This window comes from Cryptomeria japonica, chromosome 11 (genome assembly GCF_030272615.1).
Source record: "Cryptomeria japonica chromosome 11, Sugi_1.0, whole genome shotgun sequence".
In the NCBI taxonomy this organism is placed as follows: Eukaryota; Viridiplantae; Streptophyta; class Pinopsida; order Cupressales; family Cupressaceae; genus Cryptomeria; species Cryptomeria japonica.
Window position 1 is genome coordinate 178,436,212 of NC_081415.1, and position 144,179 is coordinate 178,580,390.

At 35.2% G+C, this 144,179-nt stretch overlaps 1 protein-coding gene across 4 annotated transcripts; it reads left to right on the plus strand.

Moving 5' to 3' along the window:
- Window positions 1-16,821: 16,821 nt before the first annotated feature.
- On the plus strand, window positions 16,822-85,836 carry LOC131058597 (membralin-like protein At1g60995). 4 transcript variants are annotated; one of them, XM_057992331.2, is made up of 15 exons: window positions 16,822-17,500; window positions 27,067-27,129; window positions 41,191-41,625; window positions 50,024-50,105; window positions 50,586-50,647; window positions 57,649-57,743; window positions 71,307-71,386; window positions 71,922-72,005; window positions 73,972-74,088; window positions 74,194-74,279; window positions 83,731-83,837; window positions 84,189-84,280; window positions 84,475-84,551; window positions 84,635-84,937; window positions 85,243-85,836. In XM_057992331.2, the coding sequence occupies exons 1-15, from the start codon at window positions 17,336-17,338 to the stop codon at window positions 85,252-85,254; spliced, it is 1,860 nt and encodes a 619-aa protein (XP_057848314.2). In that variant the 5' UTR covers window positions 16,822-17,335; the 3' UTR covers window positions 85,255-85,836. The 4 variants fall into 4 exon arrangements, with proteins under 4 accessions (XP_057848314.2, XP_057848312.2, XP_057848311.2 ...); XM_057992329.2 differs by having other exon boundaries at window positions 16,825-17,500; window positions 50,027-50,105; window positions 84,635-85,836; XM_057992328.2 differs by having other exon boundaries at window positions 16,827-17,500; window positions 84,635-85,836.
- The last annotated feature ends 58,343 nt before the right edge of the window (window positions 85,837-144,179 follow it).

Genomic DNA, 144,179 nt, shown 5'->3' on the forward strand with positions numbered 1-144,179 from the left:
TTTCCAAGCTCTCTCTAGATCTGGAAGTTTTATCTTTTGATTTTTCTTTTTTGATGGTGTTTTTTTCTGTCAAAGCCAAAGGTTCATTTTTGCACTCTGGGAGACATAAAATGAGCATTCGACCTCCGTTTTTCAAAAAGTTAATATTTTTGGAAAGCGTGTGTTGTTTAATTTCCAGCCATATGATTTTTATTTCTAGATTCTACTCCATGCATATTTTATTTAGTTTTTTTCTTTTCAGCACTTTGGTGGATATCTTAGTTGTTTCAGGTCCTGGGATCTCTTCTTTGGGTAGGCTGTCTCTACTTTAGTTCTCGTTTCTATTTCCAGTCTTCTTATCATTGTAGCATTGTAATTATGCAAACGCACTAAGATAAAGTGCCATCATGCATTGTTTACTTGTAATCTTGCACATCTTGTGCCTTGTTGTACATGCACTATTGATAAAGTACCATGAGGGGGTTGATGTTTGCCTGTTGTTTGTCATCTTCTTTTGTCAAGTGAATGTTCCTTCAACGACATTCACCTCATGATGTGTGTCAAGTGAGTATTCCTTCCACGACACCATGTACTTTTCTCAGCACCTTTGATGTTCCTGGTTCTTCATCATGCAGTTCTTCTTGGCTGTTCTTTTTAGTGTTCCTGTCCCTCTCCCTCTTCCGCATTATGGGGAGGTTTGTCCTGTTGGTTCTAATGCTTCCGTGGTTCGATTAATCAACTCTTCAAGCTTTGGTGTTATCATGCCATCTGTATCTTCGATTTCAGTTGTTTGCCTTGTTTGCCTTCTGATTCGAGTAGTGTCATTTGAGGGCACTCATACAGATTATACTCTTCTCTACCCGGTCATGTTCTATTTCAATGGAGGTTCTTTAGATCAGCAGTTATTCTTCGATAGAGTTTGCAGGTTCTTCATGCTTCAATGGTGTTCTTTTCCATCTCTTTTTGGAGTAGAGTTTTGTTCCCATGTGGTTTTCTCTATTTCTCTAGTTCATAGAGATTTCATTGTATTTGGGTACCTAATCAAGCCTTGTTGCCGAGACCCATCTTTATTGCTTTCATTAGCTGTTCTAGGTTTTAGCTTCTCCCTAAGTCTAGCTTAAGGGGGGGTGTTAGAGTATTCAGGTATTTACTTGATTAATTAAACAATTTGTTTAACTATTTAAGTTCTCTTTATCTCTTTTACACTTAAGCTAACTTTAGTTGCATAATAATTAATTCTTTTATTAATTATTATGTGCAAGCCTAGGGTTTTCCTTTTTAGGGTTTCTTGACCTATTAAAGGTTGAGTTCTTTCTTTTCATTGTAAGAATCACATTACATATTTTTGGTGAATATTGAACTCTCTCTTTTTGAGCATATTCTCTGTGTATTTGTTTTTCTGTATTTACTTCCTTGCTTCTCCTTGTAACAAGTTTTTCAGCTTGCAGAGATCATTTGGGCTCCCGTGGTGTTGTATTTTCTCAACTCCAATAATTAAAAGAGTAATTTCTTTCTTAAGCATATATGTAGACTAGTGAGAAATAAGACTTTCTAACTTAGTCTAACACTAATAAACCAACTGTAACTAAAGTGAAGAGACTAGTTATTGAAACTAAAAATGTAACTAAGATAATGTTACTAATGTTTGTCTCCACGAACTATGACAAAATAGAAATTTTAGGCATGAAAATAAATATATTTAGTAGTTACCAAGTTATGTAGTTGAATTATCGAACAAGAATTGATTTCAATTAATAAATACGTAATAAGAATTGTAGAAAAAACCTATAGAATATATAATATTTCACATACAAAAATGTTTCTAGACTTAGAGAAACTCAATTTCAATCATCAAATTTATATATTTGATTTTGGATAATAGTTGTAATATGATTTGTATTAACCAAAATAGTCATAAAGTCATAAAATATTTCATGTCGATAAGCGTATACCATATATATCCAATACAATGAGATGAGCTTGATGTTGTGTGTTGCACACGCTCCTCGTCGCTGACAGGGTCCCCTTTCCTTTTTTGAGGGCCTTTTTCCGTCTTCGCCCCATTGAGTTCCGCACAGAATGTCTCGCGTCCTTTCGAGCGAGCCCGTGGTCAGTCCATAAGATGATGATGTTGAACGAAGGAGCCTATGATTCCATGAGGTCAGTCGAGCCCTTGGGCATGAATTCCAAGAGATTGTCTAAGCTCGTAAAATCACCTTAGATAGGCGTGTGATGATAGAGGCTGGCAAAATCTGCCAAGTAAAGGACAAAGCATCTGAAGGTCGCATGAGGACCCAAAGACGCCAATTTTCGCATAAGAATAATGAAAGAGATTACATGATGTTTGTAGAGGTTTGCGAGATTTGTATGAATGTCGATTTTCACTAGCTGAAAGGTGGAAGGGGGGCAAAGGCCTTAAACTCACCAAAAGGCCGAAATTTGGACCTTTAAGCCAAAATGTTAGAAAAAGCAAAAATTGGCAAAATGCCCCAAAGAGCCAAAATTCGAACCTTTAAGCTAAAATGTTAGAAAAAGTGAAAATTGGCAAAATGCCCCAAAGGGCCGAAATTCAAACCTTTAAGCCAAAATGTTAGAAAATAGTGAAAGTTGGCAAAATGCCCCAAAGGGTCAAAATTCGGACCTTTAAGCCAAAATATTAGAAAAAGGAAAATTTGGCAAAATGCCTCAAAGGTCCGAAATTGGCGAAATGACTAAAAAGTCCAAAGTTTGCACAGTGACCCAAAGGTTCGAAATTCTCAAAAGCACTTAAATTGCAAAATTTTCAAAACACCTGAAATCACCGAAGTTGACAAAAGGTATAAAAGGTCCGAACTTTGTAGAAATCCCAAAAGTGCAGAAAATCGCGTAAAGAGGTAAAACGCGTGAAAAATGAAAAGTTTTCAAAAGGCACCTAAACCCCGAAAAATGCACTATAAGGGATAAATACCAAAAGTTGAAAGATTTTAAATTTGCAAAGGGCTCGAAAACCTTGACGTTTGCCAGGGAAGGGTAAATGGCGAAGTTTTAAAGTTTGCAAGTAACTTAGAAATGTCGAAATTCGCCATCCAAGAAAATCGCGATTTTTTATTAACTAGCGAAATCAAACAAAATACCGTGATTGCATGGTAAGAGAAATCGCGTGAAAGTGTGACCTTGCAGAGTAGCTTCAACTGCCGAAAATCACGATTTAAGAGAAACACGTGAAAGGTAAAGCTTGAAAATAGAGGAAAAACCCCAAAGTTTGCCAGGGTTCACGTTATGAGGCATATTACGCAGTAAGTGTTTCCCACGGACTCCGTTCTCCTTTGCTGAAAATTCGCGTAGGGTCGAAACCACGATTTCTATAGATTATAAACTTGCAAAGATGCCTCATTCTTTGAAATTTGCCATTTGAAGGTACTACCATAATTCTTATTTGAAGTATTGAAAGTCAAGAGGTTTTCATACCTTGTAGGGAACAATAAATTCGCTGAAGTAAATCGCCAAAATCACCAAGGTAATAAAATTGCTAAGTCTGAATGAAAAATTGCAAGTTCTTTTCAAACCATAGGCGCGAAAATTTGAATACGAAGTTAACTGTTAAAATTCAAAAAATTGCAGAACTCTTCCATTCAAATTCGCAAGTTGTGCCGATTCGCGTCATTCATTTTTGCCAGGTAAGTGTGCTTCACCTCTCTCGATTGTTTGAAATATTTACAAATTGGATAGATGTGTGTGCAAAAAATTGATTAAAATGATTAAGTCTTGAAAATCGCATCTTTTTTCGTTTGTAAGACGTCATGCAAAAGAATTGAAAACAAAGTCTAGGAATTAACCAGAAAATGCATTTTCAGACTTAGGAAAATTTCTCAAGCTTTGTCCATTTTGAAATGAAATGCCTAAGTATAAATCCGCAATTGAAAAGCTTCATAAATATTTATGTTTAAATCAATCAAGCTTTTAGCTAACGAAATCATGTTGTTCTTTCAATTTGGTTTTTTTTTTAATTGACCCTTGTATGCTAGCATATTCTTTATCTAGCCTGCTTTACTTCTTTTATGCCGCCTCGTAATCCACATCCGGCTGTGCAGGATAAATGCCTAAATTGGTGGTAGAATCATCAAAGACGCTTGCTACAACCGAGACATCGCGAGCATCCAAATCGGATATCCGTTGCAAAGTCGAAAGGATGAAGTATCAATATCAAAGAGGGGGACTGAGGGAGTCAAAAGTTCAGAGTGTCTGGGACAGTGTCGGTGATATTGACCTAGGCCATATTGATATCCAAGATTTCAGGAACTGAGTCTTCTCCCCTAATGCCTATGGCATACCTAGACAGATGATGGAAAGTGGCATCGCCCAAGCGGCGAGATTTCCTCCAGCAGTGCAAAACTATGAGTTAGTAGTAGAGGCGACCCGACATTACCAGCCAGGTTCCAGATTGGTTCTCCTCGAGGACATGGTCCTCGATAACTTCACTCCTGAGGCCATTGGTGACGCATTTGACATTCCCTTCCCAAACAACCCTATAGAAGCAACTATGGACGAGGCACAAGGGGTGTATGATATGAATCCCGCCAGGTGCAAAACACTAATGAATGAAGAGTGGTACAAGAAGAGAAGACCTCCAATCATCAGGATTGGGAAAAAGACCCCTAGAAGTGACTTTCACAATGAGCATGGGGGCATGGTCACAGTGCTCAACAAGATTATGGGACTTCCCCAATCCAACTACTTTGAAGAGTGGATGCTTTACTTCACAGAACAGGTTTTCACTGAGAAATCCAAGTTTGACTGGGCCCAGATCATAAGCGACAACATCCACACTCAGCTGATCAAACTTGAGACAAAGAAGTACTTCACTATGACCTCCTATTTGGTCTACATGTTCGCTAGGAACCAGCCACTACCAGGTTTAATAATGAAAGGTGAAATTAGGAATGTACTTGATCAAGTAAAAGTATAATATTGTTACCTACAACTACACTATAAGGATATAGCTCAAAGAGAAAAGAATAGCCCAACCTATGCAGTTGGTCAATATGAGCACGTCAATGACAACTTCATAATGCACTTGGTCAGGCTAATGCAGGGAGGATTACACATAAGGCTCTTAGAGCAAGCTACTATTCTAGTACAAAGATATGGAGCCTGGTTCATCTAGTTCCCAAAGTTCTCCTACATCCGGATAGCTGGCTTTGATGGCACCCCTCTCCGACTTCCACGGTACCCAACCGACAAGATAGTTCTTATGGAGGTCGCAAGGCAGTCACGTCCGGCAGGCAGCTTACTCAGGGACATGAAGTAGGTAGGATTCGCATTCCCATGATAATAGGCAACTAGGATGTCCATCTAAAGACCCCATCTTAGGCAGAGGAATCCTTTGCAGAGATGGCCTCCTATGGCCTACAGGAGCATTTTCCAAGGAAATACTTTGATCATGACAATTTGGGAAGGAGAGCCTATGACAGGTGATACAGAGAAAAAGAATCAGTTGAAGATTACTGGAAGAACTGCTTTGATGACTATGAGGTCCGTAGGTGCGAATATTCTAGGCTGAGTGTGCAACAAATGCGACTCTTTGAATACCGTCGGGTCCCAGATCAACTCACAGGTTTAGGGAATTGTCTGCAAGTCCAGGAATTTGAGGAAGCAAGGCATCTTTTTCCAGGCGTTGATTGGTCACAAGACTTGATCACTGATTTTGAGGTAGTCATGGCAGCCCTAAGAAGATACACATACCAATGGTTGCATCAGCAGATTGAGCGACTAATTCATGAAGGAGTCCAGTTCACTTACCACTTAATGGGTAGCCTTGATTCTCAGTCCTCTAAAGATGAGGGAACTTCTAGTGCACCTAAGGAAGAGATTGAAAAGTCTGAGAAAAGGAAGAAGGCTAAGGCCACCAGAGGAACTTGGACATCCAAATGAACAAGAAGGGAAAAGATCCCTATTAGGAGACCATAGGTCACTTCATCGTCAAAGGACCCTAGTTCATCCGATGACATAGTTGAACTAGATTATATACCTGCTCCGCCTTCCCAGAGTGATATTGATGCATTTGGAGTTGATAACCCTCTTGCACCCGACATGCTAGACGTCGAGCTAAGAGCCATTGAATCAGCTGAATTGGGTAACCAAATAGAAGAAGGAGAAATTCCATCCAGTCAGGGGATTGAATTACATGAACCCACCCAACAGAGCCGCCATGAATTGTTGTTCCATAATACTACCAAAGATGACTCTACCATTGAAGGAGAGCAAAGGACAGAGGAGACCCGCAAGCTCGAATAAACTGAAAAGAAACCATCACACGAAGGCACTAGACAATTGTTCAGTGAAGTGGGAGAAAACTCTGCTGCGAGCAAAGAACTTGAAACCTCCTCCACTCCTCCGGTAACAGAACAACTGCAAATTTGTGATGAGACGACTAAGAACATCAAAGAACAAAGTGCAAATTTAACCATAGCATCAGCCCAAACTGTACCTCAAGAATGGTTTTTTGCCCGAGCCCAGCGCAAGGCCGCTACCAAGCCACCCATCGATTTGGAGGACATCTTCTCATGCATAGACCAAACTAAGGCCAAGGGGAAGAAAAGCCCAAGGCATATTCTAGAATGACCAAAGATGAGCAAAGGAATCGTACTCTTCACATCGCCACCCCGCCTGTAGACAAGCCAACAAATCAAATTACGCTGGCGGATTATAGCATCACAACCGTCCCCATTGGACGAGCCACTAAGGAACATGAAAAGGAGGAATTCAAGGATTCAATGCAGAACATACTCAGGCAACTTGAAGAAATAACAGCTGAAAAGAACATGTATCGAGCTCGTGCTGAGCAGGCCGAGGAGTACATTGATCAACTCTTGAGACCATTACACAATGCTTTTGAATACCACATTCCCCCGACAACATTGGCACAAAGAACCACGACAGAATTTGAAGGGGTACAGGATACTGCAAAGGCCGTCAGGGAATGGATGCAGGGCATTAAAGAAAGAGGGGAGCAAATCTTCAAGGATCTATGCGAAATGGCCCTCCATGGGGAAGCTATTGTTATCAAAATATATAAACTAAAGAAAGAGTGCTATAACATTCATAAGGCGATGGCCAAGACCTTGCCCCTTGTTAGGGCTCTATTCTGGACTTGTTCTCAAATCCCTCCTGCTGATGCTATCCAAAATCCTTATAGCACCAGTACCTTCAAAGACTAGTATTGGACCCTCAGCATGAAGGACGACATGAGGGATAGTATCAACAAAATGCATGATAAGTGTGATGGCATTTTATCAAATGTGAAGGACCTTGGTGAGAAGATCCTTAAGTCCATGGTTCTTGGTTGGAAGAACGATGTGGAGGATAGTGAGGTGCAACGACAGTGGGAGGACCGACTCATTCCCAAGATTGCGTACTCTATAGGGGATCTAGATTTTGCTTCTGAGCTTCAGGCAGACATATCGTGTTTTGAAAATCACAAGTCATACTGGAGAATTTAGATGGCCTCCTACAAGGTATCCATTACAAAATGTTCAATCCACCTATGCTGCCAACGACCAAATTATTCAAGTTATGCTTGAGGTTTCAGGACTACGTTCGAGTGGAACGTGCAACTAATCGGGATATCTGGGGAGAATATTTGCATGATGAAGTCGAATTCATCACCGAGGAATCTAGAGCTGGAAAAGAGAAAGTGCTCTCCTAAAGTGTTTTTTCTTTTTTAATTTTGAAAAGTGCACTTTTGGCCAAAGGGTCATATTTGACTTCTAAGTCAACTAAATGTAAACTTTATGTATGTGCACTTTTGGATTATTTTGGATAAGTTTTAATTACCTTTTTGGGTAGTTATTACTCCCTTTGGGGTAGTTGCTGATATTTACCCCCCATTTATGTGTATGGGTACTCTTTTATAAGGATGAATCTGGGCCTCTTGTTTAGATTAGATCTTGGCCATCCATCCATTTTAAAAGCCTATTTAAGGGACTAGTTTTCCCTCATTTGTAAGAAGTTCATGGATTGTTGCTGAAGCTCTGGCAAAATTTACAGGATTTAATGCAAAGTTAAGACCGTTTCAAGTTTCCTTGTGAGTGCATGGTCTCCTTCTTCATTAATTTAGAATTTTCAGTTATGTTTCTTTCCTTTATATAGCATTTTCTAGATAAACATCTGATAGAATCCTCGTTGTTTATACCATTAGGGAATGGCTGATTATCTTTCCTTCTGTATGGTTAATCTGAATCTTTCATATGCTTAGTTCGGTTATTGAATGCTCACTGAATGAATGTTAAAGTTTTAATGTTGTATTTAATAGCATGAAAACTCAATTTCCCCTTGAAGATCGCACTAGATTGATGCAAGTATTGTGCTTAAATGGCTGGTAATGCTTAGTCTAGTTATTTGGAAGCGTCTGTCTATTTTCTGAATATGCTATCCTAGTTAAATAACTTAGATTTTTTGTATCTCTCTCTCTATCCCTCTTTTTTTCCTTTTTTTACCAAGAAGAATCCGCAGTCCTGCTAAAAACAGTATCCACCCAACTAAAACCATTCGATAAACAAGATTGTTAAAGTTTTGGGGAACTCATCCAGCAATTGCCTATTTTACCGTCAGTCCCCTCGTGTTTCCAGCAAAAACACATCAGACCACTGAGTAATCCAGTAGTCAAGACCTGACAAACGAAACCTTGAGGTCGTCCCCTTTGATCAAATGTGAGAAACAACATTAGGGATTTCCTTATCTCAAGAGAGGATAGGATACTCAGCGAGTACATTCTATTTTGCGTTGGTCGTATGGAGTTTGTAGCAATGCGACTTTAGACATGTCAACACTTGCCAAAAGCCATATGGCAATAAAATATCACATATACATAATACAAAACATATATGCTAAAAAATGCCATCCAGACATACAATAAAGGCCCCTAGTCTATTGATTTCCCACAAGCACCAGTAAATGAATCACGAGCTACCTTCGACTGTCAAGGGGATGGAGATATACGCGATGCTGGTGTCTTAAGAATGCACTCACTAATCCTCCTTTCTAGACTTCTCTGGAGCTCCAATTGATACAATCAAAACTATAAACATCAATATATAATATATATAAAAAATGAATTGTAGAATGACAAAAAATAGAACAATTGCTTACTGCAAACATATAATCACTCTATTCATCCACAATGGGGGGATGATCATGCTCAGGAGTGACAACACCTTACAACAAGTATTATGATAGAAATTAAATTACATACAAGTAGCATTATAATTTTTAATATAGATGATTAAAAGATCAATTGAAATGTACTAATTTGTCTCATAACTCTGTCAAAGCTTTTGAACTTGCTACTATTGCAGCAACACCACGATCCAATGTAGCTCGAACATCAGGAGGAGTATCTGATGTCAACAACTAAAAATGAAACAATAACTATTATTCAATTATCAAAACTACTAAACTTGTTTTACCACACTGTCAATGAATAAAGGTTACCTCAGTGTAAGTACCTCGACGAACTTCACTACGAGGTGTTGATGTCGAAGCTCCAACACCAAACTATTTAACTTCCAAAGTGACTTATGAGAAAACCATTCATCTAATGTTGACTATTCACATGTAAAATTTGAATTATTTACTGGAAACCTACTTGATTGCTCGATGGTGTCGTGTAAAACATGGTTGGGGGAATGTCACAGGTAGTAAAAACACTTTGACCCTACTTCTTTTATCACAATCATTGTACTAATTTAGTTATTATAACACTTCAAAATAAAATTTAATAAAAAAAATTAAATAAAGTTCCAAAAATTTACCTGGGTATCAATGTCGAATGTCTCACTCAATAGAGACTTTGGCATGACCATATTCTATGTAGGTGCATGTTGACTACTATCAGGCTGATAAGTGCAAAGGGCCCCGCATGACTGACAATAGTGAGATGGAACTAGATGCCTATAAGATTCATCTGCATCAACATCTACTAGAGGCTCAACATACTGTATGAGGGTCCAAGTCAATGAGCTAATGGACTCTAAGGTATCCACCTCAACATTGTCCTTCACAATGGAAAGAATAGTCATGTGCTCCACCATAGGTCTACCCAAGGGTCTCGGTGCTAGGTTTGGGTCACGTTGTGCCCCTACTCTTTCATGTGACGATCCCCCACCCCTACCTTGAAAATTTAGGTAGTCAAATAGTTAGGGATCTCATTGAGGACAAACTCACAATAGAGTTTCCTCAAAAAGTACTGAGGCACCTCATGATTATTACATGGCGAGTGATAAAGAACCATCTACCACCTATCTCAAAAGTTATTCCTTATCCCTTCGTGGTGGCACCAATGGATAGGGAACCTCCTACATCCAGGCTGTAAGGGTTGATTGGTTCTAGGGTCCGTGAAAAGTGCACACAGGTCAACTTTATTTCTTCTTCTTTTTTTTACTACAACATATGATAACTTGTTTGCATAAAATTGTTTTTGTTCTTTTCTTTTGTTGGACCACATATTAATTTGACCACTCACTGAACCTACATGGGCTACAATAGATTCTAGTGACTCCGTAAGGCTTGTCCTATGAGAGGTTGTGTAATTAGGATCTTTCAACCTATTTATCAACTCCTCAAGTTGTTTTTGTTGTTTTCAATTTGCTCTAATATTTTTCTTGTATTCCTAGGGGATGTCTATGAATCGGGGGGAGGGGTTGGCTTGCCTCTTCTTCTGAAGGCTCTTCCTAAGGAGGTGGTGGTGGGTTTTCAACATTTTCAGATGGATTTTGATTTTCTGAAATTTAAAACAACTTTCAATTTAAATACCTAATTTAATCCATATTTTAAACAAAAAATAGAGAGTAAAAAAATTGAAATACATACGTCTTCGACCCCCTTGACATCGTGGTGCCATTTTGATGAAGATCTCACACTACTAGAAGCCAAAACTGTGTCTCTATTTGGCATGCACAGTCTGGAAGGCGAGATATGCGAGCCAAAACGCGAGATAGCAGAAAATGGTTTCCAAAATACAAATGAATCAATGTTTAAATATTGCATTTGCATTTGGTGCACGCCAAATAAGGCATGCACCCTATTTGGCACGCACCAAATAGGGTGTACGCCTTATTTGGCATGCACGAAATGGGCTTTTGGGGACCAAAAAGATTTTTGGCATCTTTTTGGTCCCCCATCTTGGTGCATACGCCCAAGAGAGGGAAAGAATAGATAATTTCAGGATGACTTATATTACACACATTAAGCTTACACTTCTAGGCTTAAAAGTGTTAAACACTCAGAGTTGACTGACATTTTTTAGGCTTAATATGTTGCTTAAGGTATGTGGTCACACTAAGAATACACTTCTAGGCTTAAAAGTGTTACACTTAGAGTTGATTAACATTCTCTAGGCTTAATATGTTTCTTAGTGTGTGTGGTTTAAGGCAGGCCAAATCATCTCCAACTGATATGAATGCATAGCAAAAGAGAGAGGAAGGCCATAGATAAGGCCGAGTTTTGTATTTAATTTTGTTGCAATTGAATAGTTGATTTTGTGAGTGGGAATGAATAAAAATTGAAATGATTGTGTTGTTGTCTCAAGTGCTTTGTTATTTGAGTTATTGTCTAAGTGAGTGTATGCTTTTGGTAGTGAGGGGATTGTGTCCTACATAAGTCATTGGGATGCTTATTTTTTATTTCTATGGTCTAAATGTTTTGGATTGGTCTTTTGGTTGCTATTTGGTTTAATATGTTTTTGTTCTTATAGATCTTTCATTAATGATTTTTTTTTTCAATTTAGTATATAACATTACAAGATTAACTATTTGTTATTTTAATTAAAATATATTTTTAATTAAAGATAAATTTGATAAAGTGTAGAAACCTAAAAATGTCTCATTAATCATGCACTAATTATTTGTCCAATTAGTTAAATAATTCTTTAATTCTTTAATTAATTTAATTAATCTTATTTTTCTAAAGTCATATTTCTTCATCATCTTACTAATTGTTTCAATTTCAATTTTATAATCGTTTACTCATTTAAACCATTTTCTAATGTTAATTAAGTATTTATTATTTAATTAATTTTGATTATTAATCCTTCAATTTAAATAATCTTTATTATTTAAATAAATTTATTTTCAATTTCCATCTCTATTCAATTAATCATTTAATCATTTAACCATTTTCTAAATATTAATTATTTAATTAATTATGATTTTAATCCTTCAATTTAAATAATCTTTATTATTTAATTAAATTAAATTTCTAAATAATTAAATAGTTTCTTTAAATTATTTAATTAACTAATTAATTCTTCTAATTCCATTTCCAAATCCTCAAATTGTAATTTCATTTAATTTCATATTCCTCTAATTCAAATTCAAATTTATATTTCTTCTATTTTTTTCCAAATTCAAATACATGTGCATGATTTCAAAAATCAAATTGAAAATCAAAGTCAAAGTTCTAAATGTATTCAAACAACAAATTGAATTAAAATAAATTCAATATTTAAATTAAATCTCATGCAAAGATTAAATTGAAAATCAAAGTCAAAGTGCAAGCACATGCTATATTAATTAATTCAATTAATTGATTAAAATCAATTATATTTCCAATTTCTATTTCTATCTTCTACTTTGCTTTTCCCAAAAAGTTCAGTTAACTTTTCAATCTATTTTAATTAATCATTTCAATTAATTGATTAATTAATTAAATTATTTTCTAAATTATCTCCCAATCATTCTTTTTGTATCTTTTAATTAGCTTCTTCTAAATAAAGCTTTTTTTGTCATCAATCAATTATCCTTCAATCATTCTTTTTCATCTTTCAATCAACTTTTTTCTCAATCAGTTAATTCAATTAACTATTCAATCAATTCTATTCCACCTTCAAATCAGCAGTTCAACTATCAATCATCATGTGAGCTGACCTGAGTTCCACCTCTTAATCAATATATTCCACTTCTTATTCAATCCTCTCAAAAAATCTATAAATTGAGCATTCAATCTCCATTTTCAATGGAATCACAAACTTCAAATCTTTGTGTCAATTGTAGGTTGCAATCGTAATATTGAGAGCCATCATACCACGGAGAAGAGAAGAACAATGCAAGTCATGATGCACAATAAAGAGTTTTATATTGTTTAATTTGACTCTATTATGCATCTATTTCATTGGTTTATGTTTGAATTGGTAGAATAGAGATTTGTGATTTCCTTATTATTTCTAGTGAAACAATGATGATTTTAAGCATAAGACAAAAAATATTTTAATAATAAAAAGAAAATCATATTTTGTGGCTAGTATAGAGTAGTGATTGACTATGCAAATACAATTATTTTATTTAAGGGCCTATAAAATATTTGAATAGTTTCATTAAATTTATAAAATAACTAATTTTGTATTTTTGTTTTATCTATGATCTTTTGTTAGCTCTTTTTTTTTGTAAAGAGAAGATAGACCTACATAATCTTATATGAATTCTTAAAAGTTTATACAAAAAATCGACTTTGTAAACTTTTACCATCGATCTTCACATATTTATCTATCTGCAGTTCCCCTAAAATCCCCATTTTTACCAAAATAAAAATAAAAATATGCATCTGTGGCTACTATTAGTATCCCTCTAAAACTTGATAAATATTCAAAATATATAATCCCTAGATGCATTCTGAAGTAGCTTGTTGCCAGCTAAACCAAAATGTACAGTATACGTAACAAAATTTCTGAAAAAAAAACTATTATCAGTGATTTATAAAAATACTTATGTTTTTCTCCCTTACTTCTCCTTCCAGTAGTCATTCTTGTGGAATTTTCACCTCAATGTGCTCTGTTCCCGTGTAGGCTTTGTCTCCATCTGCTGCTTCACCTCCTACTCCTGCAATATTCCTTAAGATAGCTCCAACCTGCTCGTGCTTGAGCTCTCCTACTTTCCTTGTCACCCGTCACACTCCATAACAACAATGGCCTCAGTGGTGGGGTGAGTTTCGCAACATGGATCCAATCTCCCCCTTTGGCTTTAAAACGCTCTCTTGGAATTGTGATTACAATGAAAGCTTCTAGTCCATAGCACCATTGTCCTCTCACACACGTATTCATTATCCATTGGGCATCTTCTTTGCTTCCCAATTCTAGGCACCGAGCTAGGACCATGGATGCTATACTTGCATTTGTTTTGCATTTGTATTTCAAGGCCATTAAATCCTCTCCCAATAATATTCTTACTATTTGCAAGAACACGGAGTCGTCTATGAAAAAAATGTTCTTCAAACTCTCATCTATAATCTTCCCCAAGAAGACGATTTGTCGCTTCTTCATCTGCATACTGAGATTTGCGTTCATTGTTTCTTTTCTTTTCACCTAGGCACAACTTGCTTATTTAGGTGAATCATATATTAATAACCACCATTGTTGCATTCTCCAAATAATGCCCTTCTCACACTTCAAATGTCTTAAATAAAACTCTTGCCATCTGTATCCATTCACACACTCCAATATATCTCTCTTTTACAAATTGTATCGATTCATCATCAATTTTGACCCCTTGAAAATCCTCCAATACTTTGCACTCATTACTAGTGTTAAATGCAACTACCCATTTAGATAGAACTTCTCCCACCTCGTTTCCACTCCTATAAGTGTGAGAAAATTTGAAATCATTAAAAGGAGTTAACTTGGCTTTAATTAATTTTTCACATTTGCGACTCTCCAGTTATTATTGCATTCACAATAAATTGTGAGTCCCCTTCCAAATGTAGTTTTGTAATCAATAATTATCTTGCCAAGTTTATGATGAGCAATGCCACTTTGACCTCTGTTTCATTGTTGGTCTCATTCTCAAGCTTCTACACTTCAATAATCAAAATATTCCCTAGGCAATCTCGAGCCACACAACTCACCCTTAAAGGCCCCAGATTACCTTTCGATGCTCCATCAAAATTAATTTTGACCTATCCTACCTTTGGTTTTATCCAATCAACATTCCTATTCTTGTAGGAAGATGGATCAACCCATGAAGACTTTTTAATGAGCGATCTTTTGTTAGCTCTTCTCATTATTTTAAAATTTTAAAGGATATTCAAAAAGAGTTAAATAAATATAATCACAACTCGTTTTCATTGTAGTTACACCTCTTAATGTTCTAATATATATATTTTTTGTTATCTCAGGGGTATCCTCACAACTTGGCCTGCAACCCTGTTCTTGAGTCAGTCCAGGTAAGGCGAGACTAATCCTCTAGGCCACATGATAACTCATAAGGACCTACCCTGGGCGTGGCTGGTTAAACCATCTTCTTTGTTCGAATGAGGTTTGAACCTGCGTCGATCTTCCGTGTCTTTCAACAACTCAACCAACTAATGTTCTAATATAATTAATGTATGAAATCCAATAGTAAAATATATTTCTTATAAAAAGTAATGAAAAATAGATTCCAAAGAAGGCCTTAAATTGTCACTTCATGATATAAGATGTCAAAGAAATAATTCTAACTGCAAAATTTCAAAATATTAATAAGAAAATATTTTATCTAAAGTTTAAATAATAAAAACACTTGTTTGATTAATTGTTTGACATTAATTTAGAATTATATGAATTACCATAACAAGAAAACAAAAAAATATGATTCATCAAAAATATCAATAATTTTTTTGATTTAAATTATTAAAATCATTGAATTTTTGTAAGAGATTAAAGAAGACATATTGAATATACTATCAAAATATCTAAGAGATTACACAAGATGAATGATTGATTAATAGTATAAAATTCCCACAATCTATGATTCCATTGCTATGTAATTGATCTTTAATATTTTCTTTTTGAGTAAATATTATTTGACTTCTTGGTTTAAATATATATATTTTTAGTTTTGTAACTTTCTAAATTGTCTTTATTTGTGGGTAGGGGCCCTTCTAGGCCCTTCATTAATGAATTAAATTTTTTTTTTTTAGCATTATGTTATAAGATTAATTATATATTAATATAATAAAAAATATATTTATAATTAAAAGAAAAATTGATAAAAGTATTTAAAAAATATTAAAAATCATTTCATATATTGTAGCTAGTATAGAGTGACATGATTAACTATACACACAATGATTCTATCTAAGGATCTATAAAATATTTAAATATTTTTATTAAATTTATGAAAAAAATGTTAAGTCTATATTTTTGTTTTATCTATGATATTTTGTTAGTTCTTCTTCTCATTATTTTCATGTAATTATTTCAAAATTTTAGAAGGTATTCAAAAAGATTTTTATAAATGTAATCATACCAATACAATCCTTCTCATTTTAGTTACACCTCTTAACATTCTAATATAATTGTAATCTATGAAAGAATAATGCAAATATTTCTCATCAAAAAATCATGAAAAATAGATCTCAAAGAAGATCTTAAATTATCACATCATTAAATATAGACCAATAATAATTCTAAATATTAAATTCCAAAATGTAATAAAATAGATTTAGTCCAAACTAAATACCATGTGTTTGTTTGTTTGACTTTAATTGAAAATTATATGAATTATCATAGAAGAGAACAAAATTATTTATAAAAACCATTGATAAATAACTTAATTTAAACAATTCAAATTATTGACATTGTAATAAATAAAAGAATAAATTATCAAAAAATTCTAATAGAATAGACATATGTATAATTGATTAATATTATAAGAATTGCACATGATTCTCGAGTAAAGATTATTGGGGCCTTTTTAATTTGACAGGGAACGGCGGCCAAATTGAACCGTTCATCGGGACCGTCTGTGATTGTCAAGTTTAAAAGTCTACCTCAATCATGCACATGCTGATGTAATCTTCAACTCTTTTTGATTAAATCACAGCTATAGCTGATAGCAAATGGAAAACGAATGAAAAACGTTTCTTCAGAGGGTTGAATTTTGTGCCCCACCAGTACCGAGGAAAAATGGTATATTCCCTGATTGAGGATTAGAACAATCGACTCAGAAGGATAATTCCAAAAGAAAAAAAAATAATGGTCCCCCAAAAAACTTCAAAAGAAAGGAAGGGAACAAATTTACCATTTTAAAACCTATCTATACTCGAAATGGCTACCAAGCCTATGATTCTTTCCGTAGAGAGCATCTGTATTTAAATTGGGGGCTAAAATTTCGGTCGGTGTGACCAGGGGCTGGACACGACCTGTTGTCTTGCAGTGGCTTTTTTGGTTTATGGCTATGAATTGCAAACTAATGTGGTCACATGTGGGCTTAGGGTAAATTGGCTTGCTGAGTAGCATCTGGAGGTGCAAGAGTTGGCCATAGAGGGATAATTTCAGAGACTGGGAATTGTGAGATGCGTTAATAAGGGGGGACTTTGTTGAAGGTTTTGAGAGGCTTTCTTAAGGGTTTCAATGGATCCGGAGCAGACTTTTTTGAGGGTTCATGCCCGCTTGTCCGGAATGCTCGCGCAATTGCTGGCGCCCAAAGTAAGGATTTGTCTCGAATACGTTTCGCTTGGTGTGGCCATTGCTTTGCTTGGTCTCCTTCTGGTGATGCACGTGAATTTTGTTGCCCAGGTTAGAATAATTTGGTTTCTAATTTTGATTTACCTTTTTTTTATAAAGGTTTATTTTTGAACAGATTTTGTAAGATTCTCGTTCTTGGGTGACATCTAATGCGTATTATTGACTGAATTTGTTGAAATTTAAACAGCTGATGTGAATTTTTGATTTAATTTGTTGAAACGAAGCAACTTTCGTGTATTTTTGATTGAATCTGTTGAAATGTAAATGAGTGACATGTATTTTAGCTGAAATTGTTGAAATGTGAAAACATTGATGTGTATTTTAGCTGGATTTGTTGAAATGTGAGAATATTGACCTGTATTTTAGCTTAATTAATTGAAATGCAAACAATCGATGGGTATTTTGAATGAATTTTTTGAATCACAAATCACGTGCAGTTTTATTGAATTTGTGTAAATGCAAACATTTATTTTCTTAGATATTTGAGCGGGTTCTGAAGGCTCCCCTGCCCAAGTATACCAAAAAACCATACAAACTTAACCAAAACAAAACCAAAAAAGCGAAAGCCAAACCCACACAGGAGAGATGGCAAGCAACTAAACAGAACTAAACACAAAAAACTAAGAGAGACCAAACTACATCCATGTAGGGGAGATGACCACAGAAAGAGACAAAAAGTAGCGAACAGAAGGCTGGAACCACAGCATGGCCAAAGTAAAATGCTGACCCAAACACCAACGTCCCACAACCAGGTACCTGCAGGAAAGACGCAAAACACCCCAGCCACTCAGACTGCCTGTAGGACCAACAACCAGGATTCACTCTTCTCTTTTCTGGACCACCCATCACCAACTATCACCACTTGTTTTGGCACTGTATTGCCACTACTTCTTGAGAGCTCAGTGCTTCAAACTTGCTTGAAACTTGACACCATGGATTATCTCATATCTCTTCACTACCCTTTTCAGCTTACCACCGACCAAGGATGGGATTGCACGTGTGCTTGTGATCTCCAAAGTGCCTTGATGATGAGAGACCGAATGACACTTCAGCACTAGACAAAAGTCCTCACAGAAGGAGGTAAGTTCTTAAATGTATCCATAAACAATTTGGAGCTTGATGCAGATTTTTCCCTGATCTACAGGGTAAACTCTAGCTGGAGCTCAAAGAGAGAATAGGAAAAAAAGAAGAACAGCATACCTTTCCTCTTTATATCTTTATAAAATAAAATTCACAAATAGGACAAAACCTTTTTATTTCTGAATTCCATCACAGTGATACATTCTCTTCTCATGGCTTTCCCCCAGTCCCAAAAACTGTGTCTAATACCACACCACACTTCAACCTAACAAACAAAAACAACTCTCCTAATTAAAAAAAAGCTCCTAAATAGCCAGTGCAACACTTGCAAACCCACAATTGGTAGTTTTAACAAAATATCCTAAAATAAGTAAAAACTGAGAAGAAACACTTAATGGTGAGTTATAGGAAAGCTCCTCTTTCAAGGTGCAAATCGCCATCTTTGAATCTGTAGAGAATTGAGTTTAAAAAGCCTTATAAGTCATCCACTCTCTTCAATACCATGATCTTCAACCTTCAGCTTTGCCTTTTTGGAGGAGCAAAAGTAGCTCGACCCATTTTTGAAATTCCTTAGAAAGGATTGCCATTTCTAACTTAGCACAAAAATCCTTCACTGTTGATGTCCATGATCTCACATTCTTGTTATCATCCATTCCATCCTCGCCCAAGGTACTTTTGATCAAATTTAGCAAAACATCTAAAGATCTTGTGAAGTTAGTGGTCAGAAGTCCTTCCACTTTGCTGCTACCCAACGATTGTTTGCATGCTATAGCCTTGAAGGCGACATCCACCACTAGGCAGTCCACAACATTGCCATTACAAGAAGCCACCACACACTAGCACATTGGGATGCTGGGATCAAATAACTGAATGACAACTCTCTTATTAAAGCTTGCTCTCATGTGGCACCTGCTCTTACAATTAAAATTAATGTTTTGAATATATATGTCCTCAAAGGAACAACTAAGGATCACCACACCAAAACTAGTTGATTCATTGGAAATTTTTTATATGAATATTTTGGATATATATAAAACTTTGGCTAGGTATCTGACACCCACAAAAACTGAGTAAAAAATTAGTCACCAATACAAAAAGATTTTCATCATTATGCTAGGTCATGCACAAAAATAACTAGTTGGGTTCTCAGTCATCTCTTCAGCATAGTTGTAATGTAGTTATATTTCAAATGCTAATATATTAACTGCAAGGCAAAGAATCTGTCACATCCCACATCCCAGTTCATTCTTCACATCACAGTTCATTCTTCTTCTTCTTCGTTTTAAACTCTAACATACTTTTGAATACTTTAAGCTAAGCAGTGACTATAAGCCATCAAATTGATTTTTAATTCAGCGACTCTCCAATAACCAAAGGCTTGCCAAATATGCAGGCCAAAGATTTTCTATCATTTCAGCATTCCTCACACTGAATTCCCTTGAGTAGCCATGCTCAATCAGTAACTGGAGCTATCTTCTTTTTGTGATAGGAATCTAAAATAATGATCCACACTAGGTTTATAGCAAGCATAAATTGCATACTCATGTTGGGAGTGCAGCTAGTGATTTTGTTTTTACTGACCATTGATACCCAAACACTCCTCACTAGCCACTCACTTTGCATTGGGGGTATGCAAGTGAGAGTCCATCTTTCCCTCACTATTCCCCTCTAGACACATTGACACTATTCAAGTCAAATCAAATATCTCCTACTGCCCATTTAGATGGTAAAGTATTACTATCTAAAATTATTCAATCTTTCTCATATAGTTAATGCAAAAAAGGTAATTACTCTTGCCATTTTCCTAGGTTATCAGTCTTAGTATAGGGATGAGTATGAGGACAAGTTTGGGTATTTTTCTATGCTGTTTTTTTCCCTGAGTACATTTATGGGTTTGTATATATATGTGTACATATATATAAATAGTAATACTCAATATAACTATAATTTATAATTTAATAAAATAATCAAAATTCTAAAAATAGTAATACTCGTAATTGCCGTAAATAAAATATTTAAATACCTCATGATTTGCAATTTTTTTTTCTCTTATTTCATAATTTAGTGATTTGTCAAATGCTAATACAAAATGAAAATTGCACTCAATATTCAATAATCTTCATATTGCTCTTCATTGAGAGTATCAAAGTCAACATTTGAACAAAAATCAACTGCAATGTGACTCCAACCAGCCATGTCATATGTAGAAGCTACCTCATCTATAGAGATTTAGCAAATTGTGCAATAATAGCATCTAAGTTGGCACACTTGGGAGTTAGATCCCAATTCCTCACCATCCCATGTTGTAATTAGGCTTCTTATGTGATTAGATATACAAGTTGGAGTGCATAAAGACCAAGGGTGTAGATTTGGGGATGGTAGCTAGTAATGGATTGGGGGCAGCACCCCTTGTGGGGGCTTGGAGGCGATGCCCCCAATGGGGTCAAGGGGTAGCACCCTTCTAGGGGTTTTAGGTCAGCACCCCCAATGGGTTGGGGCAACACCCCCCTTGCAGGGTTGAGGGGCAATGCCCTTGTTGCATTCCCTATTGTAGCATAGGGTGGGTTGAGGGGTAGAGCCCTTGCCAACAAGCTTAAATTAAGGCCTTTGAAACCACACAAACCCTCCTGGTGCCTACCATTCTCACAATTTTATTGCTATGTTTTTTACAACACCAATTAATTACTATTTAGAACCTAAGTTACCGGTTCTTCCCCTTTTGGCCTGGGTTCGGGTTTTGGTTCTTGCCCGGTCCTGGTTCTCCCCAGGTTCTTCTTGGGTTCCTCCCGGGTCCTTCCCAGGTGGTCGGGTTCCCTGTGGGCGCAGGACCCACAGGAAACCCGACCACCTGGGAAGGACCCGGGAGGAACCCAGGTCGAATCCAGGAGGACCCGGGTGAACCCAAGAGGACCCGCGTGAACCCAGGCCTGTGGTTTCCAAAAAACAGGGCCACGGGTCAAAAAAACAATAAAAACAATAAAAAAAGACTTTTTAAAATAGTTTTTTTATAATAAAACTCTAATTCGCCCCTTTATGACTTTTTAAAAAAGACTTGAAACTTGAATATTATCTTTTTTGCAAATTATGAATATGATATTAGACTTTAGTTATTAGTTTACTGATTACATTTGCGATACATGAATATTTATTGGCATTGGCAATTAATAATTATGGATTTATGATTTATGATTTATCATTTATGTATGGAAAGTCACATTGTATATTTTATTTTTGTATGGATTGTATATATTGAACATATATATAATATATGGGTATATATATATATATAATTAAAATATATATATATATATATATATATATATATATATATATATATATATATATATATATATATATATACGGACGAACCCGCACCCGTACCCGTACCCAAGATTTTTTTTTTTTTGCCGAATCCGCGAATCCGAACCCGAACCGGTAACTTAGTTTAGAACCAAATCTTAATTCCTAAAAAAACTAATAGTGAAGCTAAAAAAGCTAGCTAGTTCAAATGACGAGGGCTACACAAATTTTAAAGTAGTGAATAAGTAGCATTTTAGGGAAAAATTAAGGTTGGCAAATGCTTTTTTGTTTTAATAAAATTGTAAAAATTAAGCTGTGACAATTATTTTTGGGTATGGTCTAGGTTTGCTCAAACTCCACCCTAGGTGTCTTGTGAACCCTTCACATGGAACTTGGGGTGCTTGAAGTGGACACTTGGTGAACCCCAAGTCATTGTGGACCCGAGCTTGGAGTAGATGGGATATCTTGGCTCACTTCATCAGCTAGAGCAAGGAAGATGGAATATCTTGTAAATATTGAACCTCCTCAAACATTACTTTTCATTCTGCCCCCCAAAATTGATACCTACTATTGTGACGTTTTCACACATCATCCCATTGCAAATGGGGACCTACCACTTTTTCTGCTTTCTAGGTTAGTTGTAGTTGCTTTTGCTATTAACCTTTTAATCGAGGTAGTGTAGCTCTCAGGTTGTGAAGAGCTGATCAAGTCACGTCTCTCTCTTTAAGTTGAAGTGAGGTTAGTTAGCTCTTAGGGCTTAGGAGATGAGTGATTTGGGATGATAATTTCATTTGATCATCAACGTCACATGCCTCCAAAATCAGAGATAAAATTGAGTCTAAGCAAGGAGGACTGTCAAAGAAAGTTCAAGGATGCTTGAGATGAGGATAGTCACAACATAGGCAATTAGGATGAGGGTGTGTTGATGACAAAGGGCCCTAAGATCGATGAAGTAAGTGTCTCTATCAATGAAGTTTCATAAGTGAAGTCACAGTCAGTGACCCCCTAAAAGTCCGACCTACTTCATTTGACTGTCAGTGCCCCCTCAAAAGTCTGACCTCTTTCAGTTAATGGGGTATGAAAAGTTTAATCTCTTCCTTGCTTAGTCAGTGATCCCTTGAAAGTCCAATTTAGATGAGGAACCCCTTTTTCGTAGCAAGATAAAGACTTCTAAGGGTAAATGCTTGATGTTTGATGAGATTGAGGTGATTGAGCAAGCATAGCTAACATATTTTGTTCTCAGTCAGTGTCCTCTCAAAAGCCCGACCTCTCACAGTTAGTGCCTCCTCAAATCCACGACCTCCTCCAATGACTGTCAATGCTTGGTAAAATCCCTTCACAAAGATAGATTAAGGTGTCTAAGTCAATGATCATGCTAGTGGTCAAGGAAAGATCATTCAATGTGTCAAGTGAAGAAGGAAGGATTAAGGTGGATCATCAAGTAAGATTGAAGGTATTGTCAATGACCTAGCAAATCCCTGATCAGCTTGCACTCATAGTCAGTGACCCTTTGGATGCCCGACCATTCTCAGTGTGTGAGCCCTTGGATGCCCGAACTCCTTAAGGAGTCACTTCCAATCCACGCCTTGGGAAGGTAGTGAGTAATAGCAAGTTGCAGATCTGAAATCAATGAAAATTAAGACATGTATCAGACCTAATGTCAATAAAAATCAGACATAAAAGTGGAGTCTCATACTGAAAGGATGACAAATCAGATCTTAGAATCAGACCTTGAAATGTGAAAATCAAAGATTAAACAAAGGGAATTCATTTCTGATTCAATGATCGAAGTTGTTCTCTTCTATGTCTTGATCAAGGTGTGTTTGCTATTCAGGTTTTGGAAACAAAGGAGGAACTTCATCAAGAGATAGGGACGTGCAAGGGATCAGCTCATGGTGTTCAAACCTAACGACATGCGAAGATAGAGAAGGCTTTGCAACATTAGGAAGATTAAGTATCCAAGATAAGCTGCTTCACGACATCAAATTTGCTAGGGTGTGTGGGGGACTCACACATCAACATCAGCATGCTTAAAGCAAAGACAAGGAATATTGTAACCTTGCTAGAGGGAGGCATCATAACCTCATCCCGTGCATATGCAATGATTAACACCCTCAAGAGAGCCATTGAATGAAAGAAGGTATTCCAAGTTCAAGGAAGCACAAGATTCAGCATGAGAGTGCATGTGCTAAAAGAAGAAAATTTTCACAATCTTGAATTTCCTTAAGAAATCCAAGAATCATTGCTAGTACATCAAGGAGATAGTTCCAGAAGAGTTAATCAAAGTTAGAAAAACTGATCCCCAAGGATGATGCAATTTGGAAATGTCTCCTACCTTCGTCTCATTCATGATTGAGCTTGGAAATGTTTAGTATCAAGAGATATGTGTCAATCACCTACAACTTGTGATGAGTTACAAGGCATACAGCTAGTTGAGCTGTTACCTTGTCATCACCTATCCAATCACATCATTTCAAGATAAGGCGTCCAAGTTCAATGCCTTTGACTCATCCAACGAGGCAGATGACTACCACATGTGTGGGCACAAAGATCGATGCACCCACCTTCATCATCTATTAGTCAATTATTCAAAGAAGGGCATGTGTCCCACTTAATGTAATTTTATCATTGGTCAAGCATTAAATGCTTTGTAATGGGTGTAACAAACCCTAATTAGGGTTTCTATCTTTCGATCTTGGCCATTGATTGTGAATCAATTTGAGCCACTCATTGTAAAGAGTTATCTACATAAGGCTTAGTTTTCTCATTTGTAAAGTTAATAGTTCAGCAATAGTGAATAGTCAATAAGTAGATAGCAGCTAGAGTAGGAGAAAAGGGGATTGTTGTCAAGACATTGTTGTAAGAAGCATGTTAATTTCATTGAAGATATGATGAACTTCATATGTTGATTCAATAATTTGCATGGTCTCTACTTCTCATTTATTTTCATGTTGATTAGATGGATGGAAGAACTTTGTGCATGATTTATGGTGAAGCTTCTATGCTCATACTACTAGTATTTCATTGATTGTGGAGTATCTTGCGTAGTCAATTGAACTCATTTATCGAAGCTTAACTTCAATTGCTACTTCTTCATTGATATGCATCGTCTTGATGGTGTCTATGTTCGTGGTAGTGATTTGAACATCATATGGCTACCTTAGGTGATCGCACTAAACTTTGTGGAGTTGTTGCTTTGCATGACAAAGCAAAGTCTAGTTGAGTTTCAGCAAAGATTGGCCATCACTCTTGCTTTCCTAGGATTAGATTAGCTCTCTCAACCCCTTATCCTTTTGCTATTTTTTTCTAGTCAAGTTAATTTCCACGTTCTAGCGACATTCAAGCATTCAAGATTCAACACGAGCCCACCTTGTGATTCCAGCAAAATCACATAATAACACTGAGTCTATCCAAGAGCACGTCAAGACTTGACATTTGGAACCTTGGAGTCACCTCTTATGATCACGAAGTTTAGCATAAGAGGAGATTTTGTTCAAGAGAGTATAGAATACTTAGTATTTTATTTAGTGTTGCAAAGTGCGTAAAAACATATCAACACCTACCTCTTATGATATTAAAGGTATGATAAATGTATAATCAGTTCATGAAATGTCTAAAGGTAATAATTTTGTTTGCTTAATTTTCTACCTAGTCAATGAAGTATTTATTGCAACACATGAGAGTCAAGAGGGGCAGCAAATTACAAGGCTAATTTCTATCCTAATGTTTATGATCATTTTTACTGAGTATCAATACTTTCCTTTTTAAAGCCAAGTATTGTTGGACTTTGGCAGATGTCATTTATCAAAACCATTAGCCTTAATATTTACAATCAACTAAAAAACAAAGTGTCTATAAAATTTTTGTTCTCGTTGTTCTTTAATCATATGTAGTGCATAATTATAATTTTAGAACCTTCAATAGAAGATGGAAAACGACGAGGAACCCAACGATTTGGTATTGTTTTTGTGGTCTTAAGTGATGGTTTCATTCCTAGTCACATAGCCAATTCTTGTTTCTGTTCATTAGAGTTCTAATGCCATTGATATGTGATTATCATGTAGCAAGTATGTGTTAGTGGCATTTGAGAGTGGGTTTTCTCCACTCAAACTTCCATTAGGAGAGGTGTCTCAACCTTGCTCGTAATGGTAATATTACAGACATGTGATTTTAATGGCCAAATCATCAAAAATCTCATCCAAGATGGCCAAATCATCTTCATCAAATCAGGGCTTCTCATCTGCCACAATTCATTTTGATTCAAGATCATTCTCATCAAGATCAATTGGTTGATCATCTTCGATTCAGGTTAGCACTAGATAAGTTCTTGACTTATTATTGTATGCTATAAATTCAAAATTTGAACTTGAACTACTTAAATGATGTTAATATTAAAATGATAAGTTATCATTAAAATTTTTCAAAGTTTCTAACCCCAAATTTTCTTAAGGTGAAGATGAAGGTTGTGGTGGATTACAACCAAATCATTCATCTGCTGTTGGCTCAAGTGGTTGTTTTTCTTAGATTGTGTATGTTCAAACACTTTCAAAGAAGTGTCACAAGCAGAAGAATTGCTGGCTGCCTTAGAATACTTAGTTTCATCAATCAAAAGTGATTTGGTTTCATTGCCAAAGTAGTCCCATCATCAAATTCCATAGATTAGACTAAGTTATCTTTTTGATTATGTGCATTTCCTGCCATAAGTTTCAGTGACTGCCTACCTTTGGGGATGTTCTTTTTGTTAAAAGGTTCTCTATCAGTGAGGAACTTTTGTAAATTTTGCATTTCTGATTCCTGTGTTATTGTAAACAGCCATTTTTATGCAAAATCATTAAAAATGCTGTGTTGGTTGTGGGTACAAGTTCCCAAATATAATGACATGTTAAATCATGTGAAATATGATTGAAATTTTATGCATTTGGTATTCTTGTATTGCATCATTAGGTGAAATTTAATTGAATTTATTCCTCACTGTAAAACTTTTCCTGCAGATGTATAACTTTTTGTGCACTAGGAAATAATACAAGGCTAGTTCATTGCTCTTATGTGCTTTTGTTTAACTTAGAAATTCCTTTTTGCATTTTATAGATGAATTTGCTCCTTTGGTGGTGCTATTAGCATTATTCATTTGGAAATTTAGAGTTTTCATCTTGTGTCACATTTCTTCTTGATAGTTTTCATTATGTCAACATTCAGTACTAAGTTATGATTATTTTTTCTTTGTATTGAATGTGAAGCCGGGTTGTGCGAATGAGTTGTCCGGAAGCAATATTATTGAAGCCCAGTTAGTACAAATTAAGGTAATTTCTGGGGCTCTACATTTATTTTGTGGTTTCTTCTCTTTATCTTTTTTTCAGTAGTAATTCATATGTTATATTTGCATTTTCTTTTTTTCTTTTTCAAGTAATTCATATGTTTTAGTGGCATTATGGTCAAGTTGATTGCTTGTTTTTTTTTCTATGTTGAATAAAAAAAATAGTCACACCATTAAGCATATCAATAATTTAGGTGCCATAGTTGCCTTTGTTTTGTTAATAATAAACACTGCTTTTGAAGTTTTTGTGTAGCTATGTGTTGAAAGAGAGATATATAATTGAATAGCAGTAAATGTGATCACAATAATCACCTTGTGGATGTAGACTGTAGTTGTGTTGATAAGTGACATTAGACACAAGACTGCCAATGGAGGTATGCTCTTGCTGGAAATAACTTACATTATGTGGCATCTACTAGTATTAAAGGCAGTTTGGAAATGAATTTTTAGCCATTTATGTGGTCCAAGAAAGAAGAATAATAATGGCACTACCTATAATGGGGAGGAAAAGAAAATGGGAATAATCTGGTCATGGAAAAGCAATATTATCTCACATTGGGATACAAATATATTGTGACTTCAGAGCTTCCATATTGTATGTTTGCAAGCTGAAGAATGATTATTTTTGCTTGTTTGTAAAACCTATTAAGGTATCCTTTGAGACGAGTGTGCCATCTTATGGCCTACATCGAGTTTAATCCTGTCTGCTGGCAATGTGGTTGGGAGTTGTAACTTATATTGTTATGAAGGTAAGGTGAGTATGCAGTGTGAGTGCCGAGGTAAATTCTATGTAAGTTAAAACCAATAGAATTTTTTTTAGATCACACACAGGTTGTTGAAAAGTATGAACTTTAGAAGTTTGAGCATGGAAGTGAGACTTCTGCTATTGTCATATATTCTTGTACTATAACTTTGCAAAAACTGGAGGAAGTCCCTAAAATTTATCGATCTCCACTTCTTAGGAGCAAGATCAAAATACTTGTAATATTTACAATTTCTATCTTGATGGTTGTTACACTGCAAATGGAAGGGATGAACCACACTGCTTGAATTCAAGTGGCAATGTATGCAATATGAATGCTAATTTCAAAGCTTTTAATTTGAAAGTTATTTTGTGAGACTTTAGTTCCAAACTTACCAGTTGTCTATTAAGGTTTTCAGTCTCTGTTATAGTGGATGTAGCATGCCACCATTATGGGCCAATCTTGTTGTCATGTGAAACTTTTGCATTATTGTAATGCAAAGTCTCGTAATAATGCATGGTGTGCTACCAGCTTCTTGATTTCTTTGCCATCAAAGTTAATGCTCTACTGAATTGGACTTGGATCTTTTCCTAGATCAGACCTGTTCTTTGGCTATTATAACCCGTGCAGATGATATATTTGTGGCCTTCCAGTCAAGAGTGCCATTGTCCTTGAAGTTTTCAATAGTAATTTGTCTTATCCAGCTATTTGGAGTTGCCTTTGATCCAATTCACTGCTAAGGATTGATTCAAAGGATAAAAAAATACTTTGACTGTTCATTTCTTCGATGAAGGGGGTTGTCGAGTTATGCACAATATGTATTTCTTTACATTAATGAAATTAACATGGATGCTTGGTTGCTGCTTAATATTTTGCGAATTTCTTCCATTTGCAAATCTGACATGTGGTATCATAGGAAGGTTGAGTAATATCATGGCTGTGAAGCTTTGGAATGAAGAAAGCTTGAGGAAATCATTTATAGTCTATGATATGTGTTTTGTGCAGCCCCATTTTGAATAATGCTTTTTCTTTCAAAAAGTATTTATCAGCAACTGGAAAGAAAAATATCAGAGCTATCTTTCTTAAATTTGCCTGTGTGAGGCTGTTTGAGAGAAGAAGAGTTTATTGCGCCTGTGCATGTACAACAATATGGTTTACAGTCACTCTGGGAACACGAACAATTTGTTTAGTTACCTCTGTTCATACTTGAAGTTGTAAATATATGTATGCATGCATGTCTGTGGAGTTACAGCAGGACATGGAGGATATGAGACTGCACAGCCTGAGATGAAGAGAGCTGTAGATTGAGCACACCAGGCAAAATGTAAGATAGAGAAAGTTACTTGCAGCAGTGGACAAGCTGTGAGAAGTTAAGGTAGAATACAATTTTGGTAGAAATATTGGGTAAATGAGGAGCGTATGAGTAATAAGACATTGTATGAGAGGAGTTGTTTGCTGTTTGCAAGCCACAGTTGAAGTGAAATGCACCAACAACAGCCATGCTCTCTGCCATATAAAATTAGTAACTTTACTGCTGTGGAATTTCAAAAGGCAAATACCTAATGTTGAAAGTTGATTGCACCATATTTGGAGTAGGCATAGTGCGTAAGTGAAATTTTGGGTATATACTTAAAATGTCAAATTGTCTTCAAAATTGGAAGAAATTATTTTTCTTGATTTTTAATCTTATTTATTTTTATATGGTGTTTTGTGAAGACCTCGTGTTTCTTTTTCAATCAGAAGTAACACAGAATGTCATATTGAAGAACTGTCCAATGTTTTGAGAACCAGATTGAATAAGCTTTCTGTTGAATGGTTGCATGGTAGTGGTTTCATTGCAGAGTTTCAAATTTACTCACATGTTGAGATTTTCAGTTTTTGGGAACAAATGGCCTCCTTTGTAGGTAGGGTTTAAAAGTTTGACCAAGAGGTCCAAAATGCCATTTTCAATATTGTTTTGGATTGTGTAAGTAGGATTTCATCTATGTTTGGTGTGTTTTGTTGCCAAGAAGTTTTATTTCATGCTAGATTCATCTTAGGGAAACCTTAAAGGCAAGGTTTCGATGATCAAAGTGAGTAGGAAAACAATGGTGACGAAATTGCTGGTTTCTGTAGGGAGTGGGTGCACGATTTCTATTTGCTCTATGGTGGCAATTTTGCGACTTCTTTGACAATCTCTTAGTTGCCAGTGTTGCAAGTGGTGGTTTTGGCAAATGCCTGGGTGGTTTCTAATCACTGCTTGTTGCAAGTGGCTATATCATTAAAATGGAGGATACAAGCTTGGAGTATGAAGAGTTTTGACTCCTCATTTCATCTTTCTATTATTTGAGCTTCCTTTTGATGTTTGGGAAGGATGTGCGAAAGGCAGTGCAAATTATTGTAGAGGGGTTGAGTCTTATCAACATTTTCATTCTTCTTCAAATTTTGAATATTCTAAGCAAAGGAGTAGAGCTTTCATGATGCATTTGCCATTTTTTAAGGTGTTGGAGATGGTTGTTCATATTTTTAAGCTAATTTTTTCCTAGGGGCATTCTAAATACTTGTAATGACTAGAAGATAGTAGCATGAGGAGATAGAGTTCACTCTACCAGACTTTTTTTCTCTTTGAGGGTTTCTTCGAGTGTAATGACGTGTTGCAGTCTTGTGTGTTTCTCTTGCATTGTATGCTTCTAGGATGCATTTTTTTACTATATTGCAACTATTTTGAACATGTTAGACTAATAAATTAACCTTTAGAGTTAGGATGTTAGTTGTTTGAATGCATGTTTTAGGATTGACAAGATGATGTTTGTAAGTGGTGATTTCTAGGAGAAAATACCTAGCATTTACTAATCAATAATGTGTTCTATGTCATCCATATTGATGATACTCATTATAAGTGTGCTCCTTGAACAACTCACATTGTGACATATCTAATTTGAACTAGATTGCAAAGAAAGATCATTTAATTCCTTTAATTAATAGTAAGCATATGATGACACCTACACTCTATGTCACAGGATACGGCAATTTTCATGGATGTGGTTCGAATTTAATCGAATTTCAAACTTCTATAAAAAAAATTGAATTTAATCGAGTTTCCTCTATAAAGCACTGCTATCCGCCTCTAAACACAACTCAGCTGGTCGTGAGTATTCTTTGTATATGCTTTGTATCTATTGGGTCATGGGTGTTTGCAACTGCTGGGTCGCCCTCGGATTTTCTCCAACAAGGGTCGCTATTCTGATAATTTATTTGAAGTACATATATTTAAAAATAAACAAAATTATAGAAGGCGAATTTTATCCGAATTTTTTTTCGAATTTTTCCCTTGTCGAATTTCATCCGAATTTCATGGCTGTCGAATTCGAACCTTGTGACTTAGCCTACACCCATTATATCTATCACCAAGCCCTCCTATCATTTTAATTGCTTCTCCTCCTATATAGCGAACTCTTGTTCTTTTTATCTTAGTTTCCTATAATAGATTCACATTTGGTCTTCCATATAGAAGTTGGCATCTTACCAACCTTTGCTTGTTAGGGATGTTTAAGCCTCTAAATCTAGGGAGACACATTGCTGCCGCCACATCATAGAAAGTATTGGCTGGCTATCGTTTGATTTCTCATGTTTCATATATCCTATTGTTCCTTAAATCTCTCCAATTCTAATTTTGTATCTCTTTTCCTATTTTTGATGTTTGAGAGGATTTTATTGCTTCTTAGCAAGGTTTATGCCCTCCAAAAATTCTTTACCCTCCAGCTGGAAGGAACAAGTGAAGATTCCTCATGCTTGACCTCTAATTTACTTGATTGCTAGGTCAAAATGATGGTTCATTCCTCGTCTTTGGTATGTACCTCTATCTACATTGCTTGTTATCTAGTTTCTAGAGGGTTGGGAGAGCATAACAATGTTTTTTTCCCTTTTGATGTTCTCCCACTAGAATGAGTGCTTACACCTTCCTCCTAGGGTGATCAACTTTCTATTTTAGGTTTCTTTTCTTGTTGCTTCAGTGTCAAGTGATACTTAGGGAGTTTGGTGCGAAGGTGCACATTAACCAGTGGAAATTGGCCATTAGGGGAATTTTGAACAGCATTTGCTCCTTGCTTTTGTGTAAGATCAACTTATGTGCATTAGAATGAGTGTTTGCACCTTCCTCCTAGGGCAATTGATTTTCTATTTTAGGTTTCTTTTCTTGTTGCTTTGGTGTCAAGTAAAACTTATGGAGTTTGGTGTGAGGGCGTGCATGAATCAGTGCAAATTGGCCATTAGGGGAAATTTGAACAGCAATTGCTCCCTGCTTTTGTGTAATATCAACTCATGTAGCATTAATAAAGTAACATTCTGTTTGTCTTTCTGCCTCAAGTACGAGCACAAGACTGCTGGCAGCTCATCTCAGAAGTGATATATTTTAGTTTTTATAAATGAAATCATTTAACTATAATGGCACAAACACCTCTTTCCTATTGGCTAAAGTGGAGATCAACAATCTAATGCATGCAAGGTTTGAAAAGGAATAACTACATCGAGAAATAACAATACACAATTCTATGAATTGAAAACCTATGTTGCATGTGTTAGAATAATAATTCTATGTACTGTTAATGGTCAAATTAGTGCTGTTAGACATCTTAAATGTCTACAGTAACAGGTAGTTAGAAGTAGGTAACTTCTTTAATAGCTAAGATATTTTGTAATTCCTATAAATGTATCTCTTCCCTCAGTTAATGAAGATTTTTTTACCAGTGAATCTGTTATGCATAGCATGCAAAAATACAACCTAGATAGATTGATATCATTACTACAAAGCTTGATGCTATAATATAAATGCGATTCAATTAATGAATTTCCATGATAAAGAAGATACAATGAGAACAAATTGAACGATGTTTTGGTAGGATAAGTGTTGCATCAACTATCATTAAAAATTCATACCCTCAAAGAACATAGCTATAAGGTTACAAATACCCAATTTTTGGGATTTGGGATAGTAATTAATTTATCCCAAAATTCATTGTTTTAAATCAGAACACTTAAAGCTTTTGAGAAGTAGGAAAAGAAATAAGTTTAAAGAACAAACTATCATAAACAAAAAATAAACAAGACAATCTAAAACAGCCTTAAAGATAAGCCCTCAACTTTCTGTCCAATAATAGGACCTCCAATAAAGCAACTGTCAAAAATAGCCTTGGCTAAAACTAGTACTTTGATGCATGAGTTCTTCCTCTATGATTCTAAAGCAGCTCTTTGCTTTGAATCTTGATGGATCCTTTGAAGAATCTGAAACCCTAACCACCAATCATTGATGACTTCACCAATCCAATCTTGGTGACTTGAATTTGAACCCCTTTTGCATAAACGAGACAAATTTAGTGCTCTGAACCTTATTCTCTTTTGTGAATGATTTCACTAGGTCTAACTATTGTGATCCAATCAACGAAATGGATTGCCTAGGGTTTTGACAAGACTGAAAACTGTGGATGAATCCCTTGAATGAAAGTATAATGGAACCCTATTACTTGAATATTGCAAAATTGGTAACAGACCCATGGAATCTGTCACCACAAATCTGCACTGTATATGGCTGAAAAATGGCTGGGCAATACTCCTATAAACTGTTGGCAATTGCCACCTGTGAACTTTGGAGAAACCCTTAGATTTCTACCACAAATTTGTGTCATACAACACAAACCCTAGGTGGCTGGAAAACTATGGAATGGAGTTTGGGAAATCAACAAAATCCTACTCCAAATATGCTGCTATCTTCTGAAATGGCACACCAAATACACTCGCTGAACTCATAATACTTAAAACTGATCATGAATGGCTGCTAAAAATTAAGGAGAATGTTAAAAACCGTTTCAACCTTCACTATTCTAAATTTTGAGGTTGAAAACCCTGCTGATTGTAAAGACTTTTCAATATTTGCCAACCATAAACTTGACATAATCTGATCAGGTGCTGCTTCCTCATGCTCTAACCACTAAACCCTGGATTCCATTTATCTGATGGAGCTGATCGACACTTGAATCTTGGCTTTAAACTCTAGTTGCACTTTTTCTGTGGACTTGAATCTTGACTTTGTCCTAAGCGTACACCTCTGTCACTAAAAAATTTCATTAGATAACTGATAATCTCATGTGCCTATTTTGCTTACAACTTGTTCTTACGACTTGCTGATCACTTCCTAGTTTCAATTAAGTGTCTCATAGGTGTGCTTTATGTTCACCTTTGGTACTCAAAACTTTGCCTTGACTCGTCTGGGCACACATCTTCTTTATTGATGTTACTTAAGTATTATCTGTTTGTTTACGCTGCTTAAAGTCTCCCATTCAGCAAGACATGCTCACAACCAATCTTTGTCAGTTGAAGTAAGGCATTTCTCTTGTGTTGAGGTGCTTTTCTCACTTGTATTTGCCACCAAACATCTTGTTGTCACTGCTTCAGGTGCTTCTCTTACCTATGCCTGCCAGTTAAACTTCATCCTTTATCTCCTCTCCTCCAATTCTTCATCATTCAAGACAAGTTGTTTTGTTTGGATGGGTTTACATTGCCTCTTGCTTATACATATGATTTGGCAAACAGTCAATTCTATATCGAGAATAATGGACAACTCATGACTCAAGTCTTGATATCAGGCTTATATATAGATATATGATGGGAATAAACCCAAAACACAACACACACAGTTTCTGCTCTGTTTGTCAAACAGATGGCAGTACACACAAAGACAATACACATTAATGGCTGGAGACAAACTTCAAATTTCTATTCAATCATTAAATGATATTTACAAAATATCTCAAACTGAGATTACAAAAATATTACAAAAAAATCATCTACAGCGATCTGAAGCTGCAACCAATCACTAAATTTTGAGATTATCTGGAGCTGCCCTGAACTCCTTGTTCTTCTGCTCGTTTGAAGCTACTTGTCTGCACTGACTCTGCTTCTGCTGCAACAATACTTTTCTCTGCTCAGAACTGCTGTTCATCAAAAAGCATCCTTCTGCTCTACCCAGAAAAACTCTAGGATTGCATACAAGATTCCATCGTTTTGTTGATTGCTGTCCTTTGCAAAATTCCCTCACATTCAAAATTCAAACTTACCTACTGAATTAACTTCACTGTCAAAACATTAACTGCTGCTGCTATGCCAAAGGGGGGAAGAGGGATATGGATCCCAAGAAGATTTCTAACCCGTGGCGTATGACAGGTGGGTTGTGACGGTCTCAAGGACAGTAAATTTTCAACAAACGTGACAGATAAACATGACAAAAAAAACACAATAGATGTTAACATTAAAAGATTTGTAGGATTGCAGCATACTTCTATTTCCACTTCCCTAGGCACTCTTAACCGTTTCTATTTTAACATCTCTGTTTTGATGGTTATTGAGGCTTCTAACTTCTTCTTAGTGGGATTTTGTTCTAAACTTCAACCAGTGGCTTTGTGGTCTATTTTCATATCAAAGTTGAGTAAGGCTGGTGGGGAGTGTTGTACAGGTCAATGACCTATTGTTCCAACAGTTGGCTGCTGCCTATATTTGTTAGTAATTTTTGGTTACCAATCTAGTATTCAAGTGTATGATGATGCACCGAAAAGTGAATCAAACTGACAAATCTTTTGATAACTTCACTTGTTTTTTCATGAAGCATGAAATTCACAAGTGGATTGTAGCAACGTACAATTGCTATTATAAAATGTGCTTATCATGATAATTAGAAAAACTTGAGAAATTTATTAAGGCGTACTGTTCTCTATATTTCAGATGAAAATCATGGAATGTAAGCTCTTCTAAATTTGAGAATAACAGTACAAGATCAAGTGCTCAAATGCCAAACCCACACTACTTGAACTAAAGCTATATTTATGCTTTTTATTTGAGTTATATTGACATAGATCTTGGTTACAATTTTTCAATCTTGTCAGTTGTTGCTTGTTTGTTTCCACTTGAACTACAATGTTTTTCTTGTTCTGTTGGCCATGTTGGTTGGTATTCTCTCCGCTGCTGACAGATTTTTTCTGTTGTGAATCTTATCCATTTTGGACATGTGTTGCTAAAAATTCTTGGTACCATTGTGGATGGATCGTATCAACATGTAAATTTTGGTACCTTCATCATGCAAAAGTTGTTATCAACTGTTGCCAACTTGGGATGTTTTGTGTACTTTGATGTGACCTTTTGCTGTCAAAGGATTTGATACTCTGGTCTTGGTTCAACCTTGATCCTTTCAAGAAATAAACGTTAGGGGGCTTTAGGGAGTTATGGTGTCAATATCCTTCTACTTTCAGATTGTTAATTGCTTACATTAACCAAATACTTTGAATCATTTCCAGTGGCACAGATAACATATTTCTGTCTCCCGACTCAGGAGTGAAAAAAAAACTTAATTTTTTTGCACCATTCTTTTTGAACTTTGCAGCTATTGCCAGTTAATTGGATTCATTTGTCTTGTGTGGGTAGTCTAAATCCCTTCCCATCCTAAATGAGTCGGTATAAATTTTCTTCTCTTTGAAATTCTGCATTTTGGTTCCAGAGAAGTTTCTATCAGTAAATTTTCTTGTGCTTCTTCATGTACAAAATTGTTAAAGCCAAGCATTGAGGTGAGGCTGGGCTTTTGACAAGTTGCTTGCCCCATTCATCTTTGTTATATATTATTTATTTTTTAATGCTTTTACCTGCTCTGTCCTTTGTGAACTGGTCTGATTGGTTGTTGATGTTCTTTGTGGCATTTTTGAAATAGAAATCTTAATGTAACATCACCACCTGTCTAATATGGCTTATTACTCCTGTAGTCTATTTGCCTGGATGGGCTTTCTGTGTATCGTCAGTGTTATGCTAGATTTCCGGAATACTTCTAAAATATTTATTTTATTGCCATTTTCATCCTAAAGAAGGGGCAATCCATTTTCTGCATTTGTGGTGACTGCTTCAGCTCCCCATGCATAGTTCAACTTCATTTGGACATAAAAGGTCTGCAAAAACTCCCCTTACTCTAACTTGTTTTTTGCCATTTCTTTTTCAAAATTGGTTGCTTATTTACATAATGAGTAAGAAATTGAGAGAGATATAAATGGATCATAATGTATAGAAACACAGTGAGAAGCTTTATGGGAATTAAAAATGTTTTGAAGAGAGTTTGTTGTTGAAGAGCACACTAGAAATACTGAGAGGTGGGAGGGGGGGGTGAATCAGTATTTCATATTTTTAAAACTTTTAGAAGCATAAAACCACATAAAACATAAAAAGAGTAACCATTAAGATGCAGACACCAGATTTCTTGTGGAAAACCCTTTCAAGTAAAAAACCATGGCACAAAAGCTTTCATTCACAGAATGGTCATCAAACCAATGAGCACCAACTCAGTTTACATAAGTGAGCACCAACTCACTAAGAGCACCGACTCCTATCAACAGAGGCACCGACCTCTGATACACAAAAGTGAACATCTAACTCCAGAAATTTAAAATAAGAAACATGAATGCCTCTATGCACCAACAGGTATAAACAATGCACAGCTCTGAGCTACAAACCCTTTCTCAATCAACACAACAAAAATAAATACAGTCTTCAAATTATATGACAAGATTCATCAAAAAACAGTCTATTTTGCCTGAGTATATGCCTTCACAACAGTAATACCCATGCACTGCTCACATTCATCTCACTGAAAAACATCCAATAGCCAATAGTACATACATCAGATAACTGTTATATTTTTGTACATTATAACCAGAAACCACCATTCAATATAAATTCCCACTCCATGATGTACTCAACTCAGAACTTTATTCTTCGTCTCCCAACAAGCTCCACTTGCCAAGCCAGCTTATACACTCAACATCACTTCCATTTACGTCACACAGCAAAAATAGATTAGACAGTTTTTAAAGTGTATGTTTCAATCACAACCCTATAGAATTTTGTAGCAGTTCATCTTCCTTCAACAGCTCAAAAGGTAACATATTTCTTAGATTACCCAACACTATCAAAAGATACAGACAAAAAAAAATTCCGCCATCGACATCTGTCATTTCAACTGTCTTCAACAGCACAGAAAATAGACTGTAATAATTATATCTGCACTCAACACATATGTATATCTCGCACAATGGAAGCTATAATTTTCACAAAAAACTCTACTTGGCGTTACCAAAACAATGCCTATGAATCACTGCCCAGATATCATATTGCTTCGATTAAAATCCAACTTCTTTATGCCAATGCATATTCTTTTTACATCGGGCAGTAAATAACAGTCTGGCCCTACATACGTTTTACAAGATTATAAACCAAAACAACAATCATTTTAAAAAAATTCTGCCATTTAAAAAAATGATAGGTTATTTAAATTGATAGGTTGAGACTCTTTCAGAAAAAAAAAAAAACGCTGGGCAGCTACTCCATAACCAATTGCCCTTCTCGTGCTACAGGCAAATAAAGTCTGTCAAGGAATAACATCAGTCATCCCAGAAGAATACACCCGTCACACCGTTTTCTCCAACAAGGAATGTCATACAACATACAACATAAACTCTGTTCCTGTATAAATCAAGCATCGATTCCTGACAAAAATGCATTAACACATTGAAACAGCACCGTCATGCCTTAAAAACAAACTCCAGAAATGACACATCTCACACTAAGAAATAAATGGAGCCACCAAAAATATTTCTGCCAAATATGTAAAACATATTCTTAGGTGCGTGATTTCTTGAAGTGAATTTATGAGTATAATAAAGTCATGGCACTTTATTTTTTTTCGGAGAACCGCAAATATAATTGATAGCTTCAAACTTGCTCCACTTTAGAAGAATCAACCCTTTGAAAATTAAATGCTGACATGGCAAGAAGTTGACAAACAAGCAGCTGAAGGAGACAAATAAGCACCCAACCAGCTCAAGTTGACACTCACACAGCTCAACTAAACAAGCAGGCAGTTCAACCAACAAAGCATCCCAACTACCCAAGCAGATAGCACAAGCAAGTGGGCAACTAGCTTAAGCAGGCAATTAGAGAGCTCAAGCAGCTCAAGCACTCATGCAGGCAGCTCAAACAAAACTTATCCAATTGTCTATCCTGAACACATTTTAACTGATCCTTGACATCAATGACAAAAAGTGCAACAGTTGTAATGCCCCAAACTAATGTTTTTTTATTTATTTTCAACAATTTTCACAATGGTCAAATGTATAAATCTTCACACTTTCTGATTACCAAGTTCCAGATTTGGGCAAGGTGGGAGCATACAGTGGCTGGTTCGCTACTATAATGCATGCAAATTGGAAATGAATTTATAATACCTGTGTCATGGTGGCATTGCCGTCCAGACTTACAAAATCTTATTAATTTGGCATTATACAATGAACAATGCAACACCACTGCTGGAATTAGACACTATTTTGCATTTATATAAGTTGAAACTCTTATATACCTTATATATATAGAATTAAAAATAGATCAAATGGTACCAGTTTAAGGCTGTAGCAGTAACCCAAATAATTACAACAGGCTGTTGGAACAATTACCAGCAGTTTAATGATCTTGTTGACTCAATCCGGCAATTGTACAGTCACTAGAAGATGCACAAATCTATGCCCAAATAGTACAAATCACTTTTAAAATGGTACGGCAGAGATGAAGTGTGATTCAACCTTTTTAATATGCGGCGATCACCTTTGTAAAGCAGACTGAAGTGTAATTTTTGACAGTTTCTTTTGAAATGGGATCCACTTTTCTAAAGCATTGATTCACATTGCATGGTGAGTCTCTATTTATCATACGGCTCTTCAATGTTCAAACATATGTCAGACCTTGTCCCCTAAGAGGCTACGATTCAACTTACACAATCCTTTAAAATCTGCGATGGGAGTTCAGTTGGTATGAGAGCTCTCAAAGCTCAATTTTCTTGGTTAGACCTTGTCCCCTTGAATACTTGCAGAAATTCCAAATTGGATGCTGACTGAAATTTCAGGGTCCAGTGTAATTTCTGATCTATAATTACCCACTGAGAATTCAAGAGTTTTCGATCCCAATTTCCAATTAGACCTCACGGATTTTCATCCATGGATTTTGTAACCCCAAGGGGTTTTGTCCTTAGATTGGTTTTTGAATACAAGTGTTTTGAAAATGACAGAAATTGACAACATCTAATTGGATACCTTCTTTGAGATTTTTCTCTTCTTTTATAGATTTGTTGAGGGAATAATTGAATATTATTTTTCTCCTTTACTTTTTCCCCTCCATTACTTTATTTAAATATCTTTGCTTTCTCAAGATGTTCCAAGATGAATTTAGTTTGTAACTTTCCTCATAAGATTCCCTCCTAATTTTATCTTACAATTCCCATTACTAAAGATAATAGTAAAATATTCCTTGGAGTTACATAAAGCTTTATTTTGCACCATTTAGGCTGCCTGTGCTAAATAAAAAATTAAGCTGTCATTTATAGTAACTTTCAAATAATATTAGGATTAGCTTAAAGAGTAGAAATACCCTGTGGCCCATTTCCCTAACAAAAATATATTGGCACGCTTTCAAAACACCCCTTGGCCTATTTCCCAACCAACATGGTATTGGCCCTCTTTTGAAAATAACATATAGGTTGTCCTTTTCAAAAAATAATTATTTTAAAAATATTTCCCATATCTTATCCTTTTAAGCCAATTGAAAATAAAACAATAGGCTAAGGTTTTCTTGATAATCTGATTCTTCCACTCCATAACCTTCCCCACTTTTTCCATCCTTGAGATCCACGTTTCCGGTTCACTTTTAGGATCAGGCTCCGATTATGTGGATATGGGAAGGGGTGAGAAGAAGAGGGGTAGCACATCTGGTTCCGTTTAGTCCAAAAAGGGGACGTGACATTTTTCATTTCTCATAACAACTTCACTTTATAGTTAAAGTAGCCAAGTAGCCAATACCTTTTCCATATGCTGGTGTATATATTGCTTTTGATGAAAAGCAATCTTACTATAACATATTTAGTTTGTATAGCTAATCTATAAATATAATCATTTGATCAGTTGCAAATAGTGGTTTCATTTTGTTTTAGATATCTTATTTTTGTTATTAACAGTTCCATTATCATTTGCTTGTATTACTTGCTATGTGTTTCAAACTTTCATGTCTTTGCCTTTTTGCTGTGTTCACTTTTTTGAAAGTGTGTAAAAACCCTTATTAAAATGGAGAATTTTACTGAAATGGAGTTGCCTAAAAGTGGTCCAAAATTTTGTGCTTACATCTTCTTTTGACCAAGGCATTTTGTTTTCGATGATATTTTGAAGTGAAACATATGTAATACATCTGATTTTCTGTTGCAGATTACTAGCAGTGGATTATGGTCTCAGAAAATCTCAGAACAGTCACAGGCCAGTCAAGGTGAACAGGGTCATTCTATGGAAGGTTTCCAAGTGGAAGAAGTAGATGGGGAGGGGTTAACTTTTATGGCCACAAAGTTTTGGCTCAACTGGCTGGGGTCTGGGGCTAGAAGGAATAAAGTGATAGACAAGTCATCTAAAAATGATAAGAATAGTCTTGATTCTCCGTTTGAAAATTCTCCAGCAGGTGCTATTCACAGTCCCAGTGGAAAGAAAACAGAAATACCAGATAGTGCTAAAGTGGAGCGCAGTTTCTTGATGTACGGTAGAGATTCTATTAGGGGAGCTGTTTATAAGATTTTGAGCAAGTGGTATAGAAATATTTCTGCAATTTATAAGAGAGTGAAACATCTCGTTTCAAGTGTAACTCGAGTACGGGTATGTAACATTCTAAAATACACATTTTAAGTACAAAAATATAGCTGCAGCTACTGCATTGTGCTAGGCATTTTTTGACTGTTTGTTGAAATATGTAGTACTATCATCCTATGTATATTTCAAAATATAACCAAACAGTTATGTGGGATGGCACCACACAAGTTCATAATTTTCAGATCCCTGTATATATTTTAGTTATATTTTACATAGATAAAGTTGGTTACAGTGTTTATGTTGTTAGTGTAATTCTTAACTCTTAGAAAATGGGATTGTCAGAAGAATAACCAGAAGCATGCTACCAGATTTGTGTTAGCTACATTGTTCAGGTGTTGTAGATTGTAGGAACTAGCTGTTTATCAACCAATTGGTTCAAGATGTCGTATTTTGTAATACCAAAATCACCTGAGCCTTTTAATAAATATAACAAACAGAGGTGTGTTACCTGTAAATTATAGCCTTCCTAACTAAAAGTTTTGGTTGTCCTTAAAAAAATAAAGCATCTGTTTGTAGTTGTTTTCATGCTCATTTTTGACTAAATCCCTTTAGTCATTAAGTTTCTCCAATCCCTTCCTGAGTTGCAAAAATATTTAGTGTCAAAAATTGGTGGGAAAAGTGAAATTTTATGCATCTTGTGAAAATAAGTTTCATCTCACTTCTTTGATCTTTTTAATTCTCTTCCATTCCCGAGATGAAGTATGAATGCTTGGCGGAGATTGAAGAACTCCATGCATCACTTGCACTGCAGAAGGGGGTCTTCCAATCCTTCGATTTCCACAAGAAAATGTCGGAATTTCCATTTGGTGGAGATCATGTAATATTTTGGGCCATGCACTCTATGCATTAGTGCTTTCAAGTCCCACTTCCCAACTCAATAGCAAAATCTGCTAAGGCATTGTCTTCAGTGGAATGTGTGGACCTTGTGGATAACATGCTAATACGCCATATCTCCATGTTGCTACCCAAAAAGTCCATAAATTAACTAAGGCCTATAATCAAGTGGAGATTGCAGAAATCTGTGCCTTGCATGCACTCTGCAATGTTGCACCTCACTCCCACAAAAGAATCAGTTGGATATGTGAAACTTCATGCATCGATTGCACCGACATTTGCTGCATCCACTCCCCCTTTCTCCTCTAATGGGGTTCAAATTTGACACAAAAAAATATTGCAAACATTTAGTGGTGGAAGAAAGTCTTATATGTGCTATTGCTTCATTCGATTGAAAATTTGAAAACTACATGAAGCCCAAATTTATTATGATGAATACAGAAAATTGATAGAGATATTGTGGAAATCTTATGTTTGTTCGTTTTACCTCTTGGATTCTTGAGAAAATTGTGAAGACGAAAAAGTGGTCAGGGGCAGTGCCTCTTGTAGGATCTCTCTTGATGAAATTCACCTATTCAATGCTTAAACATTCTTTTACACATCTCTGAAAAAATTGGTCTGTCAGAAGTTCTTAGGAAGTAACAAAAAAATATTTTCAAACATTCTCTTACACTTTATTTAATTGGTCTTTTCTTTTCAATATGAGACCTCTATTGAAGGACTAAAGAACAACTTGTTCAAATGTTGTAAGGAGCACCCAGAAAATATAATGCACATATCAGTACGTATTCATGATGACAACCAGTATCAGAATAATATTCTTCCATTTGATATGATCAATGATAATATATATTTATACAAAGAACTTGAAGGGGCAATATGAGAAGTTTACATTACAATGATCGTAACTTGTCCTTGCTGATTTTTCTAACTAGAATAATGTATGTGCAATGGTGAAGGCCTTTTGATTATTGATTATTTATTAATAATCAGAGGGTGGTTACAGTTTATAAGTTAACCACAAGAAAGAAGTTTATATTGCAGAATAGTTACAAAAAAATGATTTATTTGTAATTTTTTGTATATTGCCTTATTTTGTGTGTGAGGGTTTCTTAAGTAAATGTTGTACAAACCAGTATGCTAATGTCGAGTCAACTTTGGAAATGTAGCATGGAATGACATGACTTGGTTTGGAGGTTGTGAAATGGCACACAAGCTACACAAATAATTTTGATGTGTGTGATTTATGTGTGGGATGTGACGCTACAATATATGGTGTTGATCTATTGAAAAGATGGCTTTGAATTTTGATGTCAATGTAATGCACTACTCTCAAGTCTGTGGGTTGTGGCCTTGCACTCTACGGGGCCATTGTCCTTTTACCTTATGACTGGAACCCCTTGTGTCATATGGTGGATCTGCCCCATCAAGGGTGAAGGCAACAAGATTGATGATATAGAGGTATTGTGCATTACGATTAGACCTTAGTGGTTTGTTTAATTGGTGCTTGATTAAGAACTATGTGAAGTTTTGCCAAACCAAGAAGGCAAAATTTGGTGTTGAGGTTGGCATAGATTTTTTCCTACACAAAAGCCTTTGATGTGGTGAGCAACTTGGGGTGTGCCAATTGAGTTGAGTGCTATTTGAGATGTCAATGTTGACACCAAGGTTTAGTGGTGGGCCTTACTTGAACATGCTATATTAAGCCTTTTTTGGCATGTGCGATCATGGTGAATGCGAATCATTTTATGCATTGAGGTAACAATGATAGGGGAAGCCAATTAGATGGTGCTAGCATGGGGGGGTGCTCTTAAGTCACCCCCTTGCACACAGATAATTAATAAGTCCATGCCATGGTTTATATGGATGAGTCGAGTCAAGCCCATGCTAAGCTAGCATCTCTTAGAGACATTTTTTCATCATTGGAACTACAAAATGCTGTCCAAAGGAGTCATTTGGTGAGGAATAGTTGCCATTTAATCCAAGGCACGATGAAGGGATTGCCCCTACTCAAAGAATTCAAAGTACTTAGATAAGTCAAATAATTTAGGCTATATGATTTGATTCAGGTGATCAAAGCCAAGCAATTGGAACCCAAGTCTTGTCCACCTCACACATCAACAAATCCAAACAATTGATGTATTCCAAATTTAGGGATGTTTGCTAAAATATCTCAGTGGGTTGACCTTATGGTTATTTAAAGGAAACACTTGTAGTTAATGTTGGGCCACATGACTTGGATGCCACATCTTCTATCAAATAAAAGAAGACACCTAAGAAAGCTAAGACATAAGTAATCATTTTTATGGATGAGTTAGGCTAAGTCCATCCTAAAATTGCCTTACCTATGATAGATAAAATGAAGATATGGAAACATCCTTGTATTTGATCCAAGATTTTGTTTTATGCCTTCAAAGAGAAGAACAACGAAGATATTGGAACCATTTTATTATTAGATAAAAAATCCTAATACAAAAGGTGTAAGTAGTCATCTCTTGACACCTCACTAGTCAAATCAAACGGTGAAAGACATGATGTCACAAACCTTAAGGATTAGTTCAATTAACTTGGTGTCTACATTGAGTGCTTAGTGTCATGAGTGAAAAAATGTAACATGTTGCTCATGCTTTGCCAAGTTCTCGATGAGATAACACTTAATAGATATTTTTTTTTCCTCAAAATTACAAAATGTCTTCCAAGGGGTCATTTGGTGTGCAATTATTGCTAGTTGATTTAGGGCACAATGAAGGAATGCTCTCACACAAAAAAAATAAATTAAATTTTAGTAAGTCAAATGGTTCATAGAATACAGTTTAACTTAGGTGATCAAAGTCAGTCAATTCCTCTCAACCTTGCATATCAACATAACCAAACAACTGACAAAAACCCTACCTAGGAACTTGCAACAACTCAAACACCTCAATATATTGATCAAGTGAATAGCAAAAGGAAAACACTTATAGTCAAATTCTGGCCACTTGATTTGGTTGTCATATCTTTCACCATTCAAACAAGACACCTAAGAATGTTAACACACAAGGGGTCATTCATATGGATGAGTTACGTCAAGTCCATGCACAAACCACTATGCCTTTGATGGATAAGGATAGAAATGGTATCGAATATCCTATTAGTAGATCTAGGATTTTGTTATATGCTTTTGCTAGACAAGAACAACAAGAAATTGAATTGATGTCCATGAATGACCAATAATGGATGAAAGGGACTCGAATGTGGGATGCATACTTTGCAAAGGACTAGGGAAAATGAACCCTAGACACAAAGAAAATACAAAAAAGGAAGAATAATAAAAAGAACAAATATGCACATGAGGGTTAACTTCAAGAGAAAGTACAGTGACAGCATTGTTCCATCAAGAAAATTCAGTGACAAGCTCACCAGAAGTAGCTGTAATAAGTCTCCTTCGTTTTGTATTCCTCTTGAATTTAGTTATCTCATCAAAATTATCAGGTATACAATATCAGAATAGCTCAGTTGTGTTGGAAATCAATTGAAATATAATTTTGCAGAGCTCAAAGTTATTAATTATTTTAAAGAGCAGCAAGCCAAGAATAAGTTGCAAGAACTCAAAGATTGAAACAGTGTAATATGCCAACTCAGTGCCCTTGCTAATGTGGAGAGTATTATATATTTATTAACCTGAAATATGCCAAAACAGTGTTCTTACAAACATGGACATAATTATATTCAGCCACAGCAATATCAGAAATACATCATTTCAGAATTTATAACATAATGACACTTTCTTTCCATGCACTAACGCCACAGTACAAAATACCAATTGCAGATTAAAAATGAAATATTTTACCACTATGTTGAGATTTACATAGACCATTCAAAACTTAAAGAACCTATCAACATGCTCCTTAGAAGTCTGCAGTTTATGCTGGGCATATCTGGTGAGCCTTTTCACTAAATGAATTTGTTTTGCTGTGTGGCAGGCAGCAGCAAAGAAGATACTAGATCTGCCACACGTATTATGCCTGGTACTGACCCTAAATCCTTGTGTGAAGGAAGAGATCACCGCTTCTGTGTACTTCTGAGCACGTCCTGCAATGTTTGGCTCAGCACCCTGCTCTTGTAATATTGATTATTGATGAATTAGAACATTGGCACTTGCAGAGGCAATGGCAGAAACAACTCAATAATATTATCAGATGACAGGGGTTTCATCCTGCCAATGAATTCCCTCCAGATTTATGTCTGGAAAGGATGCTGCATTCGTCTAATGCATTGGATGTGTATACTCTTCGATCCCCTACAACTAGAACAAGCCCCTTAAATACAAGACTACAAGTCAGTTAAAGATAACTGCCACAAGCACCAGCATAGGTCGGCCATAGAGTCTTTTATTACAAATCTTTATTTAAAAAAATGGTTACAAACAAAGTCAGCCCCAAAAGGGGTCCAATACTTAATTATTTAATAATTTTAGTTATTAATAATTTATTCATTTAACAAAATGTAAGCAAAATGTTAAGGCTGACTTGGCCCCTAATCGGGGACATCACAGTCCATCCGTCCTGGATGTTGCTTGTCCTCAAGCATCTTCGGACTTGGATGTCCAGCCTCCACACCTTCCCATGCTATATCTTCAGTATCCTCATCAGAGACTACCCCAATGTAATGTATTTGCCGTTTGCCCAAACACCTATGACCTGGTTGCCATGATTCTCTGCATATGAAACATAACCTTTTTCTTCGCAACTCATTTTTAGATTTCTCCACCGTATTTGTCTTAGGTGTTATCATGTTCTTCTGAGACTTCTTTGATAGTCACTGAATCTTCAAAACTCAAAGCCCTATTGATGGCTTCTTGTAATGTGTTTGGATTAAATTCTCTTACTAACCCTTTGAGGAGTTCAGCCAGGCCTTCTGTAAAGAAGACCATACGCCTTTCTCTGACACATTAGAAATCATTACTGCTAGCCTCATAAAGTTTGCTGTCTAGTCTTCCTTCTTACCCTCTTGCTTCAGCTGTGCTAACTCTCTCAGATGAGTTTCTGGATCCTTCCTTTCAAACCTCTCCAACAATCTTTGGCTGAAGTCTTCCAAGGTAGTGATTGATTCATGCCCTTGGATCACTAGGCCATGGTACCACCATTTTCGAGCTACACCCTCAAGATACAATGTGGCAAATTTGAAAGCCTCTTCCTCAAGCATTGGATTCAATGAGAAATATGTATTTAGTTTGTGTAACCTAGCTCTTGCTGACAAGCCTCGGAATTCATCAAAACTTGGGATGGCAATCTTCCCCAATCATAGTTGGATGTTCTTTATACCCTTTCCTTCCATGCCCAGTTGCTTTCTTCATCTCATAATAGTCCCTGAAAGTCAGATCTGCACGGATAACGGGGCTTAGGGCATAGCATGCATCATGAAATCTTGTTGTGTCTTACTCAAGATCAGGTTGTTCTTCCCCAATACCTTCAGCTGTTTCCTTGTCAAGAAATTTAGCCCTGAAGGTCTTGGTATTAATTGAAGCTCTCCCACCATTAGCTAAAGCTTTTTCACCACTAGCTGAAGCTTTTCTTCCACCCGAATTGTTACCTTCAGCATCATTTAGAACAGGCCTATCAACACTTAGTTGCTGGCTCATTCCCCTTAAAAGTTGAACCATATCCCTCATGGCATCCCTCACGCTGGTATTAATTTCTCTGATCTCCCTAATGAAATCTTGGGGAGTCGCTTCTTCCCAATCACCCATTGCCTTCTTCTTTTCCCTTTGCTTGAATCTTTTATCCCCGTCACTCAGCAATCCACAGGCTGGCAGAAAGGTGGCTCTGATACCACTGTAATATGCCAACTCAGTGTCCTTGCTAATGTGGACAGTATTATATTTACTAAACTGAAATATGCCAAAACAGTGTTCTTGCAAATATGGACATAATTATATTCAACCACAGCAATCTCAGAAATAAATCATTTCAGAATTCATAACATAATGACACTTTCTTTCCATGAACTAAGGCCACAGTACAAAATACCAATTGCAGATTAAAAATGAAATATTTCACCGCTATATTCAGATTTACATAGACCATTCAAAACTTAAAGAATCTGTCAGCATGCTCCTTAGAAGTCTGCAGTTTATGCTGGAATATTTGGTGAGCCTTATCACCAAATGAATCTGCTCTGCTGTGTCGCAGACAACAGCAAAGAAGATAGCAGATCTTCCGCACAGGTATTATGCCTGGTACTGACCCTAACTCCTTGCATGATGGAAGAGATCACTGTGTCTGTGTACTTCTGAGCCCATCCTACAATGCGGCTCAGCACCTTGCTCTTGTAATATTGATGAAAGAACAATGGCACTTGCAGAAGCAATGGTAGAAACAACTCAGTAATATTATCAGTCAAATTGATGACAGGGGTTTTGTCCTGCCAATGAATTCCCTCCAGGTTTGCATCTTGGAAGGATGCTGCATTTGTCTAATGCATTGGATATGTAAACTCTTCTATGCTTTACAAGTACAACAAGCCCCTCAAATGCAAGACTATGGGTCGGTTAATGATAATCGACACAAGCACCAGCAAAGGTCGGCCATAGAGCCTTTTATTACAAATATTTACTAAAAAATATGGTAACAAACAAAGTCGGCCCAAAAAAGGGGATCCGATACTTAATTATTTAATAATTTTATTTATTAATAATATATTCATTTAAGAAAATATAAGCAAAATGTTAAGGCTGACTTGGCCCCTAATCAGGGACATCACAAACAGCAGTTACATGCAATATTTATGATAGGTTCAAAGAGATGCACAATATCAGCATAATGAGGGAATTTATGAAGAATTGCCACAATATCTGCAGTGGCTATGATAGGCTTAAAGAGATGTGAACAAAATTCATAGTTGAAATAAAGTCACGGGAAAATGATTTTCCAGATGCACAAGATGTAAAAGTCTTTTAACCAATACACTTGTAACAGGTAGAGTTTTCACTTCAGCAACAGAGGATGCATATTAGAAGTTTTGCATGGATTGTCTCACTTGGTCAATGATACAGTATAATTCATTCACAAAGCACATTCTCTCATTTATGTTAAGATCTGTTGCCATAACATCAAAATATTTAAAACAAAGCTCTCTAAATTTCTCAAAGGTAAGCTTACAAGTTGTCGTGTTTTGATAAAGTGTTTTAGCCTTTTAGGAGGAGTTATCTTTCTTTATCCAGGTCCTTTGCACGTGGATTAAAGTTCTATGATTACTTTAAAAAGCATTCGAATTCTTTTTTGATTAAATGATTGAGAAATGTCTGTTTTGCAAAAAAAAAGTATCTCAACTGTATAGTTGTATAGCTTTGTAGGTATCTGGTTCTCTTTAGAAACTAGATAAGGGAGCCTCCCAAAAGAGAGGAATATTTGTCCCACATGCTCTTCCACCAAGATATGTCCAATGCAACTTATATTAAGTTTCTGGTTACTTGAGTAGAAAATTTAAATGGCTATAAACAGCATGTAAGTGTACATAATTTTTCTTATTTATTAAATGAGTTGAGGGAAAAGTCGATTTACTTTGTAGCAACTGAAATTTTGAAGCACAGAAGATTGCAGGTGGGGAGAAGTTTCTGCATCCACCAAGGAGTTCAAGTTTACTTGCTTGGAAGAGTCTTGATTCTGTTATAGGTAAATCTTTCGCTCCACTTGTTTTTTTTTGTGTCAAAACCTTATTTATTGACAATGTCATGATCAATATATACCATATCTGTTCTGACTTTGTTCCATTGATGCGATCAAAACCTGATTCAATTCACTATAACCCTAATATTTTCTATTTAGTGGAAAATAGTTATTATGATACCTATAGCTTGATATTCTCATAAGTTAGTTTGCATTTTCTTACTCTATATGTTCATTGTCACACATAGTGTTGCCGGAAAATAGTTATTATGATACCTATAGCTTGATATTCTCTTAAGTTTGTTTGCATTTTCTTACTCCATATGCTCACTGTCACACATAGTGTCATCAGATGTCATGGAAGGATTTATTATTTTTTTGGGGTAAGTCATCTATGTTCTGTAGGACATCCACCAGGTTGTTTTGATAATTGGGTAACTTCCAGAGAGATTATTGTAATTAATCTATTTTATGTTGTTAATGCAGTAGGATGGATTGACCGTCGAAGCAAAGCATCTGAGCCAACCTATCTGTACACTGTTGAAAAGGTATTTTGGTTGTTTTCTACCATTCCAATCCTCAGCCTCATTAAGTTTATTTTTGTTTCCTTCTTTATTAAATATTATTAATGTCAAAACTATGACAGTGGCAGCAAAACAGAAGTTATTCATGTATAAATTTGCAGTTTGATATTGAAACAATATCCAGAAGAATATAATTTACAAATGGAAATGGTGACTGCATATGATTAGATCAATACAGATAAGGATTAACCATTAGAAAGATGTTTAGATTTCAGGCTTGAGATCATCCTTTGCAAGAACAACTTTAGTATGTGATAAATACTTCAATTTGATGTTGTAAATTGCACAAATTTTGCAGAAACGCGTCTGTGTCGGACATAATAGCGTCTGTGTTGTATAACCGCGTCTGTGAAGGGCAGAAATGCGTCTGTGTTCCAGAATCAACATTGCAATTTACAAAAAACCTCAGAAACGCGTCTGTGTTAAACAGAACCACGTCTGTGTCAGGATGCTTTACGATCAAAAACTTCATTTTAATAACATGTGACAGCTACTGAAATTGTTAACACAACACATGGGTCAAACTGTAAGTTTTCAAACTACTCATTAGATTTTCTTGGGTTACAAAAGGTGGAATACATAGAGAAGAGGGCTTAGGTCTAGAAAAGGTCAATCTCTTCTCATGTTTGAAAACATCAATTGTATTGAATATTGAAAATGCTCCCATTTCTCGATTTCACTTTGTAAATTTCTGTTTTGGATTCATCATTTTGCTCCATTTGAGTTCATATTGGCTGATATAGGGGCCTTTTTCGAGCTTTGTGCACTGATTTATTTTACTGGCCCTTGTGCCCTGCAGCGGCTTCTCCACCTGATACTCTTTTCTCATTAACTCCCTTTCCCTCCACCCAAGATCATTTCTTTCTCTAATAAAACCTTGCAACATAAGCAGCAGCTCTTCTGGTCCCTCCAAGAATGTAGTTTTATCATCCTGGAATTGGAATTTTGAAGAGATGCCTTGATGCTGCACTGTTTCCTTGTAACCAACATCCTAGCATTTAGCTTTGTATGCCTAAAACCTAAGTCACAGGATACGGCGATTTTCATGGATGAGGTTCGAATTTAATTGAATTTCAAACTTTTATAAAAAAAAATCGAATTTAATCGAATTTCCTCCATAAAGCACTTCTATCCGCCTCTAAACACAACTCAGCTGGTCGTGGGTATTCTTCGTATATGCTTTGTATCTATTGGGTCATGGGTGTCTGCAACTGCTGGGTCGCCCTTCGGAATTTCTCCAATAAGGGTTGCTATTCTGATAATTTATTAGAAGTATACATATATTTCAAAATAAACAAAATTATAGAAGGCGAATTTTATCCAAATTTTTTTGCGAATTTTTCCCTTGTCGAATTCCATCCGAATTTCATGGCTGTCGAATTCGAAATCGAATTTGAACCTTGTGACTTAGCCTAAAACTGTCCAGGCTTTTATCCCCAGAAAACTAACTAAGCCTGTGTGAATTTTTTCAAGATATAACCTATTCCAAGCATACCATAAGTATTGGGCAATTAGTCTGATTCAGGTATGCGTGCAGTTATGGGATATGGGTTCTATGTATGTATGTGTGCATGTATGCATGTATGGGCTCTATGTATGTATGTATGTATGCATGTATGCATGCGTGTATGTATGCTCTATGTATGTATCTATGTATGTGTTTAATAATTTATGCATGTATGCATGTGTATGATGCATGTATGTATGTATGCATGTGTGCATATATGCATGCATGTATGTATGTATGTATGCATGTGTGCATATATGCATGCATGTATGTATTTATGCATGCATGCATGCATGTATCTATAATATTATGTATATGTATATTTAATCTGTTGAATCTGATTTGAAAAGTTGTGAAGGATATACTTGCTACAATTGCAAATGATTCAGTGAGTTTGCTAATGAGACATGGCCTGAAATAAATCTGCAGATTCATCAATCAACTGGTGCTCTTCTTCATGCCTTGCTAGATTTTGTGTTTTAACAGACATGAAAACTCTTCATCATGTTGCACTGCAAGATGAAACTTTTTTCACCCTTAGCAAGTTCTTTTTTTTTGTGTGCGCTGAAAATCAGTTTGTTTGCACTGAGTTGCAGTTTTGTTTTCTTCCAAATTTGATGTTTAATATTTCTAGGACCGAATGTCTTCAATCTCTTTGCTTCCTGACCACATTAACCCTGCTAAAGCAACACCATAAAACCCAGAACCTAACATGTAGCTGTTTAGCATTACCATGTAATTGGTAAATTATGAAATTGCCGGCAATGGGAAGTGCTTCCACAACTCTTTTGTTAAGCTTGATTAAAACTATCAAGATCAAGGCCTGATTTTTTGTTATTTCTAGGATGGCACCAAATCTTTTGGAATTGGAATCTGATCTCTAAAGTTGTGAAGACCATACTTGCTGCAAATACAAATGATTCAGTGTGTTTGCTTCTGAAATTCAACATGCAAAGTTGATTTTAGATGTCGTATATAATTGTTAGCTACTCCATCTGGTTTTTTGCACAATTATAATGCGTGCATTGAATGCTTACACACTTGGATGCTGAACAGTTATGACATCAACTCCAACCATAGATTATTACGCGAAGTGTTATCTCATTCCAAGAGTTCACCCAGTCTATGTTCAATAACTGTAACAACATGAAAACAGTGAGATCAGATGCATGCACATATAAAATTCACAACACAAGGATTGTTCTAGAGAAACTCGATATGGGAAAACTCCAGCATGGAAAACTCAAGATATAAATGCAACTCCTCTATAGAATCAAGTTTTGCGTTTCCTATGCAATTTAGCTCGCTCTTGATTTACGCTCTTATCCAATGCTTTATTCCAGCACCATAAGCCTGTCCTTTATGCCTTAACCTCTATATTAAGTCTTTCTTAACTAAATAGTCACACTTGACTCTTGTTTTCAGTAGTTTCTGCTTTTATTCTTCTTTTTTTTTTTTATAAAGTGTTTTATTCATGTTGGGATCCAATCTACCTACCATGTTATCTATCATTGCCGATCCTGGTCTTTTAAGATTAATTTTTTAACTCCTTTTCTTCTGCTGTTATTGTCCAGTTTCACTGATTTGTAGAGGTTCCTCCTCTTTATCTTCTGGATCTTCCAAGTAGACTTACAATTTAGATTTGTCAGCTTCTTTTTTCCTAGATTGTTTCTTGAAGTGTAGCGGGCTTCAAATCCTTAACACGGTCCTCCTTAATGGAATCTTTCATCTTTGAATAGATATAACAAAAACAGCTACCTTGATGAAACTCGTAGTAATAGTATGTTACAGATTAATGTTGCTCTATATTTTTGTTGAGCCATGAGCTAATAATCTTGGAGTGATAATCGATATCTACAAAGGAGTGAAAGACTCCTTAAATAAGAGATTACAAAAGATCTTTCCATAATGGAAACAATCAACAACTAAGAAAAGCATACTAATTGAAAGAAACAAAGAATTAATCCAATACAGTCCTAATAACTAAATTGACCATTATAAACTGAATATAGCAATATTATTTTAACACATCTTAGGTATAAGCTTCATATTTTGACGAAATGCAGTTATAAATTCATTGCAAGTGATGATCTCTGAAGATTTTTTCTATGGTTGGAAACTCTAATGCCACACACGTTCCATCAATGTTCACCAATTAAATGCTGGTCTGTCATGTCCCCTCCTTGATTGCTATATATATATAACCTAAATGAAACAATTATTTATTAATTTATATAATATAATATTTATCAACGAATGATTATTTGATATTTATTAAATATTATTATTTAGTTAATATTCATTACTAATAATATTCTTGAAATATTCAAATAAAACTAAATTAATATTATATTATAAAGATTATTTATATAATATTCCAGTTAATTAATAGGAGAACTCTTTTCCCACTTATGTTTCACTAAGCTTCGGTGGGACCTGAAAACAACAAATTGTCAAAGGGGGCAGCAAATAGATTGGGACGTGTATGCTTCAAGAAAGTGCTAACATCGAATTAGTAATATGGCTAGATGAGAAAAAAATAAAAAAATGAATCGACTATTTTGAGGAAAGCATGATAACACTGGGCACCGTTAGTCATAAAGACCATGACTATGACAAAGGTTGATAATAAGATCAATCAATTAAGGCATCAATGAGAAATATCAATCATCGGACACCAATGGGAAGTCTGCATAAGATTTAGTAATAAGAAATAAAGTCATTAAGACAGTTCTCCGTTACTACTGACCTCGTCGGTTATAGATAGAAATACTAAACTATCAATTATAAACTAATTGATATTGTCTATGACAACGAAGGTGGTAACTGATGTTAAATCCGCAATTAACAACTTTCATGAAGGGGCGTGACTTGCCTTGAGAAAGGCACCATTATGAAGAACATGTCCCTATAAAGACAATCCTTCCATATTATGGTATAAAAGGATCTTTCCAACATCTCCATTAGAGATATTCTGGGGAAGTATAAAAAACAAGGAACCAGCATCATAACAATTGCAGGTAATATCTATTTCACGGTATTCACTTCATACCAATATAATCTCTAATTTGAAGTAATCATTCTATTTGGGACTACCATAAATCAGATCAGTTCAGAACTGTTATTAAGTACAGGCGGTAGCACCCTTGACCTTGATAGTATGCATAGGGATGTATTCTTACTATAGGAAGTTCGATAGTGCTTCTATGCAGAATTTAATATTAATAAAAATATTAATATAGAGTGCATTTTGTATTTAAAAAGGATACTAAGTATAATGATAGTGACAGACCAGACCTGACATGCGTCAGATTTGTCTGCCATGACCAGCCACCAAACATATTACTAACAAGTAATGTTTAGTAGTATTAGTAATTTATATAATAGGATATTAGATAATACACAAATAATTGGTAATATGTTACTTAATTAACTTATATATATATATATATATATATACACTCAAATCAGAGTAAGAAATAATATAACGATTGTAAATGTAGATGTTAATAATAATAAATGTTAATATAATACCTTCAGAAATTAGTAATAATTCACATAAATAGTAATTAATAAATATGTAATGATCTATAAATGAATCAGAATAAGATTAACTATTTAGTATGGTAAGATAGCAAGTACTTGATTGACTATAGAAAGATAGAACATTGCAGATTTGATTCATGTTAAGGTAGTTTTGACTCTCAATCAAGTTAGTTTAAGCCATAAGTAATTTGAAATAGATTAATTATGGTTAAAATAGACCAAATCCTAGTTGGGGACATTACATGGTCCTTGAAGGTGCAGGGTAGAAAATTCCACATTTTAAATTATTTTAGCAATCTTCCATAATTTTTATCTAAAAAGAAGATACAACTGCTTAGCCAAACTCTTCATTTGATATATTGAATCCCATCAAAGTTATGAAATAGAATCCTTTCAAGTTTTTATTATTGGTGTGGTTACTTTCCTGGCCCTCTTGGTTACTTGGGTTCCCATGATTCCCCCTCTTTCTATTATTATCCCTTATAAGGGGGTTCCATTTGGAATCATGGCAATTAGCTTTCCTTGGAATATAATGTACCAAATGACCTTTGTGAACACTGCTCTCATCTACTTTTATCCTTATTTTCATTTGCTGCCTACAGTAGCCATGTTGCGTAGACTGATTCATATATAACTTAGCTGAATCAGGGGAATTCCTTACAGCTTCCTCCATTGATTTAGATTATCTGTCTAAATGAGGGCGCGGGACTGAGTTGATTACTGATATCTGCCTCTGATGCGAATGAGGTGGCCCTGATATCACTGATGTCAACCTGATTTGAATTTACAAGTATTCTGAAAGTCTAGCAGCTAAGATCTGAAAAAACAAATGCTGGATTTATGGATTTATGAAACTGAATTATATGTTAAGATCTGGATTCTGAAATGGTCTGGAAAAACTTGTGAAAGACCGGGTCATCATCACCTACTTTTTAAATTATTTTCCCTAAAGCAGTTTGAGTGCTGGATGTTGGAATATCTCTGTGCACCCATGCAGCATTGTTGACATGCAGATTATTCCATTAAATTGAGATAATTTGGCGATAAATATCTAATTCCTTTAAAATAAATTCTATCAATATGCCCATGTAAGGAGAGTAATGCTAACATGATCTTTAATGTGGTAGAAAGACATTCATAATACAATAAGATACTATGATTTACTCTAATCCATGTGTCAGTATTTATAGGCACATCATTTTAGCAGACTACTAATTTGTATAATAATACAATGGATAAAATTCAGCTGAAAAAAACACTCATAACACCACTCGAATCGTTTTTTTGGAGGCACATGTCCCCAATCCCTGCATGGGGGCCACTAAGCCCCTATACTCCTGTGGCCAGGGTCTTTCCCAAGGCCCCACTTTTATGGTTGGGTGTATAAGTCTATAACGGGTATGGCACATGCAAAATATACATGTCTAATGTTCCTCTAATTTTTCTCTTTGGTATCCTGTTTGTGTTTTGAAATCATAATAAAATGGTACTCATAATAAAAGATATTCTCATTAAATGCTTTCAAATTGTGTTATCCAATGGATGGGTCTGATAAATTCTTTTCTCTGTGTATAGACAAAAGCTTTCAGTATCATCCAGATTTAGCTGAGCATTATATTATGACAGATCCTTTCTGTACTTTTCTCTATAATTCAGGGAATAATTAATATGATTGGTTCTTGAAATATTTCAAGCATCTATGCTGGGACATTCAATGAGTTTTTAAGTTTAATGATTTATATGGTATACTCATTCCTCGTTTTGGAGGATATGAAGAGTATATTTGCATTTCTTTTTCTTTTTTACCTTTTGCAGCATGTTTTATAGTCTTATTCTTTCATGCCGATGGAGAAAATTTGCAGATTGACAGGATCTAATATATTTATTTTTTCTGTATTTTTGTGTTTTCCAGGGGTATTTCATGCTTCCAGAAGGTGCAAAATCGAGGCATAATGTTAAAACTGTCAATGTTAGCATTTCTGCGCAAAATTCCTGCTTTGGCAACAGGTTCCTCTTTCAATCTCTGTTTTCACCTTTTAAATGTTACCTAGAAATATTCTACCAAGGAACTTGTTAAAATGCTATTCCAAATTTTTGTTTCGCTTTATATTTTTGAATGTTCTGAAATGGTTCTTTTATGGATTTAAATTTGATATGTAGTTAATCTTGAGAAATTGTCGAATTTGTAATTTTTTAAGAATTGCATTGTCACTGATTGTGATGTTGTTACTGTCTTTTAGAGCATATTGGACTACTCGCTATTAGAATATTTAATTATATTTTAGTCACCTATATTTAGTTCCTTGTTTAATGGTCATTTAGCTTTTAAGCTTTATTTAGCATTTAGCTTTTTCTTTTTAGTTAATTAGCTTTTAAGCTTAATTTAGCTTTTAGCTCTTTAATCTTTTACTTTAACGTTATGTTCTAATTATAGAACATCGTCTTGTAACCTCTATATATACGTGTGTATATCGTTCAATGTAATCATCTGATTATTGAATTATTCATTCAATTTATTTTTCATGGTATCAGAGCATGAAAATTAAAAATTTTGTATATCGTTCAATGTAATCATCTGATTATTGAATTATTCATTCAATTTATTTTTCATGGTATCAGAGCATGGAAATTAAAAATTTCGAAAATTTTTATAATTAAAAATTTCGAAAATTTTTATTATTAAAATTTTTCGAAGTTTTTTTTTGAAGAGATGTTTTTAAAACTGTTTTTTTTAAAAAGCAGATTTTTTTCTCTTCCTGGGCAGTTTTTTTTTTGCAGGTTGAAAATTTTCCTAATTTTCCTAGGGTTTCTGCAATTTTTGACTAGGGTTTTGACCCTTTTGTTCAAGTCGAAATTTTATTTTGGTTGCATCGTTTTCCGTGCCTCAATTTTGAGCCGTCGGATTTGCATTCTGTTTTTAGATTCTTGGTGGGTTTTTCGAGAGCTTTTTTGGGTTGGTCTCAGATTTTTCTGGGTGCCTCGTTTTCCATGCCTCGATTTTTGTGCCAGCAAATTTGCCTTGGAATTTAAAAACAGTTCACAATTTCTGCTATTTCTGTGGATGTTGGGATTTTTGCTGTTTTTTGGCACCATTTATGTTGTTTTAAGTGTGCAGAAAATTTTAATTTCTGGGTTTCTTCCAAACCTTGAAATTTGCACCTTGGAATTTGTGCCAGAATTCTCCTTCAGGGTTTCAGATTTTTTGTGCAGCTACTTCTTTTCTGATTTTCAATCAGAATCTTCCGTCTCATTCTTTGTGCCTTCACTAGGTTGACCACGTTCAACCTCAGTTTTTGTGATGGCATCTTTGACCAACATCATGTTGGAATACAGACAGAAGTTCAACAGCTGCCACAACACCTGGAAACAGTGCATGTTCACGATATCCGAATATTGGTACCTTGATCAGATTGATTTAGGCCAGATCTCGTCTTACAGGTCCCAGGGTTTTCACGATTTTTTCCTGAAATCTTGGAGGAGAATCCAGTCTTCCATGAGCGGACAAAGCATGTGGAGCTTCATTGTCATTTCATCCGCCAGCATGTTGAAGATGGATCAGTGATACTGCAATACATTCCTATAGAAGATCAGACTGTAGATATCCTCACCAAGTCCTTGAGCCTGGTAAAGTTTCTCAAATTTAGAGGGCAGCTTGGTGTGATAGATAGCATGACCATTAAGGGAGGGTATTAGAATATTTAATTATATTTTAGTCACCTATATTTAGTTCCTTGTTTAATGGTCATTTAGCTTTTTAGTTAATTAGCTTTTAAGCTTTATTTAGCATTTAGCTTTTTCTTTTTAGTTAATTAGCTTTTAGCTTTTTAATCTTTTACTTTAACGTTATGTTTAAATTATAGAACATCGTCTTGTAACCTCTATATATACGTGTGTATATCGTTCAATGTAATCATCCGATTATTGAATCATTCATTCAATTTATTTTTCACTCGCTGAGTATTCGGCGAGTTTTTTTTTTTAAACTCGCGAGTAGTTTTGCTTGGCGAGTAGATACAACTTTTACTCTCTAGGAAAACTCGCCAAAAAATCACTGAGCTTTTGCCAAAAAGTAGGTGAGTCCGTGTTTAAAACTCGTCCGCCAGTGCACAAAAGGGAAAACCAGCAAAAAAGAGTCTTATTTCATCATTTTATGTTTGGTTTTTTGCTGAGAAGGGGGAAAATGTTAAGTTTTGATCAGATTTGGATAATTCAATCTGCTTGTTGTATATGTGACCAATCTGCTGTGTGACCTTTGTATTCACTGAATATTATAACCTACCGTATGTAGATTCTGTACTTATTATATATCTCACGATTTGCTATATGAATGTGCCACGATATGCAATATATTTAAATGGCACGATCTGCAATATACTTGATATGATCTGAAGGTTATATTTTATCTGCTAAAGTGTGATTTGAAAGGATGCACTACACTTATTGATTTTGGTGTGTTCATCCTTCTTAACGTATGCATGTTATATAAGTGGACGAGGGGTTACGTAGTGAAGGGATGTGTCTTCCCATGTGGGAAGACACATCTCTTCTCTACACACCTCTCACCACAGCACGTTAACTACCATCATTTACATACCTGATCGGAAGGAGTGCGATTTGTTAAGAATCGCTAACAACCCGATAACATGAATGGTGTGACCGTTAGTTAAATGCAATAATTTAATCTTGTTTTATTCATCATTTATTAACGTATATACTAATAGTTAATCTATTAGTACATATGTTAATATGTAATCAGATTAATACATCGGAATCATGAAATAGCACGACCGATGTTACAAAATTAACACTCTGTTTTAACTAGGGAGGACACATTTCATGTTAGGGAAAAACATCACAAATCATCCATTGATTGTGAAGTGAAGAGATATCACACCATAGTGATATTCAGAGATATGGTTCAACAATGAATATCGAGTCTCATGATACTCACCATAACTCATAGTTATCAAGTAAGGTATGTGCACTGGCATCAAGTCACATGATGCCTACCATACTAATAATGATTTCATGGCATGTCCACGAATATTATGTTCATAATATTCACCATGAAGATCTCTATCATAATTATGATTTATTTAATGATATCAACCAACGGATATCTACCATAATGTCTCAGAGATATATATACTATCATGACATGTCCACAAATATCAAGTCACATGATATCCATCAAGATAGATAAATTGATAATTGTAAAATCATCACCTTACAATATCAATTTGAAACAAGTGTTCATTATTGAAAAGTCGTCACCCTTCAATAATGTTCACAGAAGGCCCATGAAGTCATGGAGTCTCACACATGACAAATAAAAGAGTTTACACATTAAACATATTTAAATATATTAGTATATCAGAATAAATGAGACTCTATTATCTCAAAATTAAATAACATTTTCAACCATACCAAGTTTATCTCTAAAGTGTTCAATCTTGATTCTAGAGAGAGGCTTGGTAAGAATGTCTGCAATCTGATCACCTGTACTAATATAATTTAGTCGGATCACATTCCTTTCCACCATATCTCGAACATAGTGATAAGGAATCCCAATGTGTTTAGATATGTCATGAAATATTGGATTCATTGAAAGCTTGATGCAACTTTGATTGTCACAATAGATGACAGTTTGATCTAAGGGCTGACCAAACAGTCCTACAAGCAATTTCTGGAGCCATAAAACTTCTCTTGCTCCCATGGAGGCTGCAATGTATTCAGCTTCTGTAGAACTCTGAGCAACTAAAGACTGTTTTCTACATATCCATGAGATCATTCCCGATCCTAAATTGAAGCAACATTCTGATGTGCTTTTCCTGTCAACTATGCTTCCAGCCCAATCAGAATCAGTGAATCCATGTAGGTCAAGCTCTACATGTTTATATTTCAAACCAAAACCAATAGTTCCTCGAAGATATCTCAAAATATGCTTTGCAGCAACAAGATATATTTCCCTAGGTTCACACATGAATTGACTTAGTGCATTAACAACATAGCATATATCAGGTCTTGTGTTTACCAAATACATCAGAGATCCAATAATCTGTCTGTAGAGTGTAGGATCTGCAAACTCTGATTTTGCAGCTGTTTCCTTTAGCTTGTGCAGATTTGTCTCCATAGGTGTGGTCATGGATCTACAATCCATCATTCTAAATCTCTTGAGTATATCAATGGTGCATTTTCCTTGATTAAGGATTATACCATCTGCATGCTGCCAAACTTCCAATCCAAGGAAGTAGTGAAAGATCCCTAAATCTTTCATATCAAACTCAAAGGCTAATTCTTTCTTACATCGAAAAATACAATTATCCTCTCCTGTGATTGATTATCTTGTAGTAGAGATTTGGATCTGCTTCATTCTTGGAAAACCCTAATTCCAAGTGATAGTGATCAATTCTTTCATACCATGCTCTGGAGGCCTGTTTTAGTCCATAAAGAGCTTTCTTTAATCTGCAGACATGTGATTCAACCTTCTGAATCACAAAACCTTTAGGTTGCTTCAAATAAACTTCTTCTTCAATCTTACCATTCAGAAAAGTAGACTTGACATCCATTTGATGGACTTTCCATCCTTTAGATGCCGCAATAGCTAGAACTGCTTGGACAAAAGTGTATCTGGCAATAGGAGCAAATGTCTTTTCATAGTCAATACCTTCTTTCTAAGAGAAACCTCTGGCAACAAACCTTGCTTTGTGCTTCTCAATGCTGCCATCTGCTGCATGTTTGATTTTGAAGAGCCATTTAGAAGATACCACATATTTGCCTTTAGGCCTAGGCACAATATCCCAGACATCATTTTTCAGAATTGATTGATACTCTTCTGACATAGCATCTTTCCAAACTTGATGCTTGAGCGCATCTCCAACACAGGAAGGTTCCGCATCAATGATTTCACTCATCAAGGCAGTATAATTGGAAAATAGATTAGGTCTCTTACTTTCTCTGAAAGTCCCCTTTGGAGCAGCATAATTTTCAGCTTCTTGAAGCATCTTTTTAGCCCAAAGTGGTCTCTTCCTAGTTTCAGGATAATGTTCTTCTAAGGGTAAGCTTTGAACTTCATGCTCAGCGTTTTCAGGGGTCTCCCTCTGAATCTCAGGGGTGGAATCCTCATCCAAGCTTGTAGGAGGATCTTGGCGTTCTAATTCATTAGAGCTTTTGGACCTCCTGAATGCTATGTCTTCCTCAAAGATGACATCTCTGCTTAGTTCAATTTGCCTTCGACCAGGTATGTATATTGTGTAAGCTCTAGAGGTTTCACTGTACCCAACAAATACTCCTTTCTTTCCAGAAGGTTCTAACTTTGACCTCTTTTCTTTGGGGACATGAATATAGATTGGACACCCAAAGATCCAGAGATGACTTATGTCGGGTTTGTTACCAGTAAAGGCTTCTTCAGGGGTTTTATTATCAAGAAGAGAATGAGGACATCTATTTTGAATGTACACATCTGTCCTAGATGCTTCAGCCCAAATGAGGTTTCTATATTTTGGTCAAACAACATAGCCCTAGCAGCTTCTACTATACTCCTATTCTTTCTTTCAGCTACCCCATTTTGTTGTGGGTTATAAGGTACAATTAACTCCCTCTTAATCCCAGCATTTATACAATAATCTTTAAACATATCAGAAGTGTATTCCCCCCCATTGTCTGTTCTTAAGGTTATGATTTTCTTACTTGTCATATTTTCTGCAAGAGCTTTGAATTCCTTAAATTTAGAAAGGATTTATTCAGACTCTTTGTACCTCAAAAAATATATCTAGGTTTTCCTAGAATAATCATCTACAAATATTACATAATATAAAAATCCCCCTAAGGAGGGTATAGACATGGGTCCACATAAATCAGAATGAACTAATTCTAATACATTTTTGGATTTACTGTTGCTAGAATTAAAAGACCCTTTAGTATTCTTTCCCAAGGCACACCCTTTGCAGGCTCCTTCAGAATTATGACTTAGCTTGGGTAAGCCAATCACCATCTTCTCTATCTTCGGTAGGGCATGGAAATGAAGGTGCCTAGTCTTCTGTGCCAAAGTTCATTCGAATCTGGAGTCTCGTGAATCAAGGCTAGAGGTGGAGTGGTGCAAAGTCTGTAGAGGCTCCCCTGTCTTACTCCAATGGTGTGGGCTTTCTTGATGGTGGAGTTCTTTGGCCAAGCAAGTACCTTTCCTTCCATAAAGGTTAATCTGTAACCCTTATCTTCAAGTGCAGAAACCGTGACAAGGTTTCTCTTTATACCAGGTACAAATAGAACTCCAGTCAGCTGTAGGGATATGCCTGACTTTAGGTTGATATTGCAAGTTCCTATTCCCATAACTGGATAGTTTGTCATCACCAATTGTCACTTCTTCATTTTAATTTTTCACAAGTGTATCTAGGTGCTCACGAAATCCAGTGATGTGTCGAGATGCTCCGCTGTCAATCACCCATGTGTTGGAACTGGAGGTGACTTGACTAGAGAGGGCTGCATAGGAAACTAGCTTCTCGGAATCACTCCCTTTCTTAATTTCTGCCATTGAAGCTTGTTGCTTGATCTTGTCTGGGCACTTCATTGCATAGTGCCCATATTGGTCACATCTGAAACATTGTACTTCAAAGATGTCTCCCTTCTTCGTTGAAGACCTCTCTCCATTTGAGCTATTGTCCCTCTTTCTCTTAAAGTTCTTCTTCTTTCCTTTCTTGTGGGAATTAGAGTTTAGAACTTGAATGTCTTCATTACCATTTTTTTGTTTTATTCCTCTTGTGATAAGCCGAGATTCCTCTTGAATGCAATCGGTTTTCAATCTATCAAACTTAGGAAATTTAGAACGAGCACTAATTCCTTGAATGAACGATTCCCATCAGGTAGGAAGTCCATTTAGGGCCATCATAGTAAGTTTGTTGTTGTCTACTAGATGTCCAATAGTGGATAGTTGATCCCTAAGCTCAGTGATCCTCAAGAAATAGCATGTAACTGTTTCTCCTTTATTCATCTTTATATGGTGTAGTTGATTCTTTAGGGTGAGAGCCTTGCTAGTGTTGTTGATTTCATAAATGTCAGCTAGTGCTTTGAACATCTGAAAGGCCGTCTCATATTTAGAAATCACTGGCACAATGTGGTCTCTAACTGAATCCACAATTATCTTAAGAGCCTTCTCGCTGTCCTTGCTCCACTGAATTTTCTCTGTATCATCAGAGGGTTCAGAAATTTCACTTTTGACATGGGAGTCAATTTTATTTTCTTTCAAAACAAGCATGATCCTGAATTTCCAAGATACAAAATTTGATGCTCCATCTAATCGGTCTTCAAACCTAACTCCTGTTGCCATTAGGATTATAGGAATGTGATCTAGAAGAGCCGGGTGAAAGTCTATGAGATTGTTACAGAATTTTAATATGATCTTCCTTAACTTAGCTCTGATACCATGTTAAGTTTTGATCAGATTTGGATAATTCAATCTGCTTGTTGTATATGCGACCATTCTGCTGTGTGATCTTCGTATTCACCGAATATTATAACCTACTGTATGTAGATTCTGTGCTTATTATATATCTCACGATCTGCTATATGAATGTGCCACGATATGCAATATATTTAAATGGCACGATCTACAATATACCTGATATGATCTGAAGGTTGTATTTTATTTGCTAAAGTGTGATTTGAAAGGATGCACTACACTTATTGATTTCGGTGTGTTCATCCTTCTTAACGTATGCATGTTATATAAGTGGATGAGGGGTTACGTAGTGAAGGGATGTGTCTTCCCACGTGGGAAGACACATCTCTTCCCTACGTACCTCTCACCACAACACGTTAACTACCATCATTTACATACCCGATCGGAAGGAGTGTGATTTGTTAAGAATTGCTAACAACCCGATAACATGAATGGTGTGACCGTTTGGGAAGACACATCCCTTCCCTACGTACCTCTCACCACAACACGTTAACTACCATCATTTACATACCCGATCGGAAGGAGTACGATTTGTTAAGAATTGCTAACAACCCGATAACATGAATGGTGTGACCGTTGGTTAAATGCAATAATTTAATCTTGTTTTATTCATCATTTATTAACGTATATACTAATAGTTAATCTATTAGTATACATGTTAATATGTAATCAGATTAATACATCGGAATCATGAAATGGCACGACTGATGTTACGAAATTAACAGAAAACACACTCCAACACACTTGCAAACTGATTTCCGTTGATTCTTGCCAATTCCTAGCGGATTTCAAGTGGATTTGAGGTGGTTTTTGAAGAAAAATCAGATTCCCAGGTAGGTTTTCTGATTTTTGTTTTCTATGTTATTCTAAAACATTTTATTTACTTTTGTTGCATCTAGATGAATAGAAAATCATTCCTAAGTAGTCAAAAATGATTTTGAGTCATTGGAACAAGATTTAACATTATTTTTGACAAGTTTTGTTGAATTTTTCACTATTTTTTTGAAAAATCTCTAGGTTTTAAAAGAAAATCAAACCCTAATAGTTATTTTTTTTTAAAACTTTGAACGATGTCTAAAATTTAGATAGTTTGCTAATTTGTTTAACTAAAATATCAACTTTATCTTTTCACTTTGTATGTGTAGGTTAATAGTTAACCATTAATTTAGTATGGGAAATTCAGGGTATGATTGGCCACTAGAACCTTGCCCATTTGGATATATAGGTACCCGTCCTAAATTTGCTAGAGATAGGGCTTGGAGGTATGCCTATGAAGGATCGGACCTTGGGTCAGTGATTTGCATTAAATGTGAAAAAGTATTTCATGGAGGCATAAACCGCCTCAAATACCACCTTGCAGGCATTGAGAAGCATGATGCTAGGGTATGTCCTGGGGCCACTGAATAAGTAAAAAAAGACATTAATGCCATACTTTCAGATGGGGAAGAGAAAAAATTGCAAAGGGAGAGGGTAAAACTAGCCATGAGAGCAGGCATAGCCGAATCTCAAGGTGCTTCAGTTGACATTGAAGAAGAAGAAGCACTTTAGGGCATAGTGGGCTCTTGTCATGGCCCATGTATCCGCAAACCCAACACCACCTCGGCCACCATTTCTGCTTCCTCTATTAGAGTACCTGCTGCATCACCATTAGGGACACAATCTATAGGTAGTTATTTTGTGCCCAGGAACACATGTGAAGCACAATCATCATTAGAGGCCACTAGATGGAATAGGGAGGCACATGATAAAATAGACATTGCATGTGCTTATGTTTGGTACTTCAACAACATCCCCATTCAATGTGGTAGACAGTCCTTATTGGCTAAATTTGGTTACTGCAATGACAGTTTCAAGAAAAGGGTACAAGGTCCCTTCTCGCAAGGATTTGGGTAGGAGGTTAGTAAATAGTCCACTTGATTTCACTTTAAATTGTTTTTCTTGTTTATTAAATCAAAATTGTGAACTAAGACCTAATTTCACTTTGTTCTTGTAGGTTGCTCACAAATCTAGTTGATAGGGAAAAAGAAGTGGTGGAGGACCAAAGAAAAGAATGGAGAAAATATGGCTGGACCATTCTTTGCGATGGGTGGACAAATGGCAAAAACTGCACCATTATTAATTTTTGGGTTGCTTGCAAGGACAATGTGGTGTTCTTGAAATCGGTTGATGCCTCCAATAAGGTGAAAAATGCAAAAACATTGGCTGGAATGTTGGAGCACATTGTCATGGAGGTGGGAGTAGAGAATGTGGTGCAAATAATCACAGATAATGTAGTAGCATATGTGGTAGTAGGTAGAATCCTCCAAGATAGGCACCCTAGTCTTTTTTGGACACCTTGTGCAGCACATGTCCTTGACCTTCTTTTGAAAGACATAAGAAAACTTGATTGGGTGACTCCAGTTGTGGAAGGATCACAAAATATATTTACAATCACCCTTGGGTTCTACGTTTGATGAGAGAGCACACTCAAGGGAGAGATTTGGTGAGATCCACTGTCACAAGGTTTGCTACTATTTTCTTGACGTTGCAAAGCATTCTTGGTGCATTGACTTATCGAAACAAATGTTTGTGAGTCAAGCATGGCTAGACTCACCTTATTTAAAGAAGGCTAAAGGAGAGGGTGTCACATGCATAGTCTTCGACAACCATTTTGTACAGAAGGCACCAGAGATTGTGAAGGTAACTTCAAAACTTGAATTTTCAATTATTCTTGATTCAAGTCTTTCATTATTAATTTGTAACTTCATTAATTAATCTTTTTGTAATTTGTATTTTTCAATTGTAGGTGTCCAAGCCCTTTGTTAGAGTTTTGCGCTTGGTAGATGGGGATCAAACCCCAATGGGGTATGTTTATGAGGCCATGGATAGGGCCAAGGAGTCTATCAAAAATTACTACAAGGGGGTTAGACTCAAATTTGATCCCATCTAGGAAATTATTTATAAGAGGTGGAACAATCAGTTCCACAAATCCATTCATGCAGCAGCAGGGTACCTCCTCAACCCCCGTTTTAAGTTTGAGGATTCTTACTTAGATCCTAATGGAGAGGTCATGGAGGGCCTCACTACATGCATTTAGAGGATGATACTTGAGGTTGAGGTGAGAGACCTCGTTGTGGCTGAACTCCAAAATTATGAGGAAGCAAGGGGTAAGCTATTCTCTTCAAAGATGGCAAGGAGAGGAAGAACCACTCAAACCCCGGGTATAACATTTGCCATTTGGATTTTGGGGCCTAAAGTAATTGATAAATTGATAAAATGCGTTTTCACTTTTCTCTTTGCTTTTTAACTTTTCAATATTATATTTTGTAGATGCTTGGTGGCAAAGTTGGGGTGGAAATACCCCAAATCTCAAAAATTTGCCCCCAAATTCTTATGTCAACGTTGTAGTTCATCCAATTTTGAGTGCAATTGGAGCTTTTTGAGGCCATCCACATGAAGAAGAGCAAGTTAGCTCAAAAATGCCTCAATGACCTTGTCTTTGTGCAATAGAATCTTCGGTTGCGCATAAGGAAGGTAGAGGAAGCAGCAATTGGTCCACAATTGATTTGGATGATATAGATCCTTACAATGATTGGACATCACAGGAGCAACTTCCATTGTTTACAGAGAACGACATCAATGATTTGGAGAGGCAGGCTATGGAGGAGGGGGGTGGATTTGGTTTCACACTGGATGACATTGAGGAGGATGAGGAGGATGAGGAGGATGAAGAGTCATTGCCAGTGCCAGGAGAAGCTAGAGGCAGAGCTACATCCAGGATGGAATATGAGCCACAACTTGAGTCAGACATATCGAGCGAGGAGGCACAATCACGCCTAGTGCAGGCTTCTAGGACTACACCCTCTAGTTCTACCTCTCCCTTAGTTTTTACTAGAGCTGGGAAGAGAAAGATGTAATTGTAATGATGTTTTTACTTTTAGTTTTTCAAAAACTATTTACTATTTGCTTCCAACTATCAACATTCCTCACGAGGATGTGATTTTGTACCCACTTTGCGTTTAAATATATCTAGACTCAGCTTGTTTCTTTTGTGTTCTCATTTAATTGACTCATTGGATGCATCTTCCCATTGAATTTTACAAAAAAAATGTATTTCTAATCAAATTTGAGAAATTTTTCAAGTTCTCGAGTTTTTTGCAGATTACTGGCCGAGTTTTTCCTGTGTTTTTTTTCAGGCCTTGGTGAGTTTTTGGTATTGGTGAGTAGTTCAACTATGCTTTAGAGTTTCTCTGCCTATTCATTGTAAAAGCTGATGCAAATCAATTTGGAGGGGTAAAAGTTGATGGTTGGTGTATGCTTTGCTCTAGTGATGGACTACTCTCCAAGTCAAAGTGATTTTTGGCATGGACTCATTGAGTGAGTTATTGGCTCTATTACTCACCAGCAGTTTGACTTAGCGAGTAGTCCATCACTAGTTTAAAGCATAGACCAGTCATCAGCTTTTACCCCTCCAAATTGATTTGCATTTAAGATTCCACTTAGCAACTCAAGTGCAGAAGAGTGCAAGGCATGCATTTTTTATTCAGCTCCCTGTTTGGAGTCTATTATTCATCAAAAAACATAAGTCAATTCTGTAATTCATCAAAAAACATATTTGGTGAAAGGCTTAGTACTTTACCAGTGATAATCATGTATTAAACATTTCACAAGACTTAGAATGAGTATCAGAATCAGAATTAAAGTTATTAGAACTTGGCATTATTATTACCTAAGAGGCTAGACCAATCATTATGTTGTGTTCTTGTATATGTGTTACTATGGCTAGTGCGCATTGATGTAAGCCTCAAATCATTTTTATCTGTGTAATAATTAGGAAAAGCAATACCAATAAACCTATGTATGAGAAGTCATGCTAGTAGAATCTTCAACATCTTAGGTACCGCAGGAGGAAAATCAGTGTCTTATCACCAAAACATGGATAATATAACAAACGAAGATTGCTGCTGCTAACTTAAGCTATGAAAGAACAAATAGTAGAATAAATTTTGCCAATGAAATTTTGTTGTTGATGGAATCTGTAAAATTCAGCCAGTCTTGAGAGACTATAAAGCCTTCAATCAGCATTTGGACTCTATTGTAACAAATTAATTTTGGGTGGCTATGTAATCTGCTTGCAATACATATGGAAATTGTTTGTCTTAAATCAAGAGGTCTAATTCTAAATAGACGAGCTTAGCTTTTTCAGCAAAGGTTGGCAATGAATGGTGACGGAATTCATCAAGGGTTAGGTGGTTGTTAGTGACTGGAGATCATTCATGGAGAGCTGTTATCCTAAATTTCCCCATGAGACAATGTAATTTGATTTACATGTGTTACTACTGTTATTGTATTATTTCATTTATTTTTGTGGAGATGCAAGAAGATTTGAAGGGTTTTATAATACTTTTGGTGAGGGGCTTCACCATTGAGCACCCTCAAAAAGGTTGTATTAATGGAGAAGAATTAACTTTTGCATATAATTTTGGTTTGACCTGAATTTGGGTATGGGTGTTGTAGATCAATTCATTAATGTGACCACCAAGCTTGGTTTGAACATTTGTCTGTTTGACAAGATAAACAGCCTCAAGAGATAACTGAAAGGATCCAATCTTTAATTCAGTGGGATCTTTCTGATAAGTGACTGGGTTGGTTCTATGTGCAAATAGAAGCAACGAGTATGCTATTATACTTGGCGAGTATGCTATTATACTTGGGTTTGAACACTGTATTAAGTTGTTGAATCTTGGCTTTCTTATAAATTATACTGGAACTTGTGTTAAAGTAATAAAATTATAATGTGCTGTTTTTTCTGTTCAAGTATCTGTGCGCCTTAATTTTCTTTCTTATTTTTTCTGTTCAAGATTGTAATTTGTGTGCTAACTGCTAGGTATTTACTTTTAAAGGTGTTCGCGTGCTTAGATTTTGTAGCTTCACAATTGGTTGTTTATATATCATACTCATCCTTCTCAATTTCTTCAGTGTTTCATATTTTTCCTTTTCTATAGTTGTTATTCTCAAGTAAAAGATTTGAGGATATCCTTTGTTTTTTAAATTATCAAATTCACAGTGCCTTTTGTTAGATTTCAAGAGTGTTATAGTCAGTATAGCTTTAAGTTTATTCATTTTCCTTTTTCCAGGTGGCAACAACTTCTTATAAACACTTTCACTGGTTATGACACAATTCTCATGAATAGCTTGCTGAATGGTCGTGGGCAAGGTACTGATTCTTCAAATTGCCTTGTATGTACTTTTCTAAGGAATGATTCTTTCTATGAGATCACAGAAAGGCAGTATCAGAGCTCTTTATATGTCTTGTTATACGAAGGAAGTTGTTAAGTTTTTACAATGTTAACATCAATGAACTTTTGTGTTTTAATGGGTAATTTTGGCATTCAATTGAATATTTTGGCATTCAATTGAATATTTTGTATAATCACTAGCCTATAATAAATGCCATAAACAATGTAAGACACTTCTTGTAGGAAGTTTTATACTGTTGATAAAATCTATGGTAACATCTCTTCTCCATTTTTGTTAATATCTCTTATATTCTGTTGCAATTCTTCTATTTGACATGTTCATTCTAATGCTGTATTTTCTCAACAATATATTTGTTCTCAAGAAAATTTATAGGTCCAAAACTGATTATTTGTTCCTCTTTTGCCTCTTTGTTATTTTGAAAGATTCATTAATGGAATACTTGTTTTGAGATACCTTTGTTGCATATATAACCTTACCACTTTAATATGCAGGTTATCTTTACAATTTCCAAACAAAGGAGCTCTACGATCTTACTTTTCCACAAGAGTCTATAGAAGCACCTTTCAGATTTGAAGGTTTGCAAATCTAGTGTAATCTTGCACTTTAGTTATAGTTTATCACCATACTTAATTGAAATCCAGTTATTTCTATTGCTTATATAATGTTTGATTAATCTCATCAAAGAACTGGGTGATGCATGCACTCAACAATACTAACCTATTTGGGTACAATTATGGAATTGAAATTTTAGAAGTAAACTTGTTATATGTCATTGAAGTGATAAAGCCTTTTAAACAACCTATTTATTAAGACTAACCCTTCCTAATATTAAAATGATGAAGTGCACATTATTAAAACAGATAGAATCTAGTTACATTGTAATATGTATATGCATAGTTTCCAAAACATCAAATCTAGAGAGAGAATGGACCCCAACTAGGGCAAATCTAGAGAGAGAATATAAAATAACATGTATGGACACACTAAGACTTATGAAACAGCAATAAGAAGAAGAAAATACAAATATTAAATGATCAAATAGGGAGAAAATTCCAACTCTTGAGCACAAGCAATTGATGTGAATATGACAACTACCACTCTCAAATTGTGTCTTAAACCTTTTTCCAGCCATGTCAAATGCATTTGATCAATGACTTCCAATATTGACTATTTGCATCATGGAATACTATGCTTCTATGATATGAAAAATTAGCGGATGCCATCTTCTCCTCATGATGCTTCTGTTTGTTCTTATGCAATACACCTCAAGTGAAGGTTGCACAGTAGTATTGCAAGGAACAAAGAATCCTTGTAACTGCATCCATCTAGAACCATCTCCAATGGACAAGCCCTGTATCCATGGGCCAAGACAAGAGCCCTCTAATTAGTCTCTTAGTTAGGAATTACAAAGCAAGGACAATTGTGTTCTATTGCATAATCTCTGGTTCCACTGAATTACAGAGCTGTATATATCCACCAGGGATTCATATAAGATGATATTTGAGGTGATTGATGCCCTCTCTCATCCTCATGCTACACTAATTGCATTCCATTCTTGCCAATGGACCTAGTGTGCCTTGTCTCTAAGAGCAGTCCCTAGTCTTGCGACCACTATGGTTAGTGGCATATGAAATCTCTATCGTGAAAAGTTGAAAACCCTAGGAAAAAGAAAAATTAATTCAAGCTTCAACTTCAGAAATTGTAAAATTAAGATCTGAAAGGAGGAAGAAAAGGAGAAAATAAATAAAACATCAATGATTAAAATCCTTGAAATGCTAGAGCACAACAAAATGAAAGAAAAAACGGCAAAACCCTAAATAGAAAACAAAAAAGAGTTAATACCTTTCAAATCTGGTCAACAAATGCACTGAATTGATTGGAGATCACTAAAAACAAGTCCAAATCAATTGAAAATTGATACAATGAATCCAAGGGCAAAAGAGCAAATATCACAAAACTGTAAAAACAGAAGAAAAGATTCATGTTAATCCCTTTTAAGCAGGGTCCTGTCTTTTTCCACAGCCAAGCAAGTTTCTATGTGGGATGAGTTTTTGGCAACTCACCTTCTCTGTCAAGCTCATGAGTACTTGTGAGTTTTATATCACTGCATTGCATTCGTTGGTGCATATAATTAGAAATGCCAATTTTGTGGTAAAAAAGGAGCACAAGTTTCTATAAAATAACATTTATGCAAAAGTCATTGCATGGTTGTCATGGGAATAATTCCGTCTAGGGGAAAATTTATATGCCGAGTATTTTCATGCATTGATATTGGATTGGGATTATCTACCTGTCATTATAGAATTTGCTATTTTTTAGGTGCATGTAAATTTGATATCAATTTGGAGTTTTCTTCTTAATTTGTCTGTTGGAAAGGGCAATTGATTATTGGAGGTAACTTACTAAGCAAGTTGTAGTTTCCTGTTCTTCAAGTCAGTAAGTAAACTTTGGTTGCTTGCACCTTTCTCTACCATAGAAGTATACCTATATGGTAGAAACAAATAAATTTTCTATTATTTATGTGATTTATTTTCTGTGTAGACTATCTGGTGTCAAAATGTGGGGTGCTTATCATGTCGCTATTTGTGTTTTTCACCACCACAATGTCAGTGTCATTTACTCTCAGAGAGACTCAGTCACGGATGCTAAAGTTTACAGGTATTGATCCTAAAGCAAAATTATTGATTAGTGATTAGGTTTGCCCTGTGCTTGATAATTTGTTTCCTAATGTTTTCTGATAAAAACTTATATTGGTTTTTCCAGTTCAGCTTCAACATCATGCTCGCCATCATCTTCCAACGTTTCAACTCATATTTGTTCACGTGATTGAGTCACTTGTTTTTGTACCTGTAAGTATGCATTAACGGTGCACATATATTTTTTGTTTGTATTTTCTTTGTAATTGTCCACTGGAACTTGAATTTGTTTTGTCAATTAAACACCATAGAAGCTTTGTAACACAGAATCTAGCGAAGTAATAGACTTGTAGCAAATGTTACCTTGGTTGATTGTAGACATTCAGAGTTTTAAGCTCCCACATCACGACTGTTTCATCAGAAGCTTTGGATTCCATCACTCTCTATTTTAGGATTCACACTTATGAATGGGTGTGCACATTATATTACGGTTAAATTTCTTCGTAAAATAACTTGCAAGATATAAACAAATAATTTTATTAATTTATTTACTCTTTTGGATTTTTCAGTATATTCGGAGTAGCCAAATACACCCACATCCCTCCCCTAGTGCACGTATCACTATACTCAATACGGATATGAGTTTGATGCGGCTTTGATTTAGTTGGCTACCATACCCATGTGTGTGCCCAGAAAACACTAATTTTGCAGCCCTGTTGGATACTCTCTGATTTGTTTTTAAAAAAAATTGACATGAAACTTCCTAAACTTAATTTAAAAGAAATAATTCGTGCAATTTTTTATTTTATTTTTTTCTATTTCATCGATCCATTTTTGGGGTCTATTTCCAAGGCAATTGTACTATATTTTTTGGTGTTTTATTTTTTTATAGATTTAAAAAAGTTAATTGTTAATGATTTTATAGTAATATTTACATTTTTAATATTATATTATGTTGTTTAATACTTATTCCTTAAATAAGTTAAATATAAACAAAATTTATTAATATATATTTAATTGTTTATTCTTTACTAAATTATTAATATTATTTAAATTTATATTTACTTATTTTACTATGGTTTTTAATTTTTAATTAAGATAAAAAAAATTAAATATGAAAGTGAAATTTTGTTTCTCAAGTTTGGATTATTATTTCCATATTTAAATTTTAAATTTTTAATATATTAGATATTTTCTTTTTTAAATTATATCTAAATTTGACTTTATTTTAATTTAGATTTAAATGACATTATTGTTAATTTAATTATAGTTCCAACTTCCAAGTTTGTATTTTTCTTGTATATTGTAAATTGTGAAATTAACTTATATTTATTTATGTAGCAATTTGTGTCTACTAATAGTTTTTAAAGTAGTGAAAACCTCCTCCAATAAATTAAAAAATTGTGTTAAATATACGTTTCTGTGTTTTTCATGAATGTCATATTCTGCCATATCCATATTAGGGGTCTTCAAAACTGGCCATATCTGTATGCCATACCATATCTGTATCCATATCTATATCCGTGTCCATGCAGATTTGATGCTTTGAAGACTTAGTTTGCCTCGGATACCTTTTTCTTGTATGGATTAGGTTATTCCCTTTCTCTCTCATGAGCTTAACAACTTCAAGATCAAGAGAGCCTCATGGAGTGAGATAAATGAGCAAAAGCAACTTCGAGATCAAGAAGCCTTGATTCCTTATCAAGGATTGATGCTTCTCTATCTGTGCTTATGATTTTCTTTTGAGAAGTTTACAAATCCCTTTGACAAGGCACAACTTCTCCCACTTCCATGTTGTGAACTTGCAAATCAACCACAAGCTCCACAAAGAAATAAACTAGTGGTTGATGCCATTTCTCCAACTAAGATGGATATTCTATTCTAGTTATCAACTTATGGATTTGTATGGGACTGAAACTTTAAGAACAAGTGACTAGATTAGAATGAATTTGTAGAAATAAATCATAAAACATAAACAACCATTAATAGAATGAGGCACACATATAACAGGAGAAACCCCATGTGCCTAAAATCTCCACCAAAAATGTGAGAAACCTCAGTTACGTACTTCCAAATGGCTTAGTTACACTTGATCTCAGCGCTTAAACTGATTCAAGAAGCCTGGCAACACTCTCAACTGACCAATTCCAACAATTATTTGCAAATCTTTGGCTGTTTTAAACATAACTGATAACAGTCATAAGCATGATGTCATGAGCATTAAAAACTCACAAAGCTCCCAATAAATGAACTCTGAGACTCAAATAACTCCCTATTAATCAATATACCACTCGCATATAGTGCACATAGACCCCCAAGACATTTAGATACCTAAACGATCATCACAAAAAGAGGAAGATGAAAAGACATGAATCTGGAATGTCAAAGGTCACTTTTATGGATATGTCTGTCATTTATGTAAACATAGAATAATTATACACCCTTAATTATGCTGCATAAATGACATTTATTTTGCCACAGAATAATTATACACCCTTAATAAGCTGCCAAAGTAAGCCAGCAATCATTTAGATGGTTTAAAAACATGTCAAATGCACTCTGGCAGCAAACTATGTTACTTTGGTAGTAGTCTATGTTATCTTGGCAGAAACTTATCAGAGCCATAAATTCTTCATATGAACTCGAAACATTAAGCTGTTTTTGTTGTAATTTCTTAGCTTTTTGAGAGAAACATGAATTTGCACTGCATTCATTTTAAAATAAAAACCTTTTGACTGTCGTTTTAGGCACCGCAACAGAACTACACTAAAGATGCTAACCACTGCCTAGAATTAATGCCACAAAGTACAAAAACAGATCTGTTTGCGGATCATCCAATAACGATGGTGACGATATTTTTTAATGTTTTATAGACCAAATTGACCTTTAAGACCTGTCAAACTGTACTATTTAAATATACATTCTAATTTGTCTTCAACTTTGCTGCACATGCCATTGAATTTCTGTTGTTATATCATCCACCTGGTCTTCCAAAACTATTTGGATGTGTTTGTTTATGAAGTCCTATCTTTGAAGTTGTCATCAATGTGCATGTCTCGTCTTTCTCCTTGTTTTGATGGCTCTTTCCAAGTCTCTGATTATGAAATGCACACAAAAAATACTGAGGGGAGGGGGGCGGGGGTGAATCAGTATTTTGAAAACTTCATAAAGCATAGAGTGAGCAGACATCAACACATAAACACCAATTTTCCAGTGTTACCCGGGATGCGTTTACGGCATAATTTGACCCGTCTTGGAAACGGGGACGTCTTGGAAACTCGGAAACTTTCAGAAACCCGTACTCCGGCTGTCCCATAAAATTAATGATTGAGTTTTGATTATTTGTTTGATTTCCACTCTCATTCAAACTCTCAATTTAAATTATTTAACACAACGTTATATGTTAAGGTTTTATAATGTATATAAGCATGCTTATCCATATTTTTATACGAATATTTAAAATTTCCCTATATATTTTAAATTTTCTCTATTTTTTATATAGCTGTCCCCACTGCCATCCCCTACTCAAAAAATTCGTCCCGGAAACCTGTTTCTCCGCCCCCCCGTCCCGGAAACTTGGGGTAACATAGTAATTTTTTTGTGGAAAACCTTTTCGGGTAAAAAAACCACGGCACACAAAGCTTTCATTAACAAATGGGCACCAACCCAAAATACAACACTGAGCACCGATTCACAGAGAGCACCAACTCTCCTTGAAGCAACAACTTCAATCCAATAACATTTTTCAGATCATACTATGGACTTCAATCACTGTGCAAAAATTTCGTGACATCCCTTAATTTCTTCCTGAAAACAGCAATGATGAACAAAGGTTGTGGAACGATGATGAATACAGAATGAGGCTGCTATCCCTGACATATATCCTTGGAGACTCTGGTGATGAACTAAATATCAGTCTCCAGAATGGTTTCCAGATTCAATGCAGAGATTAGACAGTATTCATTCAAGAACAGAAAACCATGACCTTATACCATCAATACCTCAATTTCCAGAAGGTCACACGTTTTGTCATAAATATGAACCACCATATTGAAACACATCTTAAGCCAAAAAATATTTTCTGTAGCTACAGCAAATAGTTCTTCTAAAGCCCACACAAACTCTGTAGTCTCACCATCAAGTAACATCTACTTCCAGCAACAGGTACGATAATATTTGCACCACAGTCCATTCCAATCTCCTCAGAAAAATGCCCAGCAAGAGCCAGATAAACTTTGCACTCTATACTGTTAAAATAATATTAATATCTTCTATAATGGTCATCTTCTATTCAATTTATTTTTTATGATATTAGAGCGGGTTGATGGGATTCTTTGAAGTTTGGCGAATTTTTTAATAAAATTTTATGGCCTTCTTTCTGGAATATTTTCCAGATTTTTTTTATTGTTTTTTTAAACAAAAACGATTTTGCTTTTTTAAAGGTTTTTTGTGGGTTTCGAGGATTTTTTATTCGTGGGCGAATTTCTTTGTGTTGGGCAGCAGTTCATGTTTTTTTTAGAGTTTTGGAGATTTTCGGGCCTGCAACTTAGAGTTTTTTTTTTGCAGATTGAAAATTTTCCTAGGGTTTCTACAATTTTCGACTAGGGTTTTGACCCTTTAGTTCAAGTCGAAATTTTATTGTGCTTGCAAATTCTTGATGGGTTTTTTGATACCTCAACTGGGTCGTCGTCAGATTTTTCTGGGTGCATCGTTTTCCGTGCCTCAATTTTTTATCAGTCAGATCTTCATTTTGTTATCAGATTCTTGGTGGGTTTTTCGAGAGCTTTTTTTGGTTGGTCTCAGATTTTTCTGGGTGCCTCTTTTTCCACACCTCGAATTTTGTGCCAGCAATTTTTTCTTGGAATTTAAAAACAGTTCACAATTTCTGCTATTTTTGTGGACTTTGGGATTTTTGCTGTTTTTTTGGGGCACCATTTATGCTATTTTAAGTTTGCAGAAATTTTTTAATTTCTGTATTTCTTCCAAACCTCGAAATTTGCACCTTAGAATTCGTGCCAGAATTCTCCTCCAGGGTTTCAGATTTTTTGTGCAGCTGCTTCTATTCTGATTTTTGAATCAGATTCTTTTGTCTCATGCTTTCACTAGGTTGACCTCGTTAAACCTCCATTTTTGTGATGGCATCTTTGACCAACATCATGTTGGAACACAGTCAGAAGTTCAACAGCTACCACAACACCTGGAAACAGTGCATGTTCACGATATCTGAATATCGTTGCCTTGATCAGATTGATTTAGGCCAGACCTTGTCCTATAGGTCCCAGGGTTTTCACATTTTTTTTCCTCAAAAATTGTTTGCAAGGTTTAAAATTTTTTCCTTAAAAATTATTATGTCATCTGCAAAGCTTGCGTGCCTTTTCTGATTTTTCGCCATAAAAAATCATGGGAGGGTTTTGCTTGATTTTTTTTTCTCAAAAATCAGGGTTTTACCACGTGATGTCTGGTATTTTACCACAGATTTTTTGTGCAGTTGCTTCTATTCTGATTTTTGAATCAGATTGACCTCGTTCAACTTCCATTTTCGTGATGGCATCTTTGACCAACATCATGTTGGAACACAGTCAAAAGTTCAACAACTGCCACATCACCTGGAAACAGTGCATGTTCACGATATCTGAATATCGTTGCCTTGATCAGATTGATTTAGGCTAGACCTCGTCCTCCAGGTCCCAGGGTTTTCTCATTTTTTTTCCTCAAAAATTGTTTGAAGGGTTTAGAATTTTTTCCTTAAAAATTATTATCTGTCATCTGCAAAGCTTGCATGGGTTTTCTGATTTTTCGCCATAAAAATCATGGGAGGGTTTTGCTTGATTTTTTTCTCAAAAATTAGGGTACCTAACCAAAAAGTTCAACTTTTAATCTGTCGTGCACCCTACAGAAAACGAATCCCCAAAAATTACCAATTCAAAAATTGATCTTTCACTCAACAAGGAAAATGAAATTGCACCATGAAGAATATACACCACATCCACCTCAGAAATGATTCTACTACAGAAATGGCTCCATGACCTCACGTCCAGCCGAAAACTTCACACACGAAAAACTTTTCTTTAATTGCAGTGTATTAATTTTATTGGTCTCAAACATGTCTGCACATGCACAAAAATACCGTCAGCAGCAGTATAGTTGAGAAGGTTTTAAACACACTCCATTCTTTTTAATGCCCCTACTAACACATTAATGTGTATTCAAGAAAAATATTATCTTTTTCAAAAATTACGCCTAGTTCACAACTTGAGCATCATCGTTCAAAATGTTCTTCAGCGAGCATAAATCAAGGAAAAGAAAAATATGACCTCAAATCTGCTAGCATACAACCACTATTACCGAAAACGTATTCCAAAATATACAAAAGGCTCTAGGTCATGCCCATTGTTCATTTAAGTAATTTTGTAATGTTTCTATAATGGTCATTCAGTTAGTTAGTTTAGGATCTTTCCTTTTCGTAGTTAGTTCTTATTTATAATGTTTTCTTTCGTGTTTCTATTCTCAATAGTTTCCGTTATGGAAAGATCCTCTTGTTATCTCTATTTAAGGAGCTTTCGTCTCCTTTGTAAAATACTGAATAAGAATTATCATTTCATGGTATCAGATCTTAGGTTTTTTTGGCGAATGGTTTTTTGATTTTTTTTCCACAAAAAATCATGGTAGGGTTTTGCTTGATTTTTTCCACAAAAACAAGGGAGTTTCTATTTTTGTTTACTAGTGATGGTTGTACGATTTTGTCCTAAAAAATCGTAGATGGGTTTTCTAATTTTTCTCCACAAAAAATCATGGAGGGTTTTGCACGATTTTCACTTAAGAAATCGTGGTTTCTGTATTTGCTTTTTGCATGATTTTTTCACACAAAAATCATGGGTTCTTTCCTTGCAGGCTGGTTTTCTGATTTTTTCCACAAAAAATCATGAAGAGTGTTTGTTGTTTTCTAGGTTTTCTTATTTTTTACAAAAAAAATCATGATGGGCTTTTTGTGTGAGTTTTTATAAAGATGATCTCGGTGTGGGATGGCTTTGTTACCCAACATCATGTTGGAAGGATTGTGGTAGAAGATTATGGTAAACTTGGTCGTATCTAGAAGTTTTGCAGAACCCCGAGGGTCTCAACAACAAGCTCATGTTGCAGAGTGTCCTAAAGAGAAGGGGACAGTCTTTTTTGCATTCATGGCCAAATGACTTGTAGATTATGTCAAGTTTTCTATAGGGTAGTTAGTAGAATGACCATTAAGGGAGGGTATTAAAGTAATTTTGTAATGTTTCTATAACTGTACTTCAGTCAATTAGTTTAGGATCTTTCCTTTTCGTAATTCTTATTTAGAATGTTTTCTTTTGTGTTTCTATTTTCAATCATTTCAGTTATGGAGAGATCCTCTTGTAATCTCTATTTAAGGAGCCTTTATCTCCTTTGTAAAATACCGGATTGTTACATATTGCACAATCAATACCCACGTCCATGAAACATCCAAAATCTGATGCCTTATAGAATCTGTAGAGAATATGTGGGAAAACATATTAAATTGGGCCACATAAATTCAAATGGTGACATTGCAAGTAATCTGATATAGCAACCTGACTTGGCATGTAATCTTACTTAGCATCTGACAAGCAGCTGAAGAAGACCTGCAAGCAACTAGCTTAAGCTGATAGCTAGGTAGCTTAAACAGACAAGTAGCTGACGTAGGCACCCAAGCAGCTGAAGCATGCAACCTGGCAGCACAAACAGTCAATCAAGCAGCTCAAGTAGTCAAGCAAGAAGCTCAATCAGCTTAACCAAACAAGTAGACATCTCAACCAAGTACCCAAGCACCTCAACCAACCAAGCAAGCAGCTGAAACACACAACCAACCAGCTTAAGCAGCTCAAGCAGACAACCAGGTAGCACAATCTATTATTTTGAGTAATCCTCTGAGATTTATACCCGGTGACATCAATGACAAAACATCAAACAGGTTATTTTTGGAAGGTGAAATTCAGGTATAATGAATATTTTTTGAATAAATATTGATTTTTAAGAATTTGTTTCATTTTATTTCCGTTCAAAAAATAATTGGATCTTGCATCTTTCATCATTTCTCAGACTCAGGATAACATGAACGACTTTTAGCTTATAATTTGAGGATGCAACTGGAAGTGATTAAAATTAAGCTTTCAGAACATGTTAATGAGATGCAAGATAATGATGTAGCATCTCTGAATATATTCAGGAATTTTCAGTCCCTAACGAGAGAGAGAAGAAAAAAGAAAAAATATGAAAATATCATATTTATAACATTTTCTCATAATTCTTTCAATTTTGTTTTCTCTATTTCATTTTGACATGTAAGTAGAGGCTATATGTTAAAATCTTTTATCTCGAGGTGGAAATTTCATCATCTCTCAGACTTACAGGATCATGTTGAGTGAAATTAAATGTTGATAACACCTTTGATTAGATAAATTGAAACGAAGGTAATGATTTAGCACTTCTGGATAAGTCCTGGAATTTTCAAATTCTAAATGAAGATGAATGGAAAACAATTTAAAAAATGAAAATATTGTATTTATTACTTGTTCTAAGAATTCTTTCAATTTTGATTTTTCTAATTCATTTTGACATGCATGTAGAGGATAATTTTTTAATTCCTTTTTCTTGAGGTGGAGATCGAAATACTTAGATACTTTGCTATATTTGTTCTCACTTATTTGTAAAATCCATATTTTGGATACCTTCACAGCTGATTTTTTTGGTTGGTAGAATCATATTGGTTTAAATGCTCTTTTTGATACTTTGGAAATGCATTTTAAAGAAATATGAAATACCCTTCTGCAAATTCTGGAAAATATGAATGCTTAAATGCATGATTGTCTAAAAAAAATAAATTAATGTATTTTGTTATCTGCATGGTCTTTGCCCCCCACCCAACCCCACACACACAAATTGCATTTGTTTTTTGATTGTAATTTAGAAAGTGATTTTGGCCCCATCTGTAAATGGTTGTTTTTGTAGCTTAAAGAATCTAAAAAACATTCATGCACAAGGAAACAAGGAGCTTTAGGAATAGAAATGTAATTAAATGCGAGGATTGTTAATTATAAATTAAGGATCAGATCAAATCTTCCCGTGATGATGATGGGACAGGCTATTCTTTGCAAATATAAATTGTGACAAGGGCACTTCTAAGGCAAGATTGCTAGAAGTAAAAAACGAAACAACCGAGAAATTTGGTTCTTCAGGAAAACTATTTTCCTAAACTCTGTAAGTCTTCTCAAAGATACTTTTTGAGGGTAGGTTGCTTTCAAACTATTCCATGTAAGTTAATTAATATGTTAAATAGAGTAACAAATATAATTAAGGGTCGCGATTTATGTAAGAGATAGCTGTTCCTGATAGCATAAGAGACAGCCACTGATGTCCATAGTCTTGATTGGGGCGCAAATAAAAAACGAGGTCAACTGTAAGGCCAAAAATAGTAGCTGGTAATGTCTCAGCTGTAGAATTATGCACTTGAAGAGAGAATCAATATACTGGGATTGCAAATCAATACACAAGTATTATTTTTCTTTTGGCATTCAAGCCATTTCATAATGGATTTATTTTATGTTTAGTTTTGCTGATTAATACATATTTTTTTTATTCGAGTTTGATGAAAGTGATTGACTTATCCTTGCAGATCATGATTGGAATTCTTTTCTTCTTGTTTGAATTTTATGATGATCAACTACTTGCCTTTATGGTGCTCACCCTTGTGTGGTTATGTGAGCTGTTTACGATGATCAGGTTGGTCAGGACACCTTACATTTGAGTAATTTTTTGAGCATTTACTTTGAATTTTATAAAATTGTTTTCTTGATTTCTAATGGATTTCTTCTTACATGTACGAAAGGAGAGTAATTAGTGTGTTCTAAATATAATTTGGTTGTTGATTTGTTTCTTTTCTGAATACAATTTAATAAAACAGCAATTTAGAACAAGTTTTTTTAGTAGTCCATGTACTATTCTTCCAGACCTCAAAAAGCACATTTGATTGTGTTTTATTTCTGAGATTTAATAATTTACATTTGAAATAAATACACATTTCTAATTGTGAAGACAATTTTTTAAAACTTTTATTTACAATTTTTTGTGCAGTGTTCGGACACCCATTTCAATGCAGTATTTTCCCCGGTTCTTCTTACTCTACTTTCTACTGTTCCATATATACTTTTTCTCATATGCTTATGGTAAGTTGCTTGAATTGTTATGTAAATAATAAAGTCCATGATTTAGTTTCATTTTCATGTACAGTATTTCATATATATCTTATAGTTTGAAGATAATTGATGTATTTGTTTTATTGTGGAGCATCGTAGTTTAGGTTTGATTTTTTTCTGACTTCAGTGACAAGACATAAGTTTTCTTGGCAATGATTGATCAGGTTTCTCATACTTGGCATTCTCAACTACAGCAGCTTTTATGCAGCACTTGGTTCTGTACTTTTGGAATCGTTTTGAGGTAATTTTTATTATTCCTGTGTCTTTATTGCACCGGCATACAATCAATGCTCTGTTCATTTCTTCACTTATCACACTGTGTAGGTGCCAGCATTGCAAAGGTTCATGCGGCGACGAGCTCAATTGCAGCCACAGCCCGGGGTACAGATAACATCATCTGCTATTTTAACATCCACCTTCCATGTTGCAAGGTTGAACACTAGGAGTGCACATCCAGCAGATATTTTTAGATCTTATCAACAAGTTAGAGATGGTCAACCAGAAGAAAACAATGGGACAGGTAGCAGTGCCATATCTCTGGGAGGCACAAGGCTGCGTGGCAGTTTACATAGGGTTCTTCGAGATGGTGATGAGTTCCCATTGTTCCACACGGTCAATGATAATGAGGTCAGAAGATCTTATACTGGCAGAGTCGAAACCTCTGATCCAAACTATATGACAATAATACCTAGAGGAGTTAATACAGATTCTATGAGGACTATTATATCAAACTCAATGCACAATAATGAACTAAGAGAGAATAATACATCTAGAGGATTTAATCAACAAGCTTCAGGACAAGACTTGCAGCCAGCAGTTCAAACTGCTACGTCTATAATGAACCCAAATCCATTAGCATCATTTGGTTCACTTCTATTGTGGATTTTAGGTGGTCCTTCTGATGGCTTGGTATCTTTCTTTCCTATGTTCAGGGATTCCACTGACCAGGGATTGGATAACACTGATTCCCCCCAGCAAGAGAACCAGCAACATGTACGGAGTTCATGGTGGAGTGGATCAAGTGGTTTAGAAAGATTGCGGCGAAGGAGTGGCCACTCTATTGAATGAGGTAAGTGTGTATGTATGTATAGGCAGGTTTTATGGGTACACGAGATCAGCAATCTTGGCAATGTATCATGCGATCTGTGAGCCAAGCTGCGTTTTCTCAGCAATGCTTCTATCAGTGTTGAGAGAAAAATGGCAAATATATAGCTTTCTATACATGTATGTATGTATAATGCTGCAAGAGCGATTGCATACTGTTGAAATTCTTCTGTAATTTTCCTTTCTATTGAGGATTTTAAATGCAGCTATCAAAGAATGTGAATGTGGAGCATTGCATAATCTAGGTAAAAGGCAATCTGTTGTCTGGTAATTTTAACTCAAATCCCTTTTAAAACCAGTACAGAAGGTCAATCCGCTAGTGAGCTGTTATCTCTCTGCCCTTGGGGCAATACAAATGTAAACTACTGACACTGTTTCCCAATTTTGAATAAATAATAGATAAAAGCTATATTTGACATCCAGTTTAAGATTTAACTCTCGCCCAGCTCCAGTTGCCAGGGGCAACTTCTATGAATAGAGATGATGTAAGCTCTTCCTGGCTTTACGACTTGGCAGGAGTTTTATCAATATGGAACAAAAGATGGCTGGTTTTGGAAAATGGAAAAAACATTTAAAGTGTTGTATGCTATGCTTATGTTTTACCTTGTAATAATATATGTTTAATTTAAAATTTATTCCTATATATTGTAAATGTCTCCAGAGCTTTCAGATTTTTGAAAATTAGTATGGAAATAATACAGTTGCCAGTGTCCCAGACAGTTAACGGAGAACTAGTTATGCACCTGCTATTGTATGAGATCATGGATTGCACTCGTTGACGAAGGTCTTCAAATTGTTCATGCATTGGAAAATAGAGATGAGACATTTCATTGATGGAAAACAATGAGATTTGAGATCTTTCATACATGGAGAGAGTGAGTTTTAATTGTTAGTTGAAAATAGACAATATTCTGAAAATACATAATCTCCCTCTTCAAGTCAAGCTTCTGAGATCTTTGTTATTAGCCATAGAAGAAAATTCATTTATGTTTGCCTTCAAATACATGATTTAGCATGGTTGATGCAAACTTAGTACAGTCAAAATAATTTCTACAATTTTGGTTTGTAGTACACACAACAGATGATTTCATGTACAGAATGGAAGAAATAATATTTACATAATGTATTGCAACATGTGGCATTCAAAACTTGTCCAGATTTTGCTGTTGAATGGCATCAAAGGCTTTCTTTTTGATTTTGATCTGTCAAAATTCTATGCTGTTCTAAAATTTCTTAAATTTCACGCTTGAATTATGAGCCTTCATGGGGGAATGTCTTGCGTTCACTCTCATTGATAATCACAGATTCACAGGCATTGCATCGTTGCTCATTGTATTCAATCATCAGTCTAGTAATCTAGACTTGAAAGGAGACTAAACCTACTTGGTGGTTGCAAATTACAAGGTTCCAATTTGGTTTTATTGCCAATTTTTTTTCACTGCTATGAGAATTGCCTCTACTTTGGATGGTCAAGAGTGATTTCTCTCATACTACACAGTTAAGTCAAGAATTATATGGATGCCTCTTAGAAATTACAAGGCCCAAAGTCAAACCCACGCTATAGTATATTGTTAAAAAAATTTGATTAACTTCGTAGTTTTCACCCATTCTCAATTCAAAGGATGAGTTTGATTAGTTGTCCTCTCATACTTCGTCAAAACTATTTGCATGTTTGTTTTTCATTTTGTTGGGTTTGCTGAATTTCTAGTAAATTAGTACATTTCTTGTTTACTATTCTTTTAAATCATCATAAATATACTATATATATATCCTTTCTTTTTTTTTTCAAAACCCACCCATTCTCAATTCAAAGGATGAGTTTGATTAGTTATCCTCTCATACTTAGCCAAATCTATTTGCATGCTTGTTTTTCATTTTGTTGGGTTTGCTGAATTTCTAGTAAATTAGTACATTTCTTGTTTACTATTCTTTTAAATCATCATAAATAGACTTATATATATATCCTTTTTTTATTTTTATTATTGTTTCCTTCCCAAAAAAAGGTCTATGGTTTTGATAAAACATGTCTATTTAAATGATGACACAAACGTCAAGGGCATTGGTGGACTTAACATCACAGCCAGTTCTAGTGCTAGCTTTTGCATTGATTGTATTCAGTTGATGAAAAGTGGAAAATTCTTGTAAGCAGCCAAACGCCACTATTTGATGCTATCCAAAACATTATATGGCAATCACTGCAATCCATTCAACTCTTAGTATAACTAGGAATTGGTTAAGTATGAATTAAATAGATGCTATTTAAAGGACGTTTTAAAGGGGCCTATCCACATAATCCAATGCACATTTGATTAGCTCATTTGGTTAAGAACATGAGGTTACATAGATCCTTTTTATGATGGTGTAATTAATGTTGGACAGTGAAAGATGTGTTTCACAGAGTCAACAAGTTTGAATTTTGAGAAGGGCAAATATCTATTTTGTTAGTTGAATAATATATAAAGGTAAATGCTAAAACAATCTTCTTGTGAGCTTTCACATGGGGGCCTGATATTAATCGCTGTCTTGTAGATTTCCACGTGGAGCTTTAGACACTATATATCGTTGTCTCATTGGTAGTGACCCAAAAACTATATTTATCTTTATGTTAGTAGATGAACCAATTAATATTGAGCAAATGTGTTTCTCAAGAAACTTTGTTAACAAATTCCTCTATTTGCACGTCATATTCAATGTTTGATTTTCATGTTTGTATTTACAAAAAAATCATTAATTTAAGTACCAAGCAAATGGTCCCAAAGAAGCCGAGGAAAGTGCAACTGCCTAAAGTTATGATGTTATCAATGTCCAACATATCTGTCGGACATCAATTTCTTTGACATGAGGTATTAACCCCACTTAGTTTGTGTCAAAAATGTTTACATCATGTATGTCATCGTAATGTAATTTACAAAAAATAAAAAGTGATATAAATCATTCTTATGTAAATTCTAAGATAATTTTTTTTTTTTTTAATCATCCTTACAATAAATAATAAAAGGCAAATATTTGGGTACATTGTGACACAAATGAGATTCGGGGGTCTTGTCAAACCACCCAATATTGCATCCTTAACATGTCATCCAATCCATAATATAGAAATAAAATTTGTTACACTTCTTTATTGAACTCTCATTTGTATATTCATATAACAAAATACCTCAAGAGCGATTAAATAAGTAAAGGATTACAACAAGAGACCAAATTTAGAAATATTACAATGTTTCTAGGCACACGCCTACAAGTGTTCAAGAATCTTCATACCTTCACCCCTTTTTGGCTTCACTCCTCTTTTGAAATTTGTTTTCCCCTTTCATCTTATAGCTCTCATGGCTGCCTTGAAAACCTACAAATTTTTTTCTTTTATTTTATCTCTTCAATTGCCTGCACTCTTCTTTATGTAATTCTCTCAAACAACTTGCAACTTCTTTCTCAAACTTTTGTAATGCCCCGCCAAGAAACCTTAAATGATACAACTACAAACACTCAAAAATATATCTATATATATATATATATATATAAACAATACCGAATGCATAAACGTATAAAATAAACATTGCATTAGAAATTGCACAAGCGGAAGACTTAACCTTAAACTCCTTAAGGGTTTCAAATGAAGATTACTCAAAAAAACTAATCAACAATACAATTGATTTAACCAAATCATGATAGAATGATTACGACATGAACATAGCAATAAGTTTCATTAAGAGATTACTATAAACATGATTGAATCCATACAATTGAGTTCAGATACATCACATTTCTAAAGCTATAAACCTCACAGTCCATATCATTGCATTAATCAATAATTCCATTTATATAAATACAAGATCTATCATCTAAGTCACATGGTAATAACATTGCATTTAGTTCACAAAGTCTCATAGAAATACATAATGATTACATAAAATTACAACTTGCCATGAAGACATACATAAACAAATGATACATCTAACCACATAAGGTCCAAAAGATACAAATGTGATCCAAGAAGAACAAAGAGGATCCAATTGGTACATGGAATGGACTAAATCCAAGAGAGCAATTGGAGCACCTGCGAAGCTAATCCTTCACAAGAAAGAACAAACAAAACACCCGATGGAAAGTGGCACTACCACCCGATTATGTGGCCTAAAAAGGGACCACCCCTTTGTGCTAGGAGATAGTAATAAGACCCTCAAGAAAACCCACAATAAAACATCACATGGTCTAACATGTACATCGGGTACTCACATAAGGCATAAACATACATATATGACTACCACAATAATGCTCCAAGTAAAACAAACACAAGACTACACACTAGTGAACATAAGGGAAGAGTGTCATCGTATAGCTGGTATGGGTTATCCTAGCAGGCCTTCATAGATCCCGACCCCATCCTGGGTTATCCTGGTAGCCTCTCCCGAGCCCCCGGCCCCAATCCATGAATCATATAGACCCAACAAAACTTTTTTGAAGACAAGGTGGTTGGTTTTCCATTCCAGACCTTCCCACTACATCCTGAATCTGTACGAGCACTCAACCATGAGTGGGGCACAATTCATCTTGATTAATGTTTTAACTACCCAAAACTCTAAAAGATTATTAGGTTATCACTTAATTATCCAACTTTCGACGGGTTATACTGGCAGCCACTTTGGGCCTCAACCCCTATTCGGAAGCCACTCTTCGTTATCACACTACACAACCTCCAAAGAACTCCAAGACAAAACACAAAAGCCAACCAAACGCAAGGAGTTCAAGCAAAACTGAAGAAACATACTTGGTTATACAAATCCTCTACCAAGGTGTAACCAACTGGTCTATTCCCAAGACAAGACCACACCAAAAATAAAGCAAGTACAACCACAATCAACACTTAACCAATTAACTTGCATGATAGTCTCACATTCAACAACATACCAACATAAACACAAGAATTAATCTTTTCAAATTAAACATCCAAAATCCTCCAATAGAGTAAATATCAAAAAAGAATTCACTTGCACACTAAACACATCTATTTTAAGGAATAATAAAGACAGTTCAAGAATATAATTAAAAACTAATATTATCCAACTGTAACTCTTTTAATTAATTAATTCCTCCTAGATAATAAAATTTACAATAGGGAAACACATGAAAGGTCTTAGTCAACGTACACCCAATTGACTTGCACAATGACTTGATTAAAAATCCATACCCACACACACACGAAAGTCTCCCCTTTAAATAAAATTAAGCCATTAAGTTTCCAATCCAATAAATGAGTTAAAACATATTTCACTAGCAATATAAATGCCAAGCAATCTTTTACAGAATAAAAGCAAATCACAGTCTTAAAAGGCCATTATTTAATCCAAATATAGATCTTTTCAACTGAAGCCATATTGACTAAATTACTTTATGATTACTAATAAGAACTTTGTTTTCCAAAGTTAATAAAATAATATCCAATCAATATTAACATTTAATTCATACTTTCTTAATTTCAAATTTCACACACACACACACACACACACACACACACACACACACACACACAGAGAGAGAGAGAGAGAGAGAGAGAGAGAGAGAGAGAGAGAGAGAGAGAGACCCAACAACCATGATGTTATCAGCGAGCATGTAGATACCGGTATAACAAATAGTTAGGAGGGGGTATTCAGTTCAGGCCCCCCGCTTGGTATTAGTGAATAACAAGTATGGTGGGAGGTTGAGTAGTCCTTCATTACCCGTGGGTGGGAGGCAAGAACCAAAGGATCCAAATTAGTTGATTAGTTCTCACTCTTTCTCAACCCTGGGGCAATAACCTTCCCATAACCCTCACTAGCTATAGTCCCAGATGGCCACACTAGAGTTGCTCGTTCTAGCCATTTACCATTTTGTTAGTTAGGCTTCTTCCCCCCTAACCTAGATAGTTGAGATCCCTAACCTAGATAGTGATTGGAGTGTTTATCCCATCTCGAGGCCTATCTCCTTGCTTCTATCCATCCATCCATCCAATAGTTCTCTTCCTCCATCCATACCTTCCTTTAGCTGGACCATCCTTGTTTATTCTATTCGATCTCCATCCTAAAGAATATAGGGCGGTGGGGTCTTGCCTGGTGGGAGGCAAGAGCCGGAAGCCCTAACTGACCATCCTTACCCTCCAGAGCTACAATTAGACTAACCCGAACTGAACACGAAAGCTTTCACTCAACACTGAGTAGAGAAATGAATAGGCTAGAAGGATTGTTCGGAAGGAAGCCCTAGACAGGCCCAAGCAATATCAACTACTACTCCTACGGATTGGGCTCCAGTTATCCATCATTGTTACCCTTGGGATGGAAACTACAGTTAGGAAGTAACGACAACCAGAAGGAAGTAACGACTAGTAGGATAATAGAACATTACCGATATCTTTCCCTCCCTTCAACTATCAGGGGTGTTTAGTTCAGGCTCCCACTGCCATCCAAAGTTACTTTCATCCTTCTAAAGAATCAACTATAATTTGATGCCTCCCACCCAGCCGGATATCCTATTGCCTACCAATGGTAATGCTGTCTTATTAAAGAAGTTCCTCTCGTGCCATTTGATGATGTTAATGCTCCAGTCATCGTTAACTTCCTCACTATAGAGATCGATTGAATTCGGTTACCTCCATCCTTCACCCTCGGTTACCCAGCAATGAGAACTAATCTAGCTCAGGAAGGCCCTACTATTCCAAGGGGGCTTTATTTCTAGTAATTAGTTAGGTCCCTCTGGATTGCCCTACTTTCTAATGGGCAGGATGGATAACCACATAAACTTCTCTCCAACTCCCATCCTAGCCAACGGATGGAACAACATGAGCCCTTCCCCGACTCCAAGCACAAAGAGAGAGCCCTATTCTGATCGGCAAGTGGAGCTACCCAAATAAACCAGGGACGGGCACCCTTGCAAACCCCACCGGGGGGGTGAGAGGATATAGAGATGGGCTTTGGATGGTGATGGCGAATGGAGAACCCGACAAATTATATGGGCTAGGCTATTCGGGGTTGGGCTCAGTTCAATATCGGGTTGGGCTCTAGTTCAAGCTAGTTGATGCCAGAAGGAAGGATCTAATCAACTCATTTCTAGGCTCCATCCTCACCCTCGAGAAGAGGAGCTAAAGGAAGGTTGGAAGGATGGATGTCCCTCCCTATATTTTTTCAACCGACCGGTGTTGAGCCATAAGGAGTGTTCACCTCCGATAACTAGAAAATGAGGATGGCCAGCCGTGGGTGGGGGGATGGAGAACTACTCGACCAACCTTCATCGAGGAGTTTACCCGGTAGTTGAGTTAGGAAAGAGGATGATAAGGAGGTAGGGATAGAGGAAGTAGCTAGTTATCGGTAGCCGAGAACAATCTCACGGGAGCAGGCTTAGCTGAACAAATTGACCTAAGGTGAGGGCGACCTAACTCTGTTGGTTGGCAAGAGCCTCATTAATTCAATATGGTTGGTTTTGAGCTTGAGATCAATTACTCGGGCTGAACTCCGGATGGAGAATACTTTCATCGAACTCCTAGCTATAGTTGTCTACAGGAATGGGGCTAGTGAGATCTTCCTCCCACAAGCAAGCCCAAAGAATGTTAACTTCGGAGTGCGCAAGAAAGCGACGATTTAGAGGCTATAGAGCTCCATCACCGGATCCAAAAATTGTCCTCCACTCTCGGTTAAGTCTTAATCCTCACACATGCAAGCCCTTACCTTCAACTATCGAGGGTGTCTGCATTCTCTCTCCATCCCTTGCATGCAGGGGAATTAGTTGATTAGTTCCGACCCCCTCGGTCTAGTCCTCAACTACAGTTATAGTGGGAGGGAGAGAATTATAGTTAGGTGGGAGTGAGAAAGGAAAAGAGTTCAGTATAGAATCTAGAGATGTTGGTAGTGGGAGTTCGACGAAAGTGACAGCTACTCTGTCAAGGATGGGAGGAGAACAACCTTAGGTAGGCATCTTCCTCACCTTCCAACGACATCTAGCTCTAGGGGTGAGGGCAAGGAGAATAGAATTAGCTGCCGCGAGGCAAGAGGATTTGATCCTAACTTTGAGATTTCATTTTATTTGGTCCTATTTTTCGAGCATCCGGTTTTTGGTTTCTTTCCTATTCAGGTTGTCCATTACTCACTGGCTATTATTCAACTCCAATACCCATCAGGATAGTTCAATAACCAAGATGTCATCATTAGTCACTTTGTAGTATAGATTGCTGTCAGCATTACCTTTAGTTTATCCAAGCTTCAAAAGATATTTGTCCAATCTAGCATACCAAGCTATAGGAGCTTGTTTTAGTCCATATAAAGCTTTCCTTAACCTACAAACCATATCTTTGTTATTTGTCAAAGAAAATCCATTAGGTTGTTCAATGTAAACTTCTTCTTCAAGATCTCCATTCAGAAATGCACATTTAACATCCATTTGATATACTTTATAGTTTTTGTGAGCTGCAAAAGCCAATAATAGTCTGACTGCCTCAATTCTGGCTACCGGTGCAAATGTTTCATTGTAATCAATTCCTTCTTTCTGTGAATATCCCTTACACACTACTCTTGCTTTGTTTATGATTACCTTGCCATCTTCATTAAGTTTATTTCTGAAAACCCATTTAGTTCCAATTACATTTTTGTCTTTAGGCTGGGGAACTAATGACCAAGTGCTATTCCTTTCAATTTGTTCCAATTCATCTTCCATAGCTTTAATCCAATATTTATCTTCAAATGCCTCATTAATAGTTGTAGGTTCAATTTGAGAAATAAGACATACCTCTTCATTTGCCAATCTTCCTCTAGTCATAACTCCTTGATATTTATTTCCAATTATCTGATCTTCAGAGTGATTCAATCTTACATACCGGGGTGTTTTTACTTGCTGCTGTTCTTCAGTGACTATTGAATCCTCAAATGATTCCGGTGTAACTGGATCAATATTTTGTACCAGTGTACTCATAGTAGGTTCATTTGTGATTATCTCTATTGCCGGTTTAGAGTCCATGTACCTTGAATTTATTCTAAACTGTTCATCAATATTCACATTTGCACTCTCAACAATTTTCTGTAATCTCTTGTTAAAACATCTATATGCCTTGGTCTTAGATGAATAACCAAGAAATATTCCTTCATCACTTCTAGGATCAAATTTGCCAATATACTCATCTCTTCTAATATAGCATTCACTTCCAAATATTCTAAAATATTTAAGAGTAGGAGTATTACCAAACCATAGTTCATGAGGGGTCTTACTGGTTTCACTTTTGATGTGAACTCCGTTGAATGTATAAACTATTGTATTGACTGCTTCTCTCCAATATATATGAGGTAGATTTTCTTCTGATATCATGCTTCTAGCTGCATCCAAAATAGTTCTGTTTTTCCTTTCCACAACTCCATTCTGTTGGGGTGTTCGGGGTGCTGATAACTGTCTTCTGATCCCATTCACTTCACAGAATGTATTAAATTCCTTAGATGTGAATTCACCTCCTTGATCTGATCTTAAAATTTTGATTTTCTTGTTGGTTTCATTCTCTACCTTTACCTTGAATAGTTTGAATTTCCCAAATGCTTCAGATTTCTCCTTGAGAAAAGTAACCCAACACATTCTAGAATAGTCATCAATGATTAGCATGAAATACATATCTCCTTGTATACTTCTAGTTCTTGCTAGACCACATAAATCCGTATGAATTAAATCAAGAACATTGTTAGATTTCTCTGGAATACTCTTGAAAGTTGCTCTAACTTGCTTTCCAAATTGACATTCCTTACATACCGGATTGTGAGGTTTAACAATCTTAGGTAAATCTCTTACTGCTTTAGTTGTACTGATTTTCACAATGCAATCAAAATTTACATGACAAAGTCTTTTATGCCATAACCAACTTTCATCAATATGTGCAATCAAACATGCTTTCTCATTGTTATTCAAATGAAAGATATTACCTCTAGTCTGATTACTGATTGCAATTTCTAAACCAGTTCTATTGAAGATTTTTCATTTACCATTCTTGAATTGTAACTGAAATCCTTTTTCAACTAATTGACCAACACTCAAAAGATTATGCTTCAAACCTTCAACATAGTAAACATTATCAGTATTGTGCTTACCATCAAAAGATATAGTTCCCTTTCCTTTGATCATACAAGTTTTATCATCTCCAAATCTCACTAGACCTCCATTGTATTCTTGAAAGGTTAAAAATTTACTCTTATCATCAGTCATATGATGTGAACATCCAGAATCAATAATCTATTCATCCTTATCTTCAATTTTAGCTGCCAGGGCTTGCTCTACCGGTTGAACAATAGGTTCCGGTTGATCTTTTGTTATAGAAACAAAAGCCCTCCACTGTCTACCAGATCCTCATCAGAATCATCAGTGACTCCTTCATCAGCATAATAACAAGATTTGTCTTTATTCTTCTTAAACTTGTATCTCTGATAATCAGGGTTAGGCTAATATGTTCTTTTAGCTTCTTCCCTTAATCTTACATGTCTATCAGGACACCTAGAAGCCATATGACCAATTTTATTGCAGTTGAAACATTTAAAGGGTGCTTTACCTTCATACTTACTTCCAACTGGACCTTTAGGCATTCTCTTTGCAAATAGTGCTTCAAGCTCTTCCAGTTCTTCATTCTCCTTTTTGATTTCTTAAAGTTCTCTTGCATAAAAGGCTTTCCAATCAAATTTCTCAGATGATGATAATGATGCTGTAGATGATGATGATGCCTTAAAAGATAAATTTGTTTTAATAGTAGCAACAAGACCAAATTCCTCAAGTTCAAAAGCTGAAAATTTTCCAATCAAAGTGTCTTTAGATATTGATGCATTAGGCATTGTTCTCAATTCATTTATAGCAGTAACTTTCATTTTATATGCCGATGGTAAAGCTCTTAAAACTTTAGAAACAATCTCATCTTCACTTAAGGTTCCTCCACAACATTGTATACCCAAAACAATTTCATTTACTCTTTCTATAAAAGCATAAATTCTTTCATCTTCTTCCATTTTCAGATTTTCATACTTGACTCGGAAGCATTCAAGTTTTGCAATTTTGATTGTGGTATCACCTTCATTCAATGTTTCCAATTTGTCCCAAATATCTTTAGCAGTAGATCAATCTGATAATCCCATGATTTGTTGATCTGACAATGCACTCAAAAGTGCTTCTGTTGCTTTGCAATCATTTTCCTCATCTTTAACCAAGTTTGGTGGATTAGGTTGACTTGAGTAGGAGCAGTATAACCATTCTTTGTAACATCTCATATGTCCTTTCCAATGAAATTAAAATGTGTCTCCATCCTAATCTTCCATATGCCATAGTTGGTTCCATCAAGTTTAGGACTGTCCTTCTTGAAATAGTTAGAAGACATTAGATCTCCTCAAGCTGTTAAACTTCTGCAAAAAGAGGACTAGGCTCTGATACCAATTGCTAGGTCCTAGAGACAACTGAGAGGGGGGGGGGGGGGTGAATCAGTTGTCCAATAAATTCAAACCAAAATTAACTTAACCAAAACTTAATGCCTAATGTCGGTAAACCAAACTTAATGTTAGTAGACAATTTTATCAGTTAATTGCAGTACCGGTAAAGATTAATGCATGAAACAAAAAGACAATAACATCCACAACATATAACACAAACATTTGTACGTGGAAACCCTGTAAGGGGAAAAACCATAGTGGGAAGCCTTACCCATAATCAAATGATACTACTGCAGATAGTATGTGTGTACAATATGGAGTCTGCACATGTAGAAAGGTCAGCTACCTAGAGTTCACTGCTCAATCACAAAATGGGAGTCACACTGACTACAATTGGATGGTTAAATCCAATGATTATGTATTGCTCAAAATATCATCTTCATATGCTGGATTCAGTACTGGTTAAGCTCTGATTATCTTCTCAAACCTTCCTTCAATCTTCAAATGATGTCTGTGTGTATAGCTCTGCTTATTTTTGTATATACCTTATTCGCACTTACTTACATTCCCATATCAATCTCACAAATAAGATCTTACATATATGCCGAAGCCTAAGACCAAATGTTTAGGTCGGCTTACAAAGAATATTACAATAAAATCAATTACAAATAAATCAATATGCGATGCATCATGTCGGCTCAATGCATTTACAATATTAACAAATCATCTCCATAACGTGTCGTGCTGATCTGGAATAGATATGCTTGCCGGTGCATAACCTAGACCTATTTGCTAGTAACAACAAATATGCAAACCTGAATAGACCAATAACCAAATCGCCAAAACTAAGTGATCAAATCATGTCTTTGACATAACCAGGTAGTCTCCAAGTCATTCCAAGTGTTAGTGAACAATATAACCTGCCGGTGAACCAAATACTGGTGACTGTGCATAAGTCACTGACATGGCGATGGATAAAACCAAATATCTCCAAGTGCTAATAAGTGTTGACAAGTGTTGACATCAATGACAAAACCATATCAAAAAATCCAAAATACCAACATGATGAGGATCAAATCCATCCAATCTAGGAGGCATAATATGAGACTCTTTCTGAACCAATGTTAAGGGCTATTATGATTTGAAGCTTCTCTTAAATCCTCACATTTTGTTGTCACATAATGAGGTAGAAGAGGCAGATTCAAAGTCTTAGAATGAGGTCGATATATATATGGATGGTAATATATGAAAGGATATATGAAAGATATATGAAGGCCATGGTAGAGGAGAATAATTACTTCACACTAAGTGAAGTTATGGAGGTAGTTGCCATGGATGTAAAGTGGGGAGTATAAAGGAGTGTTTGGATTCATGAAGAACATGAAGGAGAAAAGGTTAGTTATATCAAGGAAAAATAAAGAAAAAGGGAAGTGATGAAGAAGGGAGGAAGAAAATAGGGAAGAAAGTGAAGAAATAAAGAGGGAGATCTAATTTATTTTGGTATGTAGCCTCTACTACTCTTTTTCTTGTTGAATGATTTTGCAATATTTTGAGAAGATTGCAAGGCATGAAGTAATGCTCATAAGGCATGAAGGAGCTATGTAAAACACAAGCCAGACATATGAATACATGCAAGGCATGAATCATACATGTAAACCATGAAGTAATACATAAATGCACATAAGGTATAAACATATATGAGAAAGGTTCTCATGGAGTGGACATTCTGAAGACACATCGATCATGAAGCATACAATAGAGAGGTATTCATGGAATAAACATCTAGAAACATCTCATTCATGAAGTAACAAAATGCTAAAGAAAATGACAAGTAATAAAAAAACTTACAAGGATGAGGCATATTCATAACTTTTGTAGTCACACCATGGAAATCAACACACGAAGCAACTCATATTGTTAGTGTACATACAAGACAATATGGGAGTTCATTATACCCAACAACTTGTGTTGTTGTTGTTCGTGTTGGCTCTATTGGACCCTGCAATTAAGATTCAATATACATTATTCAATATTAACTGTGCAACATAATGAAATATTGAGTGTGTTATCTTGTTGAGCTTCGCTTGGTTTTGAGAATAGTTTAATATTCTCTACTTAACAGGGCCAACCACGTGAAGGTGGAAGCTCATTTGGCCCCTCCCCCCCTTAACATCACTCTAAATTCCCCGTTAACATCTTATAACATTCATTCATTCATTCTTTCTACCATTAATACAATATAACATTCATTTATTAATATCACATAACGTTCATTAACACATAACCATATATCCCTCCACCACAGAACCCTCAGGATGTGCTCTTTGTCAAACCAAAGCCTTCAAAAATTTCAAGTGCCTCTCAACCATCCACATTGACCTAGTCTATACAGGTCTACACAATTCAATATCCTCAGCTTGGTGTATGAGGTAGTGTTCTTGTGCCTTGAAAAAAGATGGAGGTAGACACTTTTTCATTTCACACATTATGTGAGGAATTTTTATCTTCCAATATTTTATATCTTCTTTATGGATTTCTTTACATGACAACCACCTACAAGATATTCAAGACACAAAAATATATATTACATAACAAGTAAAACAAATCACAAATATAATATCTATACAACAAACTGAACAAATATCACTACTTACCTCATGTATTTTCCAAGATCATATATGACTTGCTTGACATTATTGTCAAAGTCGTCTAGGAGAGATAGAGGTAGAATGTACTGCAACAATTATAAAATCATCTTTTCATTTTTTTCTAACATAATACAATGAAAAGTACACATGCAGTACTTAAATACATAGTAAAAACACAAGAACATGAATTACCTTAATGAAGGTATGCAAATCATGCGTTTTCATCCTTGGCCCAAATTCACATTTCTTTGATATGAGATTGTTTATGTTCGCAACAAATCCTATGGGAAATCGAATTTTTCGTATGACTTCTTTTATAGCATTGCTTAATTTGCTGGTCCGTTAATAACCAAGGAAGCTCACTTATATTAATCTGGTCTCCATGGCTATTTGGTTGAATGCCATTTATCATTGCATGATTGGAATCCTGAATGTCACTACATATTTTGACAATTTTTTCTTTGTCACACCTTCCATGCAATATTTTCCATAATGTCTCTATTATATTCTTTCCAATATGCATAGTATCAAATAAATGCACAATTTGTAATTGCTCGTAGTAGGGCAACCTACTAAATTGTTGGGGATAAGTTTTTAGTCCCTTAGGAAGGTGGTCATTTATGCCTTTACAACCTTCACGATCATCAATCACATCATTAGTAAACAAAACAAAATAGAAAAGATGTTTTATGACATAAACCATTAGATGGAATGACATTACCTTGACGATTAATTCTATTATATTCCAACTTCCACAGGTGAGGTGTCATTCTTCGTGGCTTTGATGTATTCTCTTCTTTCCTATTGAAAAGATATTTTTTAGTATTTCGATATTTATGATTTTTATGGAAAAAGTGCCTATACTCATCAAACACCTGCTTTCCTAAACTTTTTGAATGACGAGATTTCATCTTTGGACCAACTAGACATGCAAATTTTTCCTTTGTTTGAAGACCTACAAGATAATGTATAATTGGATTAAATATGTTAATTTTTTGAATTATAATGTTCATGCACAACTTAAACACTATAACATACCACAAAAATGTGTTAGCCCTGGGGCATCGTGTATTGTCCATAGAAGCATCGCATTGCATGGAATTGAAATTGTCTTTGTCCTATTGGTCTAGAGACGTCATACATAGTGACACCATCCCATAACTCCAGCAACTCATCGATAAGAGGCTTGATATATACATTCATATCTTTAACTTGGTACTTACCTAATCGAATTAACAAAAACATTACATAATTATTATGACCATTTTACTGCAATATTTATAATTAAATGTAGACGACTATATTTAAAAGATAAAATACCTGGAATAATTATTGCCAACATCACGTGCTCCCTCTTTATTGACATCCATGAAGGAATGTTATTGTTGATAACAAAAACATGCCACACTGAGTAAACATATCTCATCTCTCCAAATAGATTGACACCGTCCGTTGCCAATGAAAGCCTACGATTATGAGGTTCTTCTTTAAAGTGTGACCACTTTTCCTTTATGTCTATAAACATTGAACCATCCACATGCATTCAAATAATGTCATCTCTACTTCTATTGCATGCATGGTAATCCATAAATTGTGCCAAGCTAGTGCACTTGAATAATTGTTGCATACGTGGAATAATGGGAATATAGTGAAGAACCTTTCGAGGAACCCTTTTTGTTATTTGATCTTTTCGATATATATTGATATGATATTCAGGGCATTCGGTTCGAAATTCATGTTTTTTGTGATATATAATATGATAATTGGGACAAACATCTATGGCTTGATACTCTATTCCAATATCTTTCATAATGACAGATAATTCTCAGTATGAGCGAGGTAGAATATTTGATTGTGGTAACAAAAACTCACCTATCAATCTACAACAAAAAAATATAATTTGGTAATATAAAGAATATTAATGGTACAACATGATTCACCATTTATTATGACATATGTGACAAACCTTAACATACGTGAGATTGTTATATTGGATAAACCATTCGTAACCTTCAAGTTCACCAACAACAATACAACAGAGATAAGAGTTGTCTGCGAGCCTTCGTAAAGAGCCTCAAATGCCTTCTCAAGTAGAGGGACATCATGAACAACATCAAGGTCATCTTCATCATCATGATCAGGTGTGCGAGTACTAAATGTGTCATGGATCAATGCATTTGTACCATCATCTTCAATTGTGTTTTGTGGCTCATCATCGTCATCTTCCATGGGATCATTATCTTTAGCTTCGATATTCACACCTCCATGTTCATCCACTTTGAAAACCATATTCTCTGGGTTGTGTTGATCCATATCATGTGCTCCGGGGTGCTTGACCTATATAAAATTGATAAACATAAATAAACCATGATCATGATCTCATCATCAAGTGATTTATTATGTATATAAATTGTTAAAACAATATAATGAAAAACTTACCAATGGATGATAATCATGTCCACCTTGAATGTGACCATGCAGCCTACAATGTTTCTTATTTGTTTTGATTAGAAGTCTTCTAGTCTTTAACCCCTTACAAATTTTACAGGGACAATAACATTTTCCATCACCTTTTCTTTTCAAGTTAGATCACAATCTAACAATTGTCTCCTTATTTTGTTGTTCGCTGATATTGTCTGACATGGTTTTTCTTCACAGGCAAGAAAATTGGGCTATAGAACTAGTTATATAGAAGTTGAAATGTTGGTTATGAAATCACGTTTCAGTATAATATACCAAATTAAATTACTTAAACATATAAATTATGCAAATTGAACCAAAACCATTTAACTCTTCTTTTTCATCTCAAAACATATCTAATGGCTTTGTGGTATGCAATACTTGTATCATATCTTAAGTTGACTAATGTCTAATTGGGGTAATCCACAAGTGTCTAATGTGAATTCATTATCAATGTTGTGAAGTCATTGAGAGTATGGTGATAGTCATTCCTTATATGATCCTCTCAATATTGTCCAAATCAGTGTAAAAGGAAAGAAACTATCCATTCCCATACTCATGCATACTTACATGACTAATGCTTCCCTTGTGTATCCTAAACATTGGAGAGACCTTATCTAACCTGCCTAATCAATTTGGTTGTTGTCCTAATATGAAATAGTGAGTTCTACCCTTGCCTCTGCATCAAACTTCTCACATCATGTTTCTTCAACAAAACACACTAATATGAATTGAGCCAACACCATGAGGATAGGCTCAAGTATCATGGAAACTAATCATAATACGTGAAGATGGGGTTCACACATAAGTGTTAGCTTTCAGCAATGCCACACTTCCAAAATTGTCAGTCTCAAGACTTCTCCTATTGGGTTAACACTCATTGATAGCCACAAGGCCAAATCAATGTATCTAGGCTTCAAACTCCTTACTCTAGGCTTGGAGGACCCTAAATAAGGTCTATGAACACTCACTTGGTATTACAATAGAAATATCCTTCCTCTAGAACTTTGTTTGCAACACACACATCATTGGTAATCATTGTTGTGATGGATGGTCTATTAGGATGGTAAATAAAATGCTTATTCTTTTTCCACCCTTTGAAACTACAATAAGGTATTTGACTTGGTAGGGTCCCCACACATCACTTCAACAACAAATATTAGGCAATTCAATTTTTTGCCTTCTCAATGCATTTTTTTTTGTCTTTCAGTGGTTTTCTCAGTCTGATACATAGGGATATCAGACCTTTCATGGCATCATCACACGCGCCTTCCAATATGTAGTCCTTTCATGTTTTAGGTGCCTACACACTATGTTGTTGTTAAGTATTGATGTAGTCTTAAGACATCTCATGAATCCTTTACATGTACACACTTGGGTTTACAAACATAACTCTGTCAAAATAAAAACAATATCACTAGTAAAACTATGACTATGATAATCAATACCCTTAGGAAAGTCATAGAAATTTAATCTATTTCATTTGGTTTTCATCCACAAACCCTTCCGAAGGTTGCATAGGGTCTCCTCACCCCTCTCTCTTTCATCAGCCACTTCAAAATACCAATTGCTTGGTCTTCCCACCAAATCTTCACTTTTACTGCCTTTTACTGTCTAATACATAGAGATATCAGATTGTCCTCATGCCCAAACACGTACCAAATCTAATTTGGAGCCCTACACACAACATAATATTATACATAGCATGAAAAAAGGTCTTCCCACACATTTGGGTGAATTTATATGCATGGGAGACCAAACTATACATTATTTACTCCTCTCGGTAAACACTAGGCAAAATTTTGACATTTTTTGGAAAAACTATGATATCTTCTTTAAAACTATGAAATTCAATGCCACGAAAAGACAAAATGAAGTTAACTCTATAAACTGCAATCTTGTATTTATTTTAAATTGATTCTTTCCTACATTGTGTGATCTTCCATCTTGTTAGAAATCTCATCTCTATTATGCTTTGATGGATGTCGCATCCTGTTACAAACCTCACATTTTGGCACTGGCAAAAAGGATTTTAGCAAAGGTTGCGGAATATGGATTTTACATCTACCAATTGTCATTCCATCTTGTGCATATGGCTTTTACATGTAGAAGAAATAAATTTGATAAATAGGCCATATGGTGGATGATAAGTGAAGGATGTAAGTACTAAAGGTGTGGCACTAGTGGCTTTGGTACATGAAGGTGACTAGAGGTTGTGGAAGGAGAAATGGTGGAAGTTGGATCTATGGTAGAGGTGGGAGTAGATGTTATTTATGCATGAAAATTTTAAGCTAATACTCATAAAATAGCCAGGAATCCAACTTAAGGCATTCTATTTGTTATTAAATTTCTCTACCATTGAGCTACTGCCCTCTTTCTTACCATTCCATTGTTGGCTTGAGTATAGATTATTTTCAACGTCCATTATAAGACACATTATAGGTTCTTGGGGCTCCTAACCTAACCTATCTTTGATAACATTTTGAGCTACTACTCATGGACTAGTTAGGTTACCAAGATATGACCTTCTATTTATTGTTAGAATGTGATCTATGACTAAGTATTAGAGGATCTTACTAACTTGGGTATCATGCTTTTATGTGTCTCTGACATGACTCCTAGTAACTATATAAGGATCTTACTAGTCCTAGATCTATGCCTTGTCTTTTTGATATGGTTCCTAGTGAGAATATATGAATCTTACTAGTTCTAAATGTCATAACTTTGTGTTTTGCATGCTGCATGTGTGTTACCAATGTTACTCATATTACTCACTTTTTACTTCCCTTTTATCTCAATATTGTAGATTGACAATATCATAAGTCTTGGGAGCTACCACCTTTCCAAACTTGTAGTCATCTTGACTCTTCAATATCTTGGTGAAAGAATATTTGGTTTCTCCACATTTTCCCAAGAGTACATGAGCATAATTTCATACTCTTGCTAAGAGGGGGATGAATATTGCATCATAATTTGTATCTTTATAAATATACACTAGGTTTGGACTCACTTTAGTGGTTGTGCCTTATTTATCCTAATTGTACTTAGGTTTCAGAATGTTTCCATAAATTTGGTTCATTCCCTTATTCATGATGTTCCTCATGGCTCAAATTTCTAGGACTAGTGTCTTGGGAACCCTTATTCATGGAAATTGGACCTAAAATTTGAAAGATGAATGATGGATTCACAAATAGTAGAAATTTCCTCTCCAAATTTGGACTTTTCTAAAATTTCAATTTGAAAAGAAGCAAGCTGCATATAGATACAATTCTATTTCTTGGGAACCCTTATTCATGGAAATTGGACCTAAAATTTGAAAGATGAATTTTGGATTCGCAAATAGTAGGAATTTCCTCTCCAAATTTGGACTGTTCCAAAAGTTCAATTTGAAAAGGTGTAAGCTGCATATAGATACAAGTCTATTTCTTATTTCAAACCCCTATAAACTCCAACCCACATCTACCAATTTTTCAATCAAGCAATTCAAATCAATTGAGCATAGATCTATAATCAAGGAACAAAGCATTCAAAGATACAACTTTGTTACATTAGTTATGATCAAATACATTATGTTTTTCCATGATGAAAGCATACACTAACATGTTCTAGAAACATTAAAGCACTTCAAAATTGAGGTATATTTGTTAATTTTTTAGTTACATATATGTTTGGAACATGTTAACACAAACTGTAATGTTATGAAGCTTCCTCTACTAGATACCTCCCTAGAACTGGTTCAAGATGACTCTCATGCACATTTGTAAATGTGCAAGGAAACACAGATATGCCTAAGTCTGAGAGCATAGTATAACTGCGGTATGTAGATGACAATGACAAGCCTTATGTATAGGTCTAAGGAAATGAATTGTGAGCAACACATCACTTTGAAGCATACATTAAAAGAAGACATAGAAAGGAATAACTACACCAACAAAATAGTGAATAAGAAGTAAACAAAGCCAATTTTCATTGAAAATATAGTAAAGATATTCTAGGATAGTGTTAAGAGTAGACACAAATCCTCCTGAAGAAGTCATGAGAAGATGATACACAATAAGAACCAAATACACATGGAAAAGTACAAGTGATAATAGTCTTAGCCAAATTAATAATAGTGAGATCATGGCCAAAGATTTGAAATGTAAATCTCAATGACAACCCAACCACAGAGAAAAAGTTAGGACAAAACCTATAAAAAAGAGATAACCACAAAATAGTAACAAGTAGTCTATACACAAGTAGTATATACATTGTTTTTTCTATCACTATTGCTATGGTACTCATTGACGTTGATATTGAACCCAAATCACAAGCCTAGTTTGTCCCTTTACTTCCGCTAGGATTGTGTAGGTCTTCATTATCATTGTGAACTTTGACTGTAAATGAAAATTTGTGTGTTGTAATCCTAAAGACTGTTTACACATACAATGAACTTCTTGTATTTCTCTCATGAGGACCTCTGTCTTGGCTATTTTATTTAATACTTCATGAATGTGTACTTTGTGATAGTTAAAATAACTGTGACTCCCATCTGAAACTATTTTAAATATGATCTAGCATGGTGATGATATGATTGTTTTATTTGAAGTTAATAACGAATGACAATCATTTTCATTGATAAGACTATTGTGATAACATGCACTTCATTTCACTATAAAATCTGACTTAGACTATCATTTACTCCTTTTAATTCTTATTCATAGGTATATATCCCTATGCTTTTGACTGTTGTAACTTATAGCTACTTTTTTGTCTTGTAGGCCTAGATACATCTTCATGAAACTAATTCTTTGGAAATATGCATGTTGTGTTTGATCATGACTGTAATTATCAAGTCTCTTTAAATTAGATGCTTTATAGTATGCTCTCAGACTTAGGTATATCTACTTCCTTTGCTAGATACCACCCTAGAACTGGTAAGCTCGTTCTTCGCTGTGTATACATCCTAGTACCATGGTAGGGGCAATGTGGGAGAGAGAGAAAAGAGAAACACAGGTCGATTACCCTCTGGGGTGTATAGAATTCATGGTGGCGAAAGGGGAAGACTGAACATCGACAACCGAGGCATGGGGGCAACATTAAAAGACTTCTGATGACCTAGGAACGACAAAGCACGAGTAGTTGTGAAATGCAGTGGATAGCTCAAGCAATGGGTGGGACGCAAACAATTCCTCATATATGAAAATCAATGAATGAAGGTGAAGGTTCAACTACCTCGAATGGTGAAGATTCTACCCAAGCAATTCCATAAATTATGCAAATCCGAAATTCCTCATGCAAATATTATGCAAATCCGAAGATTCAATGTATGAAGGTGAAGATTCAGAAATTCCTCATATTATGCAAATCCAAAATGAAGGTGAAGATTCTACCTTGAAGGTGAGTGTGCCATTTGATCTTGCCAAGGGTTGAGCTCGACGCAAAAGCCTGCGCGAGATTGCAAATGTCACAAATGACTTGCCCTCTTTTGTTTTTTTTAAGTATAATGGTCGTTGTCGTTGTAATTGTGACGAACATGGGCACTTTTTTGAAAAAAAATAAAAATTCTTTGCTAATGTCTTCTTTGTCGAAACCAAATGTGAAATTATGGTCAGAATTTCAAAAAATTCATGCATTTCTTAAAAAAAAATCAAATTTGGTCACAATATACCTTCTCCGCCAGAAACCTCCATTGGAATTATAGACCAAATATATTAGTGAAAAGAGAAAATGAATATAATTGCCTACATCCAACCATCTAATGTTTACTTAATTCAATTAGAACCCATGTAGGCTTTTCAAACACTCGACAAAATAATAAGTCTGCATATCATTAATATTTATCTAAAGATTATCACACAATTAACTAGATCCAGTTCATACTTCTTCCTAATATACCTTATTATTCAGATGATTACAAACCAATTTTCACAAAAAAAAATACACTTATTTCCTTAACTGATATCAATACTATTCGATTACCCCATTATGCCTAGATCCACTCTCCGTGGTGTTCTCCCATAACACACTATCAGAATTTCAAGTGAACATGATAGATATAACACTTAACACATAGCTAGGGCCAGCTAATTCAAGCATACAAAATGACCACTAGAAACTTCAAAAGAAAGTCATCCAAAATGAAAATAGCCAAGTACAATAATAAATAAAGAAAGATGTCGAAAATTTTAAAAATCAACAAAATTGAAAAAATGACAAGTGCCGAATTTAAATAAAAAGAAATGAGAATTCAGTGGTCATTTTGTCATAAGAAATCTCAAAAGAAAATGCTAGCCCCATAGTCACAAAATACTAGTCAAAAGGCAGTCAAAACATTGTTGCAATCAAAACTCGAAACAAAGTGACCATTTTTAGCCAAACCATAGGGAGTAACCGCCACACAACACCCAAGATCACACGGCCTGAGTGCGTTAGAGAATAAATATTAGACACTTAAGGCTATTAGACTAACTACATTACTTAATACCATGCAATCTCTTATACACATGCACACTCATATAATTATCCTTATGTAAGGATTCATATGCAGGTAGGGAAAAGATACGACATTTCACACACAAAGGATATACACTCAAAGCATAACTCTCAATCTACACGATATCTCTATCACAAGTATCACCTTCCCAACATTATCATTAATCCATTTTACTAGAATTCCCAAATCGAATAAGGTAAGGAAGTAGCATCATTTCTATGTTTTCACTGACCAATCACAACATTCTTATAGTTCTTAATAATTATGCAAACATTTTGCGAAGCTAAGAATTCTATCTAAAAAAAAAATAAACGGAACCACAAAAGAATAATTTCCTATTCTCTATACACATTCTACATACAGTGATAAGATTATTTTAATCAATACTTGTTCCCCATCATGATCTATCAAACACCTAAACTATATGGACCACCTATAGAGTATATGCAAAAAGTATTACATTTACTTACTTGACATGATGTCCTAATAGGAAAAACAAAACACTTTAGTCTTCAATGCAGAATGAAACCGACATTACTTAATATATGCCTCATAATATTCGTTAACAAACAATTAAATATTTCTAAATAATTCAAATACATCATTTATTAGCATTTCTATGAATCTCGATAACTGGATAGAGAGAAGAGGGAGAGAATTTTGATAGTCAACCAATTCATACATATGCACGTAAACCAACAAGATCACCCAAGTATGATTAAATTTCTCCCTATATGACTATCATCTTTATTGTAATATTTTTCATTTCACTACCAATATAGAAGAATGTAAATTGGCTTATCATGATATTTCCTTATATTAAAGATGCCACTAATGCTATAATTTCCAGATGAGATCAATAAAAACAATCTTTCCTTATATACTAACACTCTAGCAAAACACTCACTAGTCCTAATTGATAATAATATATCATTAACCATGACCATTCATTGAATGTAAAAATATGAGGAGAAGAAGGAAAATGAAACTATCAATTAACTAATATATGGTTATGTATGCACAACAAACACGCTCTTCATTTACACATCCTATCTATACAAAGTCAATTAGATATGTCAAATGCAAGTACATTATTGTATTTTTCATACATCTCATTATTTGAGCCGGTCATATGAAACACATAATGGTATCTTTAATGAAAAACACATCCAATTCCCTCCTATACAACTATAACATGATCGGGTGAACTGACAAAGCTGGTTCCCACTTTTTGGTACGTCCTGATTTTTGCTGAAATCATACATTTTTTACAAAATATAATGATTTAAGCTTTAAGAGGTCCCATTTGAAGTAACTAATTGAAGAGAGTTAAATCAAAGGCTCTTAGATCAAAATGTCTTGGATAGAACCTCTCTACTTCTAAATCATACTTGCAGTGGAGTCTCCTTTGCATCTATCAAATGCTGATAAAAAACCAATTTTACATTAGCTTTTGGGGGGTCAAATTAATTCATTTAAAAGTTTAAATTTTTTTTATTTAGTCCTTATTATAATTTTTTGAAATAGTATAACTTATAATATATTTAATTTCATTAATATATTTTTATTTTATTTCTTATGAATGTAGGTTTTTCACCGAACATGAACTTCTTTGTTCATTGCATTGGGAAAAATAGTAAACTAATTCAAAATTTTTTTTGAAAAATATCTATGCACTACGTATTGGTGTTTTCTTTCTAACAAAAAAAATAAAATTGAATTTTGATATATATAGAACAAGTTATGTGTTCAAACGTACACCTATATCCAAATTATAATTAGTCAAACTTCAAAACTTAATAAAATAAAAAATATTCAACATATCACTATCAAACCAAGTGCATGCCTTGTGTATTGATGTTACAAACCAAAATTAAAAAGAATTAGGTTTTTATCATTTATAGAAAAAAAATTATGTGTTTCGGGATACACATCACTCTTAAAAAATGTTGTTTGCTGTAAACAACTACTTTTTGAGGGAGATGGAAAAATCAATAAATTTTTATTCAAACAAATTTGCAAAAAATATATTTAGAATCTATAAACAAGATGTTAAAAATCACTAGTTTATATCATCTTCAAATTCTTAACGGTTTAAAAGTTATAGGTGTCAGAAAGTGAAGGTTTTTTTCAAAATATTCATCTAAGTGTCAAAGTTGGTCAAAAAGTGGGAACCAGTATTGTGAGTTCACTCGATCCTTTTATACATCCAAGATCTCTTCCAACATTCAAGTACACACTAACCTCTCCAAGGCTCACATAAGGGTTTCAGGAAATCACCACATTCGCTTTGCAATAAGAAGACATACCCAACCATAAGTACACAAGATGCATATATTTTAATTTCTAGAGAGGAGGAAGGAAGAAATGCATTCAACTCACTATGAATATGCACTCAACATTTTCTATACAAGTTCTCATAATTATGACACTAAGTGCAATTGCAAATATAACACAAGCACAATATCATACTTTCAGACTTAATGCAATGCATTATCCAATCTAATAAGCTAGTCTAGAGAGCACAATATCAGTTAAGAAGGTACATCCAATTATCTCTAAAAATAAGAGTAATCGTAGACCTAAACATCTTACAAGAAAACAACGTACATAGAATCATGTAACAAGCACTAATCATCAATAAGGAAGACCAAGAACTGCATATGCATGTTACACTTGTTTAGGTTTTTTTTTAGAAAGAGTAAGAAAAAGGAACAGAGCACGATACATCTAAGATCTTCAAGATCCCATGCATTAATCACAAGCATACATCAGAAGGAAAAGAATATGATGAAAAGACTAAATACTACACACCAAACTAAGTGCACAAGTTACACCAGATATCCCAATGTTGCAAACCTTGGCTCTGATACTAGGTGTAATGCCCCACCAAGAAACCGTAAATGATACAACTACAAACACTCAAAACGAGTGTAAAATATATATATTTTAAATAATACTAAATGCATAGATGCATAAGATAAACATTGCATTAGAAATTGCACAAGCGGAAGACTTAATCTTAAACTCCTAAAGGGTTTCCAACGAATATTACTCAAAAAAACTAATTAACAGTAAGGTTGATTTAACTAAATCATGATAGAATGATCACGACATGAACACAACAATAAGTTTCATTAAGAGATTACTATAAGAATGATTCAATTCATACAACTGAGTTAAGGTACATTGCATTTCTAATGCTATAAACCTCATAGTCCATATCATTGCATTAATCAATAATTCCATTCATATAAATAGAAGATCTACCATCTAAGTCACATCATAATAACATTGCATTTAGTTCACAAATTCTCATAGAAATACATAATGATTACATCAAATTACAACTTTCCATGAAGGCATACATAAAAAAATGATACATCCGACCACATAAGGTCCAAGAGATACACATATGATCCAAGAAGAACAAAGAGGATCCAGCTAGTACATGGAATGGAGCATATCCAAGAGAGCAATCGGAGCTCTTGCAAAGCTAATCCCTCGCAAGAAAGAATGAACAAAACACCCGATGGAAAGTGGCACTACCACCCGACCATGTGGACAAAAAAGGGACCACCTCTCCATGCTAGGAGATAGTAATAAGGCCCTCAAGAAAACCACAAGAAAGCATCACATGGTCTAACATGTACATTGAGTACTCACATAAGGCATAAACATACATATATGACTCCCACAAGAATGCTCCAAGTAAAAGCAACACAAGACTACACACCAGTGAACATAAGGGAAGAGTGTCATCACCTAGTTGGTATGGGTTATACTTGTAGGCCTCCATAGGCCCCGACCCCCATCTTGGGTTATCCCGATAGCCTCTCCCAAACCCCCGACCCCCATCCATGACTCATGCAGACCCAACAAACCTTTCGTGAGGACAAGGTGGTTGGTTTTTCCATTCCAAGCCTTCCCATTGCATCCTGAGTCTGTACGAGCTCTCAACCATGAGTGAGGCACAATCAATCTTCATTAATGTTTTAACTATCCAAAACTTTAAAAGATTATTAGGTTATCACTTAATTATCCAACTTTCGACAAGTTATCCTGGCAGCCACTTTGGGCCTCGGCCCCCACTCGGAAGAAACTCTTCCTTATCACACTACACAACTTCCAAAGAACTCGAAGGCAAAACACAAAAGCCAACCAAACACAGGGAGATCAAGCAAAATTGAAGAAACATACTTGGTTAAACAAACCCTCTATCAAGGTTTAACCAACTAGAGGTTTGAAATAGACAAACTGGTCTATTCCCAAGACAAGACCACAACAAAAACAAAGCAAGTACAACCACAATCAACACTTAACCAATTAACTTGCACGATAGTCTCGCATTCAACAACATACCAACATAAACACAAGAATTAATCTTTTCAAATTAAACATCCAAAATCCTCCAACAAAGTAAATATCCAAAAATGATTCACTTGCACACTAAACATATATCCATTTTAAGGAAATAAGGACAGTTCAAGAATATAATTAAAAAATAATATTATCCAATTGTAACTCTTTCAATTAATTAATTCCTCCCAGATAAGAAAATTTACAACAGGGAAAGGCATGAAAGGTCTTAGTCAATGTACACCAAACTAACTTGCACAATGACTTGATTAAAAATCCATACCCACACACACACAAAAATCTCCCCTTTGAATAAAATTAAGCCATTGAGTTTCCAATCCAATAAATGACTTAAAACAGGTTTCACTAGCAATATAAATGCCAAGCAATCTTTTACGGAATAAATTAAGTCACAGTCTAAAAAGGCCATTATTTAATCCAAATATAGATCTTTTCAACTAAGACATATTGACTAAATTACTCTATGATTACGAATAAGAATTTTGTTTTCTAAAGTTAATAAAATAATATCCAATAAATATATATACATACTAATCCACATATTCACATTTAAACACACACACACACACACACACACACACACACACACACCAAAATCAAATTGGCTGAGAGAAAATAATTGAAACTGCATTTTTTTACGAGGTTGCGAATTTAATTTGGGTGGTTGCGTATGTTCTTCCCACGTTGGGGGTTTATCTCCTCCCACAACGTGGGAAGAGGGGTCTCCCACGGCTATGGGAAGCTTCCCCTGACTGTGTGGGAAGAGGAGCTTCCACAGTTGTGGAAAGCTCCCCCCATGGCTGTGGGTAGGGGACACCCACATCGTGGGGTTTACCTCCCCCAAGACTGTGGGAAGAGGCTCCCCATTGTTGTAGGTCGATCCTCCGTAGTGGGGTTGGCTTCTGATGACCACCCCTCCTTCCCCCACCACCACCAAAAAAAAAAAAGAGTTAAGAAAAACAAAAAATAAATGAAAACAAAAAAAGTAACAATTTTAAATAATGCAATTCAACAGCAAAAACAAAACCCTCTGCCCAGATACATGAAAAAACAAGATAACATCACTACCCAAAAACATAAAAAATAACAGGATAAAATCACTGCACTGTCATAGGGTAAATAATTCTAGTAAAGAAATTGAATATTAATAATTCAATAATGTGCATCGAATAATCTAAAAACAATGATTTAGATAAAAAAATTTATAGAGATTTTCATTTCATCCATATTTCACAGCCAATTTCTTTGCTTCCAAATTTGGAAAATCTAGAAAGCCCCTTAACCCAGTTTAAGAAAGAATTTCTCCACCCATTTATTTCTTTCAACCAAAAAGGGAAATGAAAGCAAAAGAAACCATAACAATCACACATGCTCAAGAAATGAAGAATGAACAATACAAAGGTTTAAAAATCCAACCTTCAAATGCTTTCTTGGAAGAAGATTGAAGAAGATCACCCAATTCTTCCAAATGCAAGAACTTCTTCAACAACAGAGAACCGATTTTCAAAATACCAGAAGACCCTCAAATCAATAGTAGAGATGGAATTTTCTAAAATGCCAGAACCCCATATGCTGGAAAATTTTTCCAATATAAAGAATTTTTACCTAAAATATCCTTTGAGGGCAAAAATCTTTTCTTTAGAAATATTACTTTTCCTAAAATATAAATAGAAATACTTTCCTCCAAATTCAATACATTTAAATTTTAATTAAATTAAATTTCCTCACACACCAAAAAAGTCAACAAGATATTCATTTTTTTAAAGTCTTAATAACTTTTACAAAAACACATGACACAATATAAAACCCACTATATGATACATTATCCAAATAATTTAATTAGATTCCTTGGTAGGATTGATTTATTTATTTTAATAATATAAGGGTACTATTATAATTTATCCCTTATTTAATTAATGTATGACAATATACATTAATTATTAATAACACTAAGGTATTAATAATTATTCTCACATAAAGCAACACTTAGGAGAATTTAACATAACTTAAAAATGTTAAAAACATCCTTGAACTTGAGCGGGAGATGAGCGGGAGTGGGAGTTTGAGCGAGAGTTCAAGGGTTTCTTCTGAAGATGGAGATGATGCAAGGGATGAAGATGGTGATGGCAACCCTTTTTTCTTTCGCCCTGTTCTTCCTTGTGCCTTGGCTCTTGTGAAGCTTGCTTCCTGTTCAGTGGCGGTGTTTGGATTTATCGACTGCATATGGTGGGGGGGGGAGACCTCGGTGCTACGGGATGCGCCTGTCTTGCAACTTGCTCGCTTCTGTGTCGTGCTTTCTGCAGTTCATGGGTTTCTTCCTTGGTTTTCCAATGCTCTACTCGGTGGGTTTGGAGGTTTGTGGTCGCTCTCCTTGGGCGGTGGTTTTTCTATTTGGTTGTTCCTACCCTCTTTCCTCTCCCCCATAGGGAGGTGGTTCAGTTTTGGGACTTGGTTCTGCCTGATGGTTGTTGCTCTTGTGGAGATACTCGTGGTTGAGAAAGGGGGTGTTGGGAAAGGGGTCGTGCTTGGCTACAATAGGGATATTTGGGATCCATGTGGTTTTGCCTTGGATTCCAATGTTTTTGTTCTCCTTTTGGTTCGTGCTTGGGGAGCTCTTCCTCCTTGGTTTTGGGTTGTGGGGTTGCAGGGGGCCTTATGCCCTATTTTTGTTTCTTCCCTATCTGCCCTCTTGCTCCTATTTCTGTCACTCTTTTCTTAGCCATCTGGTTTATTTTTAACATTTTCTTAAGAGGTGGTCCCATATCATATTGAGGTTGAGATGATGGGTATTGGAACTATGTAGTTTCCTATTGAGGTGGAGACAGTGGTTGTGATTCTTGTTGGCAGAAGTTGGAGGGAGGCCTTGGAGCTTCTGGCTCTTGTTTGGCTTGTATATGAGTGTGGGCTCATTATTCTCTTCACCCTTCTACTCCTTATTGAGGTGGTGATGCTGGGGGACAACAATGTCTCAGATCTAGGTGCTTCCTCTTTTGTTTTGGAGGATCTTTTGTAGTACCCCTACCCTAATCAATCTCTAATCTTGGTTTAATCTTGGTTAGTTTATCTTAATATAATGTTATAGTCAGATGTTTGATTTTATGCATAGCTGTTGATGTGGTTTTCACACTAGTTGTATGCAAGTTATTCGGTGTTCCTATTTCGTGGTATTAATATCGGGCTAACGCTTTCATTAAGTTTCTATATGTATGCATGTATGACTCTTGGTTGCAGGAGATTTCAGGTACAACGCCGCATGAGTGCGAGGTTCGTCTTCACCTGGATGTGCAGGTTTGAGTGTACCTCTTTAACCCTTAGAGTTGGATTAGGTGGTCGTAAGACCCTAGTTGACCTTCGTCGTGCTCAAGTGAGCATCGTCAGCTGTCGTCGGTGTTCCCTTCTTGTTTGGGTTTGCGAGTCGTCTATTTGGTTGACCTTCTCGGTTTGCATGCTTGGTGTGACTGGTTAAATTGATTAATTAGTCCTTAGTAATTATTTTGATTAAATATGTATTTGTGCATTAGAGATTAATGGACTAAATTAATCGGGATTTCGTTATGTGATTTTCGTTGAAATGAATTGCTTATTTTAAATTGGGAGTGAGTTCGATTAAATGACTGATTTTGAATATTAAATGCATTTTGAATATGCTGTTGAAAAGAAAGTCTTGTATTTAATTGCAATAGACTTAATTGTATTCTGTTGGCTTTTGAAATTAGAAAGGCTAAATTGAATTAAAGGGAGAAATCGATTTTGAATTGAAAAGCAAGTCTATTTGCTGTTATAGTTAGAAAAGAATTAGTTTTGGAAGATTATTTTAAAATAAAAATTTTAATTCCAAAAATGGAATTTTGGTCAACTCTTCCATATAACCTAAAATTTGGGGAAATTTTGGGGGATGGACATTTTGGAGAATTTTTTTTGGTTGGAAAGAAATTTTGGGATGAAATTTGGGGGTTTTTGGATGGAGATGGAAGGTTTTGGGAGCTGCAGATTGGGGCTCTTCGACAGATCTTGCCAGGAACGCGAGATCAGGTAGGATCTATTTACCCATTTGGTTTAAAAATAAAAATAAAAATATATGTATGTTTCCATTTTGTTGAAATGGATTGTAGTTTTAATCTTGGAATTGTGGGTTAAGATCTTTGCCTATGCCTGGTGTTCTTGCTAGCATAGCTGAATTACTGTGGTAAAATTAGTTCCCTGTTTGGCCATTTTGAATTGGCTGGAAACTTTATTTTGAGATTTTTCTATCCCTCAATGTTTCTTTTTGGGTGGTTTGAATCCCATTGTGTTTGGAGGAAATGAATACCATCAAAGAAACTATGATACCCAAAACTTATTTCATTAAAACCGGATCTTATTCAACCGAAATTTTTAAAGAAAATTTTGAGTTGTGTTTTAAAAAAAAAATAAAAATTTAAAACCGGACTCTGCGTTTTTTTTCAGCGAAACCCTTGGTTTGGGGTTGGAGGGTGGGGAGCGGAGCTCCACCCGCTCCTCCTCCCCTCTCCCGCTCGTCCCCTTTCTCTTGCTCGCTGCGCATAGCGGCCGCGGCTCACTGTGGTGGCCGCAGGGGCCGCGGTGGCCGTAGGGTGCCGCGGACCTGCGGGCACCACAGTGGCGCCACCCGCGCGAATGCCCGACTGCGGCTAGGGCTTGGGCGCCCAACCATCCCCGTTGGGAGGTGGGCCCCGCCCTCGCCTTTTCAAAATGCATTTTTTTTAAAAAGTTTTTAAAATCATTTTTTTTTTAATGTATTTTTTTTATTATTCAAAAAAAATGCATATGATATTTAATATCATTTTAATGTAAGCTATTTTAATGTTAAGATTTAATTAGTTTCTTGATTAGGATTAGGGTGGCAATATCATGATAAATGTTATTTTGGTATTGATTAATTTTATAATGGAGTTTATAGGTTAATCATTATTCAATCTCATTTCATGACTTTGTACTCTTCCTAATTAAGTTCTAAAACTGTTAATTTTCGCAATTGAATATTATTGATTATATTCTGATTGATCTTGGATTAATAAATTTAGATTTTACCTTCTAGCTGATTAGAGCATTTGGCTAATTGAGGTAGTATTGTTTAAAAACAAAATAGAATATTATGCTATTGGAAAATCGTTGAAATACGATGTAATTACTAATTGATGATGTTAAATATTATTCCAGAGCATATCATTTGAGTAATTGAGAAGTAGTGAAATATTTATCGTTGGGTATTTGAATTTAAACGATGTGTTTTTGGAAATGATTATCTTCATTAGATTCTCTTTTATAATTATATTTCCGTGATCCATATAATGCATCTGGGCTTGAGAAATAATATGAAACTGTAGAGGTTGGTTTTGAACCAGTATGTCAATGACGTTATGATTGGAGATTAAATATCTTGTTTATTTGATTAATGGTTGTCTGAATTTTATTAATATGAATTGGTTTAAAAAGACTCATTTTGGCGTAATGTCTGTTCGATGCTTTGAACCTTAGAGAGTTAGAAAACCAAGAACAACCTATCCCTAGATGAGGTAGATAACTGTAATCTGATATAGATCTTGTAGGAAACTTGATCGACGTTTAATGTTTAGATCAATTCGGAAAGATTGCATCTGTTGAATATTGTCTTTTCTGTTTATTGCCTTTGCGAGTTTAATTTCTGTATTCACTTTTAATTATGAAATGGCAAGTCGTGCTTGTTGTGATAGGACCCTGTCGTATGGAATGATTTGAGGTACCTGTTTCAGTCCTCAGTTCTGAGTTGACTGTGGTTTTGTGGTAGTGTCGTATTTGGTCATATACTCTTTGTGTGAGTCGAATGATGATTCGTGGTTGACCTTAGTTTGGCAGGTCTCTAGTTAGAGTACCATCAGTAAGTGTACCATTTGTGAGTCGTGTTTGACCAGATGGTTGTTTCTCCCTTCTTGAACTTCGTTCGTCTGACCATTTCTATTCCTTGGTTTTGAGTTCGTCTGAGTTTAGTCTAGTGTCGTATGGAAAGTGGCTTTCGATTGGGGGCCACGCCCAAAGTGGCTGCTGGATAACCCGTCGAAAGTGAGTCTAATAAGTGATAACCTTTAAGTAGATTAGAATGTAATCTCTAAGTAAGATAAATGTGCCTCACCCATGGGACGAGTGCTATCATAGACTCGACATGTTGTGAGAAGGCCTGAAATGGCAAACCATCATCCTTGTCATCACAAGAGGATGTGTGGGTCCACATGAGGCTTGGATGGGCCGGAAGCTCGGATTAGGTTGCCAGGGTAAACCAGTGTATGGGGCTGGGACCTATGAAGACTTGCCATGGTATCCATACCAGGTTGTGTGATGACACTTGTCCCTACGTTCACTAGTGTGTTGTCGTTTTGTCCTGTTAAGAGTACCTTTGTGGGTTGTCCTTTGTCTCTGCCCTTGTGAGTTTTGGTTTCATGTTAAACCTTGGGTGGTGATGGCTCAGTCTTGTGGATGCTCTTCTGGACCTTTGTATTAGCTTTGATTATGTTCAGCTGGATCCTATTCTTTTCAGGGATCGTTGATGTATTTATGGACCGATGCGGTCGTTTGTATATTGTTTATGTTTCGCCTTGATGGCCGGATTGTAATGGTGTAACCTCTTGTATTCTTAACTTTATTATTTATCAGAGGGGTCTTGTAGTTGAGCAGACCCGGAGATGTAGCCCTTTAGGGGTGAACTCCGAGATCATTATGGTGTTATGTGATGTATTCTCTTATGTTTCCTTTATTCAGCTTTATCATGTATGATTAACTTATGTTAGAATGGTTAAGTGGATAAAATGGAATTAACTTTAAATGCTTATATTCAGTCCCTTCTTGAATGCCATGTTGATCGAATGCGTAAGTGGTTTAGATGAGATTTATCGTAAATGCATGGTTGTAATCATCTTTTGAAATGCAATAAATTGGAGTATGAAAGAATGTATCTTAGAGCAACGGAATCTATTCAGTTGTGGTTAGAAAATTAAATATGCTTGAAAAGATCTCTTATGTTTATGATGAAATTATAGTGTGTTAGAATATTAGATGTATGGCTTGTAATTTTAAATGAAAAGCTTGAATGAAGATTATGAATAGACCTTAATGGATGAATCTTTGTTTGTGATTTATATTTCCATCTTTTGAAAGAAATTATCCTGATTAAGAATTATCTCGTTATTAAGATAATCAGCTTATTGGATTAATTGTGTGAGTTAAGTGAATTGTGAAATTTAAGTAATCTCGTTGGGAAACTCTTTAGGTGTTAGTTGATGTCTTCCGCTATGTAATCTGAATCTTTGATATCTTGTTGTATCTTAATGTGGTGTAACTTAAAAAAATAAAATAAAAAATATTGCACTCCATTCTTGTGTTATGGCTTAATCCCTTCGGGGTTTCCTGGCGGGGCATTACATCTTTCTCTTGAGGTAGGTGATTTTTTGGTTGCTGGATCTTTTCTTTCAAGCTCTTTTCTGTCTTCTCTATAGAGGTGGAGAGTGTGGTGGTGCTTTCTTGTATGGATGCTATCTTGATTAGGCCTTTGTTTCAACTCAAGGTGGTTGAGGGTACCACTTCAAAACCCTTCGATGTGGTTCTGGGTGCCATTTCAAAACCAAGTTTTAAGGTTAGGGAATCCTTTCAAAATCCCTTTGTTTCTAGTCAACTTGTTTTATTCATCTTCTCTTATCTTATCTAGCTGGCAGCTGATAGTTTTTAAGGGCCCAGTTCAGATTGTGGTTGTTTTTGGTTATGGGCTAGTCATGCTTTTTGATGTCTGAAGTCTTTATCTTAGGTCACGAGAGTCAGGAACTTCCCTATTGTTTGGTTGAGGGTGCCTACTAACCCTCATCATTTTCTCTTAAGTTTGAGGCTATAGCTTAGTCGGTGTGGCCAGCATGACTTGTATTGATTATATCTTTAGTGTCTATCTAGTTCTTTCTGCCTATGGCAATGCTACTGTTTGGCTGGCTTTTGTCAACTCAATTGTGTTTGGGCTACTAGTTTTCATGGTTTATTCTCTATGGCAGTAATGTATCATGGATTCTAGATCTTGGTAAAATCTGAGGGTTTCATGTCCCTCCAAACCCTATTGTAAGGGGTTTCGGGTCCCCACAAAACCTATTTTTCCCATAATAAAAAACACTTAGGAGAATTTAACAAAGTCACAAAATGCATAGCACACAAAAATCAACTAAACAAAATAAAGACATGACCTGCATACCTACATCAAAAAGGTGTCCTAATTCGCGAACCGAAAGGGTTGATAGATGACTAACAAAGCTCACAATCGAACAAGGCTAGGGATGATATTTTAGGGCCTTAAGAATATCTCCTCCACTTCCATTGGGTTAATTAGGTACGCTCAGACCTATGGATCCAGGTGGAGTCAGTACCTTGTACCTGCAATTCCTATATCACCAAAGCACACATACACACATATATATACAAACACGGTAAACATATTGGTGAAGGAGAATCGTGACTTTCCATGTCTCACCGAAGTGAGTGATGAGAAATCATCTCCTCGCACCCTAGACAAAATCCACACAAACATGAAGACATATACATAGTGCAACTCACACATAAAGTAAATGTGTTAGTCCATGGCCAGTAACACATGAATAAGATTAACATTTCATCATCTATAAAATACAATGCATAATCAGAATTAACATCTACTCATTCAAAGAAATAGTGCATAATCAACAAATACTCCTTAATAAGCAATAGTGCATAATCACATCCACTAAATCACACTTCGAAGCATAGTACCCGAATAAAAAAAATCACAACATAATGTATCAACCATCCACGTAAGCCAGTGAAAAGTCAAACATTGTCAACTAGGTCAAATAGAGTTTGATTAGGGATGGGGGTATTACAACCTTCTTGTTGCTGATTGGTGTTAGAATTCGTGAAATGCGAATCCCACAAGCCCAATTGTCTTCTGCAAGAATACTTGTCACACATAAAGAGATAATTGAACAACAAAGAATGATTGAAGATAATTATTAATAATTGAACAAATTGCTTTGAAATTGTTTTATTACAATGAAGGATATGATATCATTATAAATAAATCTAACTCTAAAGATAGAAACCCTAAATGGTGGACTCTACAAGATAAACTGAGAGTGGAAATAGAATGCATGAATCAGTCATGTATGCACAAAAAGCATAATAAACTAATTAAATGCATGAAACTCTTGAAAATCTAACATAGTTTGCTTTTCGTAGTTTGCATTATGCATGGTGATAAATATTAATTAATTATTCATAATTAATTAATTAACTAAATACTAATTTATTTAGTGAATTAATACAATTAAGTGAATAATTAATGTATGAATTCTTTACTCCAATAATTGGTGCCTCTTAACAACAATAAAGGATATAGTTTATAGAGGCACCCAAATCTTCTCTTTCATTTTCCATGACTTGACCCTTGGAATTCCTTCAAAAAGAATGAAACAAAAATATATTTTTTCTTTCAAAATGTGTTTTCAATGTTGTTGCAACATATCCCATGATTTTGTTGTAGAAACCTTTAAATAATGAATAAACACAAACCATGTCATGCTCCTTTGGAATTTGAAGATTTGTAAATTATTTTAAAAAAAAATCTAGTTTTTCCCTCCATTTTAAGCACTTGAATTTAAAAAATAAGACAAGAATAGAATGTTGAAGGTCACTTGCCTCAACAAACTTATCTTGGCATACAAATAGAAAAAAGAAGTTAACTTCCAATTATATAATATGTAATTGGACTCCTTCAACACTTAAAATTACCCAATCTTGCAACCTTTACATATCATCCCACCCACATAAACACATTTGAAATAAATTTTAAAACATATCTTCATTACAAAATCCTTCAAGAACAATAACATCTATGGAATATTATAGCAAGAGACAATTCAAAAATTGTACAATGTTTCTAGGCATTTCATGCCTACAAGTCTTCAAATCTTGATGCCTTTATGCCTTCTTGGCTTCACTCGTCATTTGAAGTCTCATATTTTTGTTCATCCTAAATCTCTTATGACTACCTTGAACACCTCAAACATACCTACCAATTCATTCTTTTCTTTTCTCTATCCCTCTCTTCTTGGAAAGCTAATTTCTCACACCTTTACTCATTCAATTCTCTAGAGCAACTTGCAAGTTCTCTCTCCAACCTTGTTGTTGATTGCTGCTTGTTAATGTAAAAAAATGTTGCATCTTATACATATTATAACCTTTGTGAGGCACCCAAAAGAGGCATCTAAATCTGCTATTTCATTTCCCTCAAAATGTCCTTTAAAAGTCCTTTGTTTATGCTTGAAAGTCTTCATTAAATACTTCCAAATATGAAATCCGTGCTTACTACACCACATCCAACAACTTGCTATTTTAAATGCATAAATGAAAAAATGAATTAAAAAATAGAACCAAATCATGCTCCTTGGGAAATTGAAGTCTCTTTAATTATTTTCTAAAAAAATCACTATATTTTACCTTTATTTAAGTGCTCGAATTGGAAGAATAAGACAAGAATGAAATGTCAAAGGTTACATTATTTATGAAAAATTCCATAGGCATTCATTTGAGTAACTTAATTCATTTCCATTTTTTATAATATGTCAAATAATTCCTTCAACCTTTGAAACCTTAAGATTATGCAATATAATACTATTAAACATCGTATTTGCCTTTGATTTTTTAAATGAAAGCCAAGTCTTGATAAAACTAATATTTTATCCTTCAACACTCCAAAATATTCTCTTGAAGCTCCAACCTATACCAAAAAATGAAAAAATTGAGCATAAAAGAAAAAATATAGTTGTCGTGTTGTAGGATTGCTTGCGAGCTCATATGCTCCTACATCATTAAACATTAAAATAAAATACTTTTTTTATGTGATGCAAGATTTCTTGTGAGCTTGGATGCTCCTATATCAAACACATCAGGTAAGAATTTTGTGAGTATGGGCTTATAAGATAGAGCTGGTTAGTAGAACTATCCATCTCAAGTTGCTAACAAACTCCATTATTGCATTATGCTCATAAAAACTCTTCTTCCTTCACCTCTTCAACCATCTAGCTACAAATTTCGTCATCCATTTCCACTATATTTTATCTACACTTCTCTATCCTTTAATGGGATTTAATCCATCACAATCAATTCACCTCCACCAAGATCTTTCTACAACATACAAAATTTTTGACACTTGCATACAAACATGCACAAATAATTGCATGGTAATGAAATGTTTCTATCTTCTCCTCTACATTAACTTCTACCATCACCACTACATTTGCATCCATATTTTCTTTCACTTTCACCATTTCATCTAAATTCAAATAAATATCCACTTCTTTATCTTCATCATAAAAATGATTTTTTTAATCATTATCTATATTTTCTCTAGCTCTTTGACAACAACTTTTCTTTCTTGACTCTCACTTGCAACATTTCCATCTTCCAGTGCCCTCATACCCTCTGATGGACACAACCGAGCATACACCAAAATTATCCTTATTTGCATACATCTTATAATCATATATTGTAATTTCTTTTTCCACCTCTTCCATGCCTTCTCAAGACATGCTTTGGTTGCATATTCTTTCTTTTCTTCCTCTTTCCCCTCCTTTCATGCATACACATTTTACCTACATAAAAAATTTCATCAGATGAAATATGGAGCTCACCCTTACCCATTTTATTTTCCTTTTCTCTTTTCTTTTCTATCACTACTTTGGTCTCCCTCTAGCCTCTAATTATACCCCTCATTTCATTCATTCTAGCCTTCTACATTCTTTCTTTCTTGACAAGGACTAAAATTCCTAAGGGATTTCCCACAACCAACTCCAAAATCTTCCTCTTTTTCATCTTCACATACAATTTTTAGCATGTGATAAAACTCATTTACACACTTATCCTCTACTCAATGAATATTTCTGGAAGACACATCTCTCACTCCCTCTACCCACTCTCTCTTAGTGGAGGATCTATGTGCACCTTCTATCTTATTGGAGGACAACCAACATCCTCTCATAGACATTTCATCCAATCTAAAGTCTTGGTATAAATTTCCTCACGTTCGATGATCTTGTATTCAGGCAGTAAATAAACATCAATTGCATGATCAGATATCAAAGAGCGAATCACAACTCTAATCTAATCAATATTACTCCTAAATTACAATGAAATAAAGCTAACATCAATTGAATTATGAAATGAAACTAATTAAAAGCTCCCTCAATTGAAATAGCAAGGCTTCAATTTTTGTTCTCCGTTGTTGTTGATGTAGGTGGCTCTTAGGTATTGCACTTGATTTCCTGCGTAAGATAGACAACAATATTGAAGACTATGATTCTAGATTGAATTGAGAAAAGAGGTTGAATTTATAGATTTTCAACACAAAGGAGGTGAGAATTTGAACTCAAGTGTTGATTGATAGATAACTGATTTATATTGATCAGTGAACTCAATTGATTGATTTGTTAACTCATTTGATTGAGTGGTCAACTAGATTTATTGGAGAGTGAACTCAATTGATTAACCAGTAGACTGAATATACTAGCTAGTTGACTGGATTGATTGATTAGAAGACTGAATTGATTGGAGAGATAAGTGGATTGATTTTGAGTTAAAAAGGATGATTGATGAGTTAACTGATTATACAACTGATTTAATCAATCCGTTCTGATTTAATCAATTAGTTCTAATTTTAACATGTGTTGTAGGAATTTGAAATTGAACTTGATTTTCATTTTCAATTTGAATTTGGTCATTTGAATGCTGAAATGCACATGAAATTAAGTGAAATTCAGATTTGGGGAAAATGTGAATTTGGAGATATGGAATTAGATGAAATTAATTGAAATTCAAATTTGGGGAATTAGAGGAATAAGTTAATTAATCTAAATAATTTAAATGAAATTATTTAAACTTAGGAAATAGAATTAACTAAACAATAAAGATTATTTAACTAAGGAAAGGGTTGTAATTAATTAAATAATAATTGAGATAGGGTTAACTGATTAAAATGATTTGAGAATAGAAATAGAATAATTAGAAGTGTTGAATGGCGATGATTAGAAGAAATAGTTAACTTAATCAAATAATTAAAGAATTACTTAATAGAATAGACGAATAATTAGTGTAGAATTAATGAGACATTTCTAGGTGTCTACATTTGCCCCTCTTTGAGACAATATCGAAATGACGTTGTTTCAAAGAAAATAAAAAATTTATGCCCCAGTATGCCACGGTGACACTAGGGTATAATGCCCCCTCAGAAAAAGTGGTCAGGAAAATGTGAAATGGAGACCAACTTTTCAGAAATGTGGTAGATAGTGATTAGATGAAGTTTGAAATGTTTTCAATCTCGTTTTCTATGTGTACAACTGCATTGAAGTTGGAGGGGTCCACAGGCATTATGTTGAGAAACCCTAATTTTGAGCTTATAAAATGAAGATTGGTATTGATTTGAGCTCATTTGTATTGTTTTGTTTTGAAAGAATTGCTTAGAGATATTAGTTCTTTCGGTGTCCTTGGAGCGAAATGGCAGGTCATAGAGCGAGGTTTCATTTATCCGAGTGAGTGCGGCCTTATCAGAGATCTTGTAACACTGGTGGCATGGTGAGTAGCATAATTTTTCACTTGTTTATGTTTGTATTTTGTAAAAAATTTAATCATTTTTTTGGTGTGCCATCTGTCATTAATTTCGCAATTGACTGTCAATATTACCGCAATTGATTTAATCATTTTGCAATTGATGTAAACACTTCACATTTGATATTTTATTCCACATTTGATAATATTGAATCACATTTGACAAAATTAGATTGCAATTGAAAGTTTTGACTCGCAATTGATAATATCGTATCACATATGTTAATTTTGATTCACATTTGGCATAAGTATGTCGCATTTTATAATTTTACTTCGCAGTTGATAATATCTTTTTGCATATGATAATAAAGGCATTTTTTTCTTCTTATTTATGCATCTTGACAATTTTGATGACGTAGCTGACTCATTTTTTTATATTTTATAAATCCAGGCACATTATCCAACACTTCTTGCTAGGCAGACAAGGCCAGATGGTCTTGATCAACATCATGAGTTGGATCCAGAGGATACCGCTTTGTTATGATAAGTTGGAATGTATTATATAGTGCATTTGCCTGAGGTTACGACCAACAGGGCCATGATTACTGATTTGATTGAGCTGTGGCATTCAAAGACATGTTCTTTTCATCTACCGACTGGTGAGGCATCCATCACACTTGAGGATGTGTGGCATATTTTAAACATTTTGATATTTGGTAGACGAGTTACTTTTGATCGTCATGATGGTATCTCTATGTTGTGTATATTGTTTGAGTGTGAGGAGCATGATCTACATATCTATGGTCATTACGAGATTCGTTGGGATGATTTTGATTATGATGATCTCACCGTTGTGCTTGCTTGCATTGTTGCTGGATTATTGATTCCTGGTAGACGTGCCCATGGTTTTCCTATTGGATGGGGATGTGTCATACATGATATGATTATTGACAGACGTGTATTTTCTTGGGGTCCTTGTCTTATTGCCACTTTGCATCATCAGATGCATGGGATTGTTTACTTGCAGCATAAATCTGTTGGATGTACTATTACTTTGCTCCAAACATGGGCTTGGGAGCACATAGATATCTTTTGTCCAGCGTTACATATGGATTTAGAGCTAGATTAGCCATATGCTTTTCTGTATATTGTTGGTACGAGGCATAGGGCATCAGGTAACGTCTTGTATTGGCATTATCAAATTGATATCTTACAGTATTTCTCATGGAGACCTTATCTCACTTGCCCTGGTTGGACTAATGATGCTCAACATCTTCCTTTTTGTCAATAGTAGAGATATCTTATTGGTAAATATGTGGGTGGTCACAGGGTTATTGATATGCATCTTCCTGGCCATGTAGTCAGATAGTTCGAGGAAGTATATGGTATTCCAGACGTGAAAACTTATTTTGCTCGCACTACTCAAGAGGTTGGTGATTGGGGTACTTGAGTGCAACCTCATGTTGCTATTGCTAAGTTTGATGCTCTTGCTCCTATTTTGTGGGGATGGCATGTTGCTATAGCAGATCCAGGGTCCACAACACAGTATAGTGTATGATGGATACAACACAGGCCTATACCTTTGATAGATCCAATAGTTTCGATTGGTGCTCAATAGATTAGACATGGCAGGGGTTCTAGGGGGAGAGGGAGAGGTGGAGAGGGTGGAGATGGTAGAGGTGGTGATGTAGGGATGAAGGAGGTAGAGGTGGAGGAGGTAGGGGTGGAGGAGGTAGGGATGGAGAGATTTGATAGCAGCGGTTGCAGAGCAGGTGGATAGTGGAGAGGAGAATGTGGATATTGGTGGAGAGACTGTATCCATGAGAAGTTTTGATGAGAGTGATGAGTTAGGATCAGGGTCATCGAGAAGTGATGGAGATGAGGGTGGGGATGATGTTTATGATGTGGAGATGCCCCAGGCTACAGAGTCTGTAAGTGCAGAGAGAGGATATGAAGAAGGATTGAGAGATCAGGTTAGGCGTTTAGAGGACTTGGTTGCTACTTTGCAATAGCGGCGGATGGAGGATAGAGATCAGTATCAACATGTGATGGAGGAGTTGATTGTAGAGAGGGATCAACTACAAAGGGAGAGGGATGAGGCAGTTAGGAGAACTCAGATCACCATGGATGCATATGATCAGTTATTTGGGTCAGTGATGGAGGCACGTAGCTAGGCAGACAAATATTTTGCTGTTGCATAGGAGGCTATTTATTACTGGTAGGCTTATGAGAGAGCTATTCCTGAGGGTCAAAGGGAACCTAGTTTTAGTGATTTTATGGGGAGAAGATCGAGTCGATCTACCTCTTGACAGACTAGCAGTGGAGGAGTGATGGGCCCACCTAGAGCGTCGTCAGGATAGGCTGGAGTTAGTCGGGATTCACCTACTGATAGAGGCAATATAGGTTGAGATATTGGATATTGATGTTGATGCTGTAGATATAATGTATTTTGACATATTTCTATATGATATATGATATGCGTTCTTGATGAGATTTTTGATGGTGAACTTCATGGTATAATGTTTCTTTATTATGATGATGAATGCACTATGAATGTGGTATCATGCCGTGATTTGATGTAGCTTTATGTTGTGATGCATAATGGTTGATGAAAATCTTATTTCTAATTATAGAAAGATTATGGAATGATAATGTGATGATGTTTATTTTTGTGTGTCAAAATATGTGTTGAAGACCTTGGAAGAATTGTTAGTTGTTAGACATAGAATATATATAAAATGATCAATCAACTGAGTCAATCTTTGTTTATTCTGTATTTTGATGTGATAATGGATGATTTGATAGAAATTTGTGATGAGAAAGTCTTCATTGCTTTATTCGTAGTGAAATACATTATCATCATTGAGCCTTATTGTATAATAATGGAGCTTAGTAAACCAGGGTATGAGGAACCAAGATGTATAGATATCTCATTGCAAAGAAACAAACACGTAACAGATAAGGAATGAACCCTCCATTCTGGGAATTACACTAGGGGTCAAGGTATGTGTGGCATTCACAAGCTGAATGCTCCTATCACTGACACCCACTAGAGAAATTGCCCCAGAACTTCATTGGTTCAAACCACAAACAACAAACAAAGAAAAGGAGAATACCCATCATGGCTTCTCTAGTCACTTTTGGACATCCTTGAGTAACTAAAAGAAATGATCTTTGCCAATTTGTCAAAAAGAGTCAACCAAAAATAAACAAAACTCAGTAGTTAGAATGACTGTGCCTTTGCTTTGATATGTTTGATGTGATTTTGATAATGTCTGCTTTTAAAAGTTTTGGACCCCGCATAAGACCAATCTGTCTGGTTTCGAGTGTACCAATTCTGTTTAAGAAAAGATGTTGATCATGTTGATAGTTTGATAGTGATTTGATAGATTAGACAGTTGATCAGTTTGATTGCAGATGTTTTGACAAGATAGTTGTATCCTTTGCTTAACTTCATGTGAAGTGTTTGATGGACATCTGTTGGGGTGTTTGATTCTTGCGAGACAATTTATTGCAAGTTTTTAAATTGATATTTGAATGTTTTTGGATTTTGAGGATCGATATTGATTAGTTTTGGACTTTTTCTGTATGTTTAGGATTTTTTCAGGATCATTTTTGAATGTTTAGAATTTTTTTAGGACTTTTATCTAGAATGTTTAGAATTTTTTGAGGACTTTTATCTAATGTTTAGAATTTTTTCAGGACTTTTATCTGAATGTTTTGATTGATTTTGATATTTTTTGATGTTTTTTGGTATTATCTTAAGACTCTATATAATTTTTGGGATTTTTTCAAGACATTTATCTGATGTTTATAATTTTTTCAAGATCATTTTTTTTAGTTATCATTTTTTATTTTTAGAATTTTTTCAGTTATGGCCCCAAGTGCAAACCTATGATAATGATATGCAATATGTATGTGGGGACAATGAATTTTGTAGGATGTATGACCAACATGCAGTTCCTATTTGAACAAGTATGAGTTTGTGCACTAATTGGATTAAAGGTGAGAAACATTTCAAAGATAGGAGTTCAATCCATTCTCAAAAAGACTTCGACCATCCAACTTAACACACCTTGTAATCAAGATTTATGAATGGAGGCGCGAAAAAATTCTCCATCAATTCTTGAAACTTTGATCTTTCTTTTGCCCATGTGTGTGCAATTTGAGTTTATTTTGACTCTTATAACCATCAAAGACCTTTGGAATCCTATGTGGGTAGCTACGTGAGTTATTCTGACTTCAAAAGCAACCTGGATAGAGCCTCGCTGGAAGCAAGCTTTTAGGGCTCCGATGAGTTTCTGCACTATAATCTCTCAAACATTGCTTCATTGCCAGTAGGCGTCCATAACCCTGATGGAGTTATTTGCATGTTCCCATAGTCAAGCTTTTTGTTGCACTTGTATGTGCAATATTTTAGTTATATATGATAGTTTGTGTTGCCTTGAGATGGATATTGGCACTTCTTTCTTTTATTTTCTTGCCTTGACTTGTAAGTAATGAAACTTACTTGCGTATGATAATTACAGCGGCGCTGAAGTAGAATACTAGATTTTTCACTAGCCATATAATCAACTAGGTATTTGTAATGACTTAGAGTTTTTTGATTAATATGTGAGATATAGAAATTGATAGATTTTAGGTAACAAGACTTGATAAGGAAACCTCTACTCAACCAAGGATAAAGCATAATCAGAATGTGACGTTCAAGATGAATGACTAAAGGCTTCTTAAAGATTTCATGAACAAGTATCTAGGAAATGAGACAACCTTCGTTCCTTTCAGTGCAGACAGGTGAATGACTCAGACAATCACCATGTTTTACTGAAGCAACTATATGAGAAAGGGATAATGCAATGCGGTAAAGAAATATGGAAATGCAGTATGAAAAAATGAAATTAACCCACCCTTAGATGTAATATCTTTTTAGGTGCATACTATTGATGGGATCAGGGAGTGACTCTCCCTCCATTATTTGCAAATGATAAGAACCATCTCCAATTACTTTCATTATGACAAAAGGACCTAACTAGTTAGGTTCGGACTTTCCTGGTTTTTCATGTTCAACAGGGTTCCTTTGATTTTCTTTAAGAACGATATCTCCTATTTTGAAGCAATGTGAGTTGACTCATTTATTGTAGCTTCTTCTCATTTTGTTTTGGTAGCCTTGTAAATGGTTTATAGTGCTTTGTTGGTTTTTCATCTAGGAATTCTAATTCTTGCAAACGTTCTACTCTATAGTTTTCTTCTGAGATGATGTTTTTTAGAGAGACTCTTAGGGATGGCTTCTGCACCATAAACCAGAGAGAATGGTGTTGTACCAGTTTTCATGTGGATAATAGTTCGATAGGCCCATAAAGCTAGATTTATTTGGAGATGCCAATCTTGTCCACTATCATTGACAACTTTCATTAAAATTTTTAAAATAGTTTTGTTTGTTTCCTCAACTTGACCATTGCTTTGGGGATAGTAGGATGTTGTAAAACGTTGTTGCATGTTAAATTGTTCACAAAGCTCATGCAATTCTTGATTTTTGAAAGGTCATCCATTATCAGTTACAATGCACATGGGTACCCCATACCTACAAATAATATAATTCAGGATGAATTTAGCTATTTGCTTTCCTGTTGTGAAAGTCATCAGGATTGCTTCAACCCATTTCGTGAAATATTTTGTAGCCGTGAGAATAAACTTATGTCTGTTGGAGGGGGTAGGATTTATTTTCCATACAAGATCTAATCCCCATTATGAAAATGGCCATGATGATGTTATTGGCTGAAGATCTTGAGAAGGTGCATGAATGAGGTTCCCATGTATTTGGCATTTCTTGCATCTTTGGATATACTTGTAAGCACCCTTTTCCATTGTAGGCCAATAATAACCTGTTTGTAACAGTGTTTTTGCTAGAGCAGGTCCAGAAAAATGTGCGCGCCATATTCCATCATGAAATTCTTTTAAGGTGATTTGTGTCTCCTCAATATCAAGGCATCCGAGTAAGGTGCTATCTACATTTTTTTTGTACAAAGTATCAACAATAATTGCATGTTTTGACGATTGTCGGATGAGTGCCTTCCTTTGATTCTGTGAAATATTAGGAGATATATATTGATCATCCAAATATGCATATATATCTTTGTACCATGGAGACTCAGGTCCTATTATCATACATACATATTTAGTGGATGGTATTTCATAAGCTGGGACAATGGGTTGTTCCACTTGAAATTCAAAGTGAGTTCCATTGTTTGGCATATCCAAGAGACATCCTACTGTCGCCATTGTATCTGTTGCCTTGTTTTGCACTCTCGGTATCTAAACAAATGTGACCTTGGTGAAGTGTTGCTTGTATTCTTCCACCAATTGTTTGTACAGTTGTAACTTATCATCTTTGTATTGTAATCATCATTGACTTGATTAATAATGAGTTGTGAGTCTCCAAAGACATGTAGGTCTTTGATCTTCCGTTGTAGTGTAGTGCGTAGTCCTACCATCAGGGCTTCATATTCAACAATGTTATTGGTGCAAGGGAAGCTAATCCTGAATGATTTGGGAATTGAATCTCCTTGAGGAGTTGTGAACAAAATCCTGCTCCTGCTTTATGATTTGTATGTGAACCATCAAAGAATAAATTCCAGTGTGTTTGTGTCAATAGTGTAAATACTGATTCATCTAGAAAATCTATCACCATTGGATGATTATCTTGTAAAGGTGCTTCTGCAAGTTTGTCTTCTATGATTTGTCCTTTTATAGATTTTAGACTGATGTATTTGATGTCGAATTCATTGAGTATCATGACCCACTTTGCAAGTCTTCTGGTTAGTGCTGCTCTATTCATTAGGTATTTGAGTGGATCAAATTGTGCAACAAGCTGACTTTATGACTCAACATATAATGTCTCAGCTTTTGTGATGCAAAGACTACTACAAGACATGCTCTTTCTATTTGTGTGTAGTTGAGTTCATACCCAATTAGTGTTCTACTGATGTAGTAGATGACTCTCTCTTTTCCTTGTTCATCATGTTGTGCTAGGAGAGCACCTAAAAAGGAATTTGTTGCAGCTGTATATAGGAGTAATGGTTTTCCATGTACGGGTGGAACCAATATCAGAGTGGACAATATATATTCTTTTAGTGTCTCGAATGACTCTTGTCATTGTTGTGTCCATTTAAATGTAACACCTTTCTTTAAAAGTTGTTGAAATGGTTGGCACTTTTCTGCCACTTTTTAATGAAGCACATTATGGACTATAATCTCCCTTGTAGACTTCTGAGTTGTTTGAGTGTAGCAGGTGATGGCATGTCTAAAATAGCTTTCACTTTCTCTAGATCTATCTTGATTCCACGATTGAATACATTGAAGCCCAAGAGTTTTCTAGATGTTACCCCGAAGACACTTTTTTTTTGGATTTAGTCTTACATTGTATTACTCAAGTCTATCAAGGATCTTAGCTAATATGTTTAAGTGACTATCCCTTGTTTTGGACTTTGCTATCAAGTCATCTACATAATCTTCCATGATTGTGTATATTATGTCATGAAACAAGGTGGTCATTGCCCTTTGATAAGTGGCACCTTCATTTTTTACGGTTGAATGGCATCACATTCCAACAAGTTCCCCATGCACAAGTGAATGCTATTTTAGGTTGGTATTCTGGTACAATTTTGATTTGATTATAACTAGAAAAACCGTCCATGAGTGATAGCATTTTATTTCCGGTTGTCAAGTCTACTATGATGTCTATGTTAGGGAGTGGAGATTCATCTTTGGGGAAAGCCTTTTTAAGATCTTTGAAGTCGGTGCAGATCCCGATACCTCCAATGTGCTTGGATACCGAGACTAGATTTGAAATCCATTCAGCATAGTCTATAGGTTTGATGAAACCCACATCTAATAATTTTTGTAACTCAATTTTTACTAACAAGGCTATGTGAGGGTGCATCTTCCTGAGATTTTTTTTGTATGGTTTTACCCCTGGAAGTAAAGGCAAGTGATGTAAGACCAATTCTAGGTCTAATCTAGGCATATCTGCATAAGACCATGCAAAATTGATGGGTCTTTTCTTAAAGAATTTGATAAATTTCTCTTTTTCCACTGGATCGAGAGATTTTGCTAGGTGAATGTTACAAACTTTCTCAACATCGTCGATGTTGATTTCCTCAGTTCCTTCTAACAATAATGTTGACCATTCTTTATCAATAGGTAGGGTATCTATTATGTGTTCGACTTTATTATCATTGTCATGATTAAGAGAGGAGATTGCTTCTCTAAAATATGAAATTCTATCTAAATCTATTGCATAGCCAACTTTATGATCATCATAAGGGAATCCATCCCTTGCACCCAAGAATTCAGTTGTGGCCTCATCATTTTGAAACCAATCTAATTGTGGCTTTCCTTCTTGCCCCCAGTAAATCAAACATGGATGCATCAAGGGAAAGTGTTTGTCTCCTATTGTCTTAGAGGATCCTGATATCATGCATACTTGGTTATGATCTGTTGTTTCTTAATCATAAATTGGTGGTGGGTTGTCTTCATTATCAGATGGAAATTCATAGTCATGAGAATCTGTGATGCTTTCCATGTATGTTTCACTTTCTGATTCCATATCATTTATCTGCTCTTGTTTTGGTAACTAAGTTTGTTGTGAATGAGTGGATCTCCTTTGTATTGTGGATACCCTTCTTAAGCCTGGTATTAGTCTTTGTAGTCTTTCTTTATCTGATTCAAATAGAGGAGATGAAGTCATTTCTCTTGGCAAGAGTATTGATAGTAACCAAGGATTTGGTTCATTTGTTGGTGTTAAGCCTGTATCTGTTAACATGTTTGCTCGTGCAGATGTTTCAGGTACTGTATTGCTAGATGTCTCTATGCTAGGTTATTGCAAAAGTTTCCTCATGTCTTCACCATCTGGTTCTATGATAGGAGATGTTGGTGGTCTCTTTCTTTTGTGAGGTGGAGAGACATATATCTTTGTTGATGACTGATTTTAGGGTATGTATTCTGAGGGTAACCTTGGCTTGTTCAATATATCCAATGTATGTTTTCTAGCTTCTGTTATTTATGGTACATATTTATATCCCAAGTCTTGATTCTTTGGGTTTTCATATGGTAAAACAAGTTCTAATATTCCTTTCTTTTGTAGTCCTAATCCTGTGGCGTCATCATACCCATGTTTTCATACCATCTTGAAGCCGTTTCCATATTGATGTAGAGGTATCCTGGGTACTACCATGTCATCCTCTTCTCTGTATATCCAGTGATTGATATCTTCATTTAGAGATTCTTCTTGTAGGTCTCCCCATCTAATGAAAGAGCAAGAATATGAATACTTTACTATTTCTTTTCCTTTATCTCACTTTATTGTTGTGTTTTGAGGCTTCCCAAAATAACTGGGAGAAGATGATGATTATTTGTCATCTGATGTGCTTGAAATGGAATATTATCCACAACCAACTTCTTTAATATGCAGAGAAGATGTGGTTGGTGTATTTTTCTCTGTTTCTTTAATTGATAATGATTCTATTTGTAGGTGAATAGGAGCTTCCTGATTGTTTGGTACTTGATTGTCTGAGCTTTCCCTTAAATAACTATAGTGTTGAAAAGGGTTTGGGTCACCATGGACAATAATCTCTATACCATTGTATGGGAATTTTACACATTGGTGAAAAGTTGATGGTATTGCTTGCATTGTATGTATCCATGGGCGACCTAACAACATATTGTACCCCAATTCTCTATCTAGAACTTGAAAGGTGATATTTATTGTAACTGGTCCCACTTGTATTGGTAAAGTCACCATACCCGTAGAAGGATGTTCCTCGTCATCATAGGCTTTGATATTGATTCTCTTGGTAGAGTCAATATAATGTTCAGAATATCCTAAAGCTTTGATCAAATGTAGAGTGTATATGTTGAGGCCAACGCCATCATCTATAAGTACTCTTTGAACCTTTTTTCGATCAATGAAAGCTTCCAAGTGCAATGGATCATTATGCATGGGTTAGTTTACAGGGATATCATGTTCAGTGTATGTGACCTTTGAAGCTACCAAGTTTCCAACCATTGATTGAAATGTGTTCTCATCAATATCTCTAGCAACAACCAAATCTTTCAAGGCTTTATCCAGGCCTGCTTTATGGGCTGGTGATAAGCACAATAACTCAAATAGTGAAATTTGGGCTGGAGTTCGCTTCAACTGATCCGCCATATTGTAATTGCTAGTTATTGAATGCAGGTTTGAAGGTCCTCCTTGTAATGTGACTTTTTTTCTTCTAGCGATGACGACACAATCTCTACTTTTAGGGTTCGCAATGATTGTATCTACCATTTCATGTCCTTTACTTGGTGTGTTAATGGCATAGTCAAATGCTACATTGGTATAATTGGCAGTATTATTTTGTGCATTAGAACTAGAAGCCTTTCCTTTGTCATGTTTGATAAAAGGATCTTTGAAAATGGTATGATTCATGTTTGGTGCTTTATTATTATCCACAGTAATGTTGCCTTGATCAATGAGATCTTGTATGAGGTTCTTCAATTTGTAGCAACTTGTTGTCTTGTGACCCTTATTGCGGTGATATTCATAGAAATCATTGGCATTCCACCACGTGGGCTTAAATGGACCTGGTTCATATGGCCTGGCTTCTGGTAAAGTTATGGCATTGCTTTGTATAAAATTTTTCAGTGCTGATTCAATAGGTTCCATGAGGGGCGTAAAGTTCCTTCTGGGTGTGCCTATCCTTAGAGGCCTTGAATTATTTGACTGTAGTGCATTGGTGTTGTTTTCCTGAGACTGGTTCTTATTAGTTGGTCCTTGTAGAGATACTGGTGGTTGAGCTCTATTTACAACCCGTATATCAACAACTCCATCATTTGTGACATTTTTGTTTCTAGACCAAAATTTTGGTCTTTCATTGTTTGTGTTGGTGATTGGTCCACTATCCTTATGGTGTTTCAATATCCCTTGTTCTAATAGGCCTTTCTCACATTTGATGCCTTTTTCTGTTATATTTTTAAAATTATTCAGGCATTGCATTTGTAATGGATATTTAATCAGAGGCACGAGATTTTCATTAAAGATGTCCACTTGCTCTGCTTCAGGGATGTGACTAAGACATCTACGGTATAAGCTTCTCCATCTTTGCAAGAATGTGGTGAAAGTCTCACCTTCTTTTTGCTTTGTTGCACATAAATCCATTAAGGTGATTGGATTATCTATGTTGAAGGAAAAGTTGGATATAAATAACTCTGCCAATTCTCCCCATGAAGTAATTTTTGGTGGAAGGTGTGAAAACCATTCTAATGTTTTCCCTCCTAGGATCTTGGAAAATAATCTCATCAAGTATGTATCATTGTGAGCTACTTCAATACATGTCGTGAATAATTCTCTTATATGATCTCAAGGACCTCCTTTCCCTCTATATTTGTCAAACTTTGGAGTTTCAAAATGTGGGGGAAATGGTGGCATGTATAATTTTATGTCAAAAGGATACATATAGAGATTCTCAATGGTGTAGCTCTTTTTATTATTACCTGCTTGCATATTGGCCATTTGATTTTGAAGGTTCTCCATTTGTTGAGTCAAAAGTTCTATTTGGGTTATTGGTGTATTGACTTGATGAATGTTTCCCACAAAAGGCATAGTGTTTGAGTACCTTTAAGGTTGTTGAAATGTAGATAGACTAGGTAACTGTGTGCCATAAGTCCGAGTAGGTGGTGTGAAGTATGCAAATTGGGGAGTGGCATTTGGCTGAGTCAAACTAGTTGTCCCTTGATTCACATTCTGACTATTGTGGGTGAAACCGACCGAAACTGTTGGTTGAGTTATATTTGCCAAGGTAGTGGTGTGAGATATTGGAGCTTGCAACGTCATATTTGGCGTTGTCCATGTTGTAAGATTGGCACTTGCTAGTGCCACTGTTGATTGTGTTGAGGTTGTATCCATATTGGCATTTTGAGATATACCTTGTGTTGATGTAGCAACTATTGCTTGTGTCTGTGTTGTAGCTAGCATTTGAGGTATATTCTGATTTAATTTCACACCTTGTGGCAATATTGTTGAAATATCTACCCCTGGTGGTAGCTTGGCCCCATTTTGGACTAAGAGAGAGAGATATCTATCTCTATCACTATTAATGAGAGAGTTGAGAATCATTAATGTTGCAGGATCTTGTTGGGTTGCTTCCAGCTCTTCCTTTGTCAAAATATGTCGTATTTCATCAATGGAAGGCATCTTGTTTGTGTTTGTTGACATTGTTGTAGGTGTGTAACCCTATGTTTGTTGTTGTGTGGATAGATCCATATTCCATGTTGGGTTGACCAGGGGGTCATTGTTAGGATCCATTTGGTTTTTTGCCTTTTGGGCACACATTAATGGCATGAATATTGTTTCAAAGTGATCTTGACTCTCTAAAATGTGTATGCAAGACTCGATTAAATGCAACTAAATATGCCTTTATGACTTCCTAAAAACTAAAGTGAAGACAACATGATCTATGAATGATGACTTGCTATCGAGGATTCTGAAATTCAAACACAAAATTTTCAGCGTATTGCCAAAAAGCTTCAAATTCTGCCTCTTCTTTAATTCGGTTTTCGAGGTCTATGTCTATCTATACTGATTTCTGAACTTCTTCATCTATGACTGCCTGTACAATGTTGTATTAGTATTGATCAATTATTCATTCCTCAACAAGGATATTCAAACCATCAATTATTTCTAATTGAACATTGTTTGCCCCAAGATTGAGTTGTTCAAATGGGAATCGATCATTTCCTTTTAGACCCATACGTTAAAGATTACTATGCAGACAATGCAGACCCTAGAAATGAATGATACCTAAAATGATTTTTAACACGGTTTGAGAAATGTTGCTATGGTTTTTTCTACCAATTGTCTAATATCTTCTTTCTGAGCTGCTCTTTGTATCATTTTCCTTAGTTTCTCATCGAGACGAACAGACTTTCGGATTTCATCATCTATGATGGCCTTAACTGTATCATATTGGGCACGATTGACTCTTACTTCCCAAGCGAGGTTTTCTAAACCATCAATTATTTGTAATTGATCATTGTTTGGCCCAAGATTTGGTTGTTCGAACCATCTCCTCTAATACCCATGGACTTAGGCATGATTCCTAGAATCCGATGCAACACTAACCTTAAGACAATTTAGTGAAATGACTTGTGTGAGGACTTTACGTGATGATTCTAATGGAAGCTCTACATGAATTGAATACCTAGGACCTATGATGACTTGAAAGTAACATGTTCATCATCTTTGAATTTATGCAAAAGGTTTGGTTCTGATGTTGGTTTTGTTGTTGACACTAGTCTTTGTTGAAGTTTTGTTTGATCTTGTTGAACACTGAAACTTTGACTTTGTTTTGATTTGTATCTTGCAATATTTTGAACTTGTCGAAGTATAGCAAATGACACAACAGTCATATCAAAAGAATAAAACCATGAAAATAACAATTGTTTAGGAAAAAATTTCAAATTTCCATGAATGTTGGAATCTTTTTCAAGACCACATTATGTTTTCATTGTGTTTGGTCAATTTAATATCACATCAGACATACCCTCCTAAGTTCAAAAGGTCACAAGTATTACCACAACCCACATCTTGATACTCTGTCAGCTCAAACAATCGTGTCACACCCTAGGGTGCGCCCATTTTTTTGCCTTTTTCTAGAAATTAGATCAAAGAAGATTGCTCCTCAATTGGTTTGTTATCCTGGGAGATATATAGTGAGTGTCTTGGGGGCAAATTCTTCCCCACCCTTGCACTATGATAAAACAAGTGTCTGGTTACTAACTCAGCTTGGCTTCTAATTTCTATGGTGTTTAGACAGGGTTCTGTTCGAGTGGTCACAATCAACAACATTTTACACTCCGTTGAGGAAGGTCTCCTAGTCTGTAGAGGTTATGCTCTACAAATTTTAACGCAGCGTATAGGCACTGAGGGAGGCATAACGCCATTGTGACAACATGCAACACTCGTCGCACATGATTTTCATCACATACACATTTTATTATAGTGTCTTGGATTACTTGGCTTTAGCCGTTGGCCACTTAGGTTGTTCCCCTCTCACCGGCCTTAATGGCGCCCTAAGGGCAACTCTGAAGGGCAAGCCTTCTAAAGGATTTAATTGCAAAAAATAAAGGAAAGCATGAAAGAAGAGAGTCTGGTTTTTTGATCACCCACTGAAGGGGAGAGCATAATACCTATCCCTTCGAAGACACAAAAAAACAAAATTATTTTTACGCTTTCATTGCAATGATTTTCTATTCTAAGTTAAGATGTTGCTCCACACAGACATGGTGTTCATTTTAACTGTCATAGCAATGATGATTGTATTGTTCTTTATTAAAATCACCAAAAAGAAAGATTTCTACTCTAACCCTGCATTGAAAATAACATTAGTCAATACATGGTGGGCTATCCAGCCTAATTTTCCAATTATAGAGTTCTATCTTTTTACACACAGAAAGGTATTCTGGTAAAAACAAAAACTACAACAGAACAAAAAATGAAAAACTAAATCTATCAAATGTGACTTACCTACAAAGAAAATGTGAACTGATATCGAATCAATTGCAAAATGATGTATCATCAATTGTGAATTACTATGTAAGCAATTGCGATATGATGACTGCTCAATTGCGAAATGATATGAGATCAATTGCTCACTTTTTTTTTTTTGAATTTTTAAAAGAAAAACAGAAGAAAAAGACAAAATATAGAAGGGTTATTCTGCAATTATATTGTCCCACACCACGCGATCCATCACATCAATTTCGTCAAAGAATTTGTACTTGGTTAAAAAATGGTGGATGGTCTTGTGATATTGAGCAATCTCCTCTTTTTCTTCGATCTCACGGAGCTCCCTTTCTGCCTTTAAAAGCCTTTGATAAGTCTTTTGTTGTCTCCTATGCTGTTTTGTCTTCCTTGCACCTGAAATTTTGAAAGTCACCTTTCCTGCCATTGGATTAAATACATCTTATATGCCAAATTTTTTTTTTTTAGAATTTAATGAAATTTTAGGGTTAGATGCGCAAGATAAAATAATGCAGAAATGACATAATTTTTTTTTAATTTGCAATCCTTTAAAGAAATTGCTATCTATTTAAGCAATTGTGATATGATGTCTGAGCAATTATGATATGATATGATAGCAATTGCGACATCTTATAAGCAACTGCAAATTTCTGCATATGCAATTGCGAGATCAAGTTTCCTGTGCATGTACGGATCTACAAAATTTGTCAAAACAAAAAATGAAGGTTAGAATGTTTCATGTCGGGTTCACCAAATGTATCCAGGTAGTAAATAAGCGTAAATTGCATAATTAGATATCAAATAGCGAATCACAACTCTAATCTAATCAATATTACTCCTAAATTACAATGAAATAAAGCTAACATCAATTGAATTATGAAATGAAACTAATTAAAAGCTACCTCAATTCAAATAGCAAGGCTTCCATTTCTCTTCTCCATTGTTGTTGATGTAGGTGGCTCTCAGGTATTGCACTTGATTTCCTACATAAGATAGGCAACAATATTGAAGACTGTGATTCTGGATTGAATTGAGAAAAGAGGTTGAATTTATAAATTTTCAACACAAAGGAGGTGAGAATTTGAACTCAAGTGTTGATTGATAGATAACTGATTTATATTGATCAGTGAACTCAATTTATTGATTTGTTAACTCATTTGATTGAGTAGTCAACTAGATTGATTGGAGAGTGAACTCAATTGATTGACCAATAGAGTGAATAGACTAGCTAGTTGACTAGATTAATTGATTAGAAGATTGAATTGATTGGAGAGATAAGTGGATTGATTTTGAGTTAAAAAGGATGATTGATGAGTTAACTGATTTAATCAATCAGTTATGATTTTAGCATGTGTTGTAGGAATTTGAAATTGAGTTTGGTCATTCAAATGCTGAAATGCACATGAAATTAAGTGAAATTCAGATTTGGGAAAAATGAGCATTTGGAAATATAAAATTAGATGAAATTAATTGAAATTCAAATTTGGGGAATTGGAGCAATAAGTTAATTAATTTAAATAATTTAAATGAAATTATTTAAACTCAGGAAATAGAATTAATTAAATAATAAAGATTATTTAACTAAGGAAATGGTTGTAATTAATTAAATAATTAATATTTAATTAATAATTGAGATAGGGTTAACTAATTAAAATGATTTAAGAAAAGAAATAGAATAATTAGAAGTGTTGAAGGGTAATGATTAGAAGAAATAGCTAATTTAATCAAATATTTAAAGAATTACTTAATTAAATAGAGGAATAATTAGTGTAGAATTAATGAGACATTTTTAGTTGTCTACAGATCTGTCCAGACACTCAAGCTCTTTAACTCCGATACCATTTGACACAAACAAGGTTGGGGGGATCTTGTCAAACTACCCAATCTTGCAACCTTAATATGTCATCCAATCCATTATATTTAAACAAAAACTGAAACACTTATTAATTGAAACTCTCATTCGCTCATTCATATAACAAAATACCTCAAGAGAAATTACATATATGAAGAATTGCAACAAGAGACAAAATTCAAAAAAAATACAATGATTTTAGGCACTTCATGAGTACGAGTCCTCAAATATTCTAGCCTTCACATCTTCTTGACTTCACTCCTCTTTTGAAATATGATTTTCTTATTTATCTTATAACTCAAACTACCTTGAAAACCTATAAAACAACTGCAAATTCTTCTTTCCTTTAGTTATCTTTCTTCTCTTGGCAATATAATTGCCTATACCCTTCTTTATGCAATTCTCTAGGGCTACAAGTTTTTTCTCCAACTTTACTTATGTTGATTGTTGCCTCTTCACAACATGAAAGGCTACAATTATAGAGGTTAATACATTTGTGAGACACCAAAAGAGACACCTAAATCTTCTCTTTCATTTTGCATAACTCGACCCTTGAAATTCTTTAAAAAGTGAAATAAAAATAAAGATTTTCTTTTAAAAAATGTTATCAATGTTTCTACAATATGTCCCATGAATTTTTGTTGTAGATACCTTTAAATAATGAATAAAAACATAAACCAAGTCATGCTCCTTCATAATTTGAAGTGTTGTTAATTATTTTTCCAAATTTCTCTAGTTTTCCCTCCATTTTATGCACTAAAATTGATAGGATAAGACAAGAATGTAATGGTCACTTGCCTTATACAAAATTACTTTGGCATAAAAATTGAAAAAATAATTAATGTTCAATTCTATAATATGACAGTGGATCCCTTCAACCATTGAAAATTTGGATTTTTGCAATATAATACTCTTTAAACCACATTAATCACCCTATTTGTCTTTTATTCTTTGAAATGAAAACCAATTCTTGATTAAAAAAAAATATTTCTATAATCCAAAGTATTCTCTTGAAACTCCAACCTACAAAAATGCAAAAAGTCAACATGAAAATAAAATATTCTTTTTTTCATGATGCAAGATTTCTTGTGACTGTGGATGTTCTTGCATCACATTGTAAGTGTGTTAAGCATAGCAAACAAAGTAGCAATGCTAATTCATTTATAAATATTGTATTTAATACTAAACCAATTCCAACAACACCAATAGAAATGCAATATCATGCAACATAGACTTACATATCAAGTTTAGACACCACATAGACTTCTCACTAATAGTACCTAAAAATTATATTTATCATTATACTAGTAGATGAACCAATCAATATTGAGAAAATCTGTTTCTCAACAAGTTTCTACTTTGTGAACAATTTCATCTATTTGGATCCATATTCTA

Excerpts from the sequence above, each read along its gene's own strand:
- LOC131058597 (XM_057992328.2), top strand. The coding sequence starts at position 17,336 with ATGGATCCGGAGCAGACTTTTTTGAGGGTTCATGCCCGCTTGTCCGGA. Across the intron at positions 57,744-71,306 it reads AATTCCTGCTTTGGCAACAG|GTGGCAACAACTTCTTATAA; the intron begins GTTCCTCTTTCA and ends TCCTTTTTCCAG. Across the intron at positions 84,552-84,634 it reads ACTTTTGGAATCGTTTTGAG|GTGCCAGCATTGCAAAGGTT; the intron begins GTAATTTTTATT and ends CACACTGTGTAG.